This window comes from Antechinus flavipes, chromosome 4, assembly GCF_016432865.1.
Source record: "Antechinus flavipes isolate AdamAnt ecotype Samford, QLD, Australia chromosome 4, AdamAnt_v2, whole genome shotgun sequence".
Lineage (NCBI taxonomy): Eukaryota > Metazoa > Chordata > Mammalia > Dasyuromorphia > Dasyuridae > Antechinus > Antechinus flavipes.
In genome coordinates, this window is record NC_067401.1 from 249,176,553 (window position 1) to 249,301,568 (window position 125,016).

The 125,016-nt window shown below is 33.5% G+C and overlaps 1 protein-coding gene and 1 long non-coding RNA gene across 5 annotated transcripts; one reads left to right on the forward strand and one right to left on the reverse strand.

The window, feature by feature from the left end:
- Positions 1-34,762: 34,762 nt before the first annotated feature.
- LCA5 (lebercilin LCA5) lies at positions 34,763-103,374 on the reverse strand. 4 transcript variants are annotated; one of them, XR_007953573.1, is made up of 11 exons: positions 103,156-103,373; positions 92,132-92,396; positions 78,265-78,788; positions 72,816-72,953; positions 71,961-72,057; positions 70,609-70,748; positions 66,594-66,650; positions 60,580-60,694; positions 56,080-56,899; positions 54,381-54,494; positions 34,763-35,064 (listed from the first exon to the last, which is right to left on the reverse strand). XR_007953573.1 is itself a non-coding variant. In XM_051997311.1 (10 exons), exons 2-9 carry the CDS (start codon positions 92,334-92,336, stop codon positions 56,100-56,102), a joined length of 2,034 nt encoding a protein of 677 aa, XP_051853271.1. In that variant the 5' UTR covers positions 92,337-92,396; positions 103,156-103,374; the 3' UTR covers positions 52,501-54,494; positions 56,080-56,099. The 4 variants fall into 4 exon arrangements, 3 of the variants coding, with proteins under 3 accessions (XP_051853271.1, XP_051853269.1, XP_051853270.1); XM_051997311.1 differs by lacking the exon at positions 34,763-35,064 and having other exon boundaries at positions 52,501-54,494; positions 92,174-92,396; positions 103,156-103,374; XM_051997309.1 differs by lacking the exon at positions 34,763-35,064 and having other exon boundaries at positions 52,501-54,494.
- Positions 103,375-107,173: 3,799 nt separating this feature from the next.
- On the forward strand, positions 107,174-121,576 carry LOC127561940 (uncharacterized). The gene is made up of 4 exons (XR_007953574.1): positions 107,174-107,237; positions 118,808-118,848; positions 119,628-119,751; positions 121,430-121,576. It is a non-coding gene; the product is annotated as an uncharacterized LOC127561940 (long non-coding RNA).
- Positions 121,577-125,016: the final 3,440 nt, after the last annotated feature.

Consider the following 125,016-nt stretch of genomic DNA (forward strand, 5'->3'; position numbering starts at 1 on the left):
TATCAAACTTGAATATTTTCTGTCTTCTAATTTTCTAAAAATGTTGTCAACTTTACCCAAAAGTATTTTCCCTAAAACTTATTACACATATTGTTATTATTGTTTGCTATTGTTGTTCTTCTGATTATCATCATCATCATTATCATCACACCAAGAATAATTTTCTTAAATATTAATTTTGGACATTAAAGTCCAACATGATCCAGGTTTACTTTTAAATCTCCTTTTAAAAAGTTATTTATGTTGTTTTCATACTTCTTGGTTTTTCATCTTTTTCACAATATAATTAAGGGTGGGGAAGAAGGTTGATACATTTATTGCAAATGTCACAGCATGCATGTAGTTACTGTTAATGGGGCACATATATACTGCTTCTTTCCCCACAAATTTTTGTTTAAATATTTTTCCTTATTTACATGTGAAAAATTTTTAACATTAAAAAAAAAAATCCAAGTTCCTAATTCTGTCTCTTCTGCTTTCCTCCCTCCTACTTGAAAAAGCAAGCATTTTGATATGGACTTTGCATAATGCAGTCAAGAAAAAGTGGAACAGAAACAAACAAAAACTTCAAGAATAGTAAAGTTTTTTTTTTTTAATTATGTTCCAATATTCATTCTTTATCTAGAGATGGATAACATTTTCCTCACAGTATCTTCTCCATTTTCCTCCTTTGGCTTGGATCACTGTTTTGATCAGAGGAACTGTCTTTCATAGTTGATCATCCTTTCAATATTGTTATTACAAAGTACAATGCTCTTCTGGTTGTGCTTACTTAACTTTGCTCAGTTCATATTTGTTTTCTTAGGTTTTTCTGAAACCTTGCTCATTGTTTCTTATAACAATATGTTATATTGAAATCATATACCACAACTTGTTGAGCCATTCCTTGATTAATGGCCATTCCTACTGTTTCCAGTTCTTTGCCACCACAAAAAGGAGCTGGTATAAATAGTTTTGTACATATAGGTCTTTTTTCCCCCTCTGATCTCTTTGGAATACCTAAAATGGTATTCCTACTAGTGGTATTAGGTCAAAAGGTAGGCATTGCTTTATACATCTTTGGATGTAGTTCCAAATTGTTTTCCAGAATGATCAGAACAAGTCACAACACCACCACCAATGGATTAGCATCCCTATTTTTCCATATCTTCAACATTTTTCATTTTTAGCTTCCTTAATTAATACTGATTTGGAGCATTTTTCTGTATAATGATAGATATCTTTGATTTCCAGAACAGGGAAATTTCAAGGAGTATTGCTTTATGGACCTTCTTAAAGAACTATGTCATAACCATGATAGAAATTAAGGGCAACTGAGACAATAAAGTTTCAAATGTTTTCCTTATTAGCAAGGTCAGCCAATAAAAGAGGGTAAAGACTTCTCAGTAGTCAAAGTCCTCAAATGAGGGATGATAGAATCTTTTACAAGATTTAGCAACATGACTTGGCAAAATTTTGAGCAATATATTGTTATTCAGTCATTTTAGTCATATCTCACTTTTTGTGATCCCATTTGAGATTTTCTTCGCAAAGATATTGCAGAGATAGGTCATTTCCTTCTCCAACTCATCTGAGACAAACATTGATCAAATGACTTACCAAGAATCCAGAGCTAGTAGGTATCTGAAGCCTCATTTCAAGTCCTTTAATTAATTTATGTTTTTGTTTTCAAAACATATGCATGGATGATTTTTCAACATTAACTCTTGCAAAACCCTGTGTTCCAGTTTCCCCTCCCCTTTCTTCACCTCCTCCCCTAGATGGCAAGTACACATTTTAATTCCTATAGATGAATCTTCTTGACTTCAGGTCCAGCCCTCTATCTATCTAACTGTTCCTACTTTTCCATATCCTTGAGCAAGGTAAGTTTTTCTTCAGATGGACTAAATGTTTGTTTCAATGAGTTTCAAGATGGGCTAAGTGTCTTCTTAGTTCTTCCCCATTATATCATTTGGAAATGAGTCAGTTCTCAAGTGATAAGATTAGTCCTCAGGTGCTGAGATTAATCTGCAGGTGATGGGACTGCTAACAGAGAAAGTAAGCACTCCTCATCTAGACTCTGCCTAGGCAATTTCTTTAAAATGAAGTAATACTGAAAAAATTTGCAGTGGTTGAGATTCCCCTTTAAGTCTGATTGAGAAATCTCAATAGTCAATTAGAAACACCCAGTAGAAGTAATTTGATAGTGTACTTATACTCTTTAGAGCTCTGTTTCTAATAGCTCTCACTAGAGAGTTTACAGACCCACCAGCTCTTTCTTAAAAAGCTTACAAATTCCAGAGATGGATTCTAGAGATGGGTAACATTTTCCTACTTTGGCTTGGATCATTATCTTGATCAGAGGAACTGTCTTTCATAGTTGATCCTCCTTGCAATATTGCTGTTATAATATGTAATTTTTTTTGTATATTGTAACTCTTCTAGAAAGAGCTACAGTATCTTGGCTCAGAAGATATTAGTGGAGAACCAAGAAGGATTCTGTTCTCAGAGTGGCCCTGGGCAAAAAAAAAAAAAAAAAGTTCCTTGGTAGAAATCCACCAGAGTGTCCCAAAAGACTTTGAGGGCATTATTCCCAGAATCCCTGCATGGTTGCTGTCATTCTACAAATTTAGATAAGCCAAGGCAATAAAGTTCTGAGCAGTCACAAAAGAAGTTTGGTTAGATGTTTCATTGAGGAGGTGGGATAAATATTACCTCAACTCCTTTTTATTATATCAGCAGGAAATGAGATTATTTCTCAAACAGGATTAGCCTGCAACTATGGGAATTGCAGCATACACTGATGAAATCAATCTTTAGACAAATTTCTCCAGAATGGGTTCTAAGTGACAAGGATAGAATTCTGATCGAAGTGACCTGAGGCTACCTAAGTACACTTGCAGGGGTATAGTATTTAAATTCACACAGGAAGGAGAATGTTAAATCTATGCTGATTTTATTAAATCTTGACAAATAAAATTAAAAATCAAATTTCAATTTTATATCCTATATAGGAAATCATAAAATGAGGGAACAGGCCATTTTAGAACAGTGTATTTTCAAACAAATATTAAATATTTCTTTTTTTTTTGTTATATTTTGTTTTTGGCCAAGGAATTTATCTACTTTTATATTTTTTAGGTAGGGGAGGGGTATATATTTAACATTTTCTCTTATGCATTTCTACTCTTTTTCTTCATCATTTCTGATGTCAAAGCACAAAAAGGAAACTTGATTGTAATGTTTCTTGGTTATAAAACTGAGAGACAAGCAAAATCAGACAGGTTTCCTTCATAGCACTGAACAGAACAACAGACAAGCCAAGAGCTAGCACATCTATGGTGCAATCTTTCAAAGCATGAATTAATTCTGTTACAACCCAAACACAAAAGCATTGTATTTTGGATTTTTCCTTGCAAATCAATAGCTGTGCATGTTGGCGACAGTGACTGTTACTCATTAGGAATTCTTGCAGCCACATAAGCAAGGAGAATCTAGGAGCTTAGGTACTGAGCTCTGCAATACCCACCCCTGCTGCAAGCACCCCCATTCTCAACCCCCTACTCCATTCTCACCCCTTTGCCTCCAATCAGCATATACACACACACACACACACATACACACAAACCAATACCAGCACTCTAAACAAGACAGTTATCTGCAAAGCAGAGAGCCTATAAAAAGCTGGAAGAGGGACTGCCTCCCTCTAATGGAAGAGTACCCTAGTCAGTCATAAACCACAGAAGCAGGCTCAGCTTCTCCTCCGCCGACAAGCAGTGGATGGCTGCAGGGTGAGCTCTGCTGCTCCCACTGACTGCTGCTCACATTGATTTGCTGCACAGATTGATTCCTTCTGCCATTTGCAACTCTCCTGGAGGAAAAAAAGAATTCCAATGGATAAATAAGCCAAATCTCCCCATGATGAATGAATATGAGAAATAAGATTGGAGTCACACTGACTTTGTACAGATAATAGCACAATAGTAATAATAGCTAGATAAAATCTTTGGAAACCTGGGTTGCAGTTTATTGCATACACCTGGACTATAACAGGGGAATTATGACAACATGACGTTAAATTTCAATTCAGTTCATAGGGTCTTAAATTTAAAGCTAGAAGGAACCTTAGAGGTCATTTAGTCTAACCCTTTTAGTAGAGAAAACGAGTCCTAGGGAGATGACTTGCTCAGAATCACACAAGTAGTGAGTGATAAATGTAATATTTGGCCATTTCTCACACCCCTAATCCAAATAACCTTTTGAATATCCTATACTGTACTCTTCAGACAAAATATCTTCCAGTTTTTATTCTAATGGGGGGATAAGATAAATATGAGCTCAATTCAACACAACTAATACCTAACTGGAGCACAAGCTTGATTTCAAACAATTTAGTTTTTGTGGTATGTCAATAATTTTTGAACACACACACTCACACACCCGGAGGAATGTTTTATTGTCCTTTGGATATAATTTGTAAACTGGATTGTCAAATGAAAAAGTATATTTACAAACTTTCAAATATTTCCTAACTTATTTTTTGTTAAGAAATTTGCCTGTGTTTGTGTGTTTTGGGTAGGTGTACATATGGAGGTAAATTAACATTTTTTTCTTATGCATCTGAATTAATTTTCTTCATTGTTATGTAGACCACAATAAAGAATTTTTTTTCAATGTGGTATATATTAGGAATATTATATCCTATTATAAAAGTATATATGCATATACATGAATATATATACATGTACATATGTGTACATAAATGTATATACATATACACACATGTATATACACAGAGAGACAGGCAGGCAGGCAAACAGACAGATGCACACATATACAGACAGTGGTATCTTGATACTCATCTGCTTTGAAACTCATCACATTCTGTCCACAGATTTCAATGAGGAAAAAATGCTTCTGCACTTGCTCAGCACTCAGTAGCACTTGTTTGCTGTCTGGTTGTACAGTAGGGATGTGAGGTTGGCCATCACAGACATTGCAATTGCCTTTGGCTGAGAGCAGCTCCTCCTCAGAGAAGGGGCACTGGGCAGAACTGTCAGGTTGGAGCCCACAGTGCTGAGGTTGTGCACGTGGAGGGCAGTTCCTTTAGGGCATGTAACTGCAATGTACAGTCTACCAGCTCCCAAATCAGTACTGGCAGGGGCACTGAGCAGCCAGCATGCTCAGCAGGAGGAGAAGCAGCAGGAGCAAAAGCAGCTGTGGTGGTACAAGCAGCAGCCACAGGAGTTCAGGTGTCGGCAACACTGGCAGCAATTGAGAACCTAGGATTCCTGGTAGCCCAGAATCCCTGGCTGGAGGAAGAGCCCCGGGCAGAGGAAGGCTCGGGACCATAGCTTCCACCTCCACATCCAGATCCCACCCACTCCCATCCCCCCGAGGCACTTGGGCAGAATGGGATGGATGGTGGAAGAATGGATAGGTCCAGGTTCTTTTCAGAAAGTGCCTTGTGTCATGAAGGGAAGAACCTGGCTGGGCTGGCTGGCTTGTTTCTCCACAGCTCTTGTACTTACCCTCTGGAAATTGGGTGGAGAGGGATGGTTAAACTATGGCTGGAAGTATATTCCCTATGAGAAAAATCCATTAGGTATTCATTTTCCCCCTTACTCATTGTGCCTTCTTGAATCAATTTATGATGATGACATTATGTAGATAGATGATAGATAGATAGATAGAGATGAAGAGATAGATCTGTGTGTATATGTATGTATGTTTTATATGTGTGTTTATAGATGTTTCCACAAAACGTTATTTGAAACTTTATCCAATTTCAAATGGAATGCTTGCTACTTAAAAAAGGTATCTCAAAATCTTGGATGCGATAGTATCATCATACTTGAACCCTGGGCATATCTGTAAATGGACTTGGCCTCCTGAATATGACTTGGTAAATCTAATTTGCTTTTTTCCACTAGGGAATATTTCCTGAAGTCCAAGACAGAAATGTCAAGCTGAACATAATTCAATTCTCTCTTTATCTTCATTTCTCTGTCTTGTCTGTCTTTATCTCTCAGGTTCTTTTATCTCTATCTTTCATTATCTATATGTTTCTGTCTCTTTGTCTCTCTCCTTTTGACTAGGTTGCACATTTTTTGGCTTTCAGTTATTTATGCAATCATGTATCTAGATTTGAAAATGTAGTCCAAACCCCTCATACTACAAATGAGGCAACTGAGGCACAGAAAAGTGAAAGAGGAAAGAAATTCCTCTAAGGTAGTGAATAGAAGAATTGGGTTTTGAACCCAGATTCTCTGGTTCCAAATCCAATACTCCTCCCATCACACTATGCTGATACTATCAAGTTAAGACCTGGAATTTGATAAGCTATATTCTTGTATAAGTTGATTTTTTTGATCCCCTGTGGGATAGTTATAAAATGATGTTCTAACAAGAAAGCTGGTCCTTCAAACCTTCAAAAAGCCATTTCCACATATCTATTGTCATTGGAAGAATAATGTTCTCTGTGTGACTTGAGGGCAGAAAACTAAAGGCTTGTCCTTTCTACTCCTACCCCATGGAAGCTCCTTGATCGGGAGATGAGTGCCAGCCAGTATGGTAATCAAGAGTAAGAGAGAAGGGAAGTCACTTTCTCTTTGGCATTCTCATGACACTTGTCAAGAAGCAAATAAAAAGGTAAGCCTAAAACCATTTTCTCCACATCTCAAACAGATAAGATGGCTAACTAAACGCCTATGCTCTTGGGTTTTGGTTTTGTTTTGTTGTCATCTGAAGTTCAGCCACCCCAAATCTTTGTATAAAATTATAAAGCAGATTCTTATTATTCTTACCTTGTATTTCTCAACATCTGCTAGAGCAACAAGCACCTGAAGGGATATTTGTCAAAAGTCAGCTGGAAAGAATTTTTATCTGAAATAGCCTTCTAATACTTCCCCTCAGGCTGCTGAAAATCGGATTTTTTTCTGATTATTTTCAACATTATCTAATAACTTTTATTTTCCATTCCTATACTGTATGTTTGTAGTAAAGTAGGCTTTTTATTTTTTCTTTTCCTTTTTCTTTTTTTAAAGCCTGAATGTTTTACCAATTTACATTCCTCAGTGCTTCTGCAATGATATCATTCCCCTGCAACATTGACAGCTATCTGATATTTAGCTATTCATGCTATCTGATAATTAGCTATTGATGAAATACACACAGGGAAAAGATAAACAAAGCAGTTCTCCAAATTTAAACCAAATCATTCATTAGCTTCTCTGAATGATGGACACTATATCTATATGAGAGATTTTCAACTTGTTGTCTGTGAACTTCTTGTTGTTTTTAATAACGAATTACTTACTTTCCTTTGTAATCCTATGTATTTTAGTTTATGCATTTTAAAAAATGATTCTGAAAAGTGGTCTTTTGGCCACACTGCCAAAATGGTAAAGAACACACAAAAATGGTTAGGATCTCCCTGTTTATATCAGGTAATTTATATCAAGAGCAAAGCATCAGATGATTTGATCAAACCCAATGGACTTCCTGAGTATGTGGTTGCATCAAGACTAATATTTCTAGAAGCAAATCAGCACCCGGCTCTGCCTTACATATTTTTCAGTCCTGTCTGATTTACCTTCAATTACATAGAGTTTCCCTTCATTTATCTTTGCCTTTTGAAAAACTATCCCTCATGAGTCTCTCAAGAGATATAAGATTTTCTTGGGTTCTGCTTTAGGAAGCTCATAAAGTCAATCTTAATGCTTTAACTGCTTGAACAAATCCAATTTCCCATAAAAAGGAAAAACTATACTTTCCACTTTGGTTAACTCTGAGTAGAGTGCCACAATTGTAATATTCTATCTTCATTTCAGAATTGTAAGAAAATAGAATTTCAGATCCTTAGGGATCTATCCTTTAGTTCAACCCCTAAGCCAGTATATTGCACTATTTTTTTTTTTTTTTTTTGGTTCATACCTGTGTTTAGAGGGATGATAACTAAGGGGGAGCCAAGATGGTAGAATGAAGTACTCACCCAATTTCTCCTTCAAACTGCTGCAAATTCTTTTAAATGGTGACTCTAACCAAATTTTAGCACATCAGAACACCCAAAAAGATGAGTAAAAACATTTTCCAGCCAAAGGCAATTTAGAAGATCAGTAGGTGGTGGTGAAGAAATTCCTTTTCAAACTGCAAATTAACAAGCTTTCTGCAATTTAAAAAATTGCCTTGGGGACTAAGCATTTAAATGGCTTACACAGCATCAAATATCTATATGTCTATGTCTATCAGCAAGACTTGAATCCTCATCTTCATGACTCTAAATCTGGCTTTCTATGTACACGATTCTACCTCTTGTCACCTGGTACATTGTAAGAACTTAATACATGTCTGATGAATTAAATTGATTTGATTTTACAGTCAAGTCAAATAAAATCAAGAAATATTTATTAAGCCGATGCCACTCTGCTTACAATTACAAATTTTTGTACAACATTTTTTTGTACAGAACAAAACAAAACAGAACAAAAAAAAAGCATTCCCTGACTTGAAGGAGCTCACAATCTATTGGAGTGGAAGGAGAAAAGAGATAAACAACTATATACAAACAAAATATATACAGAATAAATTGGAGATAATCTCAAAAGGAAGGCTAACATTAAGGAATACAGGATTGGGTTTCACCTTATAGAAAGTGAGATGAAGACAATAAAGTTTTACAAAGAATTACTTGCAAAATATCCCATGGCTAATGAGTGCCAAAGCCAGAAGGGTGCAAGATTCATTATCATTATCTCCAGGAACAGGAACTTTTGACAGTTGTGTAGAATTTGGACAGAAGTTATGAGATCAATGACAAAAGGAATAGATGCTCCTATCTGGGATCTGTATAGGATTCTCATTAGCTATGAACAGGTAGCACTGAAAATGATGATGTTAAAGGTATGGTGATTATCCACACTGAACTTACCTTAGGTGATCTCAGTGCTTTTTCATTTCCTCTGAAATTGGTCTTTTGAGTTACTTATAACACAGGCATAGAAATTAAACCTATCCTGATATTCTATAGAGAGTGGAAGGATTTTAACTAAAATAGGAATTACTACTTTTTTCTTTAGGTGTTAAGATTTAATTCAACTAAACTTTAGGGTTCCTATGTAAATAGAAATACATGTGTAATATAATCTCATTGCAATAGTTCCTAGAGGATATTGTGTACATTCCCTCCAATTTTTATTAATTCCCCATGATGAACTGGTATACACAATGGTCTTGTATTGATTTAACAGAAAATAAGTATTGTTATTCTAAACCCCAAAACTATCTCAGTTTGATTTAATTTATCGAGTGAACTTTATAATGCAGTATTATTTTTCTCTGAGTATAGTTTTAAATTATTTTATTACTCATAATGGTCATAATATATAAAATCAGTATTTTTATAATAAAAAAGGAAATGTTATGAATCAATTTAAATCACTAAAAAGTAGAAGATAGCTTGGCTGTTCATCACTGGTCATGAAAAAATTGGTGAGTCTGTATCATTCTGCTATCATGTTGGGTCATGGGCAATATTGCAGTACTTGTATTTTAAAAAATAGCATTACTAACTCCATTTTGCCTTTTTATCCACCATTTTGTAAAATTAAGTTTCAATTTCATTAAACCACTTGAAGCTACAAGGTTATTCCCCCTTCCAACTATCAGCCAATTTAAGGAAAGTTACAAAATTATCCTATTCACTCTCACCTCAGTGTCTCCTGATCCCTTCCACCAATAAGAAACCAGTTGTTTCAGTCCTTACATCCTGATTTTCACTCCCTCTAAAATGAATAGTGACTGTGTAGAGACCAAGTTTTTGAGTCGTTGACTACTAAAAGTCTTGTACCCAATTTGTTTCAGCACTCTATGCCCTGCTGAATAAATCATTTGTCAGAATAAAATTCAGTTTCTTAATTCCACTGTAACTGTTGTAGTAACCACAAAGGGATTGAGACTTTGAATTTCTGTGTGACAAACAGACCTTTATCAAATGCAAACCCTAGGGCACTATTTCTTCCTATGAAATTTCTTGTTGAAGGATCACTTATCCTCGGACCTCCATGTCCTCAGAAATCACACCCGGATGAATCTCCTTCAAGGTGAGTGGTTCTTGATGACTGTACCATGGGAGTCTGCTCTATTAGGGAAGTTCTTATTGGCCTGAGAACAAGGGAAATTTCTCATTCAAAAGGATATGACTAAAAATAGAACTCTCAAATCATGTAAAAATTTGTCCAAAACATATAAATATCCAAATGGGTTCCTGATCTGGCCTAAAAAAGAAATTGACTTTCAATTATTGCACAATTGAAGATTTTGAGATTGCTTTTTGGAAAACTGTGCACATTGATTTTTAAATTAAACTTCCAGTGGAAGATAAGAAGGAAAAATTTTTCTGACAAGTACATTCATGTGTCAGTCTTATCATATTAACTATGTTTTATGTCTTGGTAAATCAAACTCACTTCTCCTCGTGACATGATCAACCTGAAGAAAAGAGTGGAAAGAATGAAGACTTTTCTGGAGAACTTTCAAAGTTTTCAGGAAGATAGTCTCATGCAACTGTAATCTGATATTGCTCTAAATTTGTAATTCAGATATGATTGTCTGGATTGTCATAAAACTAACAATCTACCATTCAAGGAAAATCCATGTGCAGTTCAAAGGGATAGCAATCTGAGAACTGCTATAAGTGAATATCTGAGCCTAAAAAAAATTGAGGGGATAACCTTGCATTTGTGAATATAGGATCTTCTTGTCTCAATTTTTCCATTGTGCAATTTTCTTTCTGAACAAGAAACTTTCCTACCTGGTTAATTCTGAGCCTAGCTCTTAATATCCTGTGAATAATGTGGAACTTTGCTACATGATTGACTGACAAATGGGACTTATGCCTAAAATCAAATAGAGCTAAGGGAGTTTTTCCCCTGTTATGGTTTATATCAAGTCAGTTTGTGTCTTTGAGGGAATAGTCTTGATATTGCCATAAATATGTCCCTTCTTTTCCTTTTATAGTAAATTTCTATAATCAAGACAGGTAAACAATAGAATTTTTATTGTTACATACTAAATCTATTAATTAATATATTAATAATAAAACATTCCTCAGTTATTATAGTTGGATGCAAATATAAAAGATCTTATTGCTTTCAATCTGAATTTGTAATCAATTCTATATTCTAAGGAACTAAATCAACAAATTCTTGGGCTTGCCATCTGCTTGCTAATATTTATATATTCATATATGAGATTAAGTCCTTGTTGTTTCATTCTTTCAGAGTGATATGAGAACAATATCCTCAAAATATGGAAATAAGACAAAGATCTGAAAGTTTTCTAATTAAATGGGACAGCAAATTTTGAGAAAACAACAGAATTAGGCTTTTTTTTCCCCCTTAATAACCAGGATATACATACATACATATATATATGCATACACACACACATACAGATGTATGTGTGTGTGTGTGTGTAGATTATTTACAGACATGATTGGTTTCCAAGTATTTCCAAAGGGATATATAGGTTTTGAGCATATTTTAGTAACAAGTTTTCAAAACTGGATTAAGATATTACATATGAATTGTATTAATAATTGTAAAGAAATTTTAAACTATTCTTTCCCTATTTTGAAATCTGCTTGATAATATTAAGAAATAGAATGCCCATTTTCCAAGTCAGGCTCTCATATATTTTTTAAAGATTCTTTCTTCAGATTATCTGTGGCACTGTCCATATAAAGTATAGGATTCAAATAAACATAGAAGTGGTATGTAAAAACTGAAATTCCTTGAAGTTTCGGATGAATTATGATCCTAATTTTATTTTCTTCTTATAGCTCTGTTGTTATTTGGATCAAAACCATAAGGCTTGAGCTGGTTTTCACCACATGAACTAGTTATTGGAAAACCAAATTTAGGAAATTATACTAATTTGTATTGAGTCTTGTTATTAGCAAATTTTATCAGATTTACCTTGGAATCTCTGCAAGTGACTTGGAACATGAAAAGCAATTCTAATAGGAGGAACCCCTTCAGAACTACCCCAGGAATGAAACTTATTCCAGAATGTCCAAGGGAAAATGTATCTAGGAACCAGATAACTATCTTTTGCTATTCAAGATAAAATGTACTGATTAAACGAACATTAGGAGTAGATGATTGGGTCACAGGAAACTTGATATTATTTATTATTAATGATCTTTATTGTATTATTTTGACTTTTTGTTTCCTAGTATTTATGTTTGCTAAGGTTTCTTGGTTACATTGGTGATATGTAAATCTTCCTTCTCAAATTGGTCTGTGGTGAATTCTCTAAGTTGTTTGATGTCTAACTTAGTTTACCTATAGGGTCTATTTAATAAGGTTTGCTTTCTTAGGGGATATATAAGATTATGATTCTGCTTATATTCTTTGTGCTTCTCACTCTACCCCTTTGATGTCCTTTAAGGTAGGCTAACATTCCATCCAGAAATCCTAATAGATGACGTATTTACATTAGTGATCCTGTGAATTGAGAAGCTTAGGATCAAAGTGGGGAATGTTACATTTTTAAAACAGCATAATTCCATTTTGCCTTTTATGAAATCAATTCTCAGCTTCATGTAAGTTACCTGATTTTGGAGAAGTCACAAGATTATTTTCCCTTCTATCACCTAATTTAAGGAATGTTACTATCCCTCTTCCTTTCATTTTAGTGTCTCCTGATTGATTCTATGAACCCTTTCAATCTCACCTTAGTGTTTCTTAATACCCTTCACCAATGAGAAACTGGGCAGCACAATATCTCTATCCTATTTTTCCTGTTTTTCACTCCCTCCAAATTGTATAGAAACCAAGTTTCTGGGTCTTTAGTTACCTAGAACTTTGGGCACAATTTGTTTCTGTAATCAAATGCCTTCTTAAATTCATAACTTGTCTGGATTAAATTTCTTTATTCCACTGTGACAGCAGCATAGAGATTAGGTATTAGATTAAGCTAGAGAGGCTGGGCTTGAAACACAAAAATACTCCAAGAAGATAGTATGGACTCAGGAAACAAGCAGATCTAGAAGGTGAGTAGCATAATAGGAAGTATATAGAAATCTAAGCTCAGACAGTAGCAGAAGGTCATAACAAGATAAACCTAGAAGAAAAAAGGAGCAGCAGAGATACCTGTCTGTTTTGATTATAGAGAGATGAGCATTTGGCAGAGAAAAACAAGACACTTTAAAGACTCTCTTTCTGTGGATAATAGCTAAGGGATATGGGAATGGAAAAGAGAACATGAGCTAGCTTAATATGGTTGAAGGAAGTATGGGAGATTCTCTAGAATAATGTGTGGGACAATTAATAAAGTGGATGAATGCAGATTTAGGACTAAATTGAGGCAGCTAAATGGCACAATAGAGACTGAATTTGGAGTTAGAAAGCTGTGAGTAAGAATCCTGCCTCAGATACTTACTACTGGTTGACTCTAGACAAAAAAACTTAATTTCTAATCTCCTAATGTATAAAATGGGGATAATAACAGTACCTACCTCCCAGGATAGATGTGAGTATCAAATGAGAAGATATTTGTAATGTGCTTTGCAAACCTTAGAACACTATGTAAATGCTAAATATTATTACTGTTGGGGTGGGAATGTTAACTGGCTCTGTGACGTATATATCCAGCAGACAGAGCAGTGTTCTGTACCAGGAATACAAATTAGAATGAGACAAACTGAAACAAACTAGATAGAACCAGGAAATTTGCAATGAGTTGATGTGGCAGAAATCTATAATAAGAATGGGAAATGAAACAGAAGTTGGGATGAAGTTAGATACAATAGAGAAATGGTTGCCAGAATGGGGAAGATAGAGTTAGAAATAGTGCTTGGTAATTTGGAACTATGCCCAAAAATCTTATAAAACTGTGCATACCCTTTAATTTAGCAGTGTCTCTACTGAGTCTATCCCAAAGAGATTATAAAAAAGGGAAAAAAAAGAATCCTTTTGTTTAAAAATGTAGCAGTCTTTTTTGTAATGGCAAAGAACTAGAAACTGAGTGGATGTTCCATCAGTTGGGGAATGGCTGAATAAGTTATGGTATATGAATGTAAAGGAATTCAGAATGTAAAGGATTTCAGAATGTAAAGAATTTCAGAAAAGCCTGGAAAGACTTAAATGAACTGATCCTAAGTGAAGTGAGTTGAACCAAGAGAATATTGTACGCAGCAATAGCAAGTTTATATGGTGATCAATTAAGACAGACTTGGCTCTTTTCAACAATGAGGTAGTTCAAGGAAGTTCCAATAGACTTGTGATGGAAAGAGCTATCTGCATCCAGAGAGAGAACTATGGAGACTAAGTATGGATCACAGCATATCTGATTTTTCTTGTGCAGCATGATAAATGTGGAAATATATTTAGAAGAAGTGTACATGTTTAACCTATATTGGATGACTTGCTAGGGGAGGGAGAAAAATTTGGAATACAAGGTTTTGCAAGAGTGAATGCTGAAAATATCTTTGCATGTATTTTGAAAAATAAAAAGCTATTATTATTTTTTTAAGGAAAAAAAATAATGCCAATAATAATCTTGGCAATGATTGGCCCAGATTAAAAGGTATATGCCTAGAAGTATACAGATAGGTGGTACAGTGGCTAAAGTGCTGGACCTGAAATCAGGAAGATTTCAAGTTCAAATCTAGCCATGTGATCCTAGACAAATCACCTAACTTGTTTGCCTTAGTTTCCATATTGTAAAATGGAGATCATAATAGCACCATTAAGGGTTGTTGTGAGGATCAAGTGAAATAATATTTGTGAAGTGCTTAGCACAGTACCTGGCAAATATAGCAAGTATTTAATTAGTGTTAACAAATGAAATCTAGGACTTGTCTACATAAATAATACCTTTGTATTGAAAACATTATAGTAAGGAATGAAAAAATGTTATAGCCGATAGAGTGATGAACTTGGGAGTCAGGAAAATTTAAACTTAAATTCCAACTCTGATACTTACCAGCTGTGGAGCTCTAGGCAAATTCTGTGCATCTATAAAATGGGGATAAAAATAATAAGGCTCAAATGAAATATATGTAAAATTCCCTTAAGTCTTAAATTTTATTATAAGTAAATGTAAAGAATATAATAGTTATTACTAGAATCTGGGTTGGGAATCATGGCATAGTAACTATTAAAAAAGAGAAGGAGAAAGGGACCTACTCTTAACAGAAAAAGAAACAACCGAAATTTTACATTGATATAAGATCTGTTGTGGATAATAGGCCTTTTAGACCCTTTCTATTATATCAGGATAATAATTAAGTTACTAGATTTCCAAAGTATACTTAACTAGATTAGAAGATCTAGGTTAAAACTATAACCCAGCTTGTGACTCTGAAGACCTTCAGAATCTTAGAAACAATAGGATTTAGAATGCTACAAGATCTTAGTTAATCAATAAATAGATAAGCATTTATTAAACACCTTTTATGTTCCAAGCACCAGAATACAAAGATTTAAAAGAAACAGTCCCTGCCCTTAAGGAGCTTACATTTTATTAGAGAAGGCAGCATATAAGTATACATAAAATATTCAAGATAATAGGGAGAGGAAGAAGAGAAACATTGGGATATGAGAGGTCAGGAAATATCTCATGTAGAAGGTTGAACTTAAGCTGAACTCAGACACTACTCTAAGGTAGAAACCAGATAGAAACTGGTTTCTACCTTATCTCTTTGTTGGAAGCTAGGTAGTCTAGCGGTTTAGAGCACTGGGCTTGGAATCCGGAAGACTCATCTCAAGTTTTGGGTGTCCAGGATTTACTGTCATGTCACTATAATCTTACTTGTCTCAGTTCCTTATCTGTAAAAATGAGCTGAAGAAGGAAAGGGCAAAAACACTCTTAATATCTTTATCAAGAAAATCCCCAAATGGGGTCATGAAGAGTTGGATATGACTGAACAACAACAGTTCTCTCTGTTCCTTTTTTGTTCTCCAAATATACTAACATCTCCTAAAAACCCTGCTATCTCATACCTAATCTATTATGATCTTTTTTCTAACATCTGGCAGCAGTCTGTTTAACAAAAATCAGTCCTTTGTAATATAGCAATTATCAATTTTGGGCAGGAAGGGAAGGATTCCAAATATCATATTATCTTAATCAACATAATCTTTAAATCTCTATTATATTAGTCCTGGGGCATCAGTAGTGTGGGGAGCATCAGATAGAATAGATGCTTGTGGGTCAATTTGTAGTTCTTGGAAGTCAAAAGAAATAGGAAATCAAGGATTCAGATTGATACAATTTAAGCCACAATTTAAGAGATTTATAAGTTAGGTCAAAACATCATTATATAGTGTATGGCAAGTAAAGAGTTCCAGAATCAAATTCCAGCTCTCATTCTTGCTAACTTTAAGCTTTCATCATTTAAGTCCTCATCTACAAAATGGGAATCATAATGGCACCCTGCCTCACAGAATCATTAGCAGAAAATCTAATTTTAAGACAAGGTCTATATTAGGTATCATTTTTAAAAATTCTTCCTACAAGGAAATTTAAATAGTTCTTAGAGATCATTTTGTTCAAGCCTTTCAGTTCCAATGATCTTGTTATGATTAGAGCCATCTGCCCCCAGAGAGAGAGACTGTGGGAACTGAGTGTGGATCACAACATAGCATTTTCACTTTTTGTTGTTGTTCACTTGCATTTTATTTTTTCTCATTTTTTTTCATATTTGATTTGATTTTTCTTGTGCAGCAAGATAATTGTATAAATATGTATGCATATATTAGATTTAACATATTTCTATCATGTTTAACATATATTGGATTACTTGCCATCTAGGGGAGCGGTGGGGGAAGAGGAAGGAAAATTGGAATGCAAGATTTTGCAAGGGTTAATGTTGAAAAATTAGCCATGCGTATGTTTTGAAAACAAAAAGCTTTAATAAAAAAAATAATAATAATAAGGAACCCAATACTAAAAGGGATTCCATGAGATTTCCAGGTCATCCAAATAACTGCAGGCCAATGCTCTTTAAATCACACTACCATCTTTTATTAAACACCTCCATAAATTCACTTTCCTGGGCTGATTGTATAAAATGATTTGGTTACACTAGAAAACAGAATCACACAATTGATAGAATCCTGATCTTAGACTCAGGATCTGCCCAAACTCTGTCTATGGCACTTATCATCTTGACCTTGGGCAAATGTCTTCAGTAATGTGGGTCTTCCTTCCATCATCTATAAAATGAAAAAATTGCTTCGAGAGGTGTTAAACTTGCTGCCTGGGCCCCATTAAGTTTTTGAAGTGTAGCCTGAACTGGCTTGAAATGTAAATAGAAATGCACAACAAAATAAAATTAATAAGGTTAATTTGTGGGTTTTTAAATCAATAGGTTCCCCGGAGGAAATCAGCTTCTATTTGAGTTTAACATCACTGGATTAGATGACTAGCAGTTTCTTCCTATTATATAGATCTATTGCCTATGATCTTGGGCAAAACACTTAATATAGCTTAGACCTCCATTTTCCTTTTCTGTAAAATCAGAGGGGAGTCTAGATGATTTCTGAAGTGCCTTCTAGATCTAAACATATTATGCCTTTGTATTTATCCATTTAAAAAAATCTTGGTTTCCTAATTGAGAGTGTGGATAAAAGAGGAACCTGAAACTCAAAAGTTTTATAAACAAATGTAAAAAAAAAAATGTTTTAACTGGAGAAAAATATTAAAGACTTATAAGCCCCTTCCCCAAATAAATAAAAAATAAAAAATTTCATCATCAAAGAAATTATTTCTCATCTCAATTTTCTCATCTATAAAGTGGAGATAATACATACCACTCATGTCATAGGTCTTTTGAAAGGAAAACACTTTGTAAGTCTTTAAATACTATCTGAGTATGAGTTATTATTATTAAAATCACAATCTGTATGGAAAAGAGCAAAATGGAAGCAGTTGCCTGGATTTGCCAGTAGATGGTGGTCATAGGTATAGTGAATTAGCATATTTAACTGAGAAGTCTTAGAAAATTTCTCTAAGACTGCTCAATTACTAGGAGATACAAAAGAGACCAGATTTTCTTAACTTGACAAATCTCTTTATTAATAAAATATAATAATTCAGAGCCAAAGGAAGATGAGTTCGAATCCTGCTTTTGCTATTTGACTACTATAATTTCATCTCTCTGGACCTCAGTGTCCTTACTTGTACAATGTGGAGATTTGACTAAATGATCTCTATTATTTCTTCCAATACTAGATCTATGATCCTATGATGTTAGAGTGTTATTTACAGTCTCTCAAATGTTTCCTTAGGATGAAATAATAATTTAAAGCACTAGACCTGAAAAATAATAATTTAAAGTACTAGTCTCTTCATATCTCTAAATGATTTTCTCTCAGGCTAAGACTGGCTATTCAGCAAGTCTAGTTGAGATAGACCTAAGCCTAGGGGATAAAACGGCTTAGCATCAGGATAATAAGTCTTTCTGAGTTCAAATTCAGCTTTAGACACATACTAATTATATGACCGTGGGCAAATCACTTTAACCCTACTTGCCTCAGTTTCCTCGTCTGTAAAACTGGAGGAGGAAATAGCAAACCACTCCAAATGGAGTCACCAAAAGTAGGACATGACAGGTCTTAGTCAGTGCTTGGAGCGTCACTTAACTAATTGATATAGTATTCATATCAAATCCATGTCATAGCTTATTGAGTTTTCCTAAGTATTTGGGCAAAGATCTGGAGTCCATTTCTTCTTAACCACTTCACTAAACAAATCATAAATCATATCTGGTAATGCACTTTTTCCTTTTCCTATCTTATTTTCTAATTTAATAAGAAGGTCTATAAGTAGAATCATAACTAGCAATTTTTGTGCCCTGGGCAAGCTCTACAAACTCCAAAGGTGATCAGCACAAACCATATTCTTAATTCAGCCTCTTAAAACTCAGTAGGGAGAGGGGAATGGCCATAGAGGTGAGGGAAAGGATGTACTACTACCAATATACCATCTGATAGCTTCCAATTTTAACTCATCATTTCAGCTGACTAGATGCTAAGCTCTATTGTCTGGAGCTGGTATCAGGCTCTCTAAATTTGGTGCCCTGTGGCAAAGTCCGGATTATCCCTCCTTAGTTATGATTCTGGCAATAAGAAAGCTTCTGGGGCAAGTACTGAATCTCACCAACTGTTAGAAGGCTCTAAAAGCTCTTATATGTCTGAACAAATCATGGACAAATTTCAGTGGTTCTCTCAACTCTAAGAAAGCATTCTCATACCAACCTTGTTCCCTACAGCTGACCAATGCTAGACAGCTAGAAATGGAATTGTTTATGATCAACACAGAACAAAGTCTTCTGACTCTTCTTTCTGTAGACTACAATGACATTGGAATGGATATTAAAGTGATTTTCCCCACACCAACCAAATGCTCCAAATGCTCCGGCTCCTCCCAAGTTCAACATCCCTGTTTTTGCACGTTTAGAGACAATATACCACCTCTAAGTAAAGTAACTGGCTTATTAAGAATAACCTGACAGAGAAGTATGAGGGGAACTCAGGCAGGCACCAAGCTGCCTTCTTAACAATAATAATGGTAATAATAACAGCTAACATTTATTTAGTGTTTTAAGGTCTGCCAAATGCTTTACATTCATTATCTCATTTGATCCTCACAATCATCCCAGCAAAGTAGGGTCCATTGTTATTATTACTCTCATTTTACAAATGAGATTTACAGTTAACACTGTTAAAAACCTTTGACAGGTCAACATTTTATTGTGTTTCCAGCAGAAGATTGGGGGAGGGTAGTCTTAAATGACATTCCTACACCTTAATGTTTGTTTTTACAACATTTGTTAGTGATGTGAGCACAGAAGGCACCATCTGGGGGAAAAATGGAATGTAGCTATTTCTGGTATATTGGGGGTTTTATGGCTGGACTAACTGCTAATTATTTAAGCGAAAATGTTTTTAATATTGAGCTACATCAGCATGCTGTACACTTCCATGCACATAAAAACAGAAGCAGATTGCCTCATAATTAGGAGGACTTGTATTGAAGTCCTTGCTGGAAATTTGTTAGAGGATTCTGCTGCAAATATTAATCTATAAATATTATTCTCTCATATCAAATCATTAAAGCACTACCTGAGAACAATAAGGGGGAATACCTTAATTAACTAAATGATTTTAAGTGATATTTCAAATGATTATATAATTATCTACCTCCCCCACTCCTACCCCCAATTCATTTCTAGATTAGAAATGCTACAGAGGCAAGAAATCTATGAAGAAAAAGAGATGGTTTCTTTTATTTATTCTTAAAAATGGAAAGATTGGCACCTATTAAGTCAGTCGGAATAATATTCAGGTAATATATGTACAGAGGAAAAAATAAATATGTACTCAATAAATCCTACAGCCTTTAACCAGGTATTCAAGTACACTAACTGACTGAATAAAATGGGTAAGCTTGTTTTCATGTTCAGTTTCAGTCTCCAAATGGGAATCTTTCACAAGACATTCATGACTTGCCTAAGCAGAAGGAGTTCCATTAACCCTGCAGGAATATGATAATGAACTAGACATGAACTAATTGCCAGTAATAAATCAAAGGGCATGGATGCCTCCAAAAAAAAAAATCAACCCAACAACATTTGATTATAAAATACAAAAAGGAAAGCAAAGGGGGAGGATCAGGTGGGAGATAGGAAATGAGATTAGTATCTGCCAGAATGAGAAGAGTAGAAAAAGAGTTTGGGATGAAGGAAGGGTATAACTGGGGAAGAAAGGATAGTTTGTGTGTGTGTGTGTGTGTGTGTGTGTGTGTGTGTTTTTTTTTTTTTTTAAGAAAACTTATTTAAGAGATCCAATGAATGGGCATTAAACTATATTCTCTCAACCAGGATTCTTAGATTTTTGGTATCAGGGACTCTTTTTACAATTTGGGGAAGCCTATGGCCTCTTTTTAAGAATAATGTTTTTAAAAGCATAAAAGAAACCAATTATAGTGAAATAAAGATGTAATTTTTTTCCATCCAAGTTCAAGACCCCCTTGAAATCTATCCAACAACTCAACTCTATTGCAAATACTTGTCAACTCATATTATCATTTTCCTTTGGGGAGAGAGTGGGAGAAATTGTATTTTCCTTAAGCTTCTACTGAATTCTTACATTTTCTGTGTGCTCACAAACATTCTTTGATCTTTATTAGAATTTGAAATGGAACATGAATAATTAATGTCACCTAACTCCTCACTTGTGGACCATAGCTCCTGCCTACAGTCACTGAAGTTGCAGGCTGTTTCGAACAGGCTGATTTCTTCTTGCTGGTAGGGAGATGCTCTTTGATCTCTGTGAGCACTGATACAGTGAAGTGGACATACATCATTCCACATGGCCTGTGAGATTATTTAGAGTGTGATTTGTCTCACCTCTGCTCCTGACAAGCCTGTCTTACTGTCTGATCAGTTTTGTTTAATCTACTGGAGAGAAATAATTTAGGAAACATGTCTTATGTGTGAGTTGAGAGATTTATAGGGCGGCTCCTGTAGGTAAGATAGCAATTGGGTTTAAACAGGAATTTATACTTCCTCCCCCAGCTTGGCATGAATGTTTTATTATCTGGAGGCCTTAAAGTTTTAATTCCCCCCCCCCTCTTTCCACCTCCCTGTGGTTAAAAGAAAGATGATTCTATTATCTAAGTGGCTTAGCAATGAATGATACATTTATGCCTTTGCCGGCAAGAACTAAATATTTACCAGCCAAAAACCTTGTTTTTTTTTTTTTTTTCCTTTGTTATAAATTACTTCTCTTCCCAAATGACAAAAACCTATTTGATTAATATAAAGTAAACAGCCTCAACAGTCAGTTTAAAAAGTCCATTATAAAATGATACTGGGCCTTTGGTTATCTCCAAAGCTATTTTATCATATCTGGTTACTCTCTGGCTATTTCTGGAGATCACCCCCTCTTATAGATCTTGAGCATGAAATGGATTCTTGAATCAGCATGAGTCAAAAAGAGGGAACATCTGTTTTTGGAATCTGGTTCTTTTTGTAATCCTGTTTATAGGTGAAAGGATTACATCTGCCCAATGACTAACCTGACATTCAAAGTGCCTTCATATGAATAATGTGACAACTGTTGGTGTTAACTTTACTGTGTTTCTTGATGGGGTGCTGTCTTTCTTGATATTGAGTTATGGTAAAAGGAATACTAATTGCAAGTCCACAGGATCTGGGTTCAAATTCTAGATAATGATTACAGGCAAGTCCTTGAATTTCTCTAGACCTAATTTTTTCATCTGCAAAATGACCGATTTAGACTAGAATCAGGGGACTCTAAATTTGCTTTTTAAAGATATTTTGATAATTTTCTTATAACTGTTTTCCTTTGAAATGTATATATTTTATCCTATTCATTTAAAAATATTCTTTATGAAATTCATGGATGGTCAAAGAGATCTGTGATACAAAAGAGATTAAGAATCCTTAGATTGAGTGATCTGGAGGGTCTTTTTTTAGGTCTAAATCTGTGATCCTAAGATATTTGTAATATATCAAAAAGGCATCAAAACATTGAATGGAGCTGGTATGAATTAGTCTAGAGTAGATAAAGAATTGGAATGGTCCCCAAAAAGAGAATCATAACTTCTCTTTCTATATTCCCACAGAGATATTACTTAAGGCCATAGCTTTGACTATGGGAAGCTCTCTGATTATTTCCAATTTATCCTGAATGTATCTTATTTGTACATAGCTGTTTATATGTTATCTCCTCCATTAGATTGTGAGCCTCTTGAGATTAGAGACTGTCTTTTGCCTCTTTTTGTAAACTCAGAGTTTATAACACAGTGACTGTAGATGCTTAATATATGCTTGTTAATTTGACTAGGGAAGACAATCACTTTTTGCTGCATTTGCAACACAGTGGGTTTTGAAGCCAGGTAATCTGAATCAGAAGATTGACAGGGTCTCTTGGTTTCCATCATTTATTCACAGTATTTTCCCCAACAGATAAATCTGTTAACAATAAACTGTGGCATTCTGCTAAAAAAAAAATCAACAAAACATCCCCAGATATAACTTATGCTGAGAGATGGGGAGGTAGTACACATGAAAAAATAAATATACAGGGAGCACATGGGTGAAAAGAGTGATTCAGATAATAGAAAGCCAAAGGAGGGAATGATTAATTCCTGCTGGAGTGGTCAAAGCAGACTTCAAAGGAATGAGATTTGAACTGAACCCTGAAGGATATGTTGGATTTTGATAACAAGGAGGATATTCAAGCATAGGACTTTGCCTTTAGTATTAAATAAATCTGGCTATCATTAATCAAAAAATCCACAAGTGCTTATTAAGTTCCTCTTGTGTTATACATGCTAGGTGCTAAAGATTCCAATATAATAGTAAGAGAGTTCCCTGCTCTAAAGGAGATTACATGTTTGGGGGTACGAGGTGAAGAAGATAATATGACTATTGAGAAGCAAATAAAGACTAAAGTGATAAGTATTGGACCTCTGATTTCATTGATAAGTGGAATTCCAAAATAGGGAGATTCCTTCTATAAAGATCATCTAAGATGATTAAAGTTTAGAGACTGAGAGGTTAATTAATTTTCCAGGGTCACCCTCGCAATATATGTCAAATAAGTAAGACTTGAATTCAGGTCTTCTTATCTCTGAAGCCAGAATTCTAACCACTATCTGCATTGTCTCTCAAATATGAGAAATATACAAATACCACTTATAGACAAAAGAAACACAAAGTCATTTCAGGATGACAAACCCTTAATGAAAAGTTGTTGAGTGAATGAATGAATGAACATAAATAAATTTAAAGCAGGTAGAATATTTTAAATAAAAGCATTAAAATAAGAATTGAAAGAGTAGTTCAGGAGACAGAGAACATTCTTGTTAAGCCATAAAAAAGAATTCATTTAGGTGAGTGTTAGCAGATAGGAATGGAAAAATAGCGAAAGTTAGATTATAAAGAATTTTAAACTTCAGAGGAAAGATTTTGGGCTTTATTCAATAGACAGTATAAAATCACTGAAACTTTCTAAGCTAGGGAATGATTCATTATGACATGAAGAAAGGGTGCTTTCTTACTTAATCTGTATCAGATTATTTGCCATCTTTCTTGGGGAGGGAAAAGGTAAGGGAGGAAGAGAAAAAAATTTGGAACACAAAGTCTTACAAAAATGAGTATTGAAAACCATCTTTACATGTATCTGGAAAAATAAAATACTTCTGAGGTGTAAAAAAAAAAAAAAAAGATGATTTAAAAAGATCACTCTGGCAATGATATGTAGAATAGTGAGAGACTCATGGCTTGAAGTCCAGTTACCAAGTCGTTATAACAGGCACTGAATCATAGTATTGTAGAAGTGAAAGGGATTTCAGAGGGTATTTATTGAAAAATGTCTACACTTTGCTTGAGATGCTCCAAAAAGAAGAAACCTCATACTTCCTAAGGCAGTTCATTCAACTTTTGAATGGTTGTAAGGTAAGGAGTTAGTTTTTCCTTATGCAACAACGATTAGGGTATATATTTGTTTGGTTTAGAAGGAACACTAATTATTCCCATTTGGATGACCTACACTTTCATGTGGTAGAATCACTCTTTCTCAGTCCTTCCTTCAGGGTCCCAAGAGAGTAACTTTCTTTTAGTTAATGCCTTAATTCTGAGGTAAGAATGAGTTTCCTTGAACTTTCCCAGAAAATGGAAAAATGGTGGTAACAAGTTGCCCATTGCTTCTGAGGAACTTACCTTCTCCTTACTCTGCCTCTGGCCCCTAACACAACAATGACTCAATTTTTGCCCAGGACAATGTGAGGACAATCTAGATTCATTTTTAACTTTTACTTTGAGATAATTTATAATATACTTTCAATAAAAGAATTCCTTTCACTTGTTTTGATTTCTTGGTCAAGAAACTCCCCAGTAATTTTGGAAAGGAAATTTCCTTCTACATGTGTATATCCCTGAGCAACTATAGCCTTTTGTTCCATTGTTTCTTTTAATTACCCTCACCCCCAGGACAGTGATGTTGCACTGGATAGAACTTTGGACCTGAAGTCAGGAAAACTTGAGTTCAAATCTTCAAATACTTACTAACTGTGTGATCCTGCCTCAATTTCCTCAACTGCAAAATGAGGATTATAAATGTAGATGTATCACCCAGAGTAATTTTGAGGATCATTTGAATCAATATTTTTTTCACATGATGCTTGGCACATAGTACATACTTAACAAATTCTTGTGATCCTTCCTTTGTAGACACTTCCACACATACTAATATTTTTGAAATACTTTTTTGAAGAAAATTTGGCCAATACAGAAACTGTATAGACTTTTTTTTTAATTAAAGAAATTAGTGATTTGAAGTAGGTTCCATGAAAGAACCAGTAGAAAGTAGCTGTTACAATAATCCAGAAAAGAAGAGATTTAAATGAAAAGTTTGGCAATGGTATCCCACAAGTGTAGAACACTCATATTTCCTATCTTTTTATAATGGATTTTTGGCAGATTTCACATGCCCTTAGGAAAATCTTAGGAATTGTTGAGTTTATTTGCTATTCAAGTAACACTCTCTTTCAATTACAGACCTATATAGGGCTTTTGATACAATATTTATTTTTCAGTTACAAAAAATAAATTGATCTGCTCATAGTTTCTTGCATGTAACAGCTTCAAGGTAAAATCTGCTTTAAAAAAATTACTAGTAGGTGAAATTTCAGTAATTACACTTTTCCAGCAAAGTAGAAAGTTATCCCTCCCAAAAAGCCTCATTTATTAGAATCAGCAAGAAAGGAAATTCCTGAGAGAATTGGCATAGTATAGTTCCACGGAATTATAGATTTAGACCTGGAATCAATCTCAAAAACCATCTAATTCAACACTCTTGTTTTATGATTGAGGAAACTGAGGTCCAGGAAGCTGTATGACTTGCCCAAGTTCGTTATGGTGTTTTTCCATGACACTTTTTATTTGAAAGTGTTTGATGTTCTTTATGTATCGATTTTATTGAAAAATCTGAGGTATGGAGAAATTAAGTTCTATATCCAAGAATAGCTAGGAACAAAGTAGGGAACAAACCTAATGTCATTTTTAAAATTATATTTCAGTAAAATTAACATAAACTAGTCTTCTATTCTTCTCATAACCTACACCCTTGATTTTTGAGGGAAAAAACAAATATTCATTGTACAATAAAACCAAATTCCCACATTAGTCATGTCCTAAAAATACATGTCTCGGGCTGCACCCTGAGTCTATCACATTTTTTTTTTTTTTTTTAGGAGGTAACATGTTTTATCAGTCTTCTGGCTGAAATTGATAATTGAGTTTATTAGAACTTAAGGTCTTCTTGGATCATTTCAGAAAAGCCTGGAAAGACTTACATGAACTTATGCCAGGTAAAGTGAGTAGAACCAAGAGAAGATTGTACACAATAACAAGATTATGTGATGATAGATTGGATGGACTTGGATCTTCTCAACAATGCAGTGATTTAAGGTAATTTTCAATAGAGTTGGAATGGAAAATGATATTTTCATCAAGGGAAAGAACTATGAAGACTGAATGTGGATCGAAGCATATTATTTTCACCTTTTTATTTGTTTGTTTCTTTCTTTTCATGATTTTTTTTCCTTTTGGTCTGATTTTTCTTGTAAAACATGACAAATATGTAAATATAGTTAGAAGAATTATGCCTATTTACCACATATTTAATCAGATTTCTTGCTGTCTTGGAAAGAATGGAAGAGAGGGAGGGAGGGAGAAAAAATTGGGAACACAAAGCTTACAAAAATGAATGTTGAAAGCTATCTTTACCTATATTTGGAAAAAAAACCAAAATACTAAGAAAAAAGAAGGTAAGGTCTTCTTCATGCTTCCTCAAGCAATCCCATCTTGTCTTTAGGAAAAGTTTGGTTTATCATAAAATGTTAATTGATATTTTCTTCTGCTGATTATCAAAAATTGTCATGTCAAACTTCTAAGGATCTGCCAACTGCTCATCAGGGATAGTACCTGTACTGACTTTAACATTTCTTCATATAAATAGAGACTAATCTTTGCAAAAAGAACACAACAGAGACATTTTTTAAGGTTACAAAGACAAGTCAAGCCATGTAGACAAGGGAGTGAATAAAGGTGAAATCCAGAACACTAACTGCTGAATTACATTCATTAGGTGTTTTGAGTATCCTGAAATCTTAGAGGACAAGAGAACTGATCAGTCTGCTTTCAAAAAGATTTTTGTAAAATTGAGATTGATTAGAAGCTTTGTGGCTATATTATGAAATTCATGCATGTTTTCAGGGAAAGTGTGATGTTCTCTGGTTATAAGGTCATGAATCTTGAGCTCCTAGGGACCTCAAACAAGGGACTACAACCTCCTCACTTTAACCAATGAAGTTACAGAACTAGAGGATACCACAGAGACCAATCTAGTCTACAGCTTTTTTGACCTGGGATCATAGATAAAAAAATTATCTTTTAAATATGATGGTAACTGTATTTTAATAAAAATTGGTTTCTTTTACCTGTGTGTCTTATTTTATAATTGAATACATTCTGAGAAATGCTCTACCAGCCTCAGCCTTCCCAATAACTGGAATTAGAAGCCTGTATGACCATGATCAGCAATTTCTTTCAATTTAAGAGGTTACAGTTGACTATGAAGAACTTCCTTCTCCTATTATAGAGGCTGTAGACATCAACCTTGATTGTGTCGTTTCTGCTTTTCGCCATTTGGAGATGACAACCCTGTCTTCCATGAGTGAGTGTATGTGTGTAGGAGGTAGAGGGGAGGGGGGAGAGGGGAGGGGAGAGAATGGAGGGCAGCGAATTGATTCTGGGTTTCATCAGTTTCAAAAGGATTAGTTGCTCTACCTGTGTATGATGTCCCTAGCTCTGCCATGGAACTTCTCTGGGAGTCTGAATCTCCTGACCTTCTCTTGAATGAACTGAATAAAAGGGCCCATTTGCTTTCAGCCATTAAGCCTCTCTTCTAATCTCTCTGTAAAGATGATGAAGATACTTCTGGGTGTCTTCCCAGATACTGGGATTCCTTAAAATAGACACTCAGAAAAAAATGTTGCATTATCAGAACAATGAAGAAATGTAAATAAAAGCAAACTTTCACTCAAAAATTTGCATACTTTTTTGAAAAACGATAAAACTATGTGGATGAAAGTACTGGCAGTAGTAACTTCAGAAATTTTTTCAGGCAATGCAAATTGGTCTTTCTGGAGAGACACCAGACAATATGCAATCACCTGGCTATGCTCTGATTCAATCATTCCACTTTGGAGAATATAATCAAAGAAAAAAAAAAGAAAATGAAGACCTAGGTTTATAGCTCTGTTTTTATATATACATATATGTGTGTGTGTGTGTGTGTATTTGTAATTAAATGCATGTATACATGTATACATGCATGTGAACATGGCTATAATCGTGAACACCACTAATGGAGAATTGTTAAGCAGATTGTAATATCTTTGTCCAATGATGTAAATATTCCATCACCAACAAGAACAATAAAAACGACAGGACTATAGACAGAATTTTAATGCAGTCGAAATGAAAGAGAAAAAAAGGAATAATGTATATACAATTATGACAATTTGTGTTAAAAGATATTATTTTATCCCTGACAACTTATGTAAAAAGATAGGTTCCTATAATTGAAAAAAAAAGGAAAAAAAAATTATAGAAGTCATTATTTTTTGTCTATCGCTAATGTTTAGCAGTATACATTTATTTTTTATTGTAAAGGTGATTAAATAGATAATCATTAAAAATCTGATTAGAGTCTACATGGGCTGACAAATAGATTATAAACACTATAGTGTCTTATTTGCAAATAAAGTGCTTTCTACAATTGCTTCCTCAACAAAATTATAAGGTACAAATATAAAAGGGTTCAATTCACCCATAGCACCATGGTGTTTCAATGGAAAGCCATCTGAAAAATGCCCTTCTCTGCCTACACCTGTTTTTTCTGCTGAGCACATTAGTCCCCTTGAATCAAATGTTTTGCTTTCAGTGCACTTGTCTTAGAACTGAGAAAAATAGTGAAAAGAGAAAGTAAACAGTATTATTGTTAAAAAAAAAAAAAAGCCCACTTTGTGTATACTGGGGGCACCAACCCCCATTTTATTGTTAGGTGGAACTGTAGCTAAAAGAAAGATTTCCCATTCTATATTTTTTCAGGTTAACCTCAGGCTTTCTCTAGCATATTCGGAAGTCTCCATTTTATGTTCATATTATCATTAACATTGATTATGTTAGTGTTCTGCTTTATGTATTTTAATTAAATGTTTTCTATGTTGTACTTGCACCCTGAGGCCATTTTACCCAGAAGGGCACAATTTTATAAATTGAAAAAAGCAAATAAAATGAACAATGTCTTCGGTGCTATAAAGAACATTCAAAACTCACAGTGCTTGCCTCAAAGTGTTTACAAGATAAGTAGATGAAAGAAAAATGAAGAAATGATTTTTAAAATGTCAGGACTAAGTTATTTTTCTCATTTGTTTTTGCTATTTTCAATATGTTCATGTTTCCCTCATTCTTCACATTAATCATTAATCGGTATAGTACTAAGCTAGACTTTTAGGGGGTGAAATGAAGCAGATTTTGGACTTTCAGATATCACTTTGAGCTTCACAACATTCCTCTTAGGTAAATGCAATGATTATCCTTTTACAAAGGAGACTGAGGCACAAAAACTTGGTTTGCTCAGGGTCATACAGATATAGTAAGATAGTAAACTCTCCAGATGTCTAGATGTCTCCTGCCCAATCCCAAAAACTTCATCCCAAAACTTGAACCCTTGAATTCACAGATTCAAAAGTATTCTCCGTCCTGTGGTTTCTCCCTTTGATTGGATAGCTAATTTCAAGATCACAATTAAAGTAGGAAGCTAGCCATTTCTCATTCCTCACCTGGATATACTCTGCACCCTTCTCAATCAAACCCCCCAAACCATATTTTTTCTCTATCCCCTTTTCAACTTCCTTTTGTGGGGTAGCCTTTCCCTAATAGAAAGTAAACTCATTGAGGGCAGGAACTATTTTTTTGCTTGTATTTGTATTCCCAGAATTCAGGGCTGTGGACTGACTGTTAGATTCTTCTCACGTAAAATTTCTTTTGATTATGAAAAAAAAGTATTCAAGAGTCCATGATAATAGTGATTTCAGAGATTATTTTGTTAAACAATTTGCTGAAGATTAACCTTAAATAAAGCATTAAACAGGAAGGCATTTTTTCCACTAAAAATGTTGATAAAATTATGGAAAATTCTGGAGAGCAATTAGGAATTCTGTCCAAAGCACTATAAAGCTGTGTATGTCCTTTGATCCATGAGTGTCACTACTGGATTTGTATCCCAAAGAGATCATAAAATAGGAAGAAGAATCCACATGTACAAAAATATTTATAGCAGCTCCTTTTGTGGTGGCAAAGAATTAGAAATTGAGGGGATACCCATTAACTGCGAGATAGCTGAGTAAGTTGTGGTTTATGAATGTAATGGAATACTAAATACTGAGCTGTAAGAAAAGGTGAGCAGGCAGATTTCAGTAAAATCTGGAAAGATTTGTATGAATTGATGCTGAATGAAGTGAGAAGAACTAGGAAAACATTGTACATAGTAACAGCAACATTGTGTGATGATTAACTATGAAAGACCTAAATCAATAGTGATCCAAGACAATTCCAAAAGACTTGTGATGAAAAATATCATCCATGTCTAGAGAAAGAATGTAGTCTGAATGCAAATTAAAGCATATTATTTTACTTTCTAAATTTTTTTCTTTCCCATGATTTTACTCTCTTGGTTTGATCCTTCTTTCACAACATGACTAATATGGCAATATATCTAACATGATTGTACATGTACAGCTTATATCAGATTGCTTGGTGGAAGAAAAAAGATGAGTAAGAAAAATTTGGAACTCAAAATCTTATAAAAGTGAATGTTAAAAACTGTTTTTACATGTAATCAAAAAAATACTATTAAGTGCAAAAAAATAATTAAAAACAACCTACAAAAAGTTCAAATGAAAGAATTTCTGGTTAATTGTGAACATTTCAAATGTTCCTACTTGCTGATGACAACATACTATTTGAATTAAGCCCTGAAATAGGATAAAATCCTCTTGGCAAAATATACATCAGGGTAAAAGGGACTGATCTAACGATTCATACCAGGTAACAAAATGGGTGAAAAGCACACGTTGCTCAGATCCTGACATAAAGATGGATGAATCATCTGTCAAATTAATCCATCAGTAGGTGCTCCTTAGAAAATTGGCTGAAGACACAATTGAGGAAACAAAAGGATCAAATAGTATTACCTATAAGAATCTGTACAGTGCTTTCAATAATGCCCAATTTTTGATATTGCAAAGGCCCATTTCTTTACATTCAGAATTCTCCTGATGTTGTTATATGGAATATTAAAGCATAGAATAAAATGATTTCAAAATTATTATAATTATATGCCAATTCTTCAAAATTATGAAGGCAGCTCTTATCTTCCCTAACTCTCCTCCAGGTAAAGAATCCCAGATTGCTTCAGTTATTGTTCATAAGATTTGGTCTCTAGCTCCTTCATTAATCCAATTGTTTTTAATCTTTCTAGACCATCAATTTAACTCTTAAATAGAAAATAGTCCAAATACGATATGGATATTGGAGGATAAGGTGGGAACACATTCTTCAGTGAAGTGTTTTTATTAAGCATGTAACCCATGTCTACCTTGACTGCTGGTTAATAATCTTCCCAAGTCTAACTTGCTTCCATGCTTATAGCCCTTAAAGCTGCCTCAGTACATTGCCTTAACTGTCCTGATCCTAGCTTAGCATTTTCTTTCTAATTACTATTTACTAGGTTGGTAATGGTCCTGGAATCAGGAAAACGTGATTTCAAATTTGGCCTCAGATGTTTATTAGTCTTGTGACTCTGAGCAAGTCATTTCACCTCTGTCTGCCTCAATTTCCTCAACTGTAATATGTGCATTGTAATAACTACCTCTAGAGTTCATGTAAGGATTAAATAAGATAATATTTGTGAACCCTAGGAAAAAGTTATAGGTTCATTATCCTACTGAAGCTGTCCAGATTAGTATCTAGCATAGAAAAATATACATATGAATTATAATAAAAATGTTCATTGATGCTTATTATGATATAAAAAGGAATAGAATGTATTTTCACTTCTGTCCTTGTTTCTTTCTTGCCTAACAGAATTTTTGACTTAAAAAATGTTTGTTGATTTAATGGAACAAAAAAAATTTTTGAGGGTTCACATTGGTTTCGGATCCTTATTATTTTGAGAGAAGACTTCAGCAGTGAAGATCCAATTTTCCCTCTTTATATGCCCAAATCTGTACCTGTTGATTTCAGAGAGTGGAATATTTACAAGGGAAAATGATTTCCCTCAGACACCCCCAAAAGTTATGCTTATTTAAATTTTCTGTATTGATAGCAACATTGAAATTTAGTATTAAATTTGGAAAGAACTCTCCCTGGAGAGAACATTTCAGACTTACTGTAAATATTTGGATGAAAACATCAAAAAGATGGTTCTTCCTACAGGATCTCACTAATTTTGTCTGTTGGAGAAAAAGCCACTAAATAGACTCCAAAAGTGAGTTAAGTATTCCATTTAAACACAGAAAATAACAATTGAATTAGGTTCAATGTAAATCTTGGACTAACTCACAAAAGGAGTTTCCAACTTAATAAGACACCCAAGAACAAATGAATCAGACATGTTCTTTACTCCTACAACTTTCCAGAAGAGCTTAAATAATTGAAGGTCAAAGTTAGTTTCTAATTCATTCTGTGCTTTCTGAAATGGTCAACTTGACCAAAAAAAAAAAGAAGAGCAGAGGTTTCCAGTGCTTCAGAGAAGCCAATAGTGCCCTCTAAAGGAAAGCTGCAAGAGGTATGTTTGCCAGGGTTTATTACAGCATTTCTGCTGCCAAAATTCCACATACAGTAGAAAAAAAAAATGAAAAAAAAATATGTGTGTATATATATATAATACATATGTGTATGCATATATATTTGTATGTATACATATCTATATTTATATCTATGTGTGTGTATATATATACATATATATATATGTAAAATCTTATTGTTTGGGTCATGAATTATAAAAAGAAACAGAGGTGTTTCTAAGCATAGATGATATAAGTGGCTACTTGTGTAGATCTCAAAGTCAGATGAGGGCCCAGAAAACCACTAGAACCTCTGCCACCAGCTGCTTATGGAAAATTTGTTTTATATAGGAGAGCAGGGAGCCCAGAGGGCCGGGAGACTGAGATCTTGGCAAGAGAGTGACAGTGATGGGGAACCCAGGGAGGCCCACCTGAGTGGCCAGCTTGTAGAAGGCTGTTGGCGCTGATAGGAAGAGAATGTCCAACTGGATGTGAAGAGAATGGGAGTATGTGAAATGGAAAGTCAGGGCAAAATGCACCCTGGGGTGGGGGGGCAAACCCAACCCTCTATACTGAGAAAGCTGCCTGAGCAGCTGTCTTATAAAGAGACAGACAGTAGATGAAAAACCGAAAGCAATATTTGATAAAATATATTCAGGGACTTTTATTTGTTCAATGAAAGCTCCATTTATTCTTCTGTTTTTCCATCTATCCACAGTGTGTGTGATACTTCTAGAGGTATCAACAAATTGCTTGATAACATTACAAGAAATATTTGGCACTCACAGGTATTGTTGTTATCGATCAGGCGCTGGGCAAGTCTTGGAGATTAATATCTGCCTTCAAGACACAAAAAGTCAATAACTACAGATGGCTGTTAATCCTGGATATAAATTGCTGCAGTGAAGTTATTATTGTCATAATTAGATTATCAGGAACAAAGTTTTGAAATATTTAATTACTTCTTTATTACCAATATTACATTCATAGTGTGTCAGTTTGTATATCTGTGTATATGTAAGAGGAAGGGGAAGGGAGAGAACAAAAAGTAAAAGGTAGAGGGAAACAGAGGGAATAAGAGTAGAGAGACAGACTAAGGGAGAGAAAAGGATATAGACCAAGAATTGAGGAGAGGCAGAGAGGAAGATGGAGAGACAGAGTTTTTGTTCTTAGAAACTCCTGATCTCTTAGAGGTATCTGTTTGGTTGGGTTCAGTACAGCAAAATCATATGTAACATTTAATAGGATCAACATTTATAAGATCACCTATGAAAATTAAAATTTTTATACATCCATTTTACTATATAATTATTTGAATCTCATAATATCCTAAGATATTTCAGCTATATTAATGTAACTTGATAGGGTGGAATACAATAGTTCCCAGTTGCTCTGACCTGATGGTCAAAAATAAGAAAGAGACACTGCATAGCCATCTTTAGAACATATTGACATTTTAGAATTTTTTAAAAGAATAACTTGGTGATTGAACATAATACACCTTTCAGGGCAGGAGAAGAAATTATGGTAATAACAAGTCTTTCATTCATTCATTTAAGAACCGTTCATTAAATATTTCTTGTATGCAAGGCACTGTGCTAAGTGCTGGGAAGACAAAAACTAGATCTCAAGGAGCTCAAATTCACACTTGTTTTTCTGACTATATAATAAAACAATCTACTGACAATGTCAGTAATTTTTTGTTTAGCAATAAAATCAATTAGTAAATTATATTTGGGTTTCAAAAAGGGGGTTCCATTTTGCTCTATTGAATTTGATATTGAGAAGTCAGGTCTAGAAAATAATTTAATGTTCTCAAAAGACAAACGACTGTTTAAAATTCAGTACTTTAATACCCCAAGTGACTGAGTTGTTGAAGTGGATACTCTCTTCACTAAGACATGGATTGTAACTTAATAGATGAACTTTGAAAGTTGTAAGGCTTGAAAAGTTGGTCACGCAGTGAACAATCTAGTGATAAACTTCTTTTTAGCTGATCCAGGTTTATCCTCAGATGGCACACATGGCTGGCCTTGTTCTCAGGCCCCGTCCAGCTTTGTAGACCTTTCCAGAGCTCACATGAGTTCACCTCCAGGAACCAGAGTAGGATGTCAGTGGAGGAAAGCTTTTCTTAAATAAACAACAAAAACAAAAAATCCTTATCAATAGATTTGTAAACAAAAACACAATTCATCAGTTTCTCAGTATCCTTCCCTGCTGTGGTCACTGGCCAGTCTTTTTTTGTACTTTGGCTTTAAGATACTCAGATGAGCTTATCTTCATTTAAAAGCTACCCTCAAGTCTTTAGCCACCTGTGTTGCCAGTGCATGCTATCCCATTGATATCACCCTCCTGAAGTTGAGCCATATTTTGGGGGGAGCTGATTGCTTTCAAGTCTGTTAAAAATCCTTAAGGTAAGAGGTAAAACAAGTCTAACACTATAATTAGATAATTCCTCCTGTTCTCTTCCTTAGGACAAAGCTATCTTTTGCCGTATGCAATAGCCAAACAACAGGTATGAGCTTTTCTTATAAGATCTGAAGAAATAAGACCTCCAAGCTGCCCAAGACATGCCAGAAAATATTGTCTATTAAATACTTTCCACAACCAGAAAACAGCAATCAGTATTCAGACTGACAGCTCAAAGGGTAAGTCCTATCATGGTTTAGGGGATACTAATTAAATTAGCAAATAAATATCACGTGACAGAAACCAGAGTTTTCAATTGTGGTAGAAATTTAAAAATCAGATTTTTTTCTGCTTCTTATACATGTAGGTTAAAAGACACAAAGGAATGGTCTCTGTAAAATATAAACAAAGCCTAATTCTCGTCTGCTAAATTGATATTCAGCTCACATTCTTTGTGAATGTACCTCAACACATTTCTGCAATGCTTTTAAATGTAGTTAAAGATGCATTGCGTTTAAGCTGCTTCTTGCTCTAAATTTATATGCAAACCTGGACCATATTTTTCCAAATTAATAAAAATGTTACTTAGGCAATCGAGGTTTTGCAGCTAATCAAGAGAATTGTGTCTTTAAAGGAGTATCCTAGCAACCTCTCAGCAGCCAGGAAAGGGCCGGGCTGACAATGTACACTGATTTCATTGTGCCGCCATCAAACTTTGCAGTTAATCAAAAAGAGACTTGGAAACAGACACAGAAATTCAGCTTGAGCTCACAAAGGGACCAGCTTGTAAGCAGGGAGAAGAAGGAGTTTACAACCCAAATGACAGTTGCCTTCTCTTTGAACTTGCTTGTTTGCCTGGTAAATGAAAAAGGTGGGAAAGAATGGCAAAGGAGAAGAGTTCAACGTGGGCATCAGAAGCAGGCTTCTCTCTTTGCCAGGTCATAGTACATTCTCAGTGCTTCACCATTTCTTCATCTTCCGCCCCCCGCCTCCCCTTTCCATCTTTGAAAGCTCAATTCAAATATCTCCTCCTCCCTGAGTCCTTCCCTTATCTCCCCTGCTGGTAATAACATTCCCCTCTGGACTTCATATAATCTACTTTTAAATAATTATATAATAATTGCACTTTTCTTATACCTTTTTCTGAAATCTGTAATATCAGTGAGAGGCTGGGCAAAGCTGCAGATGGACCTCTGGACCAGAGAGTCTAGAAGATGTAGACTGAAATCCTGCCTACGGTTTTCACTGGACTGGGTAACCTTTCAAAGACTCAGTTTTCTCATTTGTTGAACTCATTTTTATTAATTACAACATAGATCTTACAGGATAATTGTGAGAATTAAACAAGATCGTGTATGTTTGTAAAGTTTTGCAGACCTTAAATATAATGTAAACTGGAGCTTTTATTGATAGGAATATTGTATATGATTATAAGTGCGACTATGATTCTGTGCATTGAATGGACATAAGTACTTCCAATTCAACAAGTTTCTATTAAGTACTTAATATGTGCCAGGCACTGTGCCAAGTGTTGGGAATGCCAAAGATGAAAATTATTCAGATGCTATCTTCAAAGAGTTTGCTAGTTTTCTGTGCTTATGTCTCTTCCCTCTGCTAGTCTATGAGTACCATGGTAGCAGAGACTGTTTTATTAGAGCTTTGTATTTCCCATAGCATTTAGTATACAGCAGGATGTTTATAAATGTTTATTGTATGAATGAATGAACTATATGAAATGCTTATTTCAAAGGTTTGTGTGGGAGTTTGGGGTTGGGGCACTCATGCACTTGGATATTTCATTTGAGCTTTTCACAGCCTAATATATATATTATAATACTATTATATATGTATATTATACTAATATATTATAATACTATATATTATGCTTCTCAGACCACATGCCAAATTTTCATTAGCCCACAGAAAATTTCAGATTTTCTTTAATTGACCACTGAATGGATTGTGCCATTACTTTCAAGAACATCAAAATCTAGCCTGTTCCCATTTTTTTTCCATCCCATATAGTTTGTAAAAATGTCTATGGGTTGTATTGTCAACCCCAAAGGTAAAATGTCCCAAAAGTTTTATGTAATTGTAAGCTATTAAAGCTTAATATTGGAAGGTGAAAACCATATTAAAGCTTTTGGAATATCTTGTACAATGGGCAACATTGTTTGTATTTTCCAGATATAATGTAGGACTTAAAAGGAATAGTTTTGAGTCCTAGGTCTTCCACCTGTTAACTATGTTTTAGACTAGAACATATAACTTCCCTTATCTTTATCTAAATATCCTCATCTATAAAATGGAGATAATAACATTTGTTAATTCTGGCTCACAGGTTCATTATGCGAATCTAATGAGATGCATATGTAACAAAATAGATTATATATATCACATATACATGATTTATATATACATATATTTATTACATATACACATATAAAAACAATAATATTAAAAACAATTGTTTTATTATAAGCATCATGTACGGGATATCACATATTATATATACACACAAAACTCAGAGTTGAATGTGACCTTATCCAGTCCAATGCCTTCATTTTACAACTGAGAAAAATAAGGTTCAGAGAGCAATGGCTTGCCCAAGATCTCATGAGTTGAAATTTGAACTCAAATTTCCCTGGTTCCAAATCTTTAGGCACTATATCACCTTGCCTATCACAAAAATCCTGTCCTTAAGGAATTTAATTTAATTTAAATTTTTGTAAACTGACAATAAAAGCAAGAAAACTTAGAGAAAAATACACAGAGCTCTGCAATGAACTGAAGCACAGCAGCAAAAAAAATCTAGGCTCACTTGAAAAATCATCAGGAAATCAAGTTCCCTGAATTTTTCCCTTTTGTACCTTTAATTCTTAGAATTCATTTATTGAATGGAAGGATTAAGTAAGAAAATGTGGCATTTGGTGGACTTCTCATTTTTTATGTTGAATTTTTATTAACAGTTTCCATATCATTTGATTTTTCTTAGCAGAGAAATTTGGACTCTTAAAAATTAAATGAGGCATTTCTTCAGTTTTAAAAATTCTTGAATTTGAAATTTTCTCCTAATTTTAAATGTAAAGGAACCGATTATTGTAACATTTGCTAGACTCTTAAACATAATTTAGCTGCATCGTATTGAAGTTTTTCAAGTATAATGTTTTTAATGCACTTCTGGAAGTTTGAAAGACAGTAATAGTGATTTACATATGGTGGGAATCTGCCTTGTTGCCTTTGTGAAGGCACCCAGAGCTTCTAGAGGTAGTTAACTTTACCATTATTCTGAGAATGAAGATCTAGATTAAATCCCAAATTCTGCTATTCACAAACTATCTGAGTCTGGAAAAGTCTAACTCTTAACCTTTCTGAGACAAAGATTTTCCTCTGGGGGAAAATGGAGTTACCATAATCCATCCTTTGCCTCATCAACAGGCTAATTATGAAGATAAAAACAGATAACATATGGAAAAGGGCTTTGTTAACTGTAAAGAACTTTACTAATATAATTTCTGAATGAATGAAAATTGCATATTGAAGCACTTACTATGTGCCAAATATACTGTGGTAAGCCTTTATAATACTGAGAGGAGAGAGAGAGACAGAGACAGAGAGTCTGAGAGACAGAGAAAGACAGAGTTAGTTCCAGCTCTCAAAGAGCCCACACTAATTTGAGCAGGCAACACAAAAAAAAAGAAACTTTTGCTTCAGGTTGAATAAAATGGCCTAGAAGCCCTAAGCATTCGTCTACATCTACATCTAAGGCCCAGAGGGGATTTAGTTCACATTATAAGTCAGATATCAATAAAGAAGTCTGGAGGGCATAGAGGCAGGGCAGTTTGTAATGTCTAGTGGTTATCTATCTCCCTGGAAGGAATAGAATGGATGATTCCCATTTTATACAAGTGATAGGAAGAATCAAGGATCCTGATGGTTCTGAGCAACCTTTGTCCAGAAGAGGAGCTGAAGAGATGAAGGAAGGAAAGGCATTTTTATGGGAACCCCTTCCCCACCCCACATAATCCCTTTATCCCCTGACCAGATAAGGTCTTAAGGTTGTTATTTTAAAGTGCAATATTTTAAGTAATCTTGACATATGTTAACAGTAACAGAACAAAGTGGAATGCAGAGGGAATAGTAAAGACAAAGAGACTATATAATGGAATGACACTAACTTGTTGAAAGCACAATCAGTCGCCTAAAATCTCAGTTTTGGAAGTTCATCTTGGCTTAGGCCGTCTGGTCTAACCCATATTTCAACAAGAATGACTCACATAATAGCTGACAACAGCCATCATCCCACTGCTTGAAGATCTCTAGCGATGGGTTTGCATATTATTTTTCAAGTTCTTTCCTTATATGAAACTGAAATTGACTTTTCCTATATCAGTCGTGCAAGTCATACCTATTTGCATAATAAATAATTCAATCCAATACTTCAGGGAACCATGATTTCACCAGTATGGAATGTTTTTGATGGATACAGATCCCAAGACCTCTCAAACATACTTGTCATTCTCCCCCTCCATCCCTTAATTACTTATTGGCCACACTCTGCTACTAAGACTCTGATTTGACTAGACTAGTTTAGGGTGCAGCTAGGTGATACGGTGGATAGAATATCAGGTCTGGAGTTAGGAAGACATCTTCTCAAGTTAAAATTTGGCCTTAGAACCTTATTAGCTGCGTGACTAAGTTCCTCAACCCTAATTTGGCCACAGTTCCTAATGCATAAAATAAATGGAAAAGGAAATGGCAATTTGGGCTGTCCATCTATTATCATCATCTTCTTACTACATAATCTGCCCATGTCTTTTTCTGATCATACATTTAATATCCCTTATGACACTAATCAATGAAAATTTTCTACAGCCTACCTGCACTCAGAACAGAACATAAAACAGAATGTTTTATGTAGATAATAAATGTAGATTTACCTGTATTAATTTTCTGTTATAGAAACCTGGGTTGCGAAGTACTTTTTCTCTCAAACTATCTTTTATTTAATTTCTTTGTACTTGTATCTTCTTTTATTTGCTCCATATATATTTATATATGTCCTTTTTTTTTTTTTTTTTTTTTTTTTTTGTCTTCCCTAAGCTTTTTGTGAGGAGGGATCAGTTCACTGTGAGACAGGAGGTGTAGTATAATGTTAGAGTAAGTAAGTCAATATAGCTGATTATCATAGCTGTTCAAGGTGTCTTTCAGGAAAAGACATTATTATTTAGGATGGCAAAGTTGTGGCCCTACTCAGATATCAAAGTCAAGAAGCTACTGATGATGTATCAGCACAGTCCCCTTATTCTCTCTAGTAGGTATCAAGAATGTTCCTGGGCCATCTCATGTAACAAGTTGAATAGAAAGAATTTTCATGTTATAATCTTAGGAATTACAAGCCATAGAAAGAGAATAATCAATTGTAATACCCAGAAGCTCTCACACAGGAAGCTTTGGTAGATGGATATGTCAGGATTGTTTCTGGAAAGACTTACCATTCACAGTTGATCATGATTTATTGCTCTTATTATAAACATTATTATATGGTATTTATATAATATATAGTATATATTATTATATAAATTACATATATATTCTGGTTCTGCTCATTTAACTTTGTAGGCAACTAGCATTTATTAAGTACTTACTGCAGGCACTATGCTAAATTTTGGAATAGAATGCAAGCAAAAAGATATTCTTGCTCTCAAGGAATTTATTTCTTATGGAAGAAGACAACACATAAAAGGAAGGTAGGGAAAGGGGAAAAAACGGAAAGGTCTGTGGCTAAGAGTTGAGGGATAGAATACTGTAAGAGACTTGATGGGAGATGAAGTTTTAAACAGCTGCTGTGGAAGGTGGGATTGTGAGTCAATTAGAGAGGAATACAATGTTTGCCTGCTACAGTGAGAGCCTGGATGAGATTATATAACATGAACTCTACTATTCAGTAGAGTTTAGTGATTTCCTCCAGCTACACAAACAGCTTCTCAATAAGAGTGGTTGGCTCACTAGTCTGGTTAATTCTTTACTACTTCAGGTAGATTGTTTTTTCTACATTTAGGGGAAACAAAAGAGTTTATATGTGTCTAGGATAGCAACATAGTTAGCTCAAATAGTTCAGCTCTATGGGGCAGGAATGCTGATATTTGAGATTCAGGTCAGTTAATGAGGAGCTTCCTTTAGTTATGTTAACTGGATTTTTTTTTTTTTTTAATTCCTGCTGGCCCAGGGAGATTTTAAGAAGCTCCCTCTTGAATCCTAATGCATTGCCAAGCAATTAGATTGTCGGTTTGTTAGGAAACCCCCATAAAACAAAGCTATGGGATGTTTTAGGAAATTGCAACCTACCTTACGCATAATAAACCTTTTACAAAAGGTGGCAAATGAGGAACTGTGAGAACACTTCTCAGGTTTAAAAATTAATTCTTTTTTGACAATTAAGTACTACATCTTTTTGTTGGAAAAATGCCTATGAGTATGGATTGAAACTGAAAACAATCCATCATGGTTTTTAAGAGACAGGTTTCCTTCTGTTTAAACTTAAGGATGTGTGGACACCCGCTCCAGTTAGAGAGCCAATGGTTAAATTTTCAGTGTTAGCAGTTATACCTCAGAAATCAACAAATGACATAAATCAGGACTTGCTCTATTCTGTTAATTGTCTTATCTTAAGAAAGTGATGAAGAAAATGTTAATAATGCAGATTAAATTTAAGGATACACTTTCCTTTTGAGTTGCTTTTTGGTTCCCAGCACACACTTTCAAAATTCTGGTATTCTGGGTAGAAACACTAACTTTGGAATCAGAGAACTTGAGTTTGCAATTCTAGCACTGACACTTGTTATCTTGGACAAGTCCTTTGATTTCCTTGGGCCTCATTTTCCTCATCTAAATAAGGGGATTGGTCTAGATGAGCCAGCTCTAGAATCTTATGTATTATGAGGGCCTTATTCTATATTCTATTTTCTCTCTATGCTCCTAATACAGTCAGTGTAATTCTGTCTTATGTTTTACTTGTTTTGTTTGCACAATGGGAATTCATACATTAAGTATTATTTTATCACTGGGGGGAGGAGCAGGGGGTGGAAAAGATAGTTATATAAACTCTTATCTTCCTGGAATCCCTAGCTTCCTTCAAGACAAAGATCAAGCACCACGTTCTGAATGAGACTTTTTCCTGGACTGCTCCAGCAACCTCTCTTTCAACAGGTTACTTTATATGTTTTGTATGTGTTCTTAACACATGTATATATACCTGTAAATGTTTATGTTGACTCCCTTATTAGAATTTAAGCTTCCTGTGAGTTGCAACTGTTTCTTTTTGTCAGTCTCCAGCATCTAGCACAGTGCTTGGAACACAATAAATTCTTAAGTGATATATAATTATTATATTCCAATTTGTATTATATTTATCTTCATACATCTCATAATTAAAAGTAGGTTGTCATGATAGATTAAAGTCAGAGAACAGTATTATTCTTGCCTCCCTCAGCATACAGCTTAATTCTTTGTAAATGATAGGTGCGCCATAACTACTTGCTGAAAGAACAAATGAATGATTCTTTACATTATGCACAGACATGAGATCTTTTTCTAGACACAACATGTTGGTATGTATCCCAACTAAAAGTAAACAACTAATATGTACATCTGCCAGAACAATGTAGATTTGAAGTTAAAACAAAGTGAATTATGGCTCTAGGCATGCCTTAACAAATTTAGACATATGTTCCTCCTCCCTTGATGTTGTTACTAAATTTCTTTTGTGCCCTCTTCCACTACAAATTCCCATTGGCAGTGAGCAGATGCAAATCAGCAGTCATGTGGATATCATGTGGGGTGTACTAGTTTAGTTCACTTTGAAATTTTATCCAATCACAGTCAACCTTTATAAGATGAAAAACAAACATTTAAAAAATCAGTTTCCCTTTCTCTTAAGATGATTTATAATAAATTATTTCAAAAGCTCTCATAATTAAGGCAAACACACTTTTAGGGAAAAGGTATTCTTTTGTACATGATCTTTATATGCATATAGTCATCAGTGTAGAGACTACAAAAATAGTTACATCCGTTAAGACTTTAGTTTCTAAATTTAACAGTAAAGTGTATCAAGTTAAAAACCTAAAAAAATATGCATTTTAATCAAGATCTTAACATCTCCTTTTCCCTTCTGCCACAAACTTATGACATCACTGAATTTGTTTCCACAGATCATAGACTTGTAAAGCTGGAAAGAATCTTAGATCTAATCTAAATCAAACTTCCTCATTTTAATGCTACCAAAACTGGGACCCACAGAAGCTAAATGACTTGCTCAAAGTTACATGGTCAGCTAGAAGTCCTCAATGGACTTTCTGCTAGACCACTGTGGCTCATTGGTGACACTTTATCTGGCATCCAATATTCATTCAACAAATATTTAAGTCACTGCTCTGTGCCATATTTCAGGTAATGAATAAGAACCAAAAAAGGAAACAATGTCCACCTCAAAGATTAAGTTCTATACTTATATATACAAAATGTATACAAAATATACATAAAGGAAATACAAATTTCTGGAAGAACAGGAATCTAGTAAAAGGAACATTCTAGTGAAACTCTTCACTAAACAATTTTAAAACAACACTTTCAAATTAAATTCTGAAGTGGCATAATCTACAAAAGATCAGGGTGAGACATTTTTTCAATCCAGGACAATTTTGGTCAGAAGCATAGGTTTGTGGCTCCGGGATAGGAGCTGACTAGGAATGGGTGACATGTGTTGCGAACCCTGGAAATAGTGATGCTATTTGCAACTGCTGCTTTCAACTGGAGCTTCCACCATCCAAAGTGGTTAAGGGAACTTAGAGGGACTACAGGGCTAGGTGCCATTTGGCAATTCCATTCCCCATTACCCTGTTCTAGGTAGCAATTCTAGAATGGAGAAAAGTGCTTGCAAGAGAAAGGGAGACCTAAGGAAGGACAGAGTGAAAAAAAAGTTAAGAGAAAAAAAAACAGAAGAAAATATAGTGGAGGGAAATAGTTAACAATCATAATTGTCTATGAAAATAGGATGAATACATCTATAAAATGGAAGCAGATAGCAGAATGGATTAGAAACCACAATCTAATCATATGTTACTTATAAGAAAAACACTTGAAATAGAAAAACAAAAAGAGTTACTATAAAGGGCTGGAACAAAATATATTGTTTTATCTGAAGTAAAAAAGGAAGTAGCCATCATGATCTTATACAAAGCAAAAATAAAACTAGACCTAATTAAGAGAATCAAGGAAACTATATCTTGCTAAAATAATGAAATTAAGAAAATGAAATAATGTCAATACTAAAAACAAATGTTGCTGTTTTTCAGCTGGTCATTTCCAACTCTTCATGATCATATTTGGGTTTTCTTGGCAAAGATACTAAAGTGATTTGCCTTTTTCTTCTTTAGCTCATTTACAGATAAGAAACTGAGGAAAAGAGAATTAAGTGACATGTCCAGGGTCACAGAGTTAAGAAGTATCTAAGGCCAAATTTGAATATAGATTTCTAATCCCAAAGACAATCAAAAGACTAATGGGTTACTTTACAGAATTACATGTGATCACAAATATGTATGAATTAATCAGTATGAGTCAGGAAAACTCCAGGCTCAGCACTCTTATCTACTGAGTTACTTACCTGTCAAAACATCATAGCTTCCAAATTCTTCAATGAAAAGTTAAATAAATTACTGGAGGAAATAGTAAAACTATACTAATGCGGAACCTCAATTTACTGCTCAGAACTAGATAAACCTAATTATTAAATGAATAAGAAAGATTAAAAATGAATACAGAGGCAGCAAGGTGGTGCAGTGGATAGAATACCAGCCCTGAAGTCAGGAGGACCTAAGTTCAAATCTAGTCCCAGACACTTAACACTTCTTAGCTGTGTGTTCCTGAGCAAGTCACTTAATCCCAATTGCCTCAGCAAAAGAAAAAAAATAAAAATACTATTTTAGAAAATTTAAACATAATAAATCCTAGAGAAAACTGAATGGGAGTAGAAAGAGTATACCTTTTCTTCAAATATATATGATATCTTCACAAAAATCGACTGCGTATTAGGGCATAAAAACCTCACAACCAAGTGCAGAAAAGCAGAAATTTTAAGGTACTTTTAAAGATCATAATACAATAAAATTACACTAAATATAAGTCTATGGAAGAATGGATTAAAAATTGAAAATTAAATAATATAATCTTAAAGAATGAGTGAATGAAAGAAGTAATCATTAGTACATTGTTTCCTTAGTGATAACAATGAGAAAACAGCAAAATCTGTGGAATTCAGTCAAAGTAAAATTAGGGGAATATTTACATAAATAAAAGAAAGAACAATTCAATAAACCGTGAAGGTAAAAGAAACAAATAAAAAATAAGACAAAATAAAAATCCAATCCCCAAAATATCAAAATAGAAATTCTAAAATTCAAAGAAAAAATTAATGATAATGAAAGTTTTAAAAAATGAACTTATAAGTAAAAGTAGGGATTTGTTTATGAAAAATAAAAAGATAAATAACTGATTGACTTAATTTAAAAAAAGAAAGAAGAAAACCAAATTACCATCAAAATGAAAAAGAATGACTGTACCACCAAAGGGAAAAAAAAAACAATAAAGCTATTATTAGGAGCTATTTTGTCCAATTATATGCCAATAAAATTGGCAATCTAAATGAAATGAATGACTATTTAGAAAAATATAAATTGCCCAGATTAACAGAAGAGGAATTAGGATATTCATATAATCCTAAAAGAGAAAAAGAAATTCAACAAGCCATCAATGAACTCCCTAAGAAAAAATCCCCAGGACCAGCAAATTCTATCAAACATTTAAGGAACAACTAATTTCAATACTATATCAACTATCTGAGGAAAAAAAAGTAAAAAAACTCTCTCAAATACCTTTTATGATACAAATATAATTGTGATAAGTAAACCAAGGAGAGTAAAAACAGAGAAATAAAACTATCAATGTTGATGCCAAAAATTTAAATAAAATATTATCAAAAAGATTACAGCAATATATCACAAAGATCATATACTATGATGAGATAGGATTTATACTAGAAATGCAAGACTGGTTCAATATTAGGAAAACTAAAAGCATAATTGATCATATCAATAACAAAAATAAAAACAACACACTAAAACCATATGATTAAATTAAAACAACATATACAGAAAACTATTTTGATAAATTTCAACATCTATTCCTATTTTTTTAAAAAATGGTAAAGTACAGGAATAAATGGAACAATTCTTAAATTGATTAGGAGTATCTATCTAAAACCAAAAGCAAGCACTATCTGTAATAGGAATAAACTTAAAGCCTTCCCAGTAACAGTATTATTCAATATTGTATTAGAAATGCTAACTTTAAAAATAAGATGAGAAAAAGAAATTGGAAAAAAAAAGGAAATGAGGAAACAAAACTATCAGCCTTTGCAAATAATATGATGGCCAATTTAGATAATCTCAGAGAATGAATCAAAAAGTTGAAGCAATTAACAACTTTAGCAAAGTTGCAAGATATAAAAATAAATCCAAGTAATTAACCAGCATTTCTGCATATTACAAATAAAACCTACCAGGAAAAGACAGAAAGAGAAATTCCATTTAAAATAATTTGGAAGTTTACTGCTTAGATGTACTTAGAACTATATGAACACAGTTACAAATATTTTCTGCACAAATATAGAGCTAACCAACCGGAGAAATATTAATTATTCATGGATATGGTTAGTCAACATAATTATGACAATTCTGGCTAAATTAACTTACTCATACAACATAATACTAATCAAAAGAAAATAATAAAACAGAATAGAATAGAAAGTCAGAAAGATCAAGGAAACCAATGGGAAAAACAAATGAAAGTGGTTGGCCTAGCAGTTCTAGATTCCAAATACTATAAAGTGGTAATCATTGAAACAATAGGGTTCTGGATAAGGAATAGAGTGCTGTATCAGTGGAACAGATTAGGTATGCATTAAATAAAAGTAAATGACCATAGTAATCTGATTATTTGACAAATCAAAAGATCCAAACTTTGGTTAACAAGAAGTCACTTTCACAAAACCTAGTGGGAAAATTGAAAAGCAATCTGGAAGAAAATAGGCCTATACCAATAGCTCATACCATATAATAAGATAAAATTAAAAAAGGTATGTGGTTTAGACATAGAGGGTAATATCATAAGGAAATTAGGGAGACATGGAAAAAATTACCTGTCAGCTATGACAAAATTTATGAACACACAATAAAGAGAGAGGACTACGAGGATAAAATGGTTAATTTTTATTAAAGTTTTTGAACAAAGTAATTCAATACAGGTAAAATTATAAAGAAAGTAGAAGGCTGGGGGGGAAATTGTAGCAAATTTATCGGATAAAGGTCTCATTTCACAAATATTTAGGGAATTGAGCCAAAATTATAAAAATAAGAGCCACTCCTTGTTTGACAAATGGTCAATGGATATTAATAGGTTTTCAGAAAAAGAAATCAATCAATAATCATATGAAAAAATGCTCCATATCACTAATAATTATACCTATCAGATTGGCTAATATGACAGAAAAGCAAAAGACAAATGCTGAAGGGAATATGGAAAAATTGGGACACTATTGCACTGCTGGTGAAATTGTAAATTGATTTAACCATTCTGGAGTATGATTTGGAAATATACACAAAGGGCTATAAAACTGTGTACTCTCTAGTAGGTCTATATATCTCAAAGATATCAAAGAAAAAGTACAGGACTCATATGTACAAAAATATTTAGAGCAGCTCTTTTTGTGGTAGCAAAAAACTGCTCACTGAGGAGATGCCCATCAATTGAGGGAGGGCTGAACAACTTTTGGCATATGACTATGAAAGAATATCACTATGTTGTTAAAAATGACAAAGGAGATGTTTCTGAAAACCCTGGAAGACTTACATGAACTGGTATGAAGTCAACCAAACTAGGAGAACATAGTGCACAGTAAATGGAATATTGTAAAAAATAAAAAACTGAGACTTAGATTAACTGATTATTACAATGATTCTTGACAATTACAAATAACACATGATGAAAAATGCTATCCATCTTCAGAGAACTGATGCCCTCAGTGCAGACTTAAGCATATTTTCACTTTATTTTTCTTGCTTTTTTGGGGGGACACATGATTAATATGGAAATGCACTTTGCATGACTTCATATGATAATGGGTACCATATTGCTTGAATGGTTGGAGGGGAGGGAGGCAGAGAATTTCAAACTCTAAATTTTTAGAAATGTTAATAAATATTTTTAAAGATAAAAAAATAAAACTGAATAGGGAAAAATATTTTAAAACCCTAAGTAATTTCTAGAAGGGAAGGATATTAGCAATTAATGGAAGCAGGACAAACTTTCCATAGAAAGTGGAACTTGAACTAAGCCTTAAAGAAACCTAAATATTCCATAAAGTGGAGGCGAGGCTGGAAGACATCCTAGGGATGAGACACGGCCTCTCCAAAGCACAGAGATGAAAGATGGAATTCTTCATCTAGTCAATATTTATTTTTCATGTAATGATACACATATACATATATCCCATATTCTTTATTAGAATGGAAGTCTGAAGGATAGGATACATAGCAGATCAGTAAAAACTTAATAATTGACTGATGTTTTAAAATTAGGAACAGCAAATAGGCCAGTATTGCTGACTTTTCGAGCTCATGAAGAATAATGTATAATAAGCCTGGAAAGATAGGTTGAACTCATATTTTGAGGGCCTTTAAAAGCTAAAAGGGAATTTGAATCTTACTCTGTAAGCAAGATGGAGTCGCTACTTGTGAGCAGGAAGTCACTCGGTCAGATCTGTGCTTTATAGGAGCTGCATGGAAACATTGGAGATAGGAATGACTGATTGCAGAGAGACCAATTAGGAGGCTGTTCCAACTGTACAAGTATCAAGTGACAAGGACTTCAACAAATGAGAAGTTCAAATGGAAAGATGGAAATATAAGGAAGAGATCTTCTAGAAGCAGAATACATGAGATGTAGTATCTAAATAGGAGAGCATGAGAAGTCAAGAATAACTTGGAAGTTGAGAGGCTAAGAAAATAGAAGATTGCTGGTGTCCTCATTAAGAAGAAATAGGGAAAGATAATGTTTACATATATTGAGTTAAAAGTGCTAACTGAGCATCCAAATGAACAAATAAAAAAACATTTGGTAATCCTACACTGGAGTTTAGGGGAGAAACTGGGTGTTGTCTGGATAGGTAGTAAGATTACAGAATGTACAGTATTTATTAAAAAATAAATAAATAAAGGTCCAGAACAAAACCCTGGCCATGCATGGAATGGGGGGAGGGGAAGAAACATGGATGATACATCATTAAAGAGACTAAGGAGAGTCCAGACAGGTGAGAAGAGAGTCACAAAAACTTCCTCATTAATACTTAAGAAAGGAAGAATTATCTAGAAAAGGCTCATTAAGGTCTAATGCTGAAGAGTCCATCAGATTTAGCAAGTAACACTTCATTGGGAGGAAAAAAAAAGACATCATTGATATCTTTGGGGAGAGCAGATTTTGTGAATGATGAGTTCAGAAGTCAAAATGCAAAAGGTTGAGAAATGAGGCAAGAAATTAGAAGCAAGAAGAATAGACTACATTTTCTAAAATTTTAACTATGAAAGGGAAGAGATGCAGATGGATAAATGACCGTTTCCTGGCCATACAATGTGGCCATTATTTTCATCCATTGTCATCTTCCCTATCGATACCTTGGATTCCACTCCAATGATATTGGGCTTTCATAAGTGGGGCACTGCCTTCTCTTGCCCAGACCCAGGTCTAGGCTAGAATGCATATAGAGAGATGGGGAGAAGATTACATTAATGAAAGATGACCTTCAGTTATTTCCCCCTCATGATACAGTTCTTTGCTACCAAATTTGTAGTTTACCCATTCAGAACATTTATATGATTTCCTCTAGCTACTGCTTAGAGAAGAGAAAGCTGATGGAAGGGGCAATTTGGGGTTGGGACTTTTAGAAAGAAATAGGTGGTAATACCATAGAAAAGGTAAAGGATTCAAGTTCAGAGGTCAACATAAAAAGTTGAATTGGTTAACTAAGGGGTAGAAATGTTGAAGGACTAAAGGTGGGACCAAGTATAGGGTGGTCAAAAAAAATGTGAATTATGGGTAGTAGAGCTAGAGCACTTGTGAGTAACGATGACATCAGAAGTACGGCCATTTCTAGTATGAGATGAATGAAAAGTGCAGAGTATAAGAAGTGAGAATGCCTATTAACTGGAAAGCATATGTGTATGAGGTGACATCATCCTGAATATGGAATACCCTAGAGTATAAGGACAGGGTTTGGGGCAGAATTAAGACTATGAGCCAGGAGGGAAGGAGAAAGAACTTTTACTAAGTAGTAAAGGGCAGCCACCAGATCTGGACCAGATGTTACCTGTATGTGCCAAAGGAGAGGTCACTCCCATTAGGAAGCGGATCAGAAAGACGCAGCAAAGGGCAGAATGTAGGCCTATTTCTCCCTTTGTCTAAAAGAGGCCAGGGAGAAGGACAAAACGCACCAAGGAGCAGAGGGCGGCTAAGCTTCGTGTCTTCGAGGGAGGTCAGTTTTCTTTCAATGCAGAGAACTAGAAGGTACTTTAAAGGAACCAGTCCAATATGAAGGGCAATTTATTAAGAACAGAACAAGTTTCAGGAAGCACAATGGAAGGGAAAGAGGGAGAATGGATAGACTGAGGGAGCAGGGAGCAGTAATAGAAAGGGACAAATAGTGTAGGGCTCAGAAACCTATGGATTATCTTTTGTAGTAGTAAAGGCACTGTTTATTTGTCATTCCCCAAGAATGAAGTAGAAAACTTTGGGGTAGGAAAGAAGTTCCTTTCTGGGCATTTCTCTCTTCTGGTCTAGAGACAGCAATCTGGCGGGGTGGCCAAACAGATGGTGAATACCTCTCCCTGACCTCCAAACAATAACAAAATATAAAGTTTTCTTTGGTACAACCAGCAGTGATTTCATTGGCATAGGAAAACCATAATAAGGAAACTTCCTTTAGTAGTAAGTGCTATGCAATTTATAGCCATCGGGAAGTGCCAGGAGCACAGAGAGTTTGAGTGACTTGCTTAAGGTTTCATAACATGTGAGAAGTATAACATGAATCCAGGTCATCCAGAGTCAGAGACATTTACTGTAACATTCAGCCTTTCACATACCTTGGAGTAGATGCTTAATAAATTCCTGTTGATTAATATATTCTACCTAAGTGAATTTTCCAGAAAATGGAACTTCCATTAAATGATAAAACTGAAAAAAATAACTTGCCCTGGGTTACAGTCAGTCAGCATTTATCTGAGGCTTGAACTCAGGTCTCAGAATTCTATGACCAGTCCTCTTTCCATTGGATTACTTCAACAAAAGGATATCAAGCATGCTGAAATTTAACCGTTTCTTGATAAATACGATTATGAACAATCATTGTTGTATTGTGTAGGTATGTTTTGGTATCTGTCAATCCTGTAGTTTTCCTGCCTCTCCCATTTCCTTCTACTAATCTCTTTCCAATCTGCTACTGGACTTAAAAAATCAGATAATTAAACTCCTTGAAAATAGTAGTTGAGTAAAATAGGGAGTCTTATGACTACAAAATGGGGGCTCACAAATTTCCCATAACTTTCAAAGGGTACAGCTGTGGTTGGATGGACATGTAGGTTCTTGCTCCATACACTTTACTCTTCAGATTCTTTTTTTTTGAAATTATTTTTTAAACTATATATATTTTATTTTATAATAACTTTATACTGACAGAACCCATGCCAGGGTAATTTTTTTATATTATCCCTTGCACTTGCTTCTGTTCTGATTTTTCCCCTCCCTTCCTCCCTACCTCCCTTCCTCCCTATCTCCCTTCCTCCCTCCCTCCCCACTTCCCCTCCTCTCTCCACCCCCTCCCCTACTCTTCAGATTCTAAAGAATTCACCCCTCCTATTGTAACCTGAGGTTTCCTCATCTCTTTGGAATAGATAGTGCTACCAAATCAGGTACTACAACCTTGAAAAAATGTAGATGAAGAATAGGAAAGGGGGAGATAATCAGAAAAGTCAGGGATACAGGTAAAAAGACATTAAATGTTTGTTTTTATTTTATAAATCACTTTAATCATTCATTCTTTACTATTAAAAGCAATATGTGCTATTAAGATAGCTCTTTAGGGTGAAAGGATTAATTAAAAGTGCAATTATCTGATAAGACTAGCATATGGTCTAACCTGTCTCTAGGCAAATCCTTCTATTTAAATTACAAAATTCTCTCAAGTATAAGAAAAATTAACTCTATGGCTTCTGGTTCAACAGTATATTTTCTGTGTAATTCTATACTATTAAATAAGGGACCATAACATTCTTTTAACTTTAGTAATAGAAATTCAGAGCATAAGAAAAACACTTGATTCTTGGGGAAGGAACTGACTTGCCCAATCTTAATATATCTGTTCATAAGAGGTTGGTTCTTTAAAATTTGCTATCTGATTCTTAATATTTTCCTTTTTTAAGACCAAAAATTGAATTTTAGGGTTAATTTAAATAATTCTGCTATCTTTGCAAACTCTTTAGAGTAAGAAAACATTAGATAAGAAAATGTTAAAAATAAACTACTTTTACACAATAATGATCTAAGTATAAAATCTTTACTCAAATTCTAAAAAAAAAAAAAAAAAAAAAAAAAAACCTTCAAAACTAAACAATAGTATAATTAGTACATTTGGGCAGAAAAATTAGCAGATATGCACAAAATTAACATTACATAATGTTAGATTCATTATATACCAGAACTGTATTACAGTAATTATTTTACAAATGTTAAAAATGATTTGTAATATATTAAATGTTTATCTGTTAGACATCAATGTCTCTTTATTAAGAAAATGAGGACTATTTAATATAGGTCAGTGCTATTTTGCCCATTTTTAATATCTAAAGGATCACTTTTCATAAGATGATAGGGAGAATATATATTAGAATCTTAACTAGTTAACTCTTGCAAACTAAATGAAGAGGTATTGTGCAGATTCCAAGTTAAATATTAGTTTGAGGTCCCCTAGTATTCCTGTTATTGGAAACCAAACTTGTATAGCCAAATTCATGAATAATACTGATGGAAAAATAAATCATTTATCAATACATATACAATTCTTTCATTCCTTGTTATAATATTTCTTCCTCATTCTTCATCCAGACTTGGTTTTTTTTTTTTTTTTAATCTAAAAAATCATGAGTACGCTCATTGTACATATAAGATATTCCTTCTACAGCTGATGGTCCATTACAACATTCACAGGGACACTATCTGAAAAAGATACTTCTTGTCCACATCAATTTGCCAAAGCAGAGCTACTACCTTAAAGAGCACATACTATAACTCAGAGATTCAAGGCAACATTATACTGACAGTATTCCCTTAATGTCTATTTGAGTGTTGATTCATATGTCTATAGCATGTTAAAATTTCAAAACTACATTAAACAATTTTGAAACAATTTTGAGCTGACAATTTTTTTCATTGAATGAGTCAAGAAATGTACATGCCTGTAGATATAGTAATATACATATGTTCCTTTTTCTGTGTGCTATAAATGAACTGCATTTAAATCTTCATCTATTGTTTACATTTCAGATGTTCAATATATTTTATTTGGCTATTTTATTTAAACTAATAATGCATCAAAAATTACATTATACAAATAAAATTTACTAATATAAACTAATAAAACACTAAGTTAAAATGGAAACATTACTGTGCCTGCCAAAATTAAATGCAGACCTCTCTTACTGGGGAGATATTTGTGTTGGCAGGTCTTTCTTTGTGTAATGATAGTAATTTTGCTGGAGGGATAGTCCTTAGAACTGATCTGGAGTAGTTCTGATGTAAAGACTCAGTATAAAATCTCACACCTGGTTAAAGAGTACATGAATAAGGAAAAATTAAGGGATGGTGCTACATACAAGTCTCTGGGGTTGTGGCAGCAATGAGTTGTTTACATAGTGAAATATCTTCTGACTTCATCTCTGAATGTGCCAGGAATTTACAATCATCATGGTTGCAGAAGTCTTCAGAAGCTGTGTTAAGACAAGCCATAGCAATCAAATTTGCATGAGGAAATGAATGGAGAGAGTCTTCAGGTCAAGTAATTAGGGCTATTTCCTGCATTAAAGCTAATAAAGGCAAAACTCTTGTGTTAAGGGGAGAAATGGATACAATAAGAATCCAGTCGTTTTAAAAAAGTCATAAACTTTCTTTGTACTAATCTCTTTCAGAAACTTATGAAATAAGTTCTAATCATCAATAGGTAACATCACCAATTTCTGGAATTCCAACATTATTAATATTTCTTAAATCAAAGACAACGATACCTCACAAAAAGCTGACTAGGGCTGTTATTTTCAAATAGTTCTCCATCGCTAAGATTTTGAAACAGTTTTTAAAATATATGGTAATATATTTTATTCTAAAGTCTTACTGAAAACCAAAAAAAGTCAACTACATGGATTTGGGACATTATTAAGATCAGAATCTTATGCTATAAAACCATTTTCTTAAAATGCAAGTTCAAAACTCGACCTCAATGTGTGTAATATTATCACTATTATTTGCTAATCTATAATCTTGAGGCATATACATGGTGAGGGCACAAAAGTATCCTTCCCTAATAAAACTTAGATTTCCTAATCAGGATGAAGCTCTACCATTATAAGGCTCTTTAAAGCTGGGGCCTACATACTCTTTCCCTGAATTTTTTCTCCCACTTCTAGTTCATACATTTGATCTGAACTTTAGTAGTCCAGCAAACAATGCTGATAAAGAAAACCAAAGATGGCTGACCTATTGAAAAAGCTTTTTCCTAATCAAAATTGATAGTGAAGATGATTAAAGGGCTTACAAAGATTCTTCTTGGGGAAAAAAAAAGTTTTGTTTAATTCTCTTCAACTAGCTCTATGAAGGAACATTAGTAGATGTTCTTCAGAAAGTCATTCATTAACTTCTGATAACATATAGGCATAATGAAAGTTAATAAAAATAAGGTGGATTGCACAAAATTAAGCATTCACTCTGCTGCTCTGTTGGTAATAGTTCAGATGCTGAGGTTGCCTGACAGACAGTTGAAGAGAAGGGCATCCTGACATTGCCCCTACTTACTGAAGCAACCTTGCCTGTCTACTTCAAGGTGGGAATCCTGACAAATGTTGTTCAGAAGCCACATCACTTAGTTTGATCAGTAGAAAGGACTCCTTTCACCAATTATTCCTTTCCTTCATAAAAGAAAACTGACTATATTAAGTATTATGATGATGACAGATGTCAAGATGGTAGAAGGCTAACAAAGTGGAACCTGAATAGATGAAGTCTCCAAAGCCATAAAACTTGAGCTAATTTAAGAGACTATATATATCAGTTAAGGAGGGGGGGAGGAATGAAAAATCAAGAAGAAAAAATTTAAGCCTATTTCATTCAAAATAAACTTTACTCTTGGCAAATTAAAATGACATCACATAGCTATTTTGTATAAATTACTTTTGCTTTGGCTAACTATTTCCACTGTTATTTAACTACTTAGATAACTCCTAAATAAGGAATTTCTGAATATCTCAATTGGGTAAATTCTTTATAATAAATACTATATTTAGGTGTTTTAGTAATATTTACAATTTGAAAAATATGTATAGTCATCTCAGCAGTACTTCTTCAATTTCTTCTTCCAAAGAATCAACTGCCTTTACTGCTGGTCGGTTGTTTGTATGTTTTAACCGGTGCCTGGGGTTAAAATTTCGCTCTTCACTGAAGAAAAAATCATCATCTTCATCTTGTCCTTTGCCTCTGCTACCTTTTTCATTGAGGAGTACATTTAGATGGTCAAAGTCTCCTTTACTATTAGTCAGAAATTCAGAGGTAGTATTTTTAGTAGAAATGGCGCTGTTGGCACGGGCACCAAATAGTTGCTCCATGAGATTAGTTTTTTTCTCCTCTTTTATACTTAAATCTCCACTATCTTTAGTGCTTCTTGACAAATCTACAATGCCACCTTTCTGATTAAACACACTCGATCTCCCTGACGTTTTCCCAAAAGAAGGCACATAACTACCAAATGTGAAATCAGTGGTTGGGCTCCAAATATTTCTTTTTTTCTGATCATCATTAAATGTGGTTGTGTAATCTCCATCTTGATGCCCACTGAATAATAATCTGTCAGTGGCTTCTGAGAACCTGAAACTTTGGGATCTTTTCTCTGGAGAGAGTAATTTTGGGTGTGACCCTCTTAAGTTCAGGGAGGTTTGTATTTCTCTATCAATTTCATCCAATTTAGCAAGTAAAATCTCTCTTTTAAGTCTGTCTTCTTCTTCATCTTCAGACTTCTGATTCTTTAAATTTTCAATCTGGAAAATTGATGTTTCCATTATAGGTTTTTCTTCTTTCTTTGTTAAAAGCATATTTTCTGTTTGATTTTTAAGGTACTCTTTTGCCCAATCTATATGGAATCAAATGACAAAACAAAAACACAGAATAAGTTTCAAAGAGTTAAACTATTAACAGATAGGCTCAAATATCATTAATTTTAATCTGTAACTAACTTCTTTCAGCTTCACCAAATCTACCATTATTTCTCAAACCAGTATTATGGTTTGAAAAAATATTCTCTAATAAATAAACTAAAAAAGGTCATTTTAACATCTAGAATTTTATAACCTTATAAAGAGGCTAAATCAATGCTGTAGGTGTGGTCACAGTTCCCAGTTTCCCCAATTGTCCTATTTAGTTACTCTGACTCAAGTTATAACCATTCCCTCTTAATGTTTGATAGGATAAAGGTCTTATATCTTAGACCTTAGGCTATACTTATTCCCTCTTAATGTTTGATGGGATAAAGGTATTTATCCATTTTAGATGTCATTAGAATATCAGGAGCCTCCCCCCATTAGGTCATCCCCATCCAGGTACCTCCCCCATTATGTCATTGTTCTTGTTACCCTATAAAAGAATCTTCTATCTGACAGTCACTGCTGGATTTTTTCAGACAATAGTCTCATTCAGTCCTGGGACCAACCATAGATCCATTTGGTCCCAGTAAATCTTTCCATTAAATAAATTATTAAGTTATTCTCATATCTCTATCTTGCTCAGTTTCTCTGGTATTACATAGGCAAATTAAACAAAATAACAGTTGATGTGTCAGTGAAGAGATTTTTCCAAACATGGGAACAAATTCAAAAGTACTATAAATTTTCATGTGTTACTCCATTAAGGTGTTCCCCAATTTTAGCCCATTTACATTTTACATGACAGAGACTTCTGACATCAGAAAACCATTCTACTGACATGCATGAGGACAAGAAGTGAGTAATAATTTTTACTTTGTTTTCTTGAAATATTATGCTTTTCCTCATATTCTAGTTGGATAAGATAGGGACAGGGATTGAACTTGTGATTTCATTGGAATAAGGAACTTCCACTTGAAAAATCTTTACCGGTGAAGACTAGCACCTTCTCTATAACCTGTAGTCTTAGATTTGCCTAGAGTAGGATCCAACATATGAGATGCCTATGACATTCCCATGCAGCCCACACCAGCTTAAAATAAAATATTTAACCGAACAAATAAAAATACAATACAATATAGATAACATTATATTTTAAAACTAAGTCAATATGAATCACATTAGGATCCTTAGATATAGATCAGTGGCTCTTGCTTCTGAGTTTGACAATACTTGCCTAACAGCATTAAGAGATTAATTGACTTGTTCAGGGTTACAGAGCCAGTATCAGTTGGAACTTGAATATATAGGACTTGAATTTATTTTTCCTGGTTTCAAGACTGGATTCCTTTCCACTAAAATACTACTTAACCAATTCACTATTTGTTTCACTTATTAGTTTACCATGTGACAATATCTATGTGTATGCACTAGTCAAAAGCTCTAGAAGCAGAATTTTTATTTCAATACCTTATTTTAAAAATGGGTAGAGAAGTGTTAGCATAAACAGGATCTAACTGCATAGTTTTTTTTTTATCTCAAAAAAAGGATTTTTTTTAAAAAAAAATAAACTCTTTTTTACAAAAAAGAAAAAATAACAGAACATTAAAGTTTTTTCTTCCCTCCATTCCAAGTCATTTTTTAAAAAAGATATCAGAATGCAAATTTAAAAATTATTCTTGATTTTCATGTCTAGTATTTGAAATTTTACTCATTAAAATAGCAAGTTAAATAATCAACACTGTATCAGTTTAAGAAAGATATAGGAATAGAAATTGCAGGACTACAAAGATCTATTGTCTCAGCAAATTTAATGCTGTATGTAACTGATGTAATTACATCAGTGGTCTCTAACCTCTGGCTCCAGGACTACTGGTGATCACAGAACTACTATAATGGGTTCATGAATCCATGTGTAAACCAAAATTTTTCAATTGGCTCTTTTTTTAGTTCCAAGAATTTATATATAGCATGACTTTGAATAATAAATACACAAACTTACTTTCTGTGGACAGGTTAAAATATATTTTCCATAAATGTATAACTATTTTCAAATATATAATATGCTATAATTATTGTTAAAATGTTAATTTATTTTAAAAATTACTGAATCTAGCAGTTTTTTGATGTGTTTTCTTAACTAGCAGATAATATAAAAAAATACTGGAAAGATCTATAAAAAACTAAATTTTAAAAAGCAGTACTCAAAAAAATTGGGAATCACTGCTTTAAATATTTGTTAGCACATCATTTAATAGTACAGAAAACAGGGATTAATGCTTGTTTGAGACATAATGCTAAGGCAATAAATATAGCATTAACTCCTAAAGAATGAGTATTAGTCAACATCCGTAGGATAGGACTCATAAACAGATACAAATATCGCTTCCATTCATCTTTTTCTCAAGGTGACATTTTTATACACTGAATTTTATCACCTTTCTGAGGATGGGATGTGTGTGTGTCTGTGAGAGAGATACTGAATTCAAAGGTACTCTGATCCTTTACAGTAAGGCAGGATTACATTCAAATCAACCAAGAGGATTTTTTTTTTAAACTATTTTGTGCCAATGTTTTAGAATTCTCAAAAAGCTCCTGAATGGCATACATCTAATTTTACCTATTCTATTCCTCTTGTTTTGTCCTCTTATAATAGGAAAAAAAACATTCTCATGCAATATTCTTTCGTTTATTTTTTTAAAAGCTTTAAAGTTTCTTTCTAATACAACCAGATTTAAGTTTCTTTTAACCTTTTTTTCCAAAGGAATGACTTTCTAAAATTTTCATTCCTTCCCTCTGCTTCTAATACTGTTTTCTATTACAGCCCTCAATATTGAAAATAGATATTGAATTAAATTAAATTAAATTAAAATTCTAACTAGTGATGTATATATAGGGCAGAAATACATGTATGACACATAATTAAAAAGCCCTAATTTCTACCTTCAAATTCAGTGCCTTGATTTTCTTTCACTTTACTCTCTACCCTAGTCAACTTAGGGTTTAATTTCTAGTTCACTAGAAACTTTAAACTTTGAATTTAGTTCAGCACTTCACTAACTAATACAGTTGTACTTCTTTTCAGCTGTGGTTCTTGTGATTTCTTAAAAATGGATAAGATTGGGAGCATCCTAAAAAGCTGCTAATAAGATTACTTAAGAGGTGTTTGCTGATATCAATACTGAGTGAACTTTTAAGGAGCAAATATACTGCTGCACTTAAGTCTGACCATATTCCAAACAACTGTTAATTTAGAGCTTTAAGTTTTGAGTTACTTCTAAAATCATTCTAATCCTGGGGCTAGAGCATTTATATTTTGAAAAATTACCATTCAAAATGACCATAACCATGCATGATTTATCTGATGTTTCTACAGTTCTGACTTTTTGGCTCAGAGCTGTTCACATCATGGATTAGTTCTTTATACTGAACAACATTTCAACTTCCTTCCTTTTTTCTTTTTTTTCCCTCTCCATATTACAAGTAGTTGCTAAAGAAATGATTTTAATTTCTACTTTCTTTATATTGTTCCTACTATTCATATTAGCTATAAATTAATATTATCTTCCCTTCATTCTGATTTTGTAAAACCTTATGTAAAACAAGAAAGATATAGAAAATAAAAATTTCTGTAAGGAATATTCTTCTTTTTTAAGTAGTTTAATTTTCTTACCCTCTTTAAGATCGTCAGTTCTTTTATTTAAAAGATATAGTTCTTCATCTTTTTTAAGTTTTTCTTCTCTTTCTGTAGTTGGAGTCTCAGCTTCAACTTCATCCTTTAGGTCTCCCTGTTCCGATTAGTCAATAGCAAATGGTTATTAAAAAAAAAAAATAAAGCCTATTAAAAATGTGAAAAATCTTTCCGTGTGATCACAAATATAATTTCTGCTATTATCACAGGAAATATTAAAATCTAACATATCTAAATACATAATTAAGGAGACCAAACCTCATCTATGACTTATAATGCTCTAAGCAAGTTAAAAATTAGTAAAATTTCTAATTATACAGAAAAATACCTGGAGTCATTCAATAAGAAAGCTTAGCAGATTTCAACAGCAGAAGACGTATGTACTAAAGTGTTTCAAAATTAGATTAGTAGCTGAACATGTGAAGGAATAAATAATTAAAATTTCAGAACTAGGCCTTAAACCAAAACCAATCTGATTTTAATTGGTTATCTAAGTCCTAGGCCAAGCCCATTTGCTCATTGCTCCAGTCCTGACTGATTCAAATTGAGATCATTTCTGCTTTGGCCAGAAACTCTGAGGATCTTCCCCAACCAGATTCATTTATTTATTTAAATAGTTTTTTGGACTAGGTGAAAGAAAAGATTCTTCATCTCAATTGCTACCAACCTCAATTACTGAATGGGCATTGCCTCAGTCAAACTGAGACCTGATGAAGACCTTAGCTTAAAAAGGCCAAGATCTCCCACTGCATCCTGGGCCATCTCTAATCATCTAATCTGCATCTGACCACTCAATCAAGATGGCTCTGGAGGGGAAAGTGAGGCAGGAGACCTTGCATAGCTCTCTCTCATTTAAATCCAATTCACTTGCCTGTCATGGCATCACTCCCCAAAGTCATGGTCCTCTTCCAAAATGAAGTACAAACAACTACTACAATATTCCACTTAACCTGCACTCAGGCATATCAGCTAGAAGCAGTGGAAAATATAGCCTGCCTAAGCACTCTTTAAGTTTAAAGAAAACCTAAAGGCCTGTCATTCTAAAGCATTCAGACATTACTTACACCAAATCCCTCATCCCCCAACCAAACAACTTAGAGAAGTCACACTGACAAGGTGGTTCTTTATTTTACTTCATTAGTTATGTGATCTAAAAGGCAACTAAGATTTATATTTTTACCAAACTTTAAGGGTGGTTAATTTAACAATTTAGCAAAAGTTCTATTGATTTTAACAAGCACCTCTAGTTTCTAACTTTATGAATTGATTTTTAAAATATTTATGTATATTCCATGTGGCCTTCTGAAGTTTTCTGCTTCCTAGATTCATTGTGAAGGAAAGAATTTTTTTTTCCCCTTTAGAATTTATATTCTTTAGCTTAAAGCTAGTGATAAATTTAGCCTCTGTATTCATTTTGAAGCATCCCTTAGTATGCTGAGCATTAGGTGATGATATCAATTAAAGATATTTAGTTGGAAAAGCAGATTCTCAAGGTTTTGAGAGCAATGATTAAGGAATTTAGCAATTAGTCATTTTAAGATAAAAATCCTAAGACATTGGAGATAATATCAGAAACTTACTCCATTCTGAAAGGGAGTGAAAAAAAATTAGAAAAATTAGGTAAATAGCAAATTTTTGCTAATTCTTCCTTGTCTCCTATTTCTCTGGAATCCCCTTCTGCTCCAATGGGAAAGCACCCCAGAAGGTCCTAAGTGCATCTCAGTTGTGGGGATTGCTAACAAGATTGACATTGCCAAGTTTCCTCTGTTTGCTAACCCCTCTCATCTCAGATCAGATTAAGAAAGGAGAATGTTAAAGAATGTAAGGAAACAAATTCTGCCTCACCTGTAAAAATGGAGGAAGCAGGAACAGTTGTGGGGACCCCACACACCTTGCCCAAACACCTCACCAACCCAGCTTTGGGGAATGGGGATGGAGTGGGGACAGGCCCCATGGTCAGCATTCCCTGAGCCCTGGCACTTGAAACAACCATCAAAAGGAAATCCTGGCACCAGTCATCAAGCCTTCAGCAGGTTCTGTCCAACAACTGCCTGGGAAAAATCTGGGTGACCCTAGCAGCACTCAGCATGGCAGTGTGAGGTGAGAAAGCCAGTCAGCCTCTGCATTTGGTAAGCCCATCATTCTCTGTTTCAGCCATGGATATGTATTAGCTATGTAGTTTGTGGCAAATTATTTTATCTCTGCCCAGTTTTATGATTTGTTAAGAGAAATAACAATGATTGTTGTTATGAAGATCACATGATTGCAAAAGTGCTATATGAATATTAATTGCTTTATTGGATAAATTGCTTCATATTTGCTAACTTTATATGAGTTTTTAGATATGATTGACATACAGTATCAATGTTGAAATAAATGATTTCTCTGTGTGTGCACGTAGAATAATTTGGAAGCAAATTTGACTAAATTAAGTCCTTCCCAGGACTAGGAGGATAGTGCATAGAGGAAAGAGAGTCTCTTTCTTCCCCTTTCCCTCCCGTCCCTGACTGCAGCAGGGATACACAGATGAAGGGATGAAAGGGAGAAAAAAGAAAATATGCTCAAGTTCAATAAATTTGTTATTTGAGCTATAATAATAAAATCAGTTTTAAAGGAACTCTAATCAAAATCCACTAAAGAGCTAAGTAAATTGTAATTTATTTGCATGGATAGAAGATTTAAGCAGTTCACTTCTGCTTTTGAGTTATCAGTCAGACTTCTGAGACTTACTGTCAGTAAAAACTGGCAACTTAACCCTTTCTTGTCTCACAAAGGAAAAATGGTTTAAAAACCAAATGGCAATTCAGTTTGTCTGCAACATTTAATTAGAATGCAGAGAATCTCATGAACTAAAGTTAACTCTATTTTAAAATTTGTTCTATCTCAATTTTAAGAATTGTCTTATTTTCTCCCTAAAATAAAAGGGAAACTTATTTAAGGGAATAGAAATCCTTCCTGAGAACTTTCAAAACTACAATAGCTTGGGGACAGGATAAACTGAATAACTAAAAGAAAGTGGAAAGTTTATTTAGCCTTGCTAATTCTACTACTTTGTAATGTTTTATAAATGTAATTTGTGCGGGATGAACTGAGTGAAGACCCTCTCATGGGAATATGACCTAATTATGAGCTGAGACTTTATAATAACAAGTTGACTTACAGCTAAAAAGCTGCAGGGGTTCAATTCCCTTTCTCACCACCTCTAAATAAGCATTTAAATATTTCTTTTAAAGGTAATGATGGATTTGAATTCTCTCACCTAGGATATCTGCTTGCATAGCAGTTCTCTAGGGAAATTTAAATTAAGAGTTTATTATTGACTTATATTCTTTTGTTTCTGGGATAGATTTCTGGATTTAGGGTGTAAGCCTAGACTCTTTCAAAAAATGGGAGAAAAGGTCAAAGTGTTCCATTTAATTTTGTTTTAGGGGTTTTTTGCACTCCTTTTACTGACAAACATCTAGTCAGATGGGAGATGCCCTTATCCAATGGTCCTTAAACCTGGCTCAGGAACTTCTGCTCCAATCAAGTAAACTCCAGAAGAGAAACCCTCAGAGAAAGCAAAAATTGAAGTAGGCTAACAAAGACAGAGGATTAACTTGGGCCAGGAGATAAGCCAGCTGAGAGAAGTTTGAGATCAATCAGTTAAGTTATGCAGCACAGCCTAGATGAGCAAGAACTTGAGTGACTGGGAATGGGAGAATTTAGGTGGCTAAAGTCTGTAAAAGACCCCTAATTCCATTTGCTATTGAGAAAATCCTAGATGGGTTGAGTCTATAAGGATTCTCCCAATTTTTTTTTTTTTTGGTAAGAATGGGTGAGTCTTCCATTAAAAAAGAATAAGACACTGTGAACCTTGGCAAAGAAAAGTAGCTGGTTCTAAACCTAAGTATCAGAGGAAGATAGCTCTTTAGGAAGAGTTGAGATGAAGTACCAAAATGTATAGGGACTATTTGCTGTTGTTTTGTTTGGGCAGATGCCCTGCTCACTCAGAGAAACTATACATCCCCTGAGAGTTGGGTGTAAATTGAAAGGAGCTTTCCATATGGCCAACTGGCTCCTAAGGCTTTGGCTCTAGAACTCTCTTTGCGGCTTCCATTCCAAGGTGAGGCCGAGAAAGGGAGCTTGATTCATTTAGAAAAGAGTTTGCCTTTTGTGTGTGTTGTGAGCCTGTGTTCTGTTTCTTGGTCAGGCGAATTACAAAGGGAAAGATATTTGGGATTTTAAAAGTGGTTGTTTTGTATATAAGTGACTTATGCAAATAACTTAGAGACAGGAAAAACTAGTTCTGAAATAGGGAAAAGTTTTTAACTGCCTCACCAAAGAGGGGGGGAAAAAAAAAGACATCTCTGTGGATTTAGAACTGCCAATTTGGGTCTGCAGAAATAGTTAAAAATTTCAGAACTGTTAAAAACATTTCAGCAGATTCAGAGGGTTTTGAGACTAAGTTTTAAATTTTTTAAGTTGGGCTAATTTACATGATTAAAAGCCTTAAAACTTAAGGCTTACAGGGGACCAAAAAAAAAAAACAAAACAAAACACCAAACCAGTCCTTTCTGGGATTTTCCTAGCTTCTCAGGTTTATGGAATCTATCCTGGCTCAAAAACCCCAGCCTTGGAGCCGAAGCCCTAAGCTGCGATTAATAAAATTTGCTATTAGAGATAAAAATCTCTTGGGACTGTAATTGATATTCTTTTGAGTTTTGAACTTGATTACCTGATCATTAAGTCAGTAAACAGGGAAATGCCATAAATTACTTAGAAGAATGCCTTCCTGAACTGTCTGTCACAGGTGGATGTCTTATCTGGGCAAAAGCTGAGAGGACAACCTTAGCCTCTTCTGCTCAAGATCAGATCCTTCTGACTCAATTTCCCAGTTCTATTCCTTTGTTTCCCACCTGATTATTCCTGAGGCTGGCTATGAAGTAGAATTGTTATTGCATGATTGGCTGTCAAACAGAGTTATGCTTTCTCCTGTCATGTATGTGCTCTCAGGCCAAAGCCTGAAGGACCTGTTTTGACACTATTATCATCATGTCCCTGATTTTTCCTGATAACAAATTTCTATAATCAGACCAAGTCATCAGTAGAAGTCAGGAACACAATACAAGTATGTAAATGATATTTTGATCTGTAGCCCTACCCTGGAAGCTTCTCTGGCTGCTGCCATAAAAAATTTTAACTTTCTGGCCTCCTGGGGTGATAGTTTCTTTGTTTGAAGATCCACAATGCCTATCAGTCTGTTAAGTATCTGGGCATGAATTAACTCCTATCTCCCTTTTGCTCACTGCAGAGAGGAACCAGACAATCCTATCACTACCTGAACCTTCCTCAAAGAAAGAACTGCGAAGTTTCCTGGGCATGGCTGGATTTTGTAGACTTCTCAAAGAAACTTGGTGTCTTTGGGGTGACCCTCTTTTCTTAGAGCAGTGGCTGCCACAGCCCTTCTAATTGAGTAAGCCTCTCAACTCACCTTAAGCCAACCATTGGAGATTCTAACTCCCCACCGGGTTTAGAGCATCTTAGCCCCCACCAGAGCTTTAGAATTGAGGAAAGGAATGAGAGAGAACATCTGTACTGATTCCAAATATGCCTTTCATGTTTTGCATGCTCGGGATATGAAAGAAAGGGGACTTCTGATAGCAAATAAGACTTCCCCCATTAAGTACGCAGAGCAAATTCTACAATTACTGCAAGCTGTCTATAGACCTATAGAGAGGTTTCTATTATGTCTTGTAAAGGACACCAGAAGGGGGATTCACTTCTGGCCAAGGGAAACAGGCTTATAGATTCAGCTGCCTGTGCTGCTGCCCATTTCCCCTGACCATGGCTCCTTTAATTCCCCAACTCCCACACTCTCGTATAGTTCCCAGAAACAAGCCCTTGTTAAAGAAAGGTACACCCTTTCCCTTTTTGGGTGGTTTTAAACATCTCCAGGCCAACTTTAAACCCCAGAGACCCACCAGCAGAAACTTGGCCTATATCAAGCTACTCACGTGGGCGAAATTAATGCTCTCCAATCCCTTTGGAAACCTATTTTCACTGGTCACAAGCTAGGAAAAACAATTAAAAAGATCTGTCAGGTCTGCCCAGTTATTTCCAAGTAAATCCTAAAAGGGCTTTTAAACTCCCCCCCCCCATCTCCCCACCCCCCATCCTGAAGCCCATCCTCAGGAGAAGTATATACTTAGGGAAGGACTGACAGATAGATTTTACACATATGCCCCGTCTCAGGGGCTTCAAACTGCTTTTGGTTTTTGTTGATACCATTACTAATTGGGTAAAAGTTTTCCCTTTTGAGACGTAAAAGGCTCAGAGGTTTTGCTAAAGGAGATCAAATCCATTTAAAATTTTCTCTACTCTGCATGTCATCCTATCTACCCAATAATTAATGCCTTTTAAACATTATGGTGCTTGCACCCTAAGCCACCTGAGCACTCCCTTCATTGTGTATAATACCATATTCTTTCAGCCATTGCCCCTACTCTTTTGAGGAAACAAAATCAGGGATTTGGGGGAAATGTTCTTTAGTATTTATCCTAGGAAAAGTTGTCTGGATATAAGATATTCATGATAGCCTTATCTCCTCCCCGGCCCAAGTCTTTTTCAGGACCAGCTCTAAGTTCCTTATTAGCCTAAAGCAGCTCCAGAAGATGAGACCTTCCTTCCTTTGTCCTAATAAATTTGAGGTTCAAACTGCTTAAGAGGGGAAATGATGGGAAGAAACATAGCAGTGATGCCCTGACCTTAAGAGTGCTTTTGTTCTAATAATTTGTCTGCCAATGATTCTAAAGTCTGGCCTTAGAACCAGGAGATCATTATATACTCCAGCAACAATACTGTATGAGGATGTATTCTGATGGAAATGGATAGCTTCGACAAAGAGAAGATCTAACTCAGTCTCAATTGATCAATGCTGGACAGAAGCAACTACACCCAGAGAAAGAACACTGGGAAATGAATATAAACTGCTTTCATTTTTGTTTTTCTTCCCAGGTTATTTTTACCTTCTGAATCCAATTATTCCTGTGCAACAAGAGAACTGTTTGGTTCTGCACACATATATTGTATCTAGGATATACTGTGACATATTTAATATGTATAGGACTGCTTGCCATCCGGGGGAGGGGGTGGAGGGAAGGAGGGGAAAAATCAGAACAGAAGTGAGTGCAAGGGATAATGCTGTAAAAAATTATCCTGGCATGGGTTCTGTCAATAAAAAGTTATAATTATTAAAAAATAAAATAAAGTCTGGCCTTAGGATAGTCCTACAAACATTGCTGACTGTCAGATAATCTGCGGGTTGGTGATAACCAAGTTCCTGAAACAATAGTGAATAGACCACTCCTTTGTTCTATCTCTGGGCTACAAAATTAGCATATCAGTGACATGAAGGACTGGATAAATCTGTCATCTTGCTCCTGGTTCCTTGCTTAAATCCTTTTGGAACTTGTCTACTTTTGATTTGCAATTATAATAAACTTAGCCCCTTAACTTGAAGATGGGTTTGATGGGGGGTACACTGAAACTGACTTTGGGGGAGAAGCCATGGGGAAACTCTTGAGAAACTCTCCTCTGGGAGAGGCCTGCCTTAGGGAATCAAGATAAAGTGGCTTCTTCATTCTGTTATTTTAGTGGGACTAGCTGCACCCTCTATTGAGTTAAAAATTAGTCCAGGACCAAAATGATGCAGTTAGGGAACCAAATAATGCAGCGAGAGTTGGGTTATGAGAATCCCTTTATGGTTGGCTCAGGTTCAACATGAAAGAATTCCCAAACCCAAAATATTAGACTGGCAAAAGGAAGTTTATTGGTGGCACTGCAGAAGTCAGCTTTTGCTAGGAAGAATGACCTCTGAGTGATAAAGTCCTGTCACAGAAATAAAGGTCCTAGCAGAGAAATCCTGCAGAGAGATAAACAGAGGTGTTAACACTGAGAAGAGAATGTCTTCCTAGCAAAAGTTGACTTATGCAGTGCCAACAATAAACTTCCTTTTGCCATCATTTTGGTTCCCTGACTGCATCAGGTTCAAGCTTGCAATTTCTTTAGAGATACCTTGCAACACCAGTTTGCAACCCCAACATTTTGAGGTCTCCTTTTGAGCTTCAACAATTATCCTATTGATTGAGTGAAAAGTTCAACAAAATAGGACATATAGAGGTAAAATAGTAAACTGGTTGTGGCTGGAATACTGACTTTCCCACTTCTTACTTGTATGACCTGAGCCACATCCCTTCTCTTTGGACCTCAAATTCCTTATCTCTAATGTTCTTTCTCCCTCTAAAATTTTATAAAAATTAAAAACTATCTCCCAATCACAATCATTAACTAAAATGTTATGGTGCTAGTGGAGAGAAAGATCTATACTATACTGAGAACACTAATTCATAGTCAGTAGAATTGTGAAATGATCCAATCACTCTGGAAATCAATATTGAATTAGGCACAAACCTATAACCTTTGACCCAGCAAGATTACTACTTGGTGTATTTCCAAAAATGATTAGGAAAAACGATAAAGAACGTTTTTTGTTCTAAAATGTTTACAGCAGCTCTCTGTGGTGGCAAAGAACTGGAAATTGCTACTATGTCCATCAATTAGAAAATATCTGAACAAGTTTTGAACAAGAATGAAATGAGCAGAACCAAGAGAACATCATATATAGTAATAGCAATATTGTTTTAAGAATGATTGTGTGCAAATAAGTTGCTTTATCTATTATGTATACCCAAATTAACTATACAGGACATAAGAAGAAAGATGCTATCTTTATCCAGAAAAAGAACTGTTAAATAAAAGTATGCCTAGAATAATTTTACATATATACCAATTTGTGTCTAATGGTAGCCATCTGTAAGGCATGAGGCACCTCTTAACCTTTCTTCCCCACCCCCTTCTCAGTGGCAGGAAGGGGAGGCCAGGGAATAAAAGAAAAGAAAAACAAATTTTTATGATTTCATTGTATACTTGAAAGGAATAGGAAATTATACTTAACAGATCTGTACTTTCATGTTAGCATTATCTTTTTTATTGTACTATGGTACTATGTTCCAGAAATGCTTATTTTATTTCATAAATTAAACATAAAATTTTTAAAATTTGCATGAATTTTCCATCATATGAATATCTCTGAATATCATAAAAATCCTGTGTGATCCAGGTATTATTTGCCCTATGTTACAGAAAAAAAAACAAAAAAACAAAAAGCAAAAAAAAAAAAAAACTAAGGCTTGTCTATGTTAGAAAACAGCAGAGGTATAACTGGAATATAGGTTTTCCTAATTCCAAATCCATCCCTCAATTCATAATATCACAATGCCCCTCTAGAAATAATTGACATTTATAAAGTAATTTGTAAAATGTTCTACATATATTATTTCATTTAAGCCACATAAAAACTTGGGGTGAGAGGTATTATATGTAATGCTTTCATCATTTTTCAAATAAGTTAAACTGAAATTCAGAAACGGAAATGATTTGCCCATTGGTCATGTAGTTAGTAAACACTGAACACATTCTTTAAACTCAAGTGTCTAAGTCAGAAGTATTATCTTGTGGCTCAGAGAGATTTAGTGATTTGTCTAGTGTCACACAGCTAACAAGAAAAAGCCAAGGTAAAACTCTGAATTTAAGTTTCCTAATTTCAAATTTAGTGATTCTCCCCCTCCCCAAACTATGTAAGTCATCCAAAAATTAGTTATACAAAAAATAAGGATTACAGTTTAATTTTACAAAACACATTCTGTAAATACTAGAGGGAATAAGAAAAGTAGTCAATATGGATTTTTAAAATTGGTTCAGAGCTACATTATCTGAAGTAGAGAGACTATAGTTAGACTACAAAAATACAGTTAAAATTTTAAAGAGGAAAATAGAGCCTAATCCCTGATTAGGGCTAGAGAGCCAGAAGTAACACTGACACTGTTTTTTACATTTCATGAGATTTAACATAGTCTTTATTTTTAGGAAAGAGTAGGTACTAAAGTTCAGTTCTAGAACTATTAAACTCACCAGATTAAGAAATTCCTCTTCTTCTGGTCTGGGTATGTCTTGAGAAACAAAAGGTAGTGATGATAGGTTGTCTTTGAAATATTCAATGGTTTGTACTCCCTTTGTCCTGTGTGGTCTTTTAACACGATGGCTGAAAGATGCTACAAAAAAAATTAAACTCTGTTAAAGTTGGTATTCCCCAGGTAATATACCCATGAAAATACTATGGGGCTCAGCCTGGGGCCTAGATATATGATTTCATCAGTATAGGGAATCACCATTGAGTAAATACCTTCCTCTACTCTGTACCACACTATGACACCAAATACTCTTCTGCAATGCAGAACCATAAGAGATCAGTGCCTAAGGCATTAGGCTTCCCAACATTAACAGACTGATAGATATGTCAGATTCAGGATGTGGGCTCTAATCTTCCTCACTTTGAAGATGGCTTTTTATCCACTCTACTATTGCTTGAAATATATTGATAAACCAATGTCCAGAATTTAAAATTATCACTGGGATAAATAAAAAAGTTGAGCATGAGGAAACATTATAGTGGAAAAAAATAAATAACATATTTTTTCATATTCTTAAACTAGTATTTTTGATACATACAAAATATTAAATTGCATTAATGGGAACATATTATCCCTTCCCCCACCCCATTTCATGGAACTCTTATTGACATCACACAGAACACCAGAGTTTTGTGAAATAGTATGGTGATGTATGAAACTATTACTCAGAATTCTGTAAAAGATAGGCAATTCCATTAGATATTCAGCCCCCAAAGGCTTTTTGGAAGGTATGCTTGGGGGTAGGGGATAGGGAAAGGGGGGTGTTGGGAATTATGACTAGATTAATTCAACTTATAATTTATGCTTTTCAATTTTCAGTGTTGAGAGGGGAAAATATTAAAATTTTTGAAAATAAGGTATGTAAGTTCACCTTGATGAATTTTTGTGAAAAACAGAGGGAAAAGTTAATAAGCCTCCAAAATATAGTAAGAGTATATATTGCAATTATAACACAGAGAATTTAGGACTTTACTAATAGCAGCAAGAGTTCAACCTTATATTTGAATAGAATTTTAAGATTTCCAAGGACTTTCACATATATTATCTCCTTTGATACAATCCTATAATGTAGATAGGCCAGACATCTTAACCACATTTTAAAATTAGATAAATTGATTTGCAGAGAAGTTAGGGGCCTTCCTTCTGGTTTTACAATACTTAACTCAGAGTTTCTTCTTTTTAAGTTAAACTTTAAGGTTTTGACATGGCTTTGTATTTCACTTTGGAATTAAGATTTACTCTCATGCCCTGTCCCTAGTACTGTCAATACATAATTAATAATATTAACTGTACCATTTTTTCTTGGAGAAGCATCTTTGTCTTTCTTAGGAGTTCTCTTCAATATTCGGTTAGAATATATATTTTTTACATCCAGTTCTCTCTCTTTTTCCTGAAAATAAAGCCAGCACAATCAGCTGAGGTTTTGAAAACGCTATCAGTTGTTCATAATAAATTCTTTCTAGTCTGGCATTTGGCTTAAGCTCACAATACTCAATACAAGTGAATATTCAGAGAAATGAAAGAAAAGAGTATTTCTTCCTTCACCTTCTTCCTCCTCCCCATTAGAGATTTCAGGACTTCCAACATCCCCCAATTTTTTTTCCTTGCCCCATGAGCTTATGACACTGGGGTAAATAAACAAGCAATTCTTCCCAAATTTAAATAAATAGTTCTGTAAGAGAACCAAAGATTGAGCTTAGAGGAAGTAGTTTTGATTCATAATATCTGTCTAATATAACTCAGCAGTCAAAATGATATTATTTGCAACAATTCTCTAGCAAAAAAAAATTTTCTATATAGGAATGGTACATTATTCATAAGAATCTAACATATCTATGAAACTGTTAGAAACAGACTAGGTATTTTATTTTTAATATCTTCTAAAGTTTCTTAGAGTTGATTATAATAGCATAGTGGAACAGGGTATTTAACAATTTACTATTATGAATGCATTACAACCATTATATTATGAGAATTTTTACTCCCAAGAGCCAAAAATAATGAACATACATGTATATACTAAAATGTCACATAACAAAGTACAGCTTTTTCCAAATGAAAATATAGCAATTACTACTAAAAGTCAAGCAGCTCTAAAGTAATAATACATTTTTTTAAATTACTGCAGTTTAACTTTTTTATGCTCACCCTCAGTTTTTGATATAATGTTTGTAGTTCCCTTTGGAGAATTTTATTTTCATCCTGCACATCATGTGCCCTTTTCTTTTCAGCATGTAGCTGTCGTTGGTAACTGCTAGCATTCAGTTCAAGATTTTTTGACAGCTCCTGTAATATGTGTAAACAGATGAGAAAAAGAAGTTTATTTCAAAAGGAATCTTAGTGAATTACTAATTTTAACATCACTTTAAAAATTATATCTGTTGCTGGTCTATACAAAACATCTTGTGTCTACAGGTTGTAGTTCTAAAAGAAATCAGCGGGGAGCTATCCAGATTGAATCAGTTTTGTCTATTTTCTTTTTAAGAATTTATGTGCAAACATGTTATCAGCCTGAAATGTATATTGTTGGAATAGTAGGAAAGACTAACATTGATAAAAGTTTTATGGGCTAGTAAAAATTTGGGAAAGGGAAGAAAAACATTTTGCTGAAGCTATTTTGAAGACCAAAAAAAAAACAAAAAAACAAAAAAACAAAAAAAAAAAAAAAAACGAAAAAACCAAGCACGGCAATAATATTTTGCATTCAAAATGTACCCAGAGTAACTAAAACAACAGTATTAAATAATGCATAATTAAAATAATAGAAAAGAATTGATTCATATCTTCTAAACTGGTTTAAAATATCAACAAAATAAAGTGCCATTCTGTTAAAAAAAAAATTAGAAATATAGTTAGCATTCACATTCTTACTAATTTCCATTTTTTTCTGAAGTGAGTAAACTTCCTGATCAGAACGTCTTTTTTTTTTTTTTTTTTTTTTAAAGGAGACAAAGCAATGGAAGGAGCCTCAGGATTAGGACCAGAGAGAAAGAGAAAGAGGGAAAACTGGCAAAGAAAGGGATATTCAGGGAAGGAGTCAAAGAAGTAGGGAATTATTATATCATGAAAGCACACAAGGTGGAAGTTTAAGTGGAAAGATTGTATACAGTATCTAAATCAGGAAGATTTGCTTGCCTTCATTCTTCTAGATTACAAAAAAAATCATTACATATGATTGCATATAACAGGTTTTTAAAAATTCAACATCTAGATTGCAGCAAGATATATTTCCTATAAGCTACCTTTAAATTTTAGGATAGTTTGGACATAAACGGGGCTGAAAAGCAAAAAGCCTCTTTTCAGTTTTAACAATTGCAAAAGGCATCATTAAACTATTAATTTGAGAATTTTTCAAGTACTTTGAAAGCAATTATTTATAAAACAAACTATGTCATTTACGCTTATATAGTACTTTCTTTATGCCCAGTGAAGGCCACACACTAATTCCATTAACAATCCTAACTCTATCTCCATTATCAAGACAAAAGAAAATTAAGACTCAAAAAGATACCTGGAAAATAACAAATAAACAACCCCCCCCCCAAAAAAAAAAAAAAAAAAAAAAAAACCCTGGAGTTAAGAGTGAGGTTTTCCATCAAAATTCTAACTAAACTCAGTTTCCTAATCTATAAATTAAGAGCACTGGACCAGATTATCACTAGAGTTTCTTCAATCAGTTTTTAAATTGATGATTGGATAAAATGACTTCTAAGATTAGGCAGTCAGTAGATGTTAGGGAAAAAAAGGAAAAGAAATATTCTGACTTCCAAATGACCTATACAGATTTTCATAGTTCATCTTAATGTAATCTTCAAATTTTTTTTTTTTAAATTCAGAAAGCATGCAATTTAAAACCAACTTACATTGAATGACTTTGAACAATCAGAATTTTTTACTGAGGACCTTAGTTGGGGCACTATTACAAAAGTCCAGCATTACATTATGAATCAGGAGATCTAGGTTCTTTCTAGTCTCAGTTGTGCTACTAACTCAATCTCCTATTAGGTAAGTCAAGCCTCAAACTTCTTGTTCTGTTAAATCATCAGGTTTTATTAGGTGGTCTCAAGTCCTGCTTTTTAAAACATGAATAATCTTCCTCTTTTAGTCTTAAAATTCCAGGACTTAATTGAAAAGGATTTTTATTTTAAGCACTGGTACAAAGTAATATTTAAGTAACAAACAACTGGTGACTGAATTTGTTTGAAGGATAATTTTATAATATTATTCCATCGTTAAATAGAATCACTTTTAAAATATGCTACCAATAAGAACAAATGCAGTTTTATTAAGACTGAGTGGATTTTTAAATGACAATAACTCAAATACTCAAATTATAAAATATTTCAAAAATATGTATACAAAATTCTAAACTGAAATGCTTAAATTATGGTATTATAAATGTCACATTTTAATTTGTTTGCAGTTCATTTTTACCTTTGGCTATATTTTTCCCACTAAAACATTTGTGAAAACCAAATTTTAGGATATTACTGCCATTTTAAAGATAAGCTTTTCACATATTTGCGTTTTAAATGCATCTTACTCAAAAAGATTGAGAGGAAGATCAATTTCAATTAATAAAAATCATCAGTTTCAGAATATCTTAAAAGGATTTGAGTTCTTAACTTGGGATCTGTGAACCTGTATTACATTACTGTAACTGTATTTTGTTATTATTTTTCTTTGTAATTCTGTGTATTTTGTTTTATGCGTTTAAAAATTTTATTTTTAAGAAAGAGATATCTGGACTTACCTAGACTGCCAAAAGAGTCCATGACATCACACAAAAAAATCAAAGACCCTCTAATACCATAAATGATGTCAAAAAAAGACCTAATATCTCTTTCTAAAAATGTGACAGGGGCAGCTAGTTGATGTAGTGCATACAGCAAGCACCAGCCTTGAAGTCAGGAAGACCTGAGTTCAAATCTGACCTCATATTTAACACCTGTTGGCTGTGTGATCCTGGGCAAGTCACTTAATCCCAATTGTCTTGGCAAAAAAAAGAAAAGAAAAAGTAAAAATGTGACAGTGTGGACAGCAATAGGAAAAAAAAAATGACCACCATAATACTCTGTACATTTATCATTAGCTTCCTTATTTTCTTCTAAAGTTTACCTGTAGTGCAATTTTATATTTTTTTGTCTGTACACGATTATGTATGAACTAAATAAAAAAAGTTTTTAAAAGTTAAAAACAAGGATTTCAGTTTAATTACTTTCAAGCATCTACAATTATTAAAACTAGATTAGTAAAGTATTATTTAATAGTCCTTAGAAACTCTCATAGTTTAAAAGTATTTAAAATTGCTTAATCACTAGTTTCTAAATAAATGAATATCTGGGTTTGACAACTCTAGTTTTTTAAGCAATGTAAATGATTATTTTTAAAAATCACCATAAAACATCTACTTTGTTAATTTGCTTAGGATCTGAAAGGGACCCTAGGAAAGATTTAGTTCAACCCTTTCATTTTAGAAATGAAGAAACTGAGAGTTAACTTGGTTAAGGTCACAGAGTAAATAAAAGAATCAGAATATGAAACCAAATATTCTTCTTCCAAATTCAGCATTCTTCAATTGACTTTCAGGGTTTAAATTAATAAGATCATAATAGTTTTTTGTACAACCCTATCAGAACCTGTTGTTCATTTTCTGTTGTTTTTCTTGATCATTTGGTAGTTTTTTCACAGGAAGAACAACAGAACATTAATAGATGAAAATACTTCTTAATATAATCTTGAGAGTTCTCAGAGTTTGATTTTTTTAAAAATATAGTTGCTTTTTAAGTTTATATAGATAGCCTGGTAATTATGGCTTCCAAATGAAATTCACACTGGCAGATTGTCATATACCATTACAAGAAATGTACTTCCTTATTTCACACATCCTCTATCCCATAGTAAACAGTTGTTTACTAAGCTTTGGGACATTATTAATTTATTGAGTACCTACTATATGCCAGGCATAGTGCTAAAAGCACTGGGGACAGAGAGAAAGGTCAATTCCCTTTATCCCCCCCCCAAAAAAATAATAATCTTGTGCTATGTTTATTTCATAAATAATTCAGTTATTTATGAAAATCCTATGAGGTTAATACAGCATGAAAAAGTGTTACTGAGTTAATAATACTGTCCCGAATATACAACATTTTTCATCAAATGAGCTTAACTAAAGCCAGATAGAATTTGCTATTGCTTACTGTCATTCCACTCCCCTTCAACTGAAAAAAAAAATGAAATCTCCTCCTTTTATATCACTTTGGAAAAATTTTAAAAACCTGAAAAATATAAGAATTTGTAAGAAAGATAACTTATTATACTACCTGATCTCTAACAATTTTACCTTGAAAAGGCAAAAAGTAGGGGAACTGTTATTAGAGCATCGAATGCTGTTCTTTCAACCTGACAAGAAAGATGCCCTTTGCTGGAGTAGTAAACCCGAGCTAAAAATTTTCTTGCTCAGCTGACACAGCTTTCATTACTGGAAAGTAAAAGACCTAATCACTCTTTTTTTTTTTTTTTTGGGGGGGGGGGGAAAGGGGACGCGGAGATGGGAGAAGAGGACCAGACCTAAGCCATGAGATTTGAATGTGTAAATTCCCTCTACCAATGCAGATCAGTATCTGCTCTGCATTTTATAGTTCTAGAATTACTTATGATCCACGGAAATTAAATGACTCACCAGAGTCAGTGTGTCAGTATATGTGAGGCAGATTTTGAACTCAGATTTTCTCTCTCTAGTTGAGTAGGGTGTTGGGAATTTCCAGTTTGTCAGGCTGTCTCTCAAGCTTAATCACAATAAGTAAATACTGTGTGATGTTCTATTGAAGGGGCATTAATTCCTTCAGGTTATTAGTGTACCTTTTAGTAAAGTGCTGTTTTTAGGGGCTAAAAATCTTAGCATAGCTTTTCCTATTATAATTTTATATAAATTCTATTTTATGTTCTATTTAAAGAAACTAATTTAAACATTCATAAGAGTAATAACAACAAGCATTTCTATAATAGTGTTATAATGTTTTCAAAGCACTTTACAAATACTATTTCATTTTATCTTCACAATAACCATAGGAGGGAGATACTATTATTATCTCTATATTATAGAGGAGTAAACAAATGGTTAAGTTATGTGACTTGCACAGGGCCACATAGCTTAATTTAATAAGTGCAGGAACTCCATTTTCCTGATTGCAGATACAGTGCTTTAGACACTAATCCACTTCACTAACTCAAGGGTTTTTCCTGTGGCACTTTCTTCCTTAAAAGACCAAGAATTAAATGCATGAAAGATGACTACTTTCACAGTAAATTGGTAAACCACAAAAAAAGGTGAAATACATTCCAGGAATAGTTTAACAGAAACAAAAAGTAATTTACTTCTAACAACTGATCTACTATTAACATTTTTGACAATTTAATTCTTCACCATTTCCCTTATGTTTACCTAAGATTTACAAAACTATTAAAAATGGTTTCATTTATCAAGGGATTTCAGTAAAACAGAAAATGGTTTTAAACAGAGCAAATTATTAAATTCCTAATGGGAAAGCAACACAAGACAATACAATCTCATTAGAAGAGGTTCTTTAAAAATCACCTTAATTTTTTTCTCAGTATCATCTAATTTGTTCTCTGCTAAGACTAGTTTCTTTGCTAGATCTTCTCGTTCAGGTAGATGCTTAGCTTCAGAGAGTCTTTTCAGTTGCTTTAAAGAAGATTTTGTCTTATAAAGTTCAGACTCTGTGTCTTTCACCTTTTTATCAGTTGCCCGTTCTTTCTCTTGAGATTTTTTTAAGCGCTCTTTTAGTGCTTTAATCTCATTGTTATGTCTGAGTATAAGTTGTGAGATTTCATTTTCTGTATCTTCAAACTTATTCAGGGCTTTCTCCTGTCTGTGCTGAAGCCTTTTCAAAGCCTTGTTTTCTTTTAGCAGCTCATCTAATTTGACCTGGAGTTCAGTCACTTCATTTTGCAGCTCATTGATTTTCAGCAGTCTCGCAGAAAGAACCCGTTTGGTGAGAACATCAATCTCTTTCTGAGAAGGCTCCCTACCAATGCGGCGACATCCCATTCGGAATCCTCTTCTGTTTGGTGGAAACTTGGAGATTGTTCTTCTAGGGGCTAAAAGAAAAAATAGTTATATAAGTATATACTTTTATAAAGAACAGTATTATACATAGACTATCTACATCTAAAAAATTTTTCAATGGGAAGGATGAACTAAATTTCATATTTTAGCACAGACAGATGTAGATTTCTTTCCTTTAAACAAGGCTTGCTTTCTTTTTCTTTGATTACAATTACATAATGATGTACTAAAAATGGTATTCAAATTTAAAATCAACAATTCATTCTTAAACACAAATGTGTAATTACTATTTTAAAATTTTTTAAGAGAACTATTATTTTACTTATTATTATTCTAGCAAAGAAAAATAGCTCTAGATTTAACCAGCCTGTAATTTAATTACAAGATATGAACCAAAAATCTGTGTTTTATACATCTCACTTCTACCAGAAAAATTAAGGAAAAAAAACCAAAAAAATCACAGAAATCATCAGAGAAAATTTTATTTTTATAATTCTGTATGAATTAGTAACTATTTTTCCTAAACAGATACTCAAAAAAGCACATCATTCATCAATTATTCAAAACTGAATGTTTTTTTTTAAGGTTTCCTTGCTGCAAATCCAAGCCAAAGCCATTCATTTATCCATCTATCTATTCTATCCTGTCACAAGCCAGCCAACCAAAAAGTCCATGTTTAAACAAAGTTTAAACATACTTTAATCACAGCATATCCTAATGGATCTATATAATGCTGACAAAAAATCATCAGGTCAACCATAGCAAGATAGAACCAAGATATTTGAGTTAATACCAATTAAATAAAAAACCTCAGGCCTCATTCTGTGATGTATCTATCCCTTTAAGAGGCATGTGTAAGACTGCTATGGTTTAGAATCATCTCCAAGGTGATCTGAGTGTTTTCCAAAGGGAAACACACTCTAAGCTCCAGATCATTAGAAAAAACTGAAAAAGCAAACCTCTCCTACTTCCCTAGGTTACCTGGGATCACTACATTACAAACCTGGAATCAGATACAATTTAAACACGTAAGTAGGGGCAAAGTAAAATGATAGAAGTTAAATTATGTAAGACTACATAATACTGATTTAAAAAAATTATTTTAATAAAACTTTTTTGAAAAGTCTAAAACTGAATCTAGGTTCCAATTCTGTATATGTATTAATGTGAATGGAACCAATGGTAGAAATAACTAACAAAGCAAAAAACCAACTAACTTCTCTTTCATTTTTAAAACAATTACACCCATATACCTGAAAATATAAGAAAATAAAGCAGGGATTCATTTATTACTATTTCAGATTATGGAAAATTATAGCCCAGATGATTACTTCAGTGTAACCATGAAGAGACAGAATGTGACAAGAGTATTTATGTGGGTAAGATTTAAAATTTTAGTACAATCCATTTATTGACACATACCTGAAATATACTAAGGTCAAATGGAGAATAAACTTTAAAATCAGGAAGACATGATTAAACTGGCTGTTGAAATTCTGTGCAAGTCACTGAATCTCAGTTCCCCCTGGCAACTCTGTAAGATTCTCTTTAAACAGCAAAGAAGGTGGGTACAATTCTGCTGTGATAAAGGGAGTTTCCCATTAGCTGGTCCCTTCTAATAAAATCTCAGATCTGATACTCAAACTAAATAAAACTATATACCAAGAAATCTGGAAAAACAAAAGTTTATTTTCCTTAATAAACTGATAATTCAACTAGAGACAATACACAAGAAAAATTGATTTATTTAAAGTTACTGGACCATATTTTCTAGCTCTCTTGATATTTCTTCTCTTTTATAAACAGAGGCAGTGTGTAAAATAGAAATTAAAGGGAAAAAACCGTGAGAAAAATACCAAAGCTTAGTTTCTTTTAAATAATTTATACTAAATGTATGTGGAACATCAGAGGAGTGTTTAGACCCTCCTTCTCAGGGAAACATTTTCATGCATTGCACTGTTGTATATATTTATATATATTACTACTATACACATTATAAAACATACCAAAAAAATTTTTTTTAAAGGATAAGAGAAAGATGAAATATTTGACTGTGGAATAAAGAATGAACCACTAGAGCTTACTGAATAAGGGAATAAATATATATGGCCATACCTGTGTTTTTGAAAAATCACACTGGAGGATGGATTTTGGCAGGATTTTGTCTAAGGAAGGAAGACCAATTAGGAGGCTGCCAGATTACACCAGAGTTGATCAGGTTTTAACTAATGGATAATTTTGTTAAGAAAAGCAGGCAAGAGGTAGAGATATAGATTTGTCAAATGATTATATATGTAAAGTGAGTACAAGTGAGGAGCTAAGGATGAAACTGAGGTTGCTGTGTGATAAGGATTTCAGGGCCTTTCACAGAAAAAAAAGTTCAAAACAAATCTGGATTTAGAGGTAAAGAAAAGGTATAAGAACCTTGAGGTATACTGCAACCTATCCGTATGTGCTCATCCTGTGTGACCCATTGTCCCACTCAAAATGAAAAGGGGAAGGGCAAGGAAAAATATGCCTAACTGCTCCAGAGCTCTACTCCAAAGGGACACTTGAAAGCCAGTAAGTGTATAAACTGAGAGTGTATAAGCCCAGGGGCTGGAAGGCACTGAGAAGTCAGTGTAATTTTTCAGTTGTATTTGCTGCTACAGGGGTTGGGGTTTTTAATCCTACTTCCCGTAGGGTTGATGAAAGATGCAGAAGGGAGGGGATTGGAAACTCAGCACAGTGAAGGAAGATGCTAAGTGAGTAGTGTGTGGTGATAAAAAGAAGACATGATTGTGATGGAAATAAATTTATTGACTGAAAGGGACCACAGGATTCACCATCTCACTGCCTGAGATTAATTGATTCTGTGGGGTCAAGACTAAGGACTTGGGCTTAGAACCAGAAAGGTCCAAATTCAAACCCTGACACAGATACTAACTAGCTATGTGATCCTGGGCAAGAAACTTAACCTCATTTGGCCTCAATTTTCTCATCTGTAAAATGGGAACATCAGGGGTGCCTGCCTTACAGAGTTATTATGAAGATTAAATAAGAGAAATCAAATGAGATAATTTATGCAAAATACTTTTTGCTAGCACTACATACTAGCAATTATTAGAATGTATAATCAATTAATTAGCATTTAGTGATGTGACCATAAAGGAAATGTTCAACTCTTAGAAATATGTGGATTTCCCATATGATCCTTTCTATTTGGTTGAGAAACCACAAGCATTGACATATATACATATATATTCTGAGTTGTCCCAACAGAAGGTAAGGTTTTGAAGTACTTTTACTAAATAGTACTAATCAGAGGATAAAAACTGGGCATCACATTTCTATTTCCAATTATTTTGGTTAGATAAAATTAGGCACAAAAAAAATCTTCAAATCTTTCCCCTCTTATAAGTATGTAAACATGAAACTGTATATATATTTTATATAGCTATAGATACACACACTCCTTTTAAACAAATGAATTGATTTTTTAAATCTTTATTAAAACTACCCTTTGCTTGAAATTTGTTTTTCCTCAGAGAAATAGGGAGAGGATGCTTTGGTTCAATGTGAAGATGTTCTTACTATGGAAAACATTCTGGGTTTTCTTATATATAATTTACCAAATTTTAAGTAATGAAATAGGAGATAAATGTTATTTATGATGGAAAGAGAAGGCAGAATGGCTATGATATATCTTAAATGTATATATGTATACATATAATGTGGCTGCATGTGCCTAAATGGCTGGATTGAGGGACAAGGAGGAGTACATTCCCTTAAGCTCATATTGTATTCTAGCATGTAAGATGAAATAAAGGTCAGTATTTCGCTATTATTCTCTGAACTATTTATAAGTTCTTTGAACTACTATTCAGTGTTGACATTTTTGGACAAGTAACCAACAGGAATGTTTAATGCTGATTACTTTTCTTGAAATTCTATTTTCAAAAATATTAAAATAGGCTTTTATTCATTCTTGTGAGGAGAAATAGGCTTTGATTCAAAGTCAGTGATGTTGAATGTTAAGAAAAAGAATTAGGGGTAGCTACGTGGCTAGAGTGTTGGGTCTGAAGTCAGTAACACAGAGTTCAAATCTGCCCTTAGCCTCTTACTAGCTATATTATATAGAGCCATTTGCTTAAAAACCCTTGTTTGTCTCAATTTCCTCAACGGTTAAGTGAGCTAGGGAAGGAAATGGCAAACCACCTTAATGTCTTTGCCAAAAAAAACTCAAAAGGGGTCATGAAGAATTGGACTCAATGAAAACAGCTAAATAACAACAAATATACAAAAGAAAGAATTTAAACAATCTTATATTACAATATTCTTTGCTTACTTCAGCTAATTCCAGTGATTGCATTTTAAGCAATTACTATTAATACTTGACAATTCCAAATGAACAGTTTAGTTCTATTATTTATTTTAAATTTAATTAAATTTAAATTAATTTAATTTAAGTTTCTAAACAGTACAAGCCAAAGCACAAGTCAGAAAATAAAGAATATCTCTGAAGTTAAGGTAATATGAATCATTTTCTCAGCAATTTTTTGTTGTTCAATCGTTTCAGTTATGTCTGATTCTTTCTGGATCCTTCAGGGGTTTTCTAGTCAAAGACACTGGAATGGTTTCAACAAAAAAATTAAGAATTTATTAGGACCACAAATTCTGCTTTTTAATTAGGGCAGTACCCAATGCTGGATGGGAGGAAATCAAAGAAATGTCTGACTTCAAATAAAGACTTTCCATGCGTAAAAGTTCATCAAGTTCAACTTTGAAGTTCAAAGAATCATAGGATCACCAAACTAGAATAAGATTTAGAAATCATCCATTACAATTCCATTTACAACAGCCCATTTTGTTTTAGAAATGGTCTACTAGGTAAGGTAGTTTTTAATATTAAATCAAACTTTGTGTTCCTAGTTTTTATCACTGGCCTAATTTTCCCCTGTGATCCAAAAGAAATAAGTATGATGAAAACCCTTTAGATATTTGAAAACTAATCATGTTCTCTAATCTACTTGGAATTCTTTCAATCATTTTTTTCCTCCAAAATGAAGTGCCAAGACGCAGAAATTAAATGTTCTTACCTTTTAATACTGTAACTGTGATATATTAATGAATTACTAGTACTTGGCTGACATGATCAACAAAAAATCCATGAATGAAAATATAGAAATTATTTTTATTTAGGAAAACTTTGAATCACGGACATGCTTATCATCAGATAAATGCTTAAGTATGTAATTTACAAGTAACCTAATCAATTCAATGTTTTCCACTTCTAATCTATTACAAAAAAATTTGTCCATCTTTCACAATCTTTCACTATCAGAGTTAGCTTAAAATTTTTTCTATTACAGTTTTAAATTTACTATTCAAATGTTGGACATCAAATGTGTTGTTTTCAACTCAGAATATTTAAACAACATGCTTACTATATTTTTATCTTTGTATTCCCTAAAGCCAATGTTTTCCTACTTCTAATCTATTATAAAAAAATTTGTCCATCTTTCACAATCGTTCACTATCAGAGTTAGCTTAAAATTTTTTCTATTACAGTTTTAAATTTACTATTCAAATGTTGGACATCAAATCTGTTGTTTTCAACTCAGAACAAATATTTAAACAACATGCTCACTATATTTTTATCTTTGTATTCCCTAAAGTCAATGTTTTCCTACTTCTAATCTATTATAAAAAAATTTGTCCATCTTTGACAATCGTTCACTATCAGAGTTAGCTTAAAATTTTTTCTACTACAGTTTTAAATTTACTTATTTCTAAGATGTCTTAAAATAATTTTAATTTTCCTCTTAACTTACATAAGTCAATATCTATGCCTAAAGATCTAAAATTTTTGTTTGTAGATACCTTTGCAATTTTGTAAAAATCATGGATCATTTAAAAAAATAGATACAAGATGGCAAAATTTAGAGCAAGTAGGGCAAATATAGTCTGCATCTCAGGTATAATCACTTTTGCATTTATTCTATATTTGGTACCTGAAACAAGTTCATAAATGTTTGTTTCATTATCAGTCTTGGCTATGAACACTTTTGCTTTCTCTTCAAATTCCCCATAATGAGTGCTGTCATTTAAAAAAAAATACAATTCATAGATTAAAAAACCCAAGCCTTTATGTAGAACTGATTATTTTATATTCCCTATACCAAGAAAAGCTTAAGTATTGTCTGTACCATCTGTTACTGAATGTATTCAATGAATAATACTTTTCTATAATGAAATCTTTTTAGTAACATAATACAATTAAACTAATGGTTGATGGTTCACTCCTATCAGTTTTGAATGCATATACTGTATACAAGTGAGACAACAAAACTGACAGGTTTACTTTGTCTATCACTACAATCTTCATGAAATCTCTCTGGTTGCTCTGTAATTCAAGGTTCTGTGAAAGGAAATTTTGAGAATAAAGTAAAAACTATATATAGCCTGACTTTTGAGCAAAAATCTACTTGACCATCCCTTATAAAGTACTATTAACAGAAATAAATTTTAAACTCCAACCACATTCATCTACTCACCAATTCTCTAAAACTTTATTCAAATAAACAAAAAATTGAAGGGGAGCAGAGATCATCTTAGTTCAACAATATATGAATAGGAAATCTCCCATACAATATCCTATATTGTGGTCATTCAATCAACTCTTAGGGACCTTAAGCAACAAGAACTCAATACCATGAAGAAAACTCATTTCACTTCAGAGTTTAATTGCTGAAAATTTATTTAAACAAATTCATACTACAAACTTTTACTGTTCCTATTCTTCTCCACACCAACCTCCATTATTTTTAACTTTATATTGCATGGTATTAAATCCCCTTATCACAATTAATCTCTTGTTCAAGTTTGAACAAAAATCCCTAAATATTTCTAACAGATGATTATGCAGCTTTTCTTAGAAGATCTTTGAAGAGGCATTTACTAATGAATGACCAAGGCAACCCATCATTACATGACAGTCCTTCACATAACTTGTATCATCTCTCCTAAACCCCCAAGACTTATTTTCTCAAAATATAACATCCTAGATTCAATCTAATGACCCTTCTATGGCAGGCAGAGCCTTGACATCTCTATCAGCCTAGTCACTTCCTTCTGGAAACTGTCAGCTTAATGATATCATCTGTAAAAGTTGGCACCCAAAATGAATCTAGTATACTAGCTGTGGTTAATGCAAGACTATGTCAAAGACAACCTTGACCAAGGTATTATGTTTTAAGATTCCTAAAAGAAGAACTTATTTGGCTGTACTGTTATACTGCAAACACTGCATTATACTTAAGTTCACTCAGATTACTTGGAACATTTTCTCCAATGAACTGCTATTTCCACCTTGTACTTATAAAATTGAATTTAGTGAACTCAAGTTCATTTCCCGTTATGAAATTTAATATAATTTGTTTGGGACTTCTCATTCTAGCATGTCAGGATCTTTCTGTAATTCAATATGGTAACTATATTCCTTCCAGATTTATATGTACATGTACATGTACATGTACATGTATATGTATATGTATATGTATGTATGTGTGTGTGTGTGTGTGTGTATTGTATTATGTCCATCCTGATCTATCACATGAAAAGAAAAATTAAGTTAGAATTGACAATTAAGTACTTAATGTATGCTAGGTGCTAGAGATACCAAAGACATAAATCAAATTAGCCTATTCTCTCTAGTGTCCACATTATGTGCACTATATTGTGTCTGCCTCTTTTCCATATACCACCTCTTATTATTATATTTTTCTGTACATCTTTCCATCCATACAGATTTTTCTTGCTGGCAGGTAACTATCATTTGTATTTCTTTCCCTCACTCTCACAATGCGTAATATATAGTAGTACTCAAAAATTTTATCTGTTATTTGATTAGTACTCTGTAAAATCAAATCTTTTTGAAAGTTGATATTTGGGGGCAGAGACAATGTGACAGAATGGTAAGAAACAACGTGGCAATTTTCCTATCACAAAATTCCTCCAAATAGATTTAGAAAATGAGCCAAACTGATCTTGATGGAGAAATTTGGAAAAAGATATAATGAGTCAGTGGTGGGAGACAAATCTTTAGACGTCGGAAAGAGCGGGAACACTGCCATGTTACTCTGGGAGAGACTACAAAGGAACAAAAGGAAATCCCAGACAATACATGGAGCTTCACAAAAACTAAAACCAGGTGCCAAACAACAGCTTTGTTAATCATTTCCCAGTTCCCGGTCACAATCCAGGGTAGAATAAGAAAAGAAGTTGCCAATAAATGCTATTTCCTAAGAAGGCCTTAGGCTTCAAGTTTGTAGAGGAATAACCAGAGCAGGTTCCAGCTATTTGACAAGGGCTGGTCCAGTAGCAGTCTATTCTTACTCAGAATAAAACACAAACTTGCAGAACTCATACCAAAAGGCAGCAATTAGATTTTGCTCTGAATCAGCACTCTGGGAGCAATGAAAGTTTGCAGTCCTTAAGATCCTGGAATGATACAATACTCAAGAACCCAAGAAAGTAGCAAGAGTACCAGCCTAGACTTTTCCTCAGGAAGTGCCATATAGACGACTCCAGACCTAATATCAAATCCAAAATCAGAAAGTAGGATGGAAGAAAGAAAAAAGAACTCTTAACTATAATCTATAATGCAGAAGGGAAGGCTATCTCCAAAACATCAACAAGCAATATGCCTCAGAAAAAAACATAAGCTGGGCTCAAACTCAATCACAATCACAACCACCAAAAAAGAAAAAAAATTAGACAACACATTTCAAGAAAAGTTAAAAATAAACTACATTTCTTAGAACCCAGAGAGAAATGGAACAAATTAAAGAAACCCCAAAATGAAAACTCCCTTGAACATCATAGTGCTACTAGGTCAAAGGAAAAATAATTATCAGAATAATGACCAACCAGTATCAATGCAAAATGAACCAAAATTTTTTTGTTCATGGACAATGTGGAAATTTACTTTGATTAAAAATGTTTGATTTTGGTTTTACTTTTCTTTAGATCTTAATTAGGAATAGGAGATTGGGGTGGGAAGGTATGAAGGCAGATTGTGGATGATTCAAACAAATTTTTTAAAAAAGGAAATTGCCATTTGGATTCTTTTCTCCAGAGAAGTGGCAATGGGAGACTAATTTTCTATTCTTTTAAGTCACTTTCACTGTTCTTGTAAGTCCTTCAAAGACACAAGATTTAGGCATATAATAGAATAATCCCATGCTCCTTTACTTTTTATTCCTTTCCAGATTATTTTCTTGATGCACACATTACCTTGTTTAATTTTCTACTGTTTTATTTACATTATAACTCTACTAAAATTTTCTATTATGTACTAGTTTTCTCATTACCTTAGTTTATTTTATGATATACTTGTCTACTTCACAGACTCTGGACTCAAGTGTTCCAGACTGATATTTTCTTCCTAATAATCTTCTATTCCATTAGGATGTGATCTCAAAGGCTAAATTCTATTTATGGATTCTGGTTCTGATTCTCCTTTGGATAGACCTATTCCATTATTTGGAGCAAGTATTTTACCTAATTTATCAAATAAAAGGCTATAACTGACAGCATTAATGACGTCCTTCATGGAAATTGAATTCTATTATTCAGAGGGTCATTAATAGAAAAGGAAAATGGTCATGAGATTAGATTATTCACATCTTCATGATGCCCACAAATGCATGAGAACATGTGTATGTATATATGTATATCTGTGCATGTTTTTAATACACACACAGACTCCATTTAATAGCTGGTTCTGCAAAAATGTCAAATTAGTAATATAATATTATTATATTATAAGGGAACTATCCTTACAATAACTACAGAATCATTGTTCTAAACATTAAGATATATTCCTTGGCCACCAGAATTCAAACTACAAATGCTTAAATATTCTTAGATCTCATTTGATTTTTGGTTCAAGCAAGCTAATGAATGTAAATCACTTTGCAAACTTTAAGGAACCATATAAAATGTCAGCTAATTGGAAAGGCACCATAGAGCAGACATACAGAGCTCAAAATTCAGTCAAATCATTAGTCTCTCTGACTTTGGAGTCCTCATCTGTAATAATAGCAACCACCTTACAGAGCTTTACATATATAAAAATATGTAAACCACTTTGCTAATGTTAAGAGCTATATATATGTAAACATTTTAAAGCTATTTATGACATCAATGTTCTGCTTCCCAAGGTATGCAAAAGTTTCTAACATAGATACAGCCTGCATGTTCCTACTACCTTTAACTGAAGCCATAGGCACAATTTGGAGTAACTCTACTCTACTCCACGTTTACTCTAATTTAGTTCATTCAAGCCCTAGCCCATTCTAGCCCTTTCAAAACTCTACTCACTTCTTTTAAAATTTTGCTACATTCAATTTTTCAACCAATAGTCCTTCCACCTCTTTGCTTTTCATTGAAACTTAGCTTTCTCTCAAGTTCTAAGATGCTATATTTTGAAATACTATCCTCCAACCAATTTCCTGCCCTTCTAATTGTTTCATTCCCTCACATATTTGATTTCAACTTCTCTTATATAGTCTCTTATCTTCAGCTGCCATTCTCCTGCTCTCTTTCACTGTCTTTACTTTTCTTTCTCCAGCTTTTTGGTTCATTATCTTAAACCATTAACCTATAACTATAAATTCCCCTATGCTTGTTATTCCAGACATATTCATTTTTTATTCCTGGATAGATGTGATGATCTGATTTATCCAATGAACTCTTGATGGGGGAAAAAAAAAATCATGAAATAAGTCATCATTGATGATCAACAAACTTTTTATTCTTAATTATTCCTTGCAACAACTGTTCCAAATTGTTCTTGTGCTTTAAGTACAGTCCTGACCCTCAGAGCAGATGACTTAAGTCTTCTGCTTTACTAAGATTGAGACCACATGAAGAGAATTCCCTCAATTTCCATCCTTTATTTCTCACAACTTCTTGGCACCATCATCTATTCTCTCTTCCTCACCCTGTCAGAAGTTATTCCTTATTAAGCATTAAGGCTGATAATTCTGCTTGAGTACCTATTGCTAACCATCTTTTCTAGGACTTTATTATAGCAATTATCCTTTTTCTCTTTCATGTCTTTAATCTGTCTCTCCAGTAGCTCTTTTGTCTGCCTATACACATATTCTCCAATACTGAAGACATACATATCCACACAAGCATTCTATTATTCTACATATGATATCTGGTTGCCAGGATATCCTCTCTTTTCTCTTTATCATTAAACTTCTCGAATTAGCCAAGTTCCTACTCACTCAACCACTTTTTTTCATGCCCTTGCAATCTGGCTACCTCTCCCCACTACTGTGCTGAAGAACTGCACTCTCCAAAGTGAACAAACTTTTAAGCACCAGATCTGAAGTACTTTCTTTGGTCCTCATTCTTACACCTCTTTGCAGCAGGCTCTTCCTTCTAAAGGTAGTGTTTTCTTCCTGAGTTTCAGAGATGTTTTCTTGAATCTCTTGTCTAACTACTCCTTGTTTTCTAGGCTTTTCCAGAAAACCTCAAGGTTTTCTGTGTAACACTTTCTTTTATTAGAAGCAATAATGTATGGGGGAGAGTTCTGCACATGTCATCAGGATACCTAAGTTCAGATCCTTTCTGACACTATTATTAGTATGTGGCCATGCCAAAAATCACTCAGCCTCTCTGAGCTTAATTTACTTATCTGGAAAATAAGAACATCAGCTATAGCAGTATTTCACAGGGTTATCTGAAAGTTCAAATAAAAACATGTAGGTACAGTGTTACATAAATATCAGTCAACAAGTATTTACTGAGTGTTCAGCATATGCCACCTTTTATTATTCTGTCAATCTTATTCTCATTGCTTCATCTATTATTTCTAAGCAGATGACTTCTAAATCTACCAGTCCCTCTCTTTCTCCTGAGCTCCCATGCCATGTTTCTTTATAAAATTTCTCTCTGTACTGAATTTTCTAACACTTTACATACAATATATCCTCCTAGATTCCCTGCAGTTCTAAAATTCTATGCTTCAATATGTATTATTTTATTGTTAAGTCTGTTTACCTTCCATGATGTTACCACTTCTGTTAGGAGTAGTACAATTCCCAGCAGTACCATCCAGTACTCCTTGTTCAAAATAGTAGTGTTCCTCCAATTCTTCCCTGTCCCTCACTTCTTACAAGCAAAATTAATAAGGCCTGGCCTGTTGGTTATACCTCCATACCACATGCTCTCTTTATTCCCACTGCCTCAACCTTAGCACAGGCTCTTATCACCACCTGCTGGTCCTATAACACTAGATTTTTTGGTCCAATGTCTACCCAATACAATCCATCCTTCATCCTGATGTTGCATTAATCTTCTTTACAAAACTGATACTTTTCCTCAAATCTTCAGTGGCTCCCTACTTAAAAATTCTTCACCTAGCATTCAAACATTCTACACTCTGGTATTCTTAACTTCCTTTTTAGTCACATATTCTCTATAATTTAGCCAAACCAGACCATATGTCCTATGCATACCTGCCTAATCATGTTTTTGCTCATGCTGGCACTTATACATATATATCATGTCCTTTTCCCCGCTTCTGACAAATGAACAACTAATTATACACCTTTTAAAACTCAACTAAAAAGAGCCCTCTGAGATGGTCTTGCCTGATCCCACAATCTGAAATTACCTTTTCCCACTTCAATCACATATAATATACTTGTTCTGTATCTCTTGAATGAATATTATCTGTGTTTTGCATCCATCTATTAGACTGTAGGGCAGCTAAGCAACAGGCACAGTGGATAGAGTACTGGGCTTGAAATCAGAAAGACTTCTCTTCCTGAGTTCAAAGCACAATTCTGTTTAATGTTTTATTGTATTATGCAGAGAATAATATATTATTCTTGAAATGCCATAGCACTATCTTGAAACCAACATTATATTCAATCCAGAACAGATTACAAAAGACTTCTATAATCCCACCATTAGACATATATATGTACACATACATATGTATTTTGTACAAACTTAGAGCTAAAGTGAGGTACATAAGGGTCCTTGGTAAGATTTGAAAATTTTTATTCATATGCATTCCTGCCTAGAGACTGAATTTTAATTGTAGGACACTGAACTTAGGTTAACACAAAATAAATATTTACCCACCAGAGAGTAATTTGTTAACACTAAAAAGATACATGTTTAAAATATTAAAATTTAATTCCCACTTAGCCATTCTTGATATTGTTCCTTATACTGTACCTCATCCTTATATTGTACCCCCAGCTCTGAATCTCATCCAAAGAAATCTTTTAAAAAGTAATCTTTATTTAATTTTTCTTGAAAATTAAAAAAAAAGAACCTTTCTTTTTTTAGTAGACCTTGCACCTACCTTGGTGATGTACTTGACTATCTGAACTGTATATCTTAGTACCTTTCTTCCTTATTGATGGAGTGCGGTAAGTCTTCTGGGTTGTTGTTGACAGGGTAGAAGCGAACGAATTTTCAAAATCATCTGAACAATAGGTATCACTATATTGTTCTTGTTCTGAGTATCCGTCTTGATTGAAATCTGGGCTTCTTGCTCTTTCTCCCATTGTTTTGACATATAGTCTGTATTCACATAATTTCACGGATCCTTTTCTCCAGAAGTGTCCCTAATAATAGGGAAGGATATTTTAATAGTCTTCCTATTCTGGTAAAAATACTGTATTCTTTGTAATTCCAAATTTTTCTCATGTTCAAATGATCCAAGTTTCATATTAGTAATCAATATTATCACTCAATACTATTCTTCTGTACTTATAAAAAATTTCCCTATAGTTAAGAAACTAACTATAATTAAAAAAAAAAAAAAACACGATTAATAATAGTCTTAAAATAGCCTACTTTTAGGTTTTGTAAAGTTAATGTTAGCCAAAGGCTTTATAGGGAAAACACAAACATATTCTGCTTTATTTTTTCTAATGGGCAAAGTAGTGTATATTTCATAATCTGAACTAAATCTTTATACATAAGAAGAAAGTATATCAACATTTCCTAATTGTCAGTTTGTGCTACTTTGATTTTGAACTTTACAAAAATTCTCACTTCATATAAATTCAAATTCACCTTTCCTTAAAGGATTCTGAAAAAAAAAAAAAAAAACTGAATGAAAATTCAGAATGAGGATATGATTAAACTGTTAGCTGCAAAGACTGCAGAAGAATGAAGAGAAGCTTCAGAACCCAAGGTCAAACCAAAACATAAACAATAAAACAAGTGGCAGGAATACTTCATCATTTAACTGCTTTTTTTTTTGTTATATTAAAAACATGGATCCAAATACATATAATTTTTAAAAGCTATTATTGTCAAATATACATGGAAAAAGAGTCACTATCTAAACATCTCTCTATAGCTTCATAAAAAAAAAAAATTGCTCAGGCAACCACCAATGATAAAGATTAGAGATATCATACTGTATACCTATGTTAACTTTACTGTAATGTTCATACGTAAACATTAACTTCACCTTTCATTTCATATGTGTTATCATCATGGTATAGCATTTACTAGGTCTATATTTTAATATATTTTATATATAAGCTTTTATTTGATATATCCCTTTGTTATATAAGCTAATTTTAATGGAAGAGGAGGGAAAAATTTGCATTACATAAAAACTGGTATAGGTAGAGGTCTTCAGAATAGTCCATTTGTGTATATTAGGATAATAAACATGTTTAATAAACCTTAGAGATAGCGAGAAGTATCACAATGTGGACTGCTACATGATAACATAAATAATAAAAATAGAACACAAATATATTTTATAAAAAGGCATTAATAAAAATTCCATTTCTAGGCATATAAGAATAGTGTATATAAGAAATTCGCTACCTTAATTTTTATTGGTAAAAATGTTATATTTTATAAAATTAATTAAGTTAGACCTACATACTATTTAAATACTATCAGCAGCAATATAACCTTATTCATTGTTAACTTCCACCTGAAATCACCTTTGGGTCCAGATAAATTCCACAAATATAAAGCAAACTGTTAAGATTCAGTCATGGACAGTTATACTTACATACAAAGATTTCTTTAGTCTGGACTTTTATGTGTGAGTTGGTTGGTGAATAGTGAATTCCTGGTGAAGAAACTATCATCAACTGCTCTGAAACTTAAATAACTAAGAAAGTTACCTTATTTTTTAAAAAAGCATATGTGGAATTTATTTATGTATATATAGAAAAAGAAAGCAACAACTTCTTTTCAAAAGATTTATAACCAACTACTTATACCATAGCATGTATAAGAAAACCTTGGGGAAATCTTAAATATATTTGTTAAATGAATTATCTGTTGTTATTTTTTATATGACAATAATATTCCATTGCTATTATACACCATAATGTATTCAGGATAATCTTTAAAAACTGATTATCTGTGATTCGATGCTTAATTTAATCTCTACAGGAGCAATTCTCCACTACTTGTTTTAGCAAGGTCCAGAATGGCCCCTACAAGAGAAAATAGCTATTATACATATTTTTACATAGTATGCTATAAAGTATCATGTAAACACAAAATCTTTTAAAATAACTTGTTTCTGAAAATTTTACTAAGCACTAAGTAACTAGCCAAAAACCCATGTGGTAGTAAAGTAGGGATTGTCTTTTGAAATATGGGTAACTTGGAATTTTTTTTTTAATTTTAGTACTTCCCCTGCAAAAATAACTTATCACATTAATTTTATGAAACCCAAATTTCCTTACAAACAAAATCCACAGGGAAAAATGAAAACAGTATTTTCTTACATTTTGTGACAATTTTGAGTCTATAAAAACTAACTAGTATTTCTAACCTTGTTTTACAATTGCAATCTCATGTTGTTAGGAATAAAATTCTTAATTGTAGACTGATCCAACCATTCTGAAAAACAATTTGTTACTATGCCCAAAGGGCTATAAAACTGTGCATAACCTTTTTCCAGCAGTGTAACTACTGGGCCTCTATCCCAAAGAGATCATAAAAGAATTTAGGACCCACCTAGGGAAAAAAATATTTGTAGCAGCTCTTTTTCTTGTGGCAAAGAATTGGAAAATGAGTAGCTGCCCATTAATTATAGAATAGTTGAATAAGTTATAGTATATGAAAGTAATGGATTATTGTTATATAAAAATGATGAACACACTGATTTTAGAAAAGCCTGGAAAGATTTACATGAACTGATGTGGAATGAAGAAAGCAGAACCAGGAAAACATTGTACACATCAACAAGATTGTGTGATGTTCAACTATGATAAGATTTGGCTCTTCTCAACAATTCAAAGATACAAGGCAATTCCAATAAACTTTGGATGAAAAGTGCCATTTGCAAACAGAGAGAGAACTATGGAGACTGAATATAGATAACATTATTTTCATCTTTTATTTTCTTCTGGGTTTTTTTGGTAGATTTTTCCTTTTCTGATTTTTTTCTTCTAATATGATTCATATGAAAATATGTAAAAAATAAATGTGTATAACTTAAAAATAATTTCATATGTATATATACATATATGTAAAATAAAATTCTTATTCCTTTGCAAAGATAATTCCAACTCATGTTCTTAATATTTTATTTTAAAAATCTATGTCTTCACTAGAATGTAATTGATTTGGCCAATCTGCAACTTTACTTCGAGTTACTAAATCAAAGAATATGTCTAGTGATATAATTTCCAAATGAGCTTTTCAGGTTCTAGAGTCAAAAGTTATCTAGCCTTCAATTGGGCTTATAATTATAGCCTATTTAGAGTTGTAGGAAATGCCAGAGTTAACCCTGCTAGCACAATCTTCAAGGACTTTCACACCCAGATGGAATGAGATTTTAGAATAGAGAGTTTCCCATGACTAGAATATTTATTTTTAGAATATTAGTTTCTGGGGGCAGCTAGGTGGATAGAGCACCAGCCCTGAATTCAGGAGGACCTGAGTTCAAATCTCATCTCATACACTTAACACTTCCTACTTCTGTAACCCTGGGCAAGTCACTTAACCTCAATTGCCTCAGCCAAAAAAAAAAAAAAAAAAAAAAGAATTATCAGTCTCTAGTCTAGAAATGTAAATGGATACTAAAAGTTTTTTCCCCCCTAAAAATCTACTTTTTAATTTTAAAAGGCAAGAGTATTCAAATGAATTGACAATGGATTTCTAGGGCCTTTCAAGTTCCAAAGGGGAAAACTTAGAAAAATTCACTTTTATTTTTCCTTTCTCCTATAGTGTCTATAAGAACTTAAATTAGGACTTTTTTTAACATGTTAGTTTAAAAGAGGAATTCTCTACTTTTTTAATGTGATGGCACAGTCTGAAACACATTTGGCAATCTAAAGATTACAGACCTCCTCAGAATGTTTTAATGTTTTTAAATATATAAAACGAAATCTAAGGAATTACAAAACAATTATATTGAAATGCAGTTAAGAAAACATTTTTTAAAATGCAATGGGAACCTAGTTTAAAACAATTCAGGTTATTATAATATTTCCATTATGTCTGGGTGGATCATCCCTTGTTGGCATTTTCAGTTATCTTTTTATAGCATTCTTTTACTCTCCACTTTGTCTTTTTATTTTAATTCTAACATTTTTATAAGGCTTGCTAATAGTACATAAATGAAGTGCTGAACACAACAAAAGATGTTGCTGTCCCCATACCCCCAACAAAATTGTTTCTCTCTTTTCTTTTTTTTTTTTTTTTTAAACTATTAAACTAGTTACAGTAAATTTAGTCACTGGCAAATGACACAAAGAGCCTTTACCTTTTATGAAAAACAATTATTTAGGATTTCTTTAAGTACTAAAAATTTAGATCCCATTCAGAGTTCTGTTATTGACCTGTACTAGTTTGGAAAAATAAATATATTCCACAGGATCCCTTCACAATAACATTCTTTTTATGTTTATTTTAATTTCAATCAACAAGCATTTACTTTCCCCTTGCAGCTAATAAGACCACAATATTCTTTTTAAATTTCAAATGCTAAGAAATAAACTACAGATTTTCTAACAAAGACCAATAAGACTCCACAGAGAGATAAATGTCAAAATATTTCATAGATTTAGAACTTTTTTTAAAAGTCAATTATTATTCCTTGGGGTGGAGGGGAGGGGGAAATCACTGGAAAGGTCAGGCACCATCAAAATAAAAAAGAAAATCAACTTCCCAAGACAAAAATGCTTTCTCTGTAAAAAAAGTAGAAAAATTTGAAATTGATTAATCTGACTGGGAAAAATATTTAAGAAAAGTTCTCAAGGAAAAAAAAATAACAAAAAAAGTAATTGGCAAAAAAAGTAATTGGGTATTTTTCTAAAACTTGTTGCTTTACTTTCTTGATTAAAAAAAAAAAAGACAAAAGAATGATGTCCTGAAGAAAATTCAAATCAAAAATGCAACCAGGCAAGTAAATGAAAAAAATTGCTCTAAGAGGTCTTGAAGCCATTTTCTTCCCTCCTTAAACATATATCCACTAACACCCTTATTCCTCCTAAAATAAAGGTGGCACTCCCAATTCTGAAAGCTTAAAATTTATATGAAGGTTCCTGGAGCTTCTGCTGGTCATTTGCATATAAGTATTTGTTACAGTTAACAAAGCAAAACCAAATGACTTTTTTAAATTATCTTTTAACATTATAAAAATTAATGTTAAGGTTAAAAAAAACTCAATGTATAAGGAATCCAAAGGATGTGATCCAAATGCCAATATCATAAAACACAAGCAAGCTGTGCTAAAACAAAAAATCACACTGGCTTGGGAGGTGCAGCAAATGAAATTTTGGAATATAATCTGTAGTTTAATCACTGTCCATAAAGTAAAACCCGTTTATAAGTCTAGTGTTAAGAGATAGGACTACTACCAATTCACACCTGGCTTTAACTACAGACATGTTTTAAGGGATATGTGTTGATCTATGTCAGTCAAAGCAATGTTTTAGGAACATAATCTTATGATTAAGACAATATTTAATTAGCTAAGCAATTGTTCTTAAAAATACAGAATCACTGAGACTTAGATTTTGATCTCTCCCTACCTTTTGGTTCAGATACCTTAGAAAAAGTGAAACAACCAAATACTTCACACAAATGTTCTGTGTAATAATGAGTTGTCAAAATTCTACTGTACTTTTGTTTTTGACCTCATAAGGGGAATTTTTCAGGGTTGGTATATCACTAGTTAATAGAAGGATATGCACATAATTCATTCTTTTAAAGTTGCTAATTCTATATATTTGCATAAATACTTTATTATCTTAGGGAATTCAAATATAAACTAATTTACACAAATGTCTAATAATATTGATGAACAACACAAAGAAATCCGAATATGAAATTTGCCTAGTACTACATAATAGAATATTGGAAAATAACTGACAGCCATTTATATCAAAACAATAATATTGCCTGTTAAGTGTTTTATACATAAAGGTCTTTTTTTAATGAAAAGGTAAAAAAAAAACAAAAAAACCCAACCTTTTTCTTATTTCAAATCTCATTTTTTTCTATAGTTTGCATAGAGATAAAAGAAAAATACAGAAACACATAAACATATACACCGCTCTCATTATCTGATTCTAAGTTAAATATTAATTATTAAAGCAATTGGTTTTTTTAAAAAAAGTATAATCACTGACCCCAAACAGATTTAATTTGATCTTAGTGCTCTTACAATTCTTCATGTCAGAGACAGATAACCTGAAAACATACACATTCCCTTTCAAAAATAATGCCCTTTCTCCCATTTAATGTGGAAGGAAAAGCATCAGATTAGAATAAAGAGAAATGGATTCAAATATATGGTCCTGATAATTTTGAATTGCATCATCTTAGATAAGTCACATAACTTCTTTAAGTTTGAGTTTCCTTATTTGTAAGATAGGTGATAATAAAGACTCACACTATATAGCTCATGGGGTAGTTTATAAGGAATATATTGTATATACTATAAAGCACTCTATTAATGCAATAAATGAAGTTAGAATCATTTTCTATTTCCTATGCTTGACCTCACTGAGAACAATTAAAAGACAATTAAAATTACTTTGAATCCCATTTTATTTAAAAAAAAAAAAAAAAACTTACAACATATAATTGCCCCATGTAACTTTTTTAAAACATTTTTTATCACAAATTTATTTACTGAAAAACAAAGAAGAAACTATCTGAAATTGTTAGAAATGTTTGTTGTTTAAATAACAAATAACAAGGTAAGAACAAAATTGTCCTGTTTCTTTCTGTCCCCTTTCAAATTTTTTTTATGCTTCTTTTTGTATCTAACCCTGGGGAAGTCATTTTTTAACTCATTTGCCTCAGTTTCCTCATCAGTAAAATGAGTTGGAGAAGGAAATTGTGTAAACCATTCTAGTATCTTTGCCAAGAAAACCCCAAATGGGGTCTAAAAGAATCGACTTGACTGAAAATGACTGAACAGAACTGACACTCCTCTGCCCCTCTTGTAACAGCTTAATCAAACTAAACGTATCAATATGTTGATGTCAGAAGATATCAAATGCACCTCTAAAGTCTATCACTTCCATGTAATTAAAAAAAAATCCCTTCCTTAAAAGACCCCCAAGTGCATTCATTTTCCTGTATGTTATATCACCAAATCCAGACTGGATGGAATTTTCTAAATCACACGGTGAGTCTCTGCTATGTATTTTTATATATATACTTAACAATATAGAGCAGATCTTACAAAGTCAGAATCATAGAATCTGATGATTGGAATTGACCTCAGAGATCATTTAGACCAACCTTTTATGCAAAGCAAAATGCTATTTACATAGAAGAAAACTAGTCATCTAAGCATCTTATTACCTCCAGCAATGGAGAAACCTGTTCATTTTTTAAAATGCCCATTTTTTTAAATTTTTGAATAGCTCTTAAAGTGTTAGTGACTTGGGACTCTCATTCTATACTTCTTAAAACTATGGTTGGGGGTAGGGGGATTCTTGAAACTTGTGACATTATCCGTGAATGTTTAGTTTGTATACTTATTTTATATACCTGTATTCCTGGAGTCATGGAAAAATTTCTTGGGCAAAAAAGCTGAAAAAGTTTAAGAAGCCCATTCTATAGAACAATCTTTCAAATATCCTGTCTTCACCATTCCAGCCTAAACATCATTATATAGCATTTCAAGTTGCCTGTACAGGCTGCCACCTCCTGTCAATGTCTTTTCTGAAATGTGAGGCTAGTTTGTTAGTGTCCTTTCAGGAAGCAGTATCTAGAACTGTACTTAATACTCCAAATGCAGCTTCGCCTACATTTGTAAAACAACAGTATCATCTCCCTTGCTAGGAATACTTAATCAAATTGCCTTTTTTTTTTTTTTTTTTAAGCTACCAGTTCACTGTTAAGTTTCTCTACTTAGAAGTTTCATTTCAGGTCTCATAATCTTTCACTCCCATGCCTTCAATCTTTTTCCTTTCTAATCCATCCTTTACAAAGACATTAAAAAAGACGTTTGTAAAGTGAGATCTACCCATGGTATTTCCTTGTCCTATAAGTTTCACATTTCTATGGTGCCTCAGATAAAAAATAAAATCTTCCCTTCGACAGTGAAAATCCTTTGAGATCCCCTAAACTTTGATTCCATGAAACACACATCGTACAATGTTTCAGCTGAACTGGACTATTTTTCATTCTCCACATATATAATAACTGCATCAGTTATATTTTTATATAGGGACTGTAATATTTTCTCTCTTCATTTAAAACTTTTGTTTGAATTTATCTCTACACACACACACACACACACACACACACACACACATCCTCTTCCCCTCCTCTCCAGCAGAACATAATCTCTTTAAGGCAAGGCAGTTTTCATTTTTCTCTTTGTATACCTAAGGCCTAACAGTACCTTGTTTATTCTACTGAACAGTGGCCACTAAGTCCATTAAACATCTCCGTTCTTTGAGATGCTTTTGAATTATATTCTTCCATCCTGTACTATGGTAGCTAATTTATTGAATACAGGTGCATATTTATATTTATCCCTTTAGTTAATGAACACCATTGAACAGGGGAAAGAGTAGTGTGTTTATAGACACAGCCTACATTCAAATCTCACCTCTACCAATTAAAACTACTTTTAATTGTGTCACTTTTCTGGGTTTCAGTGATCTGTAAAATTAGTGGACTGGGTTAGATTAAGAGTGTCAAAATAAAATAGCAATAGATTCCTGTTGGCAACATATAGACTTAAAAAGAACCACAAATCAACAACATATTGTATTAATATATTTTGTTAAGCATTTCCCAAAGACACTTTAATCTAGTTCAGACTCTTTAGGAAGTTTTGTCAGCTGCTTATCGTCCGTTTGACACCTCAGTAGATAATTTCTACAGATCTCCCTCCTGGTATTAAATCTATGATTTATCCTCTAATAAAATTTTCATCTTAGTAATTTTTGACACATTCTAGTCAAATGAGATCTTTGGGGCTTTCAATAACTTTATCCAATCATTAACTCTCTTAGTTTCAAGATCATCTACAAATGTGATAATGTATGTATGCCCAGACATCTTCATCTAACTTAAAACACCAAAATACTAACTGGTAGAAAACCAAGGAAAGAGTCATATAGATCCATTAATTAAAACTTTCTGCTTTCAGATAATCAACCAAAAAAGAATCTGTCTAACCATACTTTCCTGCAATATTCCTTATCTTTTCACCTTGCCTATAAGAATAACACATAAGCTTACTGAAATTTATGAAGACTAAACTGCTGAGAAACAGAAATGAAATTAGTCAAATGTAATTTTTAATGAACCAGTGTTGGCTCTTCCTTTTCTAAGAGTTCATCAAAACTTTATTCTAGAATTTCCAAAGAATAATAATGCCTCACATTAAATAATTAACATTTACAAAGTAGTTCCCCCTCCCACAAATCTGTAATAGAGCAAATATATTTTACGGAGGAGGTAATAAGACTCTGAAAAGTTAAATGATCAATAATTTCAAGAATTTTCTTAAGCCCTTTCTGAAATTGTCATCTCATTTGCCTCCATTTTCTGTACCATTTTCTCTACTATTGACAACTCAAAAAAATATTCTCAAGCACTAAGGTTAATTGCAATGTTGTTTTCAATATCCTATGCCTAAACATTTCTCTTATTGGTCAGAAGTAAAACAAAGAATGTAAAAATATAGGATCCTCAAGGGCATCGGCTTTGTGTCTGGCACATGTAAAGTATTTAATATGTGCTTGATGACAGATAATGGAAAGATGAAAAGAAAATTTCAATTCCAAATAAGTTCCATACTTTATTTTTTAAGTTACCACCACATAACTACATATAAAAATAACTCCATCTCTATCATATTCATATGCATTCAAGAGACAAAAAAGGAAGGGGAGAGGATAGGGAAGAGAATTCATAAATTTACTTTGGGCGAATCTTGAATTCTCTTAATTTTCAGAGAGCACATAAATTATTCTTGAAAGGCACAACCCTCAAATTCTCCCATCTCCTTAATTTATCCAATCTTTTATTTTGCTGATGAGGAAACAAGGGACCCTAAATAGTTTAAAAGATTTGCTCAGATTAATACAGCTAGCAATGCTCTAAAATTGAATTTGAATCCAGATCCTCCAGACGCCCAAATTCCAGTGCCCATAGTGGTGCCACCTTCTGTTATTTACATTCCAATACAGTGCCTCCAGACACAAAATAAACACTTAATGTATGCTTTTTGATTGGTCTCATATTCTGAAAACTTAAGATTTGAAATAAGAATAATTAAAACATTATCCTCTCTAAAAGGTTTCTTTCCACTATAAACAATTGCCCTAGCTTCTGCCTTCTATTTCAATTCTATCAGGTCCAGGGTTCCTTTAATGAATAGTTAACAGAGGTATTGGGATGGAAGGGACCACAAGACTCATGTTCTTACACACGCACACACATATACGCAAACACATACACCCCTTCATAGAAAAGAAAATTAAGTCTCAAAGGAACGTGTCTTACAGCACATCACAGTGGTAGAGGCAGGATTCAAACTCTGAATAATATATTTCAGGATTGCTCTTCAATGTCGTTCTTATTCCTCCTCACCTACCCTATCTGTTCTCTGACCTCACCTCATCCTCTTCAGGAGGGCCAAGAACCCCCTCCCATCAGGAGGAGCAGACCCTCCCTTTTCTTAAGGACCACACATCCTTCAGGAGTTATCTCCCCTACACTCCATCAGGAGGATCTCATACCTCCCTTGGGAAAGCTTCACACGCCCCGACTTTGGCATTCCAACCATCAGGAAAGTCACATCCCTCTCACATTAGGGGCTCCCAATATCTCCAACACACACACACAGACACGCCCTCCACCCCGGTCGCCCGGTCCTTCCAGTCCCCTCAGTCCCCAGGCTTCCCTCACCAAAGCTGGACCGTCTTCTCCACCTTCCTTTTCACTAAGAAGCCTCCGGGCCCTAGATCTCCATGTTAGACCACCAATGGGCGGACGCCCGAGGGCGGCGGGGGACTCCCTCCCCAGGAGGGTGCGGGGCTGGCTATGAGCTGCGGTTGCCAGGTTGCGCTGTGTTTGAACCAGAAGCCGGGGGCGGGGGCGAGGGCGGGGGCAGAGGCTCTAGGGGTAGCGACTCGGGCTCCAGGGTAACGGAAGCGACGGCCCAGATTGCACTGCGATACAGCCCCAGCCAATGGCGCCGCTTCTCCTACTCCCATTGGGTGGTGCTAGCGGTCTGTCCTTCCTATTGGCTACAACGCTAGCAGAAGATGCGGAGGGGGCGGGACGATTGGGGGTGAGGGTGAGGGTTAGCATTGGCTGGCTAAACAGCTAAACCCTCTTGGAGTTCTCTATAGGGAATGTCGGAGAAACTCTTTTGTTTGTGCTTGAATGGTGTTTTTGCATATACCTCTTGAAATTTCCCCTTCCAATTTCTTTGGAAGTTAAGCTGAGGGATTCGGATAAGGTGGCGATCCCAGGAGAAGATGGGGAGGGGAGGAGGAAAGAAGCAGTCGTGTGGGGGTGGGGCGGGAATTGGTAGGATCTTTAAACAAAAAAGTGGTGAAATCGAATACAAAAAACGGATGGATGGCATCTTGCACTTGGGCCCTTTCAGAGAGTGAATCCCTTTTCCTGGGATCGGATTTTTCAGTCGTTGAAAGAAGTTTATAGTTTCCAGAGTGAAAACCTCAAATAAAAATTGTCTTCCAAGAACGCTTGTCATTCTGTTTATTTTGCAGGGAATTTTGCTTTTGCATCGTGGATTGGGGAGCCATTGTTCTCCTCTAGAGTGTTTTCAAATACTTAAAATGCATAAGATTACCAAGGAAATAATTTATTTTGCAAAAAAAAAATTTTTTCCCTTGAGTTTATATCTCCCCCTCCACCTCACCCCTCCGTCAGGAAATGCTCTTTCTCCTTATCTCCCGCTTTCTGGCTTCAAGTTGCAACTAAAATCCGACTTTGTATGAGAAATCTTTCCTGACCCCTGTTAATTCTAAAGCCTTGTTTCAGATGATCTGCGATTTATCCTCTTCTAAGCTATAGCTTTTACATAAATTTGCATCTCCTCAGTTCAACTAAGTTTATTGAGACCAAGTACATATAGAAGCCTGACATATAAAAGTTTAATTATGTTAAATGATTCATTTTAAATAGACTTTCAGGAAATTAAGACGTTCCAAAAGAAGGATGCAACGCATATTACTTATATGCTGTTCTTAAGTAATCTGAATATTTAACATTTGTACCCAAGGTCCATTTCTACAAGCATTAATTAAGCACTTTCTTGCTAGTAGCTGGGAAGACAACAAATTAATAATCTTAGGTGTCTTTTCCTCGGACATAATTGTTTTCATACTCCAGACCAGATGGTTTGGGGATTTTTTTTTTTTTTGAAAGGGAAAGTTAAATTCTCTGTATTATTATATGTTTATTGTTACAAGGAGGTAGTTTTTGGAAGAAAGTAAGGGCAACATATAAGTGATAAGTTGAAATTCGGTTCTGAGAATAAAATAAGTCCTTCATAAACGTTTTTTGATTGTTTTTTCAGAGAACTGCATTTAAGAGATTTGTGGTTAAATGCCTTTTCATCTTGCTCTTCTAAAATGTGAATTTTAGGTAATGTCGTTTTTTTTGACTGAGACAAACTTTGCAATACAGAATGATAACTTGTGCAGATCAGTATATTTTTACTTGTAGTCAGCCATGCCCACCAATATTGAGATATTTGATTGTACTTTTTTTCATGAGAAGTATGTATAGAAAGCTATCCAGCATTACAGTGGAAAATAAGATGAATGAATCTCTAAAAAGAAAGTGAAATGATGAACACCAATCTATTGAATCTTTATTTTCTCTAAATTCACTGTGCAATACAAAGATTAATAATGTTAGCCAAAAGAAAAACAGTCTGCATAATTTTATTTTTTTAATTTAAATTGAAATGTTGGTTGGATATTGTTAATTACTTGGAAATCAATGGCCAAAAAAACCCTGAAATATTTTACTTAAACATAAAAAGCATCATCCATTGTGACCAAAAAAAGAACTAGAGATCATTATTGATCACACAATAGAAAACTTTGATTATATGAAATTAAAAAGCTTTTAATACAAACAAAACTAATGCAGACAAGATTAGAAGGGAAGTAATAAACATTTTTACAGTCAAAGGTTCTAATAAAGGCCTTATTTCCAAAATATATAGAGAATTGACTCTAATGTATAAGAAATCAAGCCATTCTCCAATTGATAAATGATCACAGTATATGAATAGACAATTTTCAGATGAAGAAATCGAAATTATTTCTAGCCATATGAAAAGATGCTCCAAATCATTATTAATCAGAGAAATGCAAATTAAGACAACTCTGAGATACCACTACACATTTGTCAGATTGGCTAAGATGACAGGAAAAGATAATGCTGAATGTTGGAGGGGATGTGGGAAAACTGGGACACTGATGCATTGTTGGTGGAATTGTGAATACATCCAACCATTTTGGAGAGCAATTTGGAACTAAGCCCAAAGAGATATCAAACTGTGCATACCCTTTGATCTAGTGGTGTTACTACTGGGCTTATATCCCAAAAAGATTTTAAAGAAGGGAAAGGGACCTATATGTGCAAGAATGTTTGTGGCAGTCCTGTTTGTAGTGGCCAGAAACTGGAAACTGAGTGGATGCCCATCAATTGGAGAATGGCTGAATAAATTGTGGTATATGAATGTTATGGAATATTACTGTAGTGTAGGAAATGACCAGCAGGATGATTTCAGAAAGCCCGGGAGAGACTTACATGAATTGATGCTGAGTGAAATGAGCAGGACCAGGAGGTCATTATACGCTTCAACAGCAATACTATATGATGATCAATTCTGATGGACACGGCTCTCTTCAACAATGAAATGAACCAAATCAGTTCCATTTGTTCAATAATGAATAGAACCAACTATACCCAGCTAAAAAACTATGGGAAATGAGTATGAACCACAACACAGCATTTCTACTCCCTCTGTATTTGTCCACTTGCATTTTTTATTTCCTTCTCAGGTTATTGTTACCTAAATCTAAGCCTTATTTTTCTTGTGCAGCAAAATAACTATGGATATGTATATATATATTGTATTTAAAATACACGTTAACATATTTAACATGTATGGGTCTACCTGCCATCTAGGGGAGGGGATGGGCGGAAGGATGGGAAAAGTTGGAACGGAAGATTTTGCAAGGGTTAATGCTGAAAAATTATTTATGCATATATCTTGTAAATAAAAAGCTATAATAATAAAAAAGCATCATTCAGCATAATTAAATTTAATTTATGGATATTATAGGACAGAAAAGATAGAAAAATAATATTTATAGGCAAAGGCAACTGAGCTTATTCCTGATAATCTTTTTCTTCATATGAAATTTATGCTGAATTGCTAAAAAATAGAACAATTGAGATATGATACCTCTTCTTGCTCACTCTGGTAGAATTACTGCTATTGGATGCGTGAAATAATTAAAAATATGGTAATTCCCAAAATCAATAAGAATTACAAAACAATTGACTACAATAGATGGTTCAATTTATACCACCACATAAAAAACAAATGTTTGGCAACCTATATATAAATGAGGTATTGATGATTAGAGAAATGCAAATTAAAACAACTGAGATCATCTTATACCTACCTATCAGATTGGCTAAAATGATAGAAGAGGACAGTGACAAATGTTGGAGAGGATGTGGAAAAACTGAGACTAATACATTGTTCGGGGAACTTTGAACTGATCCATCCATTTTTGGAGTGTAATTTAGAATTTTGTTCAAAGCATTATAAAACTTTATACCCTTTGACCCAGCAATAGATATTTAGTTCTTAGAAGTTCTAAGAACAACTTGGAATGACTAAGTAATTTTCGCTATTACAGATACTCAAATCAAATACAAAGGACCTGTGAAGGAAGATGTTATCCATATCCAAAGAAAGAACAATAGAAGTATGTATAGTCTAGATTTATATGTGTGTGTGTGTGTATGTATGTATAATCTAGATTTATATATGTGTATGTGTGTGTGTCTAATAGTAGCCTTCTCTAGGACATGGTGGGAAGAGAGAGAAAAAAAAGTGCACAATAAAGAACAAAAGAAAACTTAGAAGAAAGTACAGAAAAGCAGGATAACCTTGAAAATGATATGTAGAATTTATCACATAATTTTTCTAAAAAAGTAACAGTGTGAAATGGAAATTCATGGTTTGATATTGAATGTTTATGTTTTACTGTGTACATGGAAATTTCTTTTTTGTTTTTTGTTTTTTTTGCATTTGAGTTCAAAACAAATAAAAGCAAATTTTTTAAAATAAGTGACTGAACTGGTAAAAATAAATAGAATAAATAAACAAGAAAACAAAAACCCTAACTATAAAAATATGCTATGGTGAGAGATCGAGATACAAACTCAGAAGACAATTGCATCAAAATAGCTATAGGCAAAGCCTCAAAGATAAATGGGAATTGGATAATAAACCCAATAAGAACTTTGCAAGAGTTAAAAATTATTTTAAAAATTTAATAAGAATGGTAGAATAAAAATTGGCAAAAAAAAGAGAGAATAATGCAAGAAAGTAATCAATTAACAGATTGATAAAAGAGGCTCAAAAATTTGAAGAAAATAACATCTTAAATCCTGTAAGTGGCCTAATGGGAAAAGAGGTTAAAAAAACTTAATTTAAAAAAATTCCTTAAAATTAGAATTAGGCAAGTGACTTCAGGAGCTAGCTAGAAACAGGCAAGTCATAAAAGAAATGAAAAATAGAAGAAAACTTGAAATATTCATCAGAAAAACAACAGACCTGATAAATAGATCAAAACAAGATCATTTAAATCTAGATAGCAATTTCAAGAAATTAAAAAGAAAAACCTCTCTAGTATTCTAAAAACAGAGAGTGAAATAATAATTGAAAGAATCCATTAACGACTTACAGAAAGAGATGCTCAGTGGTGATTCAGGTCAATTCCACTAGACTTGTGATACATCCAGCAAGAGAAGTGTGGGGACTGAATGTGGATGACAACATGTATGTATGTATATATTATATTCATATGCTAAATTGAATTCTGAAATTTATCTTAATCAATAGGAAAACATAAGAGAAAGAGGACGAAAGTGATTAAAAAAAAAAAAGGAAGATAAAGGAAGTTAGTGATCAAAAGCAAAGCAGATTTTAGAGAAGAGACTATAAAAAGAGAAAGAAGAATGAATAGAAGAAAACAGGATTGAGGGAAATACACAGTAATCATTACTGTGAAATTAACAGGAAGATTTAATTCATAAAATGGAAGCTGAGTGCAGAATGGATTAGAAACCAGAACTGAACATTGTTGGTGAAGTTGTGAACTGATTCAACCATCCTGGAGAGCAATTTGGAACTATGAGTAAAAGGTTATCAACTTGTGCATACCCTTTGATCCAGCTATGTTTCTACTGGGCTTATACCCCAAAGAGATCATAAAGCAGGGAAAGGGAACCACATGTGTAAAAATGTTTGGGGCAGCCCTTTTTGTAGTGGCTAGAAACTGGAAATTGAATGCATGCCCATCAATTGGAAAATGGCTGAATAAGTTATGGTATATGAATGTTATGGAATATTATTGTTCTATAAGAAACGATCAGTAGGGGAATTTCAGAAAGGCCTGGAGAGACTTATATGAACTGATGCAAAGTGAAATGAACAGGACCAGGAGATCATTATACACGACAAAATCAAGATTATATGATGATCAGTTCTGATGGATGTGGCTCTTTTTCAACAGCAAGATGATTCAGGCCAATGCCAATGGTCTTATGATGAAGATAACCATCTGCAACTCAGAAAGAGGATTGTGGGGAACTGAGTATGGATCACAACATAGCATTTTCACTCTTTTTGTTGTAGTTTGCTTTCATTTTGTTTTCTTTCTCATTTTTTCCTTTTTGAACTGATTTTTCTTGTGCCACAAGATATTTGTGGAGATATGTATAGAAGAATTGCACATATTCAACATATATTGGATTACTTGTCATCTAAGAGAGGGGATGATGGGAAAGGAGGGAAAATATTTGGAACACAAGATTTTGCAAGGGTGAATGTTGAAAATTATATGTTTTGAAAATAAAAAGTTTTAATAAAAAGGTAATTTTTTTTTAAAAATGGGAATTGAATAATATGTTATTTACAAGAAACATGCTTGAAACAAAGAGGTACATACGGAGTTAGAATAAGGAGTTGGAGCAGAATCTATTTTGCTTCAGCTAAAATAAAAAAGGCAAGTTAGCAATCAATATCTGACAACACAAAAGCAAAAGACACCACAAACAGTGAAGTGATAACAATATTAAATACATATGAACCAAATGACATAGTTATTGTTTCAATTGTGTCCAACTCTTCATGATTCCATTTGAGGTTTTCTTCTAAAAATACAGGAATGGTTTACCATTTTCATCTTCAGTTCATTTTACATGTGAGAAAACAGAAGCAAACAGGGTTAAGTGACTTGTTTAGGGTCATATAGCTCCTAAATATTTGAGGACAGATTTGAACTCATGAAGATGAGTCTTCCTGACTCCAGATCTAACACTCTATTCACTGTGACACCTAGATGTTCCTAAATGGCCAAATGGGTCAAAGGAGTAAATAGACAGTAAAACTACGCTAGTAGAGAATCTCAAATTTCCCTTCTTACAGCTAGATAGAATTAACTGTAGAATAAATAGGAAAGAAGTCAGCGAGATGAATAGAATCTTAGAAAGTTAGTGATGATAGACTTTTGGAGAAAACTAAATAGGAAGAGAAAGGAGTATATCTTTTTGCCTTTTTGTCAGTTACACATGGCACCTTCACACCAAAAAAAAAAAAAATGTATTAGGGCTTAAAAACCTCACAACCAACTGCAAAAAAGCAAAAATATTAAATGCATATGTTCAGATCATAATACAATAAAAATTATATTTTTATGGGATTATAAATAAAAATTCATTAGTAACTAAATAATCCAATCCTGAAAAATGAGTGGGTTGAAGAACATATCATGGAAACAATCAGCAATTTCACTAAAGATAATGACAGCAATGTGACATGCCAAAATTTTGGAAACTGAGTCAAAGCACTAATTTAGGGGGAATTTCTATCTCTAAACATATACAAAAATAAAATAGAGAAAGCAAATCAATGAATTGGGCATGTAATTAAAAAAAACTAGAAAAATTAAATTCTAGATCTCTAATGAACATCTTAAAAATCAGAGATTAATAAAATAGATATAAATCATTGTTTAATTTTATTTAAAAAAAGAAAGAAAACCAAATTACTAGTATCAAAAATGAAAATGGATTCCAAAAATTTTGGAATGAAAGCAATTTGGTGTTATTTTGTCCAATTATGCAGCAGTAAAACTAACAATCTAAGTAAAATGGATGAATATTTACAAAACTAAAAATTTCTCAAATTACAGAATGGGAATAGAATACTTAACCTTATTTTAGGAAAAGAAATTGAATGAACCATAAATGAGCTTCTGAAGAAAAAAATCTACAAGACAAGATGGATTTACAAGTGAATTCTTCCATACATTTAAGGAACAATTTCTTTTTTTTATTATAGCTTTTTATTTACAAAACATATGCATGGGTAATTTTTTAACATTGACTCTTGCAAAATCTTCTGTTCCAACATTTCTCCTCCTCCCCCCCCCACCTTCCCTAGATGGTAGGTAGTCCAATACATGTTAAATATGTTAAATTTAATATATGTATACATATTTATACAGTTATCTTTATGCACAAGAAAAATCTGATCTAGAAAACCTGAGAAGGAAAACAAAAATGCAAACAAACAATAACAGAAAAAGGAGAAATACTATGTTGTGGTTCTACACTCATTAAGAAACAATTAATTTCAAATATATTATAAACTATTTGGAAAAATAGTTAACGGAGTCCTATCAGATTCCTTCTATGACATAACTTTTTTTTTTTTAACCTAAATCACGGAGAACAAAAAAGAAAGAAAACTATAGGCTAATTTTTCTAATGAATATTAATACAAATAATTTAAATAAAATATTAGCAAAAAGATTACAACAATGTATTTATATCAGATATACAGGCTGATTCAATCTTTAAAAAACTGAGCACAATTGAATATATCAGTAGTAAAAATCACCCTCCAAAATCATGATTATATCAATAGATGGCAGAAAAAGTCTTTGACAAAATGTAATACCCTTTCATATTAAAAACAATAAAAAGTATAAGAACAGATGAATCTTTTTTTTAAAATGATGACTAATATCTACCTTATAAAGCCAAAAGTAAATATTATCTGTATCTGAAATAAGTTAGAAACCTTCAAAATAAAATCAGGAGTGAAGCAAGGATGTATATTATCACCATTATTTTTTAATATTGTACTAGAAATGCTAATTTTACAATAAGACAAGAAAAAGAAATTGAATGAATAAAAATAGGTAATAAGGAAACAAAACTTACTCTGAAAATAATATGATGGTATACTTAGACAACCTAGAGAATCAACTAAAAACTAGTTGAAACAATTAATTTAACAAAGTTGCAGGATATGAAATAAACCCACATAAATGATCAGTATTTCTATATACTACCAACAAAACCCAGCAGGAAGAGATAAAAAGAGAAATTCCATTTAAAACCCTGCAGATAATATAAAATACTTGGGAGTCTACTTGACAAGAAAAACTTGGGACTACTCAAACACAATTCATAAAACATTTCACACAAAGAATGATTCTAAATAATTGGAGAAAAAAAAATTTTTAATGGGTGAGCAGAGTCAATATAATAAAAAAAGACCTACCCAAATTGACTACTACAAAGATCACTCATAGAAAGCAGAATTATTTATTAGAATCTCAAGAAGCGGACCCCTTCCTGGTCTGCGAGCAAAATTTCACAGCAGGGTAGGGCCAGAGCCTTGAAAATGCTTACAGTTTTTATACATTTCAGACAAAGAATCTCCAAAATCCCACCCTCTATATGTTGTGATTGGTCACATAAATCTACAGTTCCCCTAGCTTCTTCAGCCACGTCTTCAGCCACGTAGTCCAGGCCTTATCTAAAATCACGTGACTCCAGAGAAGCGGAAATTGAGGCCTATAAGGCTTGATCTACTTTAGAATCTGTAAGTTCTTCACCTTTTCCCACACATACCTAAATTAATTTACTTATTCAACACTATACCAATCAAAATACCAAAGAAGTATTTTATAGAGCTAGAAGTAATAATTGGAAGAACAAATTTTCAAAAATATCAGGGAAATCAATGAAAAAAATATGTGAAGGAAGATGACCTAGCAGTACCAGTTTTCAAATTATATTTGAAACAGACTATTATTGGCTAAGAAATAGTGATTTATCACTGGAATGGATTAAGCACACAAAATACAGAAACAAATAACCATAATAATCTAGTGTTTGATAAATCCAAAGAGCCAAATTCTGAGGGCAAGAACTCACCTTTTCACAAAAATTTCTGGGAAAACTGGAAAGCATTTTCATAGACTAACATCTTAACAAGATAAAGGTAAAACATATAAATGAATTGGGCATAAAGACTGATATCATAAGCAAATTAGGGAGCATGGAAAAATTTACCTGTCAAATTTGTGGATAATGGAAGAATTTATGAGAGAATCATCACAAGTAAAATGAATAAATTTGATTAAATGAAAATTTTTAAAAATTTGTAAAAACAAAAGCAATGCAATCAAAATTAGAATTAAAGCAAGAAACTGGGAAAAAAATACAAAGTTCTTTGAGAAAGTCTTCATTTTCTCAAAAATATAGAAAACTAAGCCAGATTTATAAAAATAATAAAAAATAACAATTAAAAATTTGCCAAAGAATATAAACAAGCAATTTTCAGAAAAACAAATCAAGGCTATCTATAATGATATATATATATATAATGCTCTAAAACACTACTGATTAGAGAAATGTAAATAAAAAGAAGTTTGAGATACCATCTCATGTGTATCATAATAGATAAGCTATCAGACTGGCTAACCTGGCGTACAAGAAAATGTGCTGGAAGATCTGTGGAAAAAATTGTACACTAATTCTTTGTCGTTCCACCGACATACTTCCATGTATGAAATAGTCTAACCATTTTGGAGAACTCTATCAAATGGTCAATCAATGTATGTATACCCCTTGACCTAATGATATTAGTGGTAGGTCTATATGAAGAAGAAATTAGAGAAAAATAGAACTCATTTGTACAAAAATATTTATAGCAGTTCTTTTTATGGTAGTAAGGAATTGGGAATTGAGGGGATGCTCAATTGGGGAATAGCTGAACAAGTTGTGGTATATTATTTTGCTATAAGAAATAATGATCAGAATGTTTTCAGAAAAGCCTTAAAAACTTTAAATGAACTAAGGTAAAGTGAAGTAAGAAGAACTAGCAGATCATTGTGCACAGTGATAGCAATATTGTAGTAAGGAGCAGCTATATAAAACATAACTACTCTGATTAATTTAATATTCTGCAATTGTTTCAAAGAATTCATCATGAAAAATACCAATTTCATTTTCAGAGAGAGATCTGATTAACTTTTGCTATAGATTGAAGTATACTGTTTTCACTTTCATGCTTTATACTTTTTGTTTTTTATTGAGGAGCTATTTTGGGAGGGAACATGGTCAATATGAAAATATGCTTGCATGACTTCACATTTATGCTTGATGTTATATTGCTTGCCTTTTCAAGGATGGAAATGGGACATAAGGGAAGGAGAGAATTTGGAACTCAAAAAAATTTTAAATGAATGCTTCAAATTAAAACATTTAAAAAAGCAAACCTAAACAAGACTTGACTAAAAAGTTATTGGAAGATATTGCACCATTTTTTGAAGATGGTAAATACAATGCACAGGGTTATAGATTCCTTCAATGTATTGGTCAATTGTATGAACTTTTTCTCTCTAAAAAATATTATTTGTAAAACAAACAAACAAAAAACATCTTTTTGTCATAAGGGATGGCTCTCTGAGATGGTAAGAAATATTTAGAACATTGAGATAACTAAAGTAATGTAAGTGGGAAGGGATATTTGGGGTAACTAGAGAGATGTAAGAAACAGAAAAATGTAAATAAAAACATGAAGAAAAAAAAAAAAAAACTTGGACCTAAATCCCATATCTGACACCTATTGGTTTTGTGACTATAGGCATATTTTTTCATTGTTTAAAAGAGGATAATATTTGTAATATCTATTTCACTAGTGAGACTCAAATGAGAAAAGAAATATGAAAGATATTACAAACTTATCAGCACTACATCAATTAACTTACTACTATTATTCTAATTCTCATTTAAAATAGAAAAAGAAGTATATAAGAAAAATCTACTTCTCTTGGAAGGAAAATGAAGCTTAAAATTAATAGTATAATAAGAAAACAAAATGTCCACTTTTACCACATTCTTTTTTTTAACAGATAAAAGTACCCTGTGTCAGAGTTAGCTTGACATATGCAATTTCCAATAATTTAGCAGGTGGTATCAACTCATCTATTTCTATTGACTCATTCTTTGGAGTCAATCAGCTAATTAACAAATATTTATTAAGTGCTTACTATGTGTCTAGACATTGTACTAAGTAAGTGTTAGAAATACAAATAGAAGTAGACAGTCCCTGCTTACATTCTAATAGAGGAAGACAACATTTAAAAGGGAATTAGAAAGAGTGATTAGTGAAAGACAAGGTCCTTGGAATGGATTGTGATAGAGGAAATTCCTGTAGAGATGACTCAGCTGTGCACCTGGATAGGATAAAGACATCACTGGAGTCTGGAGATTTCAGCCACTTTGGAGGATTTTGCTTATTAAAATTAAATTCTGATGTTATAGAACAGTTAATCCAAGGCTTTTTGTAATGCTACTTCAAATTATGTCATGGGGATAAAAAAATAATAGGAAAATGGAAGATGCTTTGGGAAACAGAGTTCTAGTGAGTAAGGTATGAACAATTCCATTCTGTGGCTCATTTTTCCTTGAAGGTCTATTTCTGGCTAATGATAAGAGCAAACAACTGATATAATCATCAAGCCTTTGAGTTGACCTAAATTCTCCTCAAATTTACGATAATTTTACAACAAATTTACAATAATACTCTTCAACTTGATTTTTGACTCATCATGCTTAACTATGATTTTTTTTTTTATTCCGTTAAAAAAAAAAAAAACTATCTACCTTTTACTTTGTTGCTTTTTTTTTTTTTTGTTATGGATTATTCATCCATATTTGTACTCTCTTTCTGGATCTTGTCTGCTCTGTTTCTGATGCTATTACTTGCCCTTCACATTTCATTTTTTTTTTTTTTTGTATCCTGGATTAAAAGAAATAAGCTGCTTTGAGTTGAACTTTAATCCATCCAAATGAAGTCTGTCATACACACAGGTGATTATTTCTGATAACTCCAGTTCTCTGAAATATTGAATTATTAGAAGGAACATTTTTACAGGTTTAAGTATGTGTGACATTCCAGGCCTTATGCCATTTTCAAATATCGCCATTTGATTTCATCTCTAAAAGACATATTTGTTGGCTTACCACCTACCATAGATCAGCATGAGGTAGTAGAATGAGTGCTGGAGATAGCAGGTCTCTGGAGAGACCTAGATTAGAACCCTGCTTCTGATGCTTACTAATTATAGCACTATGAACTCTCTAAATCTCATTTGCCTCATCTGTGAATAATAATACACAATCTACCTATTTCAAAAAGTTTTTGAAATAACTTTGTAAACTTCAAAGTGCCACATAAATGTGAATTATTAACATCTTTCTTTACCATTCCATAAATTTCCTCATTTTAAGACAGTAATGAAGCTCTATCCTTATCTCTCTAATCTTTCAGTCTGAATTAATTCATTGACTCCTTGGCTTTAAATTATTTCCACCCTTTACCCTTTCTACCTCCTACTATGCTATAATCAATCCTTTCTCTCCATTATTATTTTTTTCTCTTGTTAATACCTTAAAAGTAGTTCACTGGCATTATTCTGAAGTAGACAGCTCATTTTCCTGGAAAACTCCTGTAAATTGTGATCTCACATGAGATGCATTCCTGAAAAGATATGTGTAGGGTGATCATTTGCCAAACAGATATTTTCCAGTCTGTTTTATTATATTGTAGTTTCAAACATATTCCCAAAGAAAAGAAAAGAAAAACTTATTTCATATAAAAAAATGAAAATGCTAGAAATGTTAACATTCTCTTTAAGGAGAATTATGCTCTTTGTTACTGTGCAATGAAGGCCTACCTCCATAATATAGCTGTCCTTGATGTCTCAATTTATGGCACTATTGTAAATTCCTATAGCATACTTTTATAAAGGGTTAGTAAATGGGCAGATTGTATCACTTTGGTTGATGTAACCTCTCCACATAAAGGAATAAGGGATCTTGCTTCTAGAAGAATTGTGATCTGTATAAAAGAGGATGGAACTGGGATACTAGTGTCTGAACTAGCAATGGGGGCAAATACATCTGGTGCGGTTTGATCCATAGGCAGTAATGAAGAAATACTTAATTCCTCAGAGTATATCCTTAAGTTGTGAGAGGGAATATGTGGCCAGACTGTGACTTAGTGAGTGAGACTGACCTAATGAGATTACATTGGGTGATTATGAGTTTAACACTGAATACTTGGGTTCAGAAAATAGGAACACACTAATCAGTCAGTAAATGTTTATTAAGGACTTATTACTGGGAATATAAAAAGAAGTAAAAGATAATGTTTGACCTTAGGGAACTCAAAATATAATGGGAGAAACAATAAGCAAATAAAGATGTACAAAGAAACTATAAACAGGATAAATAAAATAATTGTAAAAGAAAAGACACTATAATGAGGAAGGGCTGAGAAAGGTGTCTTGTAAAATGTGGCATTTTAGCTAGAACTTAATAGCCAATAGGGAAGCCAGAAGGTACAGAGAGCTAAAGAAGGATAGTATCCTAGAAATGGAGAATAGCTAGAGAAAATGCCTAGAAATAAGAGATATAGTGTCTTGTTCTTAAAACATCAAGGAATCCAGTTTTATTGGATCAGAAAGTATGTGGCAGAGTAAGATGTAATGAGACAGAAAATGTAGGAGGGACCTTGCTTATGAAAGACTCTTAGGGCCAAATGGGAATTGTGGTTAGATATCACTACATCTGAAAAAGATCAGGAAAAAATGATGTAACTTCATTAAGAGAGACAATTTCTAGGATTAGGGAGGTGATAGCACCACCATCTTTCTTCATCAGATCACATTTGGAATACTGTGTACAATTCTAGATACTATATTTTCAGAAAGACAATGATAATAAGCTAGAAAGTGTATAAGAGAATGACTGTGGAATGGTGAAAGGCCATCATACTATAAAAGGATTAATTGATGGAACTTGGAATGGTTCACTTAGGAAAGAAAAACACTTGGGAGGGAGGGGTTATGATGGCCATCTAAAAGTATTTGAAAGATTGTCATTTGGGAAAGGGTTTAGATATGTTCTGTCTGAGAAAGAATTAGTAGCAATGACTAAAAGGTATGAAGAGGAAACTATTGGCCCTCTTCCAATAAATTGTGTCTCTTGAATATTTTTAAAATATTTATTTACTGATATTCTTTGCTTTTACATAACCCAATTTCCCAATATATTCTTTTTTTCTTTATCCTTCTCCATCATGGTGGAGAAGGGGGATTGTATCATAGAGGAAAAAAAATAGATGAGAAAAACTAACTAACTCATCATCTAAGTATTCATTGTATGCATTGTTCCATAGCCCTAGTTCTGAATCTCAGCAAAGAACCTCCCATGTATATGCTGAAGTCATAATATTTCTTAATAAATTATTTAGAAATCCTCTGATTACCAATACTGAGCCAGTCATATGATAGAAAGGCATAACTTTACCAAAGGTACTTGCCACAGCATAAAGGAAGTAAATACAAATAGAAATTAGATTGCCCATAAATGGTGATATCCTTCAGCTGATTCTGTTTGCAGAGAACATGGGGTTAATTGTATCAAGCTTCATAATGCTATATAGTTTCTAAGGTGAGGTATACAGTTGCTCAAAAGTGATCTAATATTCTAACTGGAGAAAATGGATTAGATTGAAAATGTCTGTCTATAGTTCAGACAATATTGCGCAACTAATCAATTGAGTTTCTTATACCAATGAAATAATACTTATTTTTAAAAAAAGTGTCCCTAATTGCACTCTATTATTAGAATGTCATGAAAAGCCATATTCTCTGAAGAATGAAAAGTGCAAGTGACCCCAAAGGCAGTCAAAGCTCCAGTATTATTAACAAGAAGCATGGTCCTGTAGTTTGCAAAAGATAGGTAATCTACATAAAGCTCAAGTGCTTTACAGGTAACCATGAAATATTAAAAGATTTAATGACAAAAAGAAATGTTTCAAAATTATAAAAAGTATTATAAAAAGCAAGCTTGACCCCTAAAAAGATATGAAAATATATTTTTCTTAATTCCTTTGCAGAACCAATGCTTGTGAAACTGCATATACAGCAAGATCCACAGGTGAATAATGAATCCCATGAATGTCTTATATATTCAAATTAGCACTATTTGCTGTCATAGTTATGTAAAATTTAGTCATGGTTCTAGCCCAGTGGAAATATGCAATATGATTTCAAATAATGCAAACACTTCAAGGATATTCTTTATTCATACCCATTAAGGATCTAGGTATATAATCAGACTTTTTTTCCAATGCATTAATTAGTTTTTCTGAATTGTTTTTTTTTTTTTCTTTTAAAAAATTCTTTGCTATAAGGAATGGTTGGGGAGGAGGAAGAAGGGAGGAATATAGACAGAAATTTATGCGATATAAAAATAAAAGGTATCAGTTAAAAGTTATTTTTAAAAATTTAGTGGCTGTGCTAAGGAGGATTTGTGGGAGGACATGGACAAATCATAAGGGATGAAAAAGTGGCTGCATTTTCATCTGCATTACTGCATCCATAGCAACAAGCTCTTGATCTATCAAAGGATTAAAGTATTTTTAAATGCTCCTTTTTGTACTCTCTTGAGTTAGTTCTTCTAAATGTGTTTTCTATCAATAACCATTCATTCAATGACCAATAGCTAACAAATTCTGCATAGGTATGCAGAGCTTAATTAGCATGCAATTTGTGGTGTTGACTTAACCAGCTTGAATCCCTGATGATGGTATTATTTGATTGGAAGCAGAATCTGAAGTCTTTATCATTCCCATATTAGTCATCAGATCCAATGCTGGAAAAAGTAAAGGTAGAAATTTCTCTGACCTAAATGCTTTCCCCTGTCATTTGCTATAGGGTCAGTTCACAATCTAATGGTCTTCTTAAGGATTTTATAATTTGAGAATCAGTGATCCAGCATCAGGAATAAGATTACAAAAAGAAATAGAAGGAGAATTCTCAGTGTGGAGGAATAATACTGGTAAGCTAGATGGGTTTTGAGGTCCAATATTTCTAATACTCACTTAATTATATGCTTTTCATTTAATTGGGGTTCCCAAACAAGCAATCTTAATATTTTAGCAGATTCATAGCTATGTCAAAGGAAAAATAATTATTCATACCAATGTGAAATAGGATTAAAGATAGTGTCCATTTTGGACAACCATGTCAAGGCAATTAACATTAATATTCCTGTAATAAAAACTACTGGAATGTTTGCTTTATTTCTAAAATGAAGATTACTAGTAGTATGTATAATTCAAGCGTTGTCATCTAGGCATATTTCAGCTTTTGAACTTTCACAATTCTGAATTGTTATGATTCAAAATGGGCTGAGGCTATCTATATTTCTAATACATTTGGCCAGAGAATCGGTAAAGCGTAGAACTTTAATAAACAGATTATGGAAACTATCAGCAAACTTTACAGACCATTTCACATCAAAGTGATGGTGAACTGAGGTGGCAAGAAATATTATCAACCTGTAGAAATACAGAATGATTGCTGTAGGTCATGTTTTAATTTTTTAATAAATGTATATTTTGATATATACTTACCTGATTTTGCTTATATCTGGGCTTCTGCTAAATTTGCATGTTTATTCACAGGAGAAAAAAGCAACTGTGGTTATCAAAGACTTTTTGAGTCTTCTGAATTATATTACAAAAATATATTTAAATTCTTATGAAACATGAAAAAATCCAATATAGATTTCTCTCCCCCTCCCCCAGGCAATTGGTGTTAAGTGACTTACCCAGGGTCACACAGCTAGGAGGTATTAAGTGTCTGAGGTTATATTTGAACTCAGGTCTTCCTAACTTCAGGGTTGGTGCTCTATCTACTGTGCCACCTAGTTGCACCCCCAGTATAGATTCTTAAGGAAAAACTGAAATGAATAAAATTTTAGAGCACAATTAATAGAAAAGTGAAAACTGAAGCCATTGTATTATATTAGGAATGATCCTAAATTGTAGTAACTATTGTATTGTATTACAGCCTCCCATTATAATTGTGTTTAGTACACTTATTTACATTTGGACTAGTTAAAGAAGGAAGGCTGTCATTAGCAGTATTAAATTAGCTTGCTGTGTTGCCATAGAGCATTGACTGGCTAATAATGTTAGGAGTCCTGAGATGCTGCCTTCTCCAAAACTAATTTAAATTTCACATGTTATAATAATCCATCTATAGTTTCTATTTGACCTGCTAAAAAATTTCCAACGTTGATAGTGAGTTTGTATTCATGTAAGCTGGATGAGTAAACTTTTAAGATATAGTATGATTTATTAATTTGAACTAATAAATTCAAATTTGTTTTAAATTTTGAATTTATAATAATTCAACACTGATTGAGCTAATGTTTGCCTTTGTACCTTCTAGGAAGAATGGGCTTAATACCATTAACAGGATTGAGGATAAGGAGAATGATGCTTAATCTACTTAAAAGAAAAACAGTTTTGAGGGCCTAATTTAGCACAGTGCATGGCTTTGTTACTAGCAGATTTAATATTAATATGAGGGTCAAGAAAGTTTCATCTGTATATGAGGAAAAAAATAGAGGCAGGGTAGAATAGCACTTTGCTATTTTAAGTAAGAACTATAGGAGAACAGAACATGGGAAAAAAGAAATAATCTTGTCAATTTATTTCCCCTCCTAGGAAAGAAGGCCAAGTGGAGCACCCTTCAAAAGGAATATTTGTTTTGCCAAAACACATGCAATGAGTCAGTTAGTCAATAAGTATTTGTTCAACAATCAATCAATCAGCATACATTATTTATTAAAAGCCTACTATTTTCAAGCAGTGTACTAGATTCTAGAGAAACAATATGAAACAATCCAACCCTCTCTCTTTTATCCCTCAAGAAACTTACACAGCAAAGATACATAAATATATATCTACTATTTAATTCAAATAAATACAAAGTAGTGAAATAGAAGGTAGTTAAGGAAGAAGGGATCCGGTAGTTGGGAAAAATCAGTAAAAGTTTCATGGGCTATTGAATCTAAATAGTCAAAAAGACAATATACATAATACAATAATCTAAATGGAAAGAACAACTCTATTCATAAAATCAAAAGTGAATGTTGTAAAGTTATAAAAAGCAAAGCTGGCTCAGAAACTAAATCCTTTTGGAGAGGCAGGAGGTCCACAGGGGCTGTATATTGCACATATTTTCAGGCTTTTTTAATGGATTGATCAATTATGTTGATTATCTTCCTTTTTGGAATCATCTTTAAAATTACTATTTCTTATATGGGATTACTCTGGGAGAACAATTAAAAGGGGGATAGAAAAGGATATTGGGAAAAATTGGGAAGTTAGTAATCAGTATAGGAACCTATGATAAGACCAAGCAAAGAAAGCTACCCTACCCAAAAACACATCAAAAGGTGGAATCTGACATACCCTCACAAATCCACAGATCAAGGATTAAAGCTTGAGAGCTGATTAAATCAAAAAAATAGTGACCAGTATAAAAATTATTGTATATTATAATGTCCGGGCTAGCTTTCTGGAGGTCCTTTGAAAGGGCCTTGGTCTCAGCAGGATAGTCACCACAAGAATAGTCAGGAATAGAGTCTAAAGTATTTATTCTCACAGTCTGTCTCCTTCACAGTCTGTCTGTTACAGTCTGAACCAGTCTTGATCTTAGTGGAGGAGTGCAGAAGGCAGGAGAGCCACCAGGAGGATGGTCAAAAATGGAATGTTTCATTTGCAGCCTTTTCAGACCTTAAATACCTTGGTATGATTACATCATTATAGCACACTATGTATGTGTGAACTAGAGAACCGTTACATCACCATACTAAGTACTAAGTATATGTGAACCAGAGAACCATCATCTCATCAATCACACTGAGTTAACACCTTGCTAAGTATCCTTGTTTCAAGTATACTTCTCCAGAGTTCCCGCCCTCTATAGTATATCTATAGATCTCCCAAAAGAAGAAATGAATAAATCTGTTACAACTAGAAATAGTGTCTCAAAGAGAAAAAGGTGGATTTTCCACAAAGACTAGATGAATATTTAGAATAAATGAATGGAGGGGGAGGGAAGAAATGAAATAAAAGCTCTTGAGGGAAGAATAAGTAGTTGTTGGTGAAATTGTGAATGGATCAAGCCATTCTGGAGAGCAATTTAGAACTATGCTCAAAAAAGTTATCAAACTGTGCATACCCTTTGACCCAGTAGTGTTTTTATTGCGCCTATATCCCAAAGAGATCTTAAAGATGTGCAAAAATGTGCAAATAAATGTGCAAAAATGTTTGTGGCAGCCCTTTTCAAATTGGCAAGAAACTGGAAACTAAGTGAATGTCCATCAGTTGGGGAATGGCTGAATAAGTTATGGTATATGAATGTTATGGAATATTATTGTTCTATAAAAAAGGATCAGCAGGATAATTTTAGAGAAGTCTGGAGAGACTTACATGAACTGATGCTAAATGAAATGAGCAGAACCAGGAGATCCTTCTACACGGCAACAACAATATTATATGACAATTCTGATGAACATGACTCTTCCAACAATGAGATGACTGATGCCATTTTCAATGATCTTGTGATGAAGCGTGCCATCTACATACACTCAGAAAGAGGACTGTGGAAACAATGTGGATCACAACATAAAATTCTTTTTTTGTTGTTGTTCGCTTGTATTTTGTTTTCTTACTCATTTACTTTTTTTGATCTGATTTTTCTTGTGCAGCAAGAGAATTGTATAAATACACACATTGGATTTAACATATATTTTAACATGTTTAACATATACTAGATTGCTTGCCATCTAGGGGAGGAGGTGGGGGGAAGGAGAAAAATCTGAAACAGAAGGCTATGCAAGGACAAATGTTGTTAAATTATCCGTGCATATGTTTTGAAAATAAGCTTTATAAAAAAAAAAAAAAAATCTATGTGCCAGGTACTGGACTAAGCCCTGGGAATACAAAGAAAGGAAAAATCTAGTACCATCATTCAAGGAGTTTACAGTTGAATGAGAGGCAACTTACAAATAACTATATACAAGAAAAATAGGAAATAATATACAGAAGCATGTCACTAGAATAGAGGGATTAGGAAAGAATTTCTGTAGAAGGTGAGATTTTAGATGGAATTTGAAGGAAGCCAGGAAGTAGAGATGAGTGGAGAGAGCATTCCTTTCATGGGGGACAGTCACAGAGAGTGTCTTGTTTGGGGATTAGCAAAGAAGCTAGTCACTGGATTGAAGAGGACCTGGATAAAGGATATAAGATTTAAGACTAAAAAGGTAGGAAGTAATTGTTTTGTCTTTATAGGCATACACCACCGTGCCCAACCTGAATTCTTATAAAAATTTTCTCACTGAAAGAAAATGTTTGGTTTAGATACTGTGTATTAAGCCACAAATAAACATCTTTACCACTATTCAGTTCTTGCCATTCTGGTAATTTTCAAGTTATTTTCCCCTTATGAAATGAGAAGAGAAAGGAAAGTCATATTCCTATTTTTTAAATTTTGCAAAATTTTTTCTGAGCAGATATTCCCTGGAGATTTTCAGAAACTAGTGATAGAATGGTCCATAAGAGAGGAAAAGCTATAATATTGAGGTTCAAAAGGAGACCCCAAAAGGTTCCAATCACAGACTAATGTCAGGTATCTCAAAAGAATTTGCAGGCTTGAATCCATCTCCAAAGGAAAAATTTATTGTAATTGTAACACCAATTGAATTGGGCTAAATTCCAAAAGTAAAGAATTAGGAACAAGAAGACAAATTTATAGGAAAAGACAGATTTACTTTTTCATGTCACTGATATGCTAATTTTATGGCTCAGAGGTAGAACTGAGGAGTGGTCTGTTCACTATTGTCTCAGGATTTGGTTATCTATTTGCCAATCAGTATGGATTATCCTAAAGCCAGAAGACTCACTGACAGATTGTTAGAACAATAGCACTCTAAAGTCAGGGGACCTTCCAGATTACTGCTAAATTTCCCCTAGAAGCTGTACCCCAACAATAATATTGGATGTTCTTTTGCCCTTCCTAATTTAGTAAAACTGAAGACAACTCAAATCTTGAATCACTTTTGTAGCTTGTGATGGACTTCTCAATCCCCAGATAACTTTCCCCTTCTTTTTACCTTCCCCCACTTCTGTGTTCTCTGGAAAAAGGCCCACTAGGATTTTTATTTTTTTAATCTTTTCCACCCAAAAATGCAGCATTTAGAATCATGCAATGGAATTTTCCTTGGCAATTGAACAAGGGTGAGAGG

What these genes read in the sequence shown, in the direction of transcription:
- LCA5 (XM_051997309.1), bottom strand. Translation starts at nt 92,336, where the DNA reads ATGGGAGAAAGAGCAAGAAGCCCAGATTTCAATCAAGACGGATACTCA. An exon ending in CATTATATCAAAAACTGAGG is followed by an intron (nt 72,058 to 72,815) that starts GTGAGCATAAAA and finishes CTTTATTTTCAG; the next exon opens with GAAAAAGAGAGAGAACTGGA. An exon ending in AAGAGGAATTTCTTAATCTG is followed by an intron (nt 66,651 to 70,608) that starts GTGAGTTTAATA and finishes TGTTTTTCCTAG; the next exon opens with CTTGTGACCAGTGAAAATAG.